Source organism: Lissotriton helveticus, chromosome 1_2 (assembly GCF_964261635.1).
Source record: "Lissotriton helveticus chromosome 1_2, aLisHel1.1, whole genome shotgun sequence".
Classification (NCBI taxonomy): Eukaryota; Metazoa; Chordata; class Amphibia; order Caudata; family Salamandridae; genus Lissotriton; species Lissotriton helveticus.
Window position 1 is genome coordinate 323,427,531 of NC_136058.1, and position 144,179 is coordinate 323,571,709.

Genomic DNA, 144,179 nt, shown 5'->3' on the forward strand with positions numbered 1-144,179 from the left:
ACTCAGCACTTGTGGGGGTGTTCTACTTCTTTGCGGGTGAGTTGACGGCTTTGGGCCCATTGCTGTCAAGCTCTAATAATGGATAAAAGTGTTTTGGACCAAATATGAGGTGGAAATTTCTTGCAGTTTTTGCTGACTTGCTTGCCTTTGAGGTGCTCTTTGGCGGGGTTCCGGGTGTTTGTGGGTGAGTTTTGGGGTCTGGGAGCACTGCTGCGACAGTCTAATCTTGATTGCATTTGCTTTTCAGGAAATCCGTGGTGGAAAACAGGAGTTATGATGATTGATGACCTAGCTGCACAGCGCGTTTGGACCGAAGGCCGAGAGATATTGTAAGTATGAGATTTAGCTTTTTTGCTGTTTGGGGGTGTTGTCGCGTGCTTTTTTGCGGGTGGGTTGGCGGGTCTTGGCTGGGGCATTCCTGGGAAGGTCTAATACCGGATAGAAGTGTTTTGGACAAAATCCTTAAGGAAAAGCCTTTTTTTTGCTATTTCTTCTGACATCTTGCTCAATGTAGCGTTTTGGGGGGCTTCCTGCTGTTCGTGGGTGGGTTGCGGGGTCTCTGTCGAAGCACTGCTGCGACAGTCTCATCTTGATTGCATTTGCTTTTCAGGAAATCCGTGGTGGAAAACAGGAGTTATGAATTATGATGATTGATGACCTAGCTGCACAGCGCGTTTGGACCGAAGGCCGAGAGATATTGTAAGTATGAGATTTAGCTATTTTGCTGTTTGGGGGTGTTGTCGCGTGCTTTTTTGCGGGTGGGTTGGCGGGTCTTGGCTGGGGCATTCCTGGGAAGGTCTAATACCGGATAGAAGTGTTTTGGACAAAATCCTTAAGGAAAAGCCTTTTTTTGCTATTTCTTCTGACATCTTGCTCAATGTAGCGTTTTGGGGGGCTTCCTGCTGTTCGTGGGTGGGTTGCGGGGTCTCTGTCGAAGCACTGCTGCGACAGTATCATCTTGATTGCATTTGCTTTTCAGGAAATCCGTGGTGGAAAACAGGAGTTATGATGATTGATGACCTAGCTGCACAGCGCGTTTGGACCGAAGGCCGAGAGATATTGTAAGTATGAGATTTAGCTTTTTTGCTGTTTGGGGGTGTTGTTGCGTGCTTTTTTGCAGGTGGGTTGGCGGCTCTTGGTGGGAAGGTCAAATTTTGTTCTAAAACACAGTTTACAGTACGCCTACCTTGAGGGGAAAGATCCGCTATAATATTTTGGCCATACTTATTTATCCTTATAAAGGTGACTCAGACAGAGCACGCAATTTCAAAAATATTGTACTGTCTATTAGGGAAATCAAAGTGTGACTTTTTGCACCACACAGCGTACATACCTTATATTTATTTATCAGTGGTATTGTAATAGCACTTCCTGTTTTCCGTTCAATAATTACAGGCCGGGTTTCAGTCAACATCCGCCAGGCAGGCAGTGGACAGGGTGTCTTCTGTCAGTGGTCACCAACATTGATGGACGAAGCGTCAGCTGGAATGGAGGAGTGCCGCTAATAAGAGGAATTGTTTGCTGCATGCAACTTACTTACCAAATTCAACAGGACAACTCCAACAACATACAGAATACAGATACAGTATCCATTGTTTTCTTCTATGAGTGTGACTGCATGTGGTTAGCTTTAGTTTGTACCCAAAGATTTCTTTATCTTCAATTGTTTGTCCAGGCTGTGCTTTTTTTTTTCTTCTCTCAACAAAACCTACCCAAAAAGGAACCCCCATTCCCATCCATTTCCCAAACCCTAACCCTCTTCCCCCGGGCTGTGTTGTTTTGCTTGATGTCTGACTAAAATGACATCAATAATTCCACACACTTGCTGGGGAGGATAAGGTCATAGCAACAGGCTGGTGAAGGAATACGAGGATATCTTCTAGACTTACTCAGCTTCAGTACTATTTCTTCTAGTAGTAGGAGCCAATGTCAAATAAATTCAACGCAAGTACTAGTTATACTTGCAAGCAAATACTTTACCATTTGTTAGGCTACATTGTGGCACTGTTCTAGTGTACTGTCACCTGCTATATTCTCAATCGTACCGTAACCGTTGTAATGCTACAGTAAGGACAAACCAGGTTTCGTTTTCTTTTTTTCCATAGGCATGCAACTGCCACTGTGTCACACCACTAGTACCACCGCAATGAGGAAATTTCACCCGCCCAGGATTGCCAACGTTAATCCCCATTTCACGTGGAGCTAGCCCTAATTTCTAACACAAATTACAGGTAAGATAAGCGTTTGGTGGGAGGTAGTATAATGGAGTATTAGGACTAGACGAGAGATTGACGGTAGTACTACTAAAGTCCTACGACTGTTCAGGAAAACAAACTTACTGTTACACCCCCGTCCCCCACCCACCAGACTGAAAAGCAGTAAAAAACAGGTATGGTCAGATAAAGTTTAAAAATGTATATTTATGTAGCCCTAACAAAATAATCTCCCTCAAGACCCTCCCTAACCCCAACGATTGTCTTTGAAAAGTCCCAAAAAGAACCCAACTCCCAAATCCCACCCCCCAAAAGTCTCTAAAAAAAGGGCAAGGGACACTCCACTGCTGGAGGGTGCTGGTGCATTTTGCGGCATGGGCATCATACTCCTTGCGGAGGGTGGCAAGCTCGAAGCGGAGGCCCTCCACCAAGTTCTTATAGTTATGGACCTCCTGCTCCAGGTAGGACATTCGGACTCCTAGGCGGCGTTGGCGTGCCTTGCAGCTCCTGTGGGGGGCAGCTGGTCTTTCTTCTGCTTGGCGGTGGCGGTTGGCTTTGTTAGCCCGGCTCCGTACCGCTGGAGCACTGCGCATGCTGGCGGCCCGTGGGGTCACGGAGGAGGATGCAGCTGTCCCAGTCGAGGATGTTGTGGTTGCACCGGTCGACTGCGTGTCCTCCTCCTCCTCCAGGGCCACCAGCCGCCGATATTCGGCGACAGTGGCATCCAGCCTCCGTTGCCGGGCCATTCGAGCCTGCTCCCTCCGTGATGTCGATTTGGAAGGAGCAACTATATGAAGAAAGAAAGACATAGTCTGTAACCAATGCTCCTTAGCATTAATAACACAAAGTGATTGAGCCGAAAGTTGGGTCACAGTACAAGTAGCAAATTGAAAGGACAGTATGTATGTAACCTCCCACTTCTGCATCCTTGCTCTAACATTAGTGGTAGTTTAATGAACAAATTCTACGACCACTATGGACTTCCATTACAGTCGACTATGACAGTACACCAGTCTTATTCTTATTCTTCTCTCTTGTTTAGGAAAATTGGTACGTTATCTTATGCAAGCCGGCAGAATGGCAGCACAGTGTACTTGCACCCGAGAAAAACAGTTGCACACCATGATGAGTGAGACAGACTTGCGTTACTGTACCGGTCCAGTACATGCAGGTGGTGAAGCTATTACTTTTCTATTACGGGTGGCACTGAGAATACTCTGTTACAAGGGCTACTGCTTAATTAATTAACCTTTCACCCTACAGTGCAAATGAGTACTAAAAAAGGAAAATGAAGAAGCTAAATAATTTGATTATCTATCACTTCACATGGGACGTATTTGATGACATATGGGATGACTTTAGGTGCTTTGCTTAATATTGAGTGAACAGTGATACACCCACACATGAATGACGTACTACAACTATTTATTAAGAGAGGTACGGAGTGTCCACCGTAATAACCGGATATATGCTGTGCTTGCAGTTGCAATACAAAGTACTGCTACTATTCATGGTAGTATTGGACAAATTTACAATTTCTTTTCCTTGCCTTCCCTACACTGGAACGGACGTGCGGGTGCGGTGGTACATGCTCTTCAAGGTAACACTTAGTTCATCCAGCGACCATCTACTCTCTCTAGATACACATGTGCTATCTAAGAGTCAGAGAATACCATGCTCCAGGCATCCATTCATTCAAAGTATACGCACACATACAGTTTCTGTTTCACCCACCCAGGCTGCTGTCCTTCCACCCATCCTTGCTTCATCATTGACCCAGCCATGCACCATACCATATTCTTTCCTTCCCAGCCACCTCGGGGGCCAAACAAACACATATCGTTCTTCTTTGCCAGCCATCATAAAATTTCGCGTCCCACTTACTTACACCCTTCTTTCGCTTTTCGTTCATCCCATCCATCACTTTCATCTAAGATCTTATTGGGATTCTTCTCACCAAAAACTTCACAGCTAAGTCGAAGTACATTTCGAGGAGGCTACTACCTGGTTGATTTGTAATACACCCGTGCAGAAAGCACACTATGCAGTCTTCAATCTCAATAAGTAAGGAATATATAGCTTACCTGTTCCCGCCACCACCGCGCGAACCCCCACAGGTCCGTCCGCCGGCTCTTGCACCGCATCCTCCCCAGAGTCCTCCTCGGCCAACACCGCCACCTCCGCGCTGGCCCCGCCACCAGATGTTCCACCTACAAAGTACATTTAAGAATGTTAGAATACACCACTCACTACTATATAATATTTGGTCTAGGAGTAATAAAGAAATGTTAAAAAAACAGAATACAATGTAATAATTTGTGACTGTCTACTCTAAAGTAAAAATGTCCCTTTTTCCAGGGAAGGCTGTTGTCTTGCTGCACTTTTATGCACAACTGATGAATGCTTGCTTTTTATTTTTAACACGCACCACTTTTTCTCCTAACAGACAGAAGCTTGACTTCTAAGAACACGACCAGGATCAAGTTCAAACCAGGTGAGAGCTCGGCTCGACCACAAGAAATGTGTCCAATTAATCGTCAGCACTAAGCACTTTTCCGTTTTCAGTTAAATAGTTTTATGACAAAGTTGATTTTAATAAATGTGTTTACTTTTAATAAAGCTTTTAAACTTAAATAGACTCTGTGGTTTTTGGTCCTCCAGACTAGAGTGGATGAGCTAAAGGTTTTGGAATTTTTGCAAGCATGAGTGCCTCTGACACTTCTTGACTGTGACTCCGTACTCTTGTCCTGCGTAGGATAATCTAAAGATCATTGGGGATCAATCATCGGTGACTTCGGGAGCTAAATGACTCTGCCACACTATCTAGTCAGTAAGGAGACAGTGCATAGAGCTATTGCTGAATAGAATGGGAGTCCAATGGAATTGCCAAATGTCCAATCTTAGTTAGCTACACAGACAGACTAATAAGAATAATCTAGTAATACCACAGGGAGTCATATTCGAGGCAGGATAAGAATTTAGATCCAGTCTACAAGAAGATCAAAGACGATTTAGAAAAAATCGAATGAGGAACGCTAGGAAAAAATAGGTACTCTTTATTAAAATTAAAACTTACTGGGGCCAGCAAAGGAGCCCTCGCCTGCCCGATCCTTTCCTGCATCCTCCTGAACAGCGCCCTCCTCCTCCTCCTCCTCCTCCTCCTGTGTCCTCCTCTTGCCCTTGGGGGGAGCTGATGTACAACATGAAAGAAAGAAAGACCAGAAAACATGGATGAGATTTGTCAACCAAATCAAACATTTCAAAAGAACAATAACAAAATATTGTGGAGAAATAGCAAATAGATAGACAACTATTCCACGGGATCTATCTCATGTGGTATACTACGTTATTCGTATTGCCTGATTTGCGGACCGTTGACTTAGAAAGTTCCTATGTAACTCAATAAACAGACTACTAAAGAGGTTTGCCTAGGCCTGGCAGGCAGCAGTCCGCAGCACGCGAAGTGACAGACAAAGTCCATCCTGCTTGCAGATCAGTGAATACTCAAACTATCAATCCACCCACCACCACCACTATTTCTTCTTATAGCCATGTGTCTAAAGGAAGGACTGGACTTCAGTCTGTTGGGGCTGATTTAGAAGTCCCTTGCGGCTCATTTTCCTCCATTGTTGCGTGACTTTTGTGACGCAGCGGCAGAACAAAAGACTCGCCATGGTGTTGGTGCGGCGTATATATTAAAAAAAAAACACATGTGGGCGATGCATCACGTTGTAAAGCCCTGCGCCATCAGGGGGCGTTCCGGCGCAAGGGAGGGCGTACCTGCGCAGGAACGAATCCTAAAAGTGGCTGAGGGAAATCTACAAGATGTCAATCAGTCACTTTTAGGACAATGATGCATGACTCAAACCCTGCACGCTTGAAGCCGATGTACGGCTTGATGCAGCATTGGGGAGATAGGGTACCCCAGAGCATTGCTGGAGCTGCGCCATCGTTGGCACGCAACTCCAGCAATGCGAAGCCTTTACGGCACAGATGAGTAAGGCTTCTGTGACGTTTTGGGCCAATGGGTGGTGGTGGCATGGCACACAATTACTGCCGCATCCCTGCTACTTTGCAGGGATGCGCCGGTAATTGAAAATATGACCCTTAGTGTCTAGCATTACGCAGTTCTTATCTTTACACTACACTCATACATAATTTCTCAGGCCAATGAAATGAACACAAAATACAAAACAAATAAGCATAGTAGCAAGCAAGGCTACTGAGAAGGAGAGCAGTGCACCTGAAATGCATAGAAGATTTTGAAATATAATTTACCTACAATGTAATCGGCAGCATTATTGCTCTTGGTAAAGAACAAAGATTTGCAAATAACAGCCGGATAAAACAGAGTAGTGATGAATAGCTACTACTACTCACCAAGCCCGGGGACCTCTACGCCGAGCGCGTCCAGCAAGTCCCGTTCCCGGTCCATGACATCCGTCCAGCGGTGGGTGGCCTGGTTATATGTGCGCCGGACCCCAGAGAGCTTAAACATGGCCCGGCACACCTTCTCCCACCGCTTCCGGCGCTCCCGGATGCCATAGCCGGTTGCGATCTTGCCGCCTCCCAGGATCGTCTTGGGGAGGCGGCGCTGGACGTGGAAGATGAGTGCGGCCACCTCCTTCGCGCTAAAGATCTCCCGTGGCACCACTTGCTCCCCCCTCAAACGCCCGCACGGGAGCCGGGCGCGGGGTGCGGGACCCTTCCCCTTCTCAGGGTGCTTCCCGGCTCCCTTTACCATGGTCTGGGCAGAAATAAATTTAAATGATAAAGAAGAAATAGAATAGTGAAGAAGAAAAGAAAAGAGTTTAAAAAAGTAGTTTAAAAGTAACTAAAAGTAGCAGAAAACACAAAAATATAGAGCTAGAAAAATAGAGGGATAGATAATAAGTAAAATAGATCAAATAAACTTCAAACAAGCAAAGGATGGCAGAGATTCAGAGAAGATACAGAAAGCATGCCCAGAACCATAGCAATGAATGAGAAACAAGATGGCCGCGCCCGTTCACGACCGCGTGGGTAAGTTCGCGCGAGATTTTCCTCGCGAGCACGCGCGAAATTGTACTAGCGAGCAGCACACTTTGCGAGATTACACATAGCGGCCGGAAACGGAATTACGTCACGCAAACAAGATGGCCGCACCCGTGTACGACCGCTAGGGTAACTTGGCAAACGTATAGCTACAAGCGCCTCGCGAACACGCACAAAATCACGCGAACATACACGTCGCAAAAAAAAATTTGTGTATTCGCAAGCATTCGCGGCTTCCGAAATCGATCTCTCACGGATTCGCGCCCCAAAAAACACGCGAAATTGCAGAAAAAACGATTTTTGCTAAACTGAAAGCAATGAGCAGGTGCAAAAGTTCAAACTTAACATTAGTAACATTCACTCTAGTGCTTCCTGAGGGGCCCCTCCAGAGTTTGCAACTATTCTATGACCCTGCTATGACCCAAACAGCAAGCTCATAGAATAGCTACAAGTAGACCATAAAGGTCCTGTGAAAAAAATTGCACTGCAACAGAAAGCAAATTACAGATAAGGAAGGAAGCAGGTGCCAGCCAGACTGGAACTTTCAAAATAACTGACACATTAATCAACCCCAAATTAATTCATGGCAGTTGAAGTAGGGGAGGTGTGCTTGCTTTTTTCAACCCCCATAAACTACAGTGATAAACAAACCTAATGGGTGGCAGTGAGGATGTACCAGAGGGTGGCATGGGTGTCCCAGAGGGTGGCAGTGGTGAAACAGAGGGTGCTGTGAACCTGTGATGATAAACCAGACGTAGAAACAACATAGTCGCGGCCGTTGCGAGCCGAAAAGTAAGTTCGCAATTGCGAAATTGTCCCAAAATCCGCGCGAACGCTCGCCAACACCAAAAACGGGAATGTCCGCAAATCCGTGAGAGTTCGCGTATTGTAGCGGATTGCGAATCCGTTAATCCGCAAATTCGCGTACGCGAGATCCGCTAGATCCGCCCATGCTTAAAGCCAACCCCCTTTTGTGGGACCTCTCTGTAAGCAAACCGAAGGCAGGGTAGAAGGATGTCCCATCTTCGCCTGAGCTTTTCTGATAATCCTTTGATCATACCCTTTAGGGTCTTGTTGAACCTTTCAACAAGCCCATTGCATTGTGGATGATAAGGAGTGGTGAACTTGTAGTTGACACCACATTCCTTCCACATAGCTGTTAAGTATCCTGACATGAAGTTGGCATCTCTATCAGATACTACCTCCTTAGGAAACCCCACTCTGGAGAAAACTCCCAGTAAGGCCCTGGCCACAACAGGAGCTGTAGTGGTCCTAAGGGGAATTGCCTCTGGGTACCTGGTGGCATGGTCCACCGCCACCAGTATGAATCTGTACCCAGATGCTGTAGGGGGATCCATGGGACCTACAATATCAATCCCCACTCTTTCAAAGGGGACCCCCACCACAGGTAGTGGTATCAGGGGGGCCTTTGTTGTTCCACCTGCTTTGCCACTGGCTTGGCAGGTTACACAGGAGCGACAAAACTCCTTTGTATCTTCAGACATGTGAGGCCAGTGAAAGTGAGGGACAAGCCTGTCCCAAGTCTTGTTCTGGCCTAGGTGTCCTGCTAAGGGAATATCATGGGCCAATGTTAGAAGGAAGCCCCTAAATTGCAGAGGTATAACCAACCTCCTGGTTGTACCAGGCTTGGGGTCTCTACCCTCTGAATAAAGGAGCCCATCATCCCAATACACTTTGTGGGTACCTTGAGCATTCCCAGCAGCAGCCTGCTGTCTGAGGGGTTCAAGAGAAGGACAGGTTAACTGAGCCTGCCCCAAGTCTGCCCTAGAAGGTCCCCCTGTCCCCAGAAACTCAACCTGATCAGGTTCAAGTTCTTCAGGGACAGTTCCTTCAGGGGTCTCAAGATGATCTTCCTGTGAAGGCTGATCCTCACTTGTAGGCAGTTGGAAAGGCACAGCCTTTACCCTCCTGTTCTTCTTCTTGGAAGGTGCTTGGTCCATTGTTCCAGGATCCAAGACCTGAGGTTCAGAGAGGCACTTTTTGGCCTGTGACCTGGTCACAGCAAGGACATGTGATGATATCCCTGTACTCAACTTCTGACCATAGAGAGCTCTCCAGGTCATTGCCCAAAAAACATTCAACTGGGAGATCTGCACTAACCACAACTCTTTTTAGGCCAGTTACCCCTCCCCAGGAGAAATTAACAATTGCCACACTATGTGTAGTAGTGACATTTCTGGCATTGGTCACCAGGTAATTATCACCTGGTATGTATTGTCCAGGGTCCACAAAGCTAGGTGTCACCATAGTGACACTGGCACATGTGTCCCTGTATGCTTGAGCCACTTTTTCATTAATCAAAGGCGTCTGCCTGTACTTGCCCAGATTACTGGGGCTGACAGTCGTGGACAAATCTATGTCCACATCACAAATCAGAACAGCCTGTGTAGGGGTTCTGACTAGGCCAGACTCTCCCTCAGTTCCCAAGGTGATACCTACTACCCCCTTAGTTTGTGGACCAACACTGCTGACTGTACTATTGGGTGCAGGTGCCTTAGGGGCTGCAGCGTTGGGGGCTCCACCCTTTTTACACTAACTGGTCCAGTGAGAGGTGTTTTTACAAGTACTACACCAGGGTTTCCTTGGACCTTCTTTATTCTTCTTCCTGGAAGTTTGGGACCCACCCTCAGTATTAGTTTGGGGCCCTGTTGAAGACTTCTGGTCTTTAGCTTTCTGCTCCCCACCCTTCTGGTCTGCCTTCTTTTGGTCACCACCCTGGTTCTGGTTCTGGTTCTTTTGCTTAACCCTGGTTCTAACCCATTTGTCTGCCCTCTTTCCCAATTCTTGGGGAGAGGTCAGATCTGAGTCAATTAGGTGTTGATGCAACTGCTGGTTCTGACAATTATTTAAAATTTGTTCTCTCATAAGTAAATTGTACAATCCTTCATAGTCTGTAACCTTACTTCCCAGCAACCAGCCCTCCAGAGCCTTAGTGGCACATTCAACAAATTCAGACCAGTCCTGAGTCTGTGTCTTCTGGGTCTCTCTGAACATTAACCTGTACTGTTCAGGGGTTAAGCCTAACCCATCTATCAGAGCACTCTTCAGGACCAGGTAGTTTCTAGAATCCCCATCACTAACTGTGAGGAGTCTGTCTCGGCCTCTACCTTCAAAGGAGAGCCACAAGATTGCTTCCCACTGCTCCTGAGGGATCTTCTGTACTCTGCAGGCTCTCTCAAGTGCAGTTATCCATTTGTCGATGTCATCCCCAGCTTTGTAGGGGGGCACCATGTTACTCAGGTTTCTATTGTCATAGCACCTGTCTTTATCCTTGGGGATAGTGCTGCCACCAGTGGATCCTAATCCACTCTCTCTAGGCTGTCTTGCTCTAGCAAGTTTCTCTTGGGCCAGGACAACTTCTAATTCTTGCTTCTGGATCCTAAGCTCAGCCTCTCTCATTTTATTTTGGTCTCATGTTCCTTCCTCTGAGGGGTTGTCATTCTCCTTCTGGAGTGACCATGAGAACCTCTAGAAGCATGGGAAGTGTCAGATTCACCTGAGTGATTCCTTCTCCTCCTAGACTCCTGGTTAAGTCCACTCGGGGGTCTGAGTGGGATTAACCCAGACTCAGTCCCAAATTGGCTTAAGTCAGCCTGGCAAAGTCTCCTGACTGGCACCTGACTAAGTCTCTCATCATCAGAATCCCTTTCTTCTTCCTCCTCCTCATCCTCAGGCTGAGTATTTCCAGTGTTCTGGATTTCCTCATCTATCTGGATGACAGGGACAGGGGCATCAGTGTTATCATGTTCAGAGGGAGAGCCTCCTTCTCCAGACCCTTTGGGGTCAGGATTGGAGGTCTTTAGAGCTTCAGACTGGTCTAAAAGCTCTCTGAGGTGTGCTGTGGTAGGGGTTGGACCCATCTTGAGACCTCTTAAGGTACACAGCTGCCTCATTTCTCTAAAGTTTAACATAGCAAATTTGGATGGTGCCTTTGGAGGGTCACTCTCAACAAGGACAGCTCCAGTGGACCCCTCTGCTCCAGACATTGCTCTAGTGTGGGTGGATATGTTGCAATCTACCTACACTGGTGTTTACCTACTAAACCTATCTAGTAGTTGTAGTCAGGGTGTGCTACTCCCTATCCTCTACAACAACTAAGTTCAGTAGAACTTAAGTATACTAGCCTTGTTTTATATGTACCTAACAGGTACCTGTATGATCTTTCAAACGATACTCTCAAAGATTGTAATGGTAAAACAACAGCAAGCTCAAATCCCAACCGCTGCTCACCAATGTCAGAAGTTGGCCTGGTATATGATGCTCACTAGTTCTAGTGATCACCTTGTACTATGCCAAGCAACCCTTATGATTGATTGATTGGCTTTATTTCGATATAAAAATACCATAAAAGCTTGTACAACAAATACAAAATACAAGATAACTAGCATCACATTCTAGTTGCGTATAAAAAGCTAAAACAACAAGAAAATGTTAAAAACCGTTAAGACTGAATTAAATTGACAGAGAAAGCCTTCTTGCCCGAATCAACCAAGACCATTAAAAAAATTTAGACATAGCACAAACAATCACAGTAGAAGTGTCTTACATTAAAATACGCATCGCCACTATGTGCTGACGGGTGCCCAGGAATCTGCATAAGGGTTTTAACCACCGGTTCCTGGGTGCACGGTAGTCCGGACATTCAAAAAGAAAGTGGGCTACCGACTCTACTCGAGTGGGACAGGACGCACAAAACGGGGAGGATTGATAGGGCAGTTTCCAACGGGCAACTACTTCACCTACTGGGAGAGTCCCCACTCTAAACTTAAAGTACAAGGTACGGTCAAAAGGGGTGGAAATGATATCTAAATAGGGTTCATAAGCCACCACATCTTTAATCCTCACAAAAGCTACAGTTGAGTTGCAATGTCGAGAATCTAGATGTAGTTTGGAGGTGACCCAGTTCCAATACAGCTTTTTAATCATAGCTTTGGGTGGGGCAGATCTCGATGCCCATGCGTCTGCTAGCCCTATCTCCGCTAATAGCCATTTGACATCTCTCAGCCATTTGATCCTAGACCAACCTGCCATGGCCATAACCTCTGAAAGCGCTTCCGCATAGGAGGCTAGTTCGGGCACCCGCTCAGCCGGGCCCAAAGGAGCAAGGGGCGGAGTTGGCTTGGTCCTTGATAGATCTGCAACCTAGATCCAATAGCACTGGTACAGTTGGTGTGCTCCATGGGAGAGCCATCAGATCTTTCAAAAATTTGCTCTCCGATCTAGCTAGTGCGTCCAGGTTGCAGGTACCCCACAGCTCCGCCCCATATAGGGCGGCACTAACCCCTCTAGCTCTATAGATTTCCACTACAGGGGCTATAGGTTTGCTTGTGGAGGAGCGTTGTTCCTTAAGTAAAGTACCTCCAACCCTTTTGTGGCCCAGAATCATTTTTGGATTATGAGGATTCCAGGTAAGGGAATCATTCAGGCGAATACCCAGGTAATCGAACTCGGAAACCCTCTCCAATGGATCGGAATTCAAGGCCGGGGGTCGTCTGAGTTTCTTCGGGGGATTCATAACCAAGAACTTAGTTTTATCTGTATTAATTACCAACCCCCTCAACAGACAAAACTCCTGAAAACTGTTTAAAAGGCTCTGAAGCCCCATAGGGGACTTTGAGATAAGAAGAGTGTCGTCTGCAAAAAGCAGTGTTGGGATCCGTTTGCCCACCAGGGATGGAGCGTCCGAGGGATTTCTTAGCAAATGCTCAACCACACCGTTTACATAAAGGGAAAAAAGGGTGGGGGCTAAAACGCATCCCTGACGGACGCCCCTCCCACTGGGATCCTGTTAGTTTTTTCACCCTTCGTACCCCAACGAACCTGCGCAAAATATCCAGCATGTAATTTCACCAAAAGAGAAAGAATATACGTGGGCAACCCCGAGATCTAACAGAACCCTCCATAACTTCTCCCTAGGAAACAGGTCGAAGGCAGTCTTAAGGTCTATAAAGGCCAACTATAGACTGCCCCCGCCCAGCACCACCACCTTCCAATGTAGGAGGGCCAATCTGAAGGCCTGTTCAATGGTTCCGGTACCAGAGCGGAATCCGGCTTGGAGGTCCGACAGAATGTGATTGTCGTCCACCCACTGGAGTACCCTTCCCAGAATCACCTTCCCTGCCACTTTTTGGGAAGAGTCAATAAGACTAATTGGCCTGTAGTTGGCAGGGCACCCCTTTTTGAATAGCGGGACAACATCTGCCCCCTTCCAGGATTCGGGTACGGGCGCACCTTTGCTAATGGCATTTAACAGTGATGAAACAATCTTCCCCCACACCTTGGGGTTTGCCCGTAGTAGGTCACCTGGTATCCCATCGGGCCCTGCTGCTTTCAAGGGCACCAAAGTCCTAATTACATCCTCCACCCCTCTAGCAGTGAAGGGATAATACTCAGGACCCCCTGGGCAGGCAGCCAGAGAGAGTGTGATGCGGCCACCGACTTAATAGAGGTATAGAGAGACGAGAAATGGTTGAACCAGCTCTAGGCAGGGATGTTGCACGGCATCAAGGTGCCAACTGGCCTATCCCTAGATCTTATAAGGTTCCAGAAGCTTCTAGCATCCCTCTCCGAGCTTGCTTTCCTGAGATCCGACCAAAACCTGTCCTCCCATTCTCTCTTGGCTGCAGAGGTGATCTGCGAGTACTCTTTCCTTGCCAATGTTATGGCAGCCAAGGATTTGCTATTAACCGCACCAATCAGGGAATTTTTCTTCTCCCTACATTTTTTGGTGTACCAGCCGCGTGAGTTCGGCATATTCTTACACTTGACGGCTCTAGGGACCTTGCTTGGGAGATGGAAAAGCTCACTCAGAGCCTTAGTGGTGGCGCAAAATAGCCAGTCAGTCATCAAAGCATTATTCGAGGATTATACTCATAAAAGCACAAACATACATTTAAAATACATCATTTAAAAGATTAAATTCGAATTATACAAAATTTTAAAACAATTGTGCAGACATAATCAATAAGAAACTTTGATGTATAATTACACAGAACCCACAAAAAGTACCCCGATCAATTTGCATTAGTAAGAATTGCCCTCCGTCTAATGGACCATGCCCACCCCAAGTACTTTGCTGTTGCTAGGACAACAGGCATGTCGGTGGAGGTACAAAGTATTCGTAGTGCCTCAACACCCCTAAGTGTCCCTACATTTCTACAGACAGGGGCTAACCAGACTTTTCTCGGGGTGGTATAAGCTATGCACATAAATAAAAAATGGCCTATGCTTTCGTCTGCTGCACCGCAAACTGGGCAGCAGGAGGTGGTGGAGCTCCTCCACCTACCGGTCAAAGATCTCAGAGGAAGGGCACCTGATCTTAGCTGGAAGAAAAGCTTCCTATCCCCTGGGCTGGTAATACTGTCCCAATATGGATCCAATGCAGGATATTGTTTAACTTCAAGAAAGCGCCCCGTCATGGTGTCAGATCTCGTTTTGTTCCAGTGTCTTCTAGCTACCCAGTCCCAGTATAGGCTTTTAATCGTATTTTACTTGGGAAGGGTTCCACAGATGGATTGTCCCATAGATTTGAGAGGCCAAGATCGCCTAAGGCAGTCCTGAGATTTTTTAGCCAAACTATCTTATGGAAAGTACCAGCTTTAATTATGGCCGAGAACCCATCTGCATAGTGCCGGATCTCCGGGGTAGTCCAGAGGCGTCTCCAATAGAGAATCGGGCGCAACCTCGCTGGTCGCTAACTGGTCTTCTCCCTAAATCGAGACCAAGTGGGATTAGTGGTGTACTCTGCGGGAGTCCTGTGATTCCCCTAAGAAACCTATTCTCGGATAACTGCAAAGGGAAGAGCTTCCCAAATCCCCACAACTCTGCCCCATAGAGGGCAGACCCAAGAGCCTTGGCGTCGTATACAGCCAAGACGGGTTTTATTGGCTTAGTCTTAGACTTTTTATATTCCGCCCGAAGTGCCCCCAAGATCTGTTGGTGCCTCAGAACCGCCTTTTCTATGTGTTGGGACCATCTTGAGTCGTTTGCTATCTGTATCCCAAGATAGGTAAATACACTGACCACCTCAAGCTGACAGTTGTTCAGAAATATTTTCTGCCGGGGTCTGCGTTTTGATGTGAAGGCCATCAGCTTGGTCTTACCCACGTTGACTTCTAGGCCATGCTCCCCACAAAAGAGATCGAAAATATTCAAAGCTCGCTGCAGGCCAGCCGGGGTTTTGGACAGAATTAGCGTATCGTCGGCGAACATCAGGATCGGAACCCTGAGGCCCGCCAACGAAGGCGCGTCTACACTGGCGTCCAGCATCCGAGCCACTATCCCATTAATAAATAGGGAAAAGAGCAGGGGAGCCATTGCGCACCCCTGCCGCACTCCACGCTCAATCGGGAAGTCAGCAGATGATTCGCCATTCATGCCCCATTGGACTTTGGCGAAATTACACTCATGCAACCTCATTATCAGGGTGAGTAGCTCAGCCGGAAGACCTATTTCGCTCAGAACTGCCCAGAGCTTTCTCCTTGGGACCAGGTCGAAGGCAGCCCGCAGGTCAACAAAAGCAACATACAGGCTGCCCTCGCCAAGCACCACCGTCCCCCACTGCAGCAGAGCAAAGCGAAACACCTGGTCAACTGTACTGGTAGCCCGCCGAAAACCAGCCTGATAAGGGGACAGGGCATTGTTCTCGTCAACCCAATCCATTAGTTTGTTTACCACCATCCTCCCTACCACTTTTTGGACAGTGGCGATCAAGCTTATCGGCCTGTAATTAACCGGGAGAGACCGATCCCCTTTTTTATATATGGGTATGATGGTTGCTCCCTTCCATAGTTCAGGGACAGCCGTTCCCTTTGCTATAGCATTACCCAGAAGAAATACATATCTGGCCCACCTCACCTTGTCGTTTGTAAAAACATCAGATGGTACACCATCTAAACCCGGGGCCGTTCCCCCGGGGGCAGTGTATATTGCGACTTCGGTTTCTATAAGGGTAAATAAATTCCCAGTGGGAATACAGCCGAAATTGCTTCCACATCCTTAAACTCTGCAGTGTCAGCATATTGGGGTTTGAAATAATCCACCCAGGCACCCTCGGCGACATTATTATCGGGTTTGTCTGGAGTTCCACCTCTACCCCACTTGACAATATTCCAGAATAACCTGGAGTCCTTAGCCCCCGAAGCATCCTTTAGTTCAACCCAATGCTTTTCGTCCCATTTTTTTTAGCTAGGGATATGCTAACCTTGTAGTGCTTCCTGGCGCCACTAATTGCTACCCTGTCCCTGCTCCTAATTGCTCTGCCCAAACTTAACCTGGCTTCCCTGCCCTGATGGTTAAACCACCTAGCTGGTTTGGGTGGTTATTTCCTGTTTGTCTTGTGAGGCCTCAGGAAGTGCGGTTTTAGGAGGGAGAAGAGCTTGTCATGTATGTCAGTTAGTTCCCTAGACCCAGGGATTCCTTGGTTTGCATCCTCCATAGCGGTGATTGCAATATCTACCTTAGAACTTATAAATGCCATAGATTCTGCATTAGCCAATACACTCGGCCATTTAAGTCTGCGCATGTCGTTGGCCATACTAGGCAGTGGGCCATCAGTCGACGAATTCCCTGATTTGTCCAACCAACAAACTGTGGGTCACACAGAGAGGATTATGATCACTCTCCAATTTGCCCCTGATTTCCATGTCGCATACCAACTGCCACAAGTTTAGGCTACAAAGGACATAATCTATCCGGCTTTGGTGACGACCATTGTCGAATGTACAGGCGCCTTCCCTATCGCTCTTCGTTCTCCCATTTAGGGCTCTTAGTCCTTGTTCCAAGCAAATGGCATTCAGTTGTAGTATATCTTTCGTCCATCGCTTAACCGGGGCCAGATTTAAAATGGGGACGCCCCACTGCATGTCTTCCTCTTGCCCCAAGGGAACATCGGAGCTATCCAATGGTTCGAAAGTCCTATTTAGGTCACCAGCTACTACAACTTTATTTCCCAAGGACTGCATTTCCAAAAAAGTGGACAAAGCCTCTAAAATGGGTGAATTCCCTATGGTACTGCCCCAGCATAGATGTTATAAATGTCTATCACTCCCCAGTGTTCTGATGCTATTCTTACCATTTGGATATCCTTGCAACCCAAATCCACCACTTTGATTGTTGCATGTAGGCTTTGCCGTATCCAAATTGTAAGACCACCCATCGGTCGGCCCCTGCCGCCTCTACTAGCCGGGATTGCAAAATTTAGATAGCCAGGGAGAAATATAGGATCGCAGGCCCATGTCTCTTGGAATAGACATACATCAAAACCATTGATGAAGTCTATTCAGTTTTGGGATTCCAGCTTGCTACTCAACCCCGCAATATTCCATGAAACCATCTTCCCTAAGCAGGGACCTTCTATAAGGGCTGCTCTTACAGACACCCCGGAGTGGCTTGTTGGATTTCCTACAAGCCTCTCCATATCACAATTTTTTTCCTCATTATTATACACAACCTCTAGAGTGCCAGCAGTGCTAGTTGTAATTAAATCTTCATTTACAGATACCCCAGAAATTGGGATAAACTCCCCACATGTTGCCTCCAAATTCACAGTTTCCCCGCTAGTGCTAATTTCATTTGGTTCCACATTTTCGGTTGTCGAAAGAGTTAATACAGACTCCCTACATGTATGCCAAAGATTCACATTTTCCCAGTTGTTCGTGGTATAATCAGATTTAGGTTCCTCATAACCCCAACCCTGGGAATTTTTTCCATTTGGTCAATGAACCCACCCTGGATCTGCCATCACTTCAAAACGATTATACGTTGGTACATTACAATAGTTTCCCCGTTGGAAGGGTGCAGCGAAAGGAACAAATCCTGGAGAGGGGAGATTGTTGTAGCAGCCTGCTTCAGGAACTATGCCAAATTGAATGCCTGGTGGTCTTGGATAGAAGAATGTAAGGTCGACAACACCAATTCCAGCACTGCTTGTGCCCCAATTTTGCCTCGTGATCAATCGTACCACCCTGGAATCCTGGAAATTGACAACTATACAATCCCCCTCCAAGCGCTTAGGAGTGCAACCTATCCAATCTGTCCTTCTTACTCCAATGATCAGCCCGTCCACTTCCTTGGGCAATGGTCTATTGGTCCTTAGCCAGTGCATTGCCTTGTTTTTCAGCATCTGGAAGGATTCTCTTTGCCCAACCTGCAAAGGTGGTACATTGGTGAGGATAGCAACGAAGGAGTAACAATCTGGAGGGAGATTCATAGGTGGTGTCCTGTGAGGGGCCCTCATAGGAAGTGTAACAGGCAGACCAGGGGCAGGAACAACAGGGCGGGATGTTGGAATGCTTGGTGGGGGTTGGAAATTGTTCAATACAGGGTTACCAGTTTTGGAACTGTCTTTGGTACCCGTGGCTACATTATCAGAGCATTTTTTGGGTTGGATAGTATTGCTACTCAGGTTGTCCGGTAAATGTAAATTAGTCTTTGGGATTTGTCCCGTTGATCGAGGCCTATTTGTAATAGTGACTACAGGGGGGAGAGGCTCAACAGTGGAAGCACTGTTTGCCAACCTACTTGATTTTGGAGGATTATTACTATACCCCACCCTGGGATAGGACTTGATTAGGGATTTGGTGGAAAAGAAATTATCAAGGGTAGCCTGCTCGAAGTGGTCTAGTCGATCGGCTAGTCTTTTGACTCGTTCTTCGATAGGAGTCAGGAGAGACCTCATCAGCCTCTCCAACTGGACTAGCAGAGGTGGAGCAGGAGATAGGGTCTCGGCCGATCCCACCGTTGAAGGGTCACTAGGGTTAGATGCAGAGCTAGCCGAGGTGACTCCATCCTTAATAGTCTTGACCCCATCGGAGCCAACCCCATTAGGCTCACAAGGGGTACACAAGCCTATTCCAGTTTTCCTTATTTTTTTGGGATGTTTGGGAAGATAGCACTTCTTCGGGGCAATGCATCTTTTCCTTTTGGTGCACGGTTTGTTAGTAACCACGTGGAGTGGCACACTCGATTGGGCAGTATTTACCTCACTAATAGATAAGTCAGTTAATATACTTTTACAGTTTTTACTGAACCACTCCTGAGGCGAAAAGCCGGGAGCCACTACAGCGATCATTTAAAAAAATTTGTTGTGATAACTTGTATTTTAGAATTCACTTACCCCTCGGCCACCGCCATTTCAACCACCGACACCCCGCCCAGCCGATTACACGCTGCTGCGGGTGAGTGTTGGGTAACTATTCCGCCATACCTGGCCCAGCGGACACGCCCACTTGTGCTGGCCACGCCCCCTCTCCACACTACTTAAACGCGCGCTGACTGCTAGCGCAGTGTTTACTGAACCACTCCTGAGGCGAAAAGCCGGGAGCCACTACAGCGATCATTTTAAAAAATTTGTTGTGATAACTTGTATTTTAGAATTCACTTACCCCTCGGCCACCGCCATTTCAACCACCGACACCCCGCCCAGCCGATTACATGCTGCTGCGGGTGAGTGTTGGGTAACTATTCTGCCATACATGGCCCAGCGGACACGCCCACTCGTGCTGGCCACCCCCCCTCTCCACTTCGCCATTTCCTCCTCCATAAAACATGCTCGCCCACCGGAAGCGCAGCGGACGAGCGCAGCGGGCGCGACGATTGCGCACCGAAGGCGCGCTTAAGGCAAGCTCATCTGCGCTCGTCCGCGCCGAGACCGGGCCAAGGGCCACCCCCCTGACTCTGGTGCGCCACACTCGTCTCGTAAATCAAGCAACCTTATATACACTTCCGAACAACTCCGAAATCTGAACACTTCTGCAGATGTGTTGCATCCGTTACCGCATCTGCTATACAACAATCCTGATATAGGTCCTCACAAATGCCCAACCTGCACTATCCCCACCCCCTCAACTACCTCCACTCCCAAGGTCTTAGCAGCACTCTTCAATGTGCGCTCTGTCCCTAAGCACAAAACTGAAATCTCAGACTTTATTGAGTCACACAATTTAGACCTTCTATTCATTACCGAAACCTGGGTGATGACTCCTCGGGTCCAGATTTCAAAGTGGCCACTCCTGAAAACTACTGTGTATGTAGGCTAGACAGAACTAAAAGAAAGGGTGGGGTAGTAGCCATCCTATATAAAAACCATCTCAAAGTCAAGTTTACTGACTCTAAATATAGTGAGTGTGAGGCTCTCGCCTTTACCATCAGCCTCTCTGGCAACCAATCACTTATAGGCATTCTACTTTACCGCCCCCCAGGGTCCAGATCGAAATTTCTTAACAACCTTAATTACCTAATCGAGGTCTCTGCAGGTGCGCCACATTTTACCATACTGGGTGACTTCAATTTTCATCTTGAGACCATATGTGACCCTGATACTGCGGCGCTAACAAACGATCTAGCAGCGGCCGGCCTACAGCAAATTGTCAATCAGCCTACCCACAAAACCGGACACACCCTAGATGGGTTATTTACCAGCAACGAAGGTGATCCCTCTCACTTGGACTGATCATTCAGCAGTTTGTTTTTCCATAAAGTTGATTTCCCCTCCATCTTTCTCCTCATCCTCTTCTCCTATCACTTTCAGAAACTGGAAAAATATCGATCCTCCCCACCTTTCTGCTTTGCTGCTTGACAGCATTACCACTACCGAACAGGATCCCTCACTAGCTTCCACTAACTACCTTCACAGCCTAAATATGGCCTGTCAAAACCTAGCTCCCCTCAAAACTTCTTATTGTACCAGAAAATTCCCCTCGGCCCCATGGTTTACAGAATCCCTTCGACTGCAGAGACAACACTGCAGAAATTTGGAAAGACGATGGCGCCGCCATTACAACGCTACTGAAAAAATTGTGTACAAAAGCGCCCTCTCCAAATACAAAGATCTTATCACTGCAGAAAAGACATCCTACTACACCTCCCGAATCAACCAGGCAAAAAACTCATCAAAAGAACTGGTCCAGGTGGTCACTCACCTCTCCAACCCCCCTGCCCCTTGCTTCAATGGAACCCAATCCCTCTGCGACTCTCTTGCCAATTTTTTTAAAGACAAAGTCACAGCTATTTTTTCAGCCTTCACCCACGCCCCCCCTACTACCCCAACTAATCTTTTATCCCACAATAACACATCCAGCTTCACGGTCTTCAAAGCTGTCACGGAGGAACAAGTCCATCGACTTGTCTCGGGCACTAAATCAGGGTCACCTTTAGACCCTTGCCCTCCTGCCATTCTTAACCTGATCCCTGAAGCCAATTCCCCTGCTTTGACGTCCATCTGTAACGCCATGTTCACAACGGGCACTTATCCTCCAGTTTGGAAGGAGGCTACTATTAAGCCCCTTCTAAAAAAAACTACTCTCGATCCCCTCCTTCCTGCCAGTTACTGACCCATCGCATGTCTCCCTTTCCCAGCAAAGATTTTCGAAAAAACTATGAACATACAACTATCCAAATTTATAGACAATAACAACCTACTGGACGATACCCAATTTGGGTTTAGACAGGGTCATGGAACAGAGACCGCGCTACTAAAAGCTGCAGATGAAATTAGGATGACCCTGGACAAAGGAGGAGCAGCGGTACTAATACTATTAGATCTCTCTGCAGCCTTTGACACGGTCGATCATGTCATCTTGATCGACCGTGTCTCAGCCATAGGAGTTCAAAATAAAGCGAAACAACTTCTCGCATCCTTCCTGGCTGACCGTCCACAAACAGTAAAAATGGGCCAATTCACTTCCCACACTTTCACCCTCCCTTGTGGCGTCCCACAGGGCTCCTCGCTAAGTCCGACACTATTCAACATTTATGTTTCGGACTTAGCGAGAGTAATAAAATCCTACGGAATTGCCCTAACAACCTACGCTGATGATACACAACTGGTGCTTTCCGTACACAGCAATGGTACATCAGTGGCGGCTAACTTCCAAGACGGAATGCGGGCTATCAGTTCCTGGATGTCATCAAACTGTCTCAAATTAAATTCTGATAAAACAGAGGTGATGACATTCGGGAAGCTGGACCCTATTTGGTCCCCTCAATGGTGGCCATCGGAGATGGGAGCCCCCCCTCAACCAGTCACCAAGGTTCGCAACCTTGGAGTCATATTCGATGACAAAATGACTTTCCATCATCACGTCAACTCAGTGGTCTCCTCATCTTTCTATATCTTGAAAAGAATCAAAAAACTCCTGCCTTACCTTCCTTCTTCAGCCGGTAAAACTCTAATCAGCACTTTAGTCTTCTCCAAAACTGATTATTGCAACACCCTTCTTTTGAACGCCCAGAAAAAAGTCATCAACCGACTGCAATTAGTCCAGAACGCCTCGGCTAGAGTCCTGTTGGACGTTCCCAAGTTCACATCCATTTCTCCATATATCCGACAACTTCACTGGCTCCCTGTCAGGAACCGGACAATATTTAAGGCACTGTGCATTACCTACAAAGCAGTCAATAACGTAGGTCCACAGTTCCTTAGAACGGCTCTCTGTCCGCTCGAGCACTCAAGAACTCTTCGCTCCTCCTCTGCACACCTGCTCAAAGTCCCGCGAACAAAAAGGGCCAACTGGGGTGACAGGTGTTTCACCATCTCTTCAGCCAAACTTTGGAACACACTGCCCCTCCACATCAAAACTGCCCCTACCCTCCTCAGTTTCAGAAAAAAACTAAAAACATGGCTCTTCTCATCTTAATTTATCACCGCTGGTATGGTTCTGTATTCTCAGCGCCGAGACACCCCCGGGTATTTGCGCGCTTTAAAAATTGCACAAACATAAACATAATAGGCGAGGTAGGGACCAGAATGGTCCTATCATCACCCGCAGAAAAGTTGATGGATGGGCCAGGTGACTGGGAAAAAGCATAGGGCGTTTCTAATACCGCTGGCAGGGTTAGGGATGATAAAGAAGGAACCAATGCCGGGAAACCCAGAGATGGCCGTTTCTCCAAGGGAATTTTAAGGAGTTCAATAGATAGCCTACGCTCTGCGCGTCGCTCCGCCAAAGCAATTTCCTTATCAATATCTTGAGTTGCCCGACTAAAATATTTATCTAGGGGACCCAAGATTGTTAGCTCCATCTCGGGATGGGGGGGAGCTTTGGACAGGGGTAGTCAGAGGGGAAGGCATACTTAGCAGGCAGTATACTTAGTAAGGGAAGAACAATATAAGCCAAAAACACAATTTCTCAAGTCACAGTAACAGACTATGGCAATGAATTGAAAGTTAAGCGAGTCAAAATATCAAAATGGCTTACAAATGAAATCAGTGTCCCCAGAGCAGTAACACGATATCAGAGAGTGGGCCCAGCCCAGCCGCCTTCAGCCACTGACGGCCACAGACGGTCCCGCCCTTGTCCCGGGCTTCTCCCAGCGCACTCCCGTGCAGCGGGAGATAATCCTGTTCTTATTGGGTGTGAAGAGCACTGGGGGCGCGGCTAGCAGGGAGAGCGGGCCAGGTGTTCCAAGTTGGCCGAGCAGGGACTCCTGGGAAATGGAGTCCCCGCACTCACGCTCGCAGCCCTGCCCAGCCCCTAGGCTCACCGGTAACAACAGCTGATTCCTGGGACACACCTCCTCACGAAGCGGGACCCGCGAAGCGGGTTCCGCGAGCAGTAGAATGAAGACATAGCGGGCAGCCCCACAGGAACGTCCGGAGATGCAGCAAACTTCAAGAAGCACAAACAAAGTACAGGAGACCCACCGGTCAGCAGCTGGGAGGAGTGTTTTATAAGCAGAGCACAGGTGCGCAGGGGGCGCGGCTAGCAGGGAGAGCGGGCCAGGTGTTCCAAGTTGGCCGAGCAGGGACTCCTGGGAAATGGAGTCCCCGCACTCACGCTCGCAGCCCTGCCCAGCCCCTAGGGTCACCGGTAACAACAGCTGATTCCTGGGACACACCTCCTCACGAAGCGGGACCCGCGAAGCGGGTTCCGCGAGCAGTAGAATGAAGACACAGCGGGCAGCCCCACAGGAACGTCCGGAGATGCAGCAAACTTCAGGAAGCACAAACAAAGTACAGGAGACCCATCGGTCAGCAGCTGGGAGGAGTGTTTTATAAGCAGAGCACAGGGGGCGCGGCTAGCAGGGAGAGCGGGCCAGGTGTTCCAAGTTGGCCGAGCAGGGACTCCTGGGAAATGGAGTCCCCGCACTCACGCTCGCAGCCCTGCCCAGCCCCTAGGCTCACCGGTAACAACAGCTGATTCCTGGGACACACCTCCTCACGAAGCAGGACCCGCGAAGCGGGTTCCGCGAGCAGTAGAATGAAGACACAGCGGGCAGCCCCATAGGAACGTCCGGAGATGCAGCAAACTTCAAGAAGCACAAACAAAGTACAGCAAAATAGCACTGAGACTTCCTCGGGCTGGGGAATCATTAAGTCCAGTTGGGACTGTGCAGTATCTAAGAGTGCCGCAATAGCTGACACTTTCTTTCATCCATAATAAGCTTACTCCATTTTAGGCGTCTGCCACAGTTGGAAGGATATACTTCCTGATGGGCAGACGCCAAATGGGACATAACATCCTCGAGTTCCCCGTCCACATGGACGGAGAGCAAGAGAAAGGGGATTGTGATCACTCTCGACTGAAGGGAGTAACTCCATGTCCTGCAGATAGCCCCAGAGTTTTACGTCAAGGAGAATGTAATCTATCCTGGACGTATGGTCCACCCTGTTGTAAGTATGGGCTCCAGATGGATCCGAGGTCGTCCTTCCATTCACCGCCCTAAGGCCAAATTCTATGTTTAAGGAGTAAATTTGAACCGCCACTTGGGACCACCTTCTAATGGGAGGTAAAGATAGAGCAGGTATTCCTCTCCTAGTGTCTTCATCGGCAGACCCCAAAGTGTCCTCCAGTCCAAGGGGCTCGAACGTACAGTTAAAGTCCCCTGCGACCAGGACACGAGAACTATTTGTACCCTGCCTGAGCATAGATTCCAACTCGGTGACTATGGGCGAACATGAACCACCCTTCATGCTCCTAGCGTAGACGTTATAAATATCTAGGGTCAGCCCTCTCCTGAGTCCCTTGAGTGATATACTCAGAAGATCTAACGAGTTTGACTCTCGCTGAGTAGCTTGGCAACCAAGTGAAATGGCGACCCATATCAGGAGGCCTCCTGAGGGGCGGCCCCTCCCAGAAAGAGGTGGCAGTGCTGGTAGGAAGAAAGATGAATAGCCTACCTTGTGGCAAATCTCCCTGCTCCAGGTTTCTTGGAAGATACAAATAGAATAGCCTTCCACAAAGGTATTCCCTTCCGGTACAGCCAGGTTCCTCGAAATACCCGCAACGTTCCAGCTGAGAATCCTTATAACTGGATCCGTCACAGCAGGCTCGCTATAAGGTACGAGGTTGAGGACCCGCTCCCCCTTGGGGAGAATCCACGGTGCACTTACTCCTTGCTTAATCTCAACACCCTGATTGGCATCCCGTCCTTGTGGACTACATACTGCTGGAGGGGATATCAGACTGGTATTAGTAACCTCCAAGACATAAGGCTCCTTCCAAAGACCCGGACCCATGGACAAGGGAACCACCCCGGGGAAGGTATCGTATCAGTATCCTGGCAGCCTCCCATATGACCCCAACCATGCAGCTGGCTGGTAAGGCATAGGGTAGGAATCATTCCCAGGGAGGGTGAAATTACACCTCCCTCTTCCAACCGAGTTAATGCTATAATAATTGCCTGCTGATCTCGGGTAGAAGTAGGACAAATCTACTACTCCAATGCCCGCACCACCAATCCCTAGGTTCTGATTGCAAATTATCTGGGCAACCCTATCATCCTTAAAATTAACCACCACACAATCTCCCTCAAAACGCTTGTGCCCATGGCCCAACCATCCTACCCTTCTAACACACAAAATCAACCCATCTATTTCCCTGGGCAGGGGTCTATTAATCCTTAACCAGTGCATAGTTTTGTTTTTTCTGGCTGCCCAGCCAACAAGGGTGGTACATTAGTGAGAACAGCAACATAAGGGTGGCAGTCAGGGGGCAAATTCATGGGTGGTATTCTGGGGGCCTCTTTGGGAGGATGTACATCATGCTGGGTAATAAGAGGTGGAATGGAACTAGTTCTACCAGATTGGACTATCTCAGAACCTTTACCAGTTCCAGGTTTTCTTAAGCTAGCAGAGCCCTTTTTGCCAGTAGCCTCGGAACGTGCGGACTTCTTAGGATCAATATTTGTGGCCCTTGGAGGATCTGGGTATTTAGTAGTGTTTTTAGTAACCAGCCCAAGGTTCCGGTTGACCCCATTGGCGGAGGCACCAGGGAGAACTAGCGCCTCTGCCGCTGGCATCCTTTCGACCACTCCATTTATATTCGATAAATCCTGAGGGGTAGCAAAGGTCGCCCTAGCAGTAAGTCCCCCCCCTCCGGATCTTCATCCCTAATCCTAGAATGTAGTTTGATTAGAGATTTGGTGGAGAAGAAGTTATCCAGTGTCGCTTGTTCAAAGCTGTCCAACCTCTCCGCCAACCTTTTCACTCTCTCTACAACCGGAGACAATAGAGATTTCATCATCTTCTCTATCTGAGCAATCAGGGGGATCTCGGGGGGGTGTGAACTCGGCAGTATCCATGGCCAAGGCAGCGTGTGGAATTGTTGGTAACGCGCCGAGGGACCCCCCCCCCCCAAGTCAGCCTGCGGACGATCTGCGCCCGCCCCTATCGTCTTTTGGATCACTCCCACCCTAGTGCCAAGTTTCCTGATCTTCCTATGGGGGTTAGGATGACGACCTTTACGTGGGCTAGCAATTCTTTTCCTTTTGGTGTGGACCGTTCTGGCTACTGTCCGTGGTAATAACACTGGTGTAGAACAGGGTTCCCCGTGACTAGAAATGGTATTAGGGGCAGGCGTGGGGACTGGAACGTTAGTAGACCTCTCAGCCCGGGCTTCAACTTCAATAGGTGGGGCTGAGTTAGTCATACACTCCACCCTATCAGGACTAGGCATCAAAGCAGCAGCCAATGACTTATCCACGAGTGAACAAGCATTCGGTACAGAGTTGATTGCCCGAGTTGGAGAAAGGACCGTTAGCGCGAAACCCAGGGACGGCCGCTTCTCTAAGGGGTGTTTAAGGAGTTCAAGGGATAGCCTGCGCTCAGCGCGTCTCTCCGCTAGGGCAATTTCTCTATCTATCTCACGGGTAGCCTTAATAAAATATTTGTCTAGTGGACCTAGTATTGCAACCCCTACCATAGAAGGTAAGGGGTTTGGTAAGTGCATTGAAATGTTTAACCAAGCTAAGTATGGTGAGGTCGATCGTATTCACAAAATACCATAACATAGGGAAGCACAACAATATGAAATACTTATGGTGCTAACAGTTTGTAACTCAAAAAGGGTAGTAACTCACAGCAGCGGGACGAGACAATGACAAAATATCTGAGCCAGAAGTTAGAGGGTAGGCCCGGCCCAGCCTCCTACAGTCCCTGATGGCCACAGACGGCCCGCCCTTGTCCCGGGCTTCTCCCGGGACGCTCCCGCGCGCTCCCGTGCAGCGGTAGGCTCTGCCTGCTATAAGGAGAGGAAGAGTGGACTGGGGGCGGGGCAGGCAGGGAGAGCGGACCAGGTGGTGCTAATTGGTCATACAGGGACTCCTGGGAGACGGAGTCCCTGTAGTAACGCTCGCAGCCCTGCTGCAGAGTTCACCCTCACCTCTCGTGACCACAGAGCCTCTGAGCTAATCCAAATGCAGGCTTGGCAGTGTCCAGGGAGCGCGAAGCGGAAGCCGAGACGCGGTTCCGGCGAGCAGTGGCACAAATCCTCAGTCAAACAACAGGCGGTGATCAGGTTCAGTTATTCCTCCTTTCCAACCAGGGTCAGTGGCATGAAGTCTCCCACCGTAGCGCTGAAGGCAGCGATTTTTGTTCCTTCGTGGACTGGGGGCGGGGCAGGCAGGGAGAACGGACCAGGTGGTGCTAATTGGTCATACAGGGACTCCTGGGAGACGGAGTCCCTGTAGTAACGCTCGCAACCCTGCTGCCGAGTTCACCCTCGCCTCTCCTGACCACAGAGCCTCTGAGCTAATCCAAATGCAGGCTTGGCAGTGTCCAGGGAGCGCGAAGCGGGAGCCGCGAAGCGGGTCCGGCGAGCAGTGGCACAAATCCTCAGTCAAACAACAGGCGGTGTTCAGGTTCAGTTATTCCTCCTTTCCAACCAGGGTCAGTGGCATGAAGTCTATGATGATTGGTTGTAAGTCAACCTTATAGACCAGCTATCCTAGTAGCGTGGACAAAGCAGTCTTAGGCTAGACTCTGTAAAGGCATGTGAAGCAAGCTGTTTTACCATATACAATCCCCTTGAATACCAAATGAAAGGACACCACACAGATATATATTGAATATATATATATATTTATTTATACAAATATCCCCTATACTCTTTATGAGCACAGAAGCAAATGCGTTCAAACAAAACACAGTTTAAATATACAAAAGTTGCACAATATGGATGAGCGCTAGGGGCCACCTAAACCATATACTAAAATAGTGGTATAAGAACCACCAATCGGAAAGGAAGTAGGCCTAGGGCCTGGGGAATCGCTGGAGCTGTTCGGGACTAACAGTGAAGAAGTCGGGAAAGGCCTGCGGGACTCGGGTGCAGCGCTTAAAGCACACGCATGCACAAATGCAATGTCAATGGTGCGTAAAAGTTATAAAGTTACTGTTTAAGGAACCTTCCGACTGACCTAGAAGCACAAAACTTTAGACCTAGACACTAGAGGTGTGTACCAGTGTAGGAACACTGGCGTTGCTGAGTTACCTCACCCACAGGAAGCGGGTGCACAGGTGTGAAGTAGTGTTGGGTTTCGTCACGCAGGTCGATGGTGCCTGGAGATGAAGATGCTGCAGGCGGGTCGTCGAGGAGAGTTCCGGTGGATCCAAGGGTGGATCTGAAGATGTGAAGACCTGAAAGCAGAGGGGACAATGTTCAAAGTCACTAGCCAGTGACTACTGTGGAACCAGTATGGAACCAGGCGATGTCGGGTGCAAACAGGCGAAGAGGTGTAGCTTGTCTCCGCAGCCACGTGGACACGAAGAGGTCGAGGACGTCCAGGAGTCGGTCACGAGCTGTCCCACCAAGGCTCTAGCTGATGGCGGTGTCGGCAACTTGATTGGAGCAAACAGGCCTTGGCTAATGCAAGCCACGCAGGAAGTGAAGAAAGCTTGTTACCAGCAAGGTCAGAGCGGGTGCTCCTTTTCAGGGAAGCGAGGGCCAGTATGGAGCAACCAGACCAGCGGTGTTTGTAGATTTCGTCGCCAAGATGGCCACCAGCCAACGGGCTAGCGACTGGGATTACGCATCGAGTGGCAAAGTGCAAAAGGGCCCTGTTGGACCTGCGATGGGCAAGCCCAGCACAAAGGGGGTAGCTTGGCTCAAGTGACAAGGCAAGTGAAGGCTGTAGTGTTAAGCCGGCTCTGACCCAACAATAACTCCTTGTACATCCACACCAAAAAGAAGGATACCACACCACTGCTGTAGAAAAATACGATTCCTTTATATAAAAGTTCTTTGTTGTAAATAGGGTTGACTGGGAAAGCACATATACATTTCTTTTGGTCATACAGTTCTGGTAATAAATAGTATTAATAAATAGAATAACTTCAGGAATGAGTATCACAATAAATATCAGAATAAATATCAGAATAAATATTGGTTAATTTAAATAAACAACCACATGTTTCTTCTGGTATCGCTGCCACCAATTAAATTATTTCGAATCATTACATCTGCAATACGTTTCAAATGGGAAAGATAACTTTTACAGTTTATGCTGTTTTCAATGACCAGGTATACGGCTTCTCTGAGCACAAAATAAGGTTTGGGACTCTTTAATAATCACTCAAGGCGTATGCGTGTATATCTAGAAGGCAAGGAAACACAGTAAATACATCATTTGCACTCGGCGGTCACCGGGATAGGATCTCTGCTTTGCTGGTGAAGTCTATGCGCGCCTACGGGCTTTAGCACCATTTGAGCACAGGCGGCAGCAGTTCAAAGTCATTAGACTGACGAACGGGCTGCCGGAGAGGTCACACAACCTTCGCGCACAGTCAAGTAAATGCCGGTTCACAGTTCCTTCACAACGCTGCATTCACTATGAGGAAACGGGCCCACCTCACATCGGCTGCAATCAAGATACGATTCAGGCGGGCACAGCACTCCTCTCGTTAGCGACGGGGCTCCACGGACCTCCCTCCGACTTCCGCATTCAGGGTGGTTACCGCCCACAGCTACAGCTCCCGGGTCACTGGGGAGTGGCTAAGACGCTAGTCCCGCCCAACGAAGGCTGGCCTTTCCCCGCCCCGGCGCACCACCTCACCTTCAATCTGCGCAGGAAGCGCTCTACGCTGGTGGGGCTCGGAGACGTCCGAGCTCCCCTCTAGAGGCACCTGACGCGAAGGGGGCACAGCTGACGATCGCGGTCGCGGCGAACTTGCTCTCGCTTCGCGACTCGATAAATCGATCACAGTTCACCACCGAATCTGGCCACAGTCTTTGGGGGCAATGATGTACTTGCTGGGCAGGCGCTGTAGGCGCTAGATCACTTCTCACGTAGCTGACTGGAACGCCAGTCAGACACAATGCCAGCAACCCTTTGCTGCTCTACTGCCTGCGCTACCAGCCGCCTCAGGGGTCAACAGGGCAGGTGTCAATCTGGTGTCAAGTCTGGAATCTCTTAATCCTTCATTCAATCATCTCAAATGGCCGCCAGGGACTGGGCCTTATATAGCCAGTGCCCTGGGGTACTGGCACGAGCCAGAAGGTTCTAGAACCTTCTCTGGCTGTGACAATGACATGGCACTCTTGAGGGGTATTTAGGACACTCACAGCCACCGTACTGGGGTTCTAGAGCAGCCATTTTGTGTACCTGAGGAAAATAAAGGAATTCCTGTCAGAAATGCGCGCCAAACAAAGGGCGCCAAAACCTCAAAAGGCCAGGGTTCATGAAGGCTCCAATGGGAGTCTCTTCACATGAGGAAAAAGGGTGTCCACCATTTTAAGTTCATTTACACAGGTTGACAACCCCAGCTTGTAATGCCACAGGTTTGGGCCAGGCGCATTGTAAATAGGTGCCACAAACCTTGTGAGCAACTGGGCGTCAAGGAACATCTAACCCCATGAAACAACACATAAAAAGTCCTGGTAGACAAATAAAAAGCGACAAATTTTGGGAGGTACAGGGGAACAAAAGAAATCATAGTGGTGAGGGGACCCTTAGAAGCAGACGGGTCTAACACGCGTCCCCCCCAGCTGAAAGTGGGGAGAGCTACCCAACCCCTTGGGAGTCCTCAACACTAAGGCGGAAATACCTGGAGAGACCGTCTGCATTGGCGTGGTCAACTCCGGGCCGGTGTTCCACCCGAAAGTCCATTCCCTGTAGGGAAATAGACCACCTCAACAGTTTGGGATTTTCCCCCTTCATTTGCATGAGCCAACGAAGGGGTCGGTGGTCTGTCTGAACAAGGAAGTGTGAACCAAACAAATATGGTCGCAGCTTCTTCAGTGCCCAGACCATCGCAAAGGCTTCCCGCTCGATGGTACTCCACCTCTGTTCCCGGGGAAGCAGTCTTCGTGACAGAAAGACCACGGGCTGATCCAGACCCTCTTCATTGAGTTGCGATAGCACCGCCCCAATGCCAATGTCGGATGCATCTGTCTGGACAATGAACTCTTCTGAAAAATCTGGAGCCTTCAGGACTGGAGCTTTACACAATGCTTGTTTCAGAGTGTCGATGGCTCGCTGGCAAGCCTCCGTCCAAATGACTCTCCTGGGTTGCTTTTTGGCCGTGAGTTCTGTAAGGGGTGCCACGATAGTGCCATACCCCTTCACGAATCGTCTGTAGTAACCTGTGAGGCCCAGGAAGGCTCGGACCTCAGTCTGGGTCTTGGGGGGTTTCCAGGCCATGATTGCCTCAATCTTCGCCTGAAGGGGCTGCACCGTTCCCCGGCCCACCAAGTGTCCTAAGTACACTACCGACACTTGCTGATTTCAGAGTGGGAGAGCCCTCTGTGTGCCGTTTTTATTTTCAAGGCTGCATTTCCAAGGCTGCTGTTGTAATCAGACCTCGCGGTGGAATTGGAGAGAACAGGGCTGCGAGCGCCAGGTGAGGGACAGGGACTCCATTGCCCAGGAGTCCCTGCGCTGCTATCATCACCTGCACCTGGACGCTCTCCCTGCTTGCCCCGCCCCTCGAGCACCGACTGAAAGGTGCCTGCTAGCTTCCGGACCAGTGGGAGACACTTGCTGATTTCAGAGTGGGAGAGCCCTCTGTGTGCCGTTTTTATTTTCAAGGCTGCATTTCCAAGGCTGCCGTTTTCATTTTCAAGGCTGCATTTCCAAGGCTGCTGTTGTAATCAGACCTCGCGGTGGAATTGGAGAGAACAGGGCTGCGAGCGCCAGGTGAGGGACAGGGACTCCATTGCCCAGGAGTCCCTGCGCTGCTATCATCACCTGCACCTGGACGCTCTCCCTGCTTGCCCCGCCCCTCAAGCACCTCCTTCCTTTAACAGGAGCAGCTCCTTCCCGCTGGAGCGCGCCCGGGAGAAGCCCGGGACAAGGGCGGGACCGTCTGTGGCCGTCCGGGGCCGGAGGAGGCCGGGCTGGGCCACCCCCTTGATATTGATCCCATACGGATATTATATTCCTTAGTACATTGTTGTGCTTACAAGTAAGTGTTGTTAAGAGCTGATAACCTTAAGGAATGCCGGAAACTTCAAGTAGAACTGCCTTGATGACATCACCGGGCCAGGTCGGGCTAACAGTTAGTGGTCCCTTGGATAAATTCTTTAACCGTCCACTTCAGTTGATTGACAAAGAAATATCACCTGCTGAGAGGCGTGCAGAGCGGAGATTATCTATCGAACTTCTTAAAAATCCTATGGATAGGCGCTCTGCACAAATCTATCCTGCATTAGTAACACCCCTGTCATCATTAAACTTGCCTGACGTATCCGACTTAGTTCATGATGCTACTACTAATAAGGAGAACAAGGGTACTGTGGGCAATTTGATTCCTTCTTGTGTGAGTCATACAGAGTCTACAACTAGTACAGCCGAATTATGTGCTCAGGTTCCATTGATCCACCCCAAATCAGGTTCCAAAAGAAAAAGGAATAATGTATCCAGAAAATGTTTCCTAGCTAAGCCACCACACAAACTTAGAAAAGTTAATAAAAGTATGTATCCCAGTAAGGTTGTCACTAAAGACAGTAGGGATAGGGAAATTACGCAAGAGGGGGTTGTCGAGACACTAGATAGCCCAGATCTTAGTTCTATTATTCCTCCAGTCACTGGGGTGGCAACGGCTGATAAACCGCCATCCCTAAGTAGCCTGTTCCCTGACTTAGATAGGTTGCTACGGTCAATATTGCTCCCATTAGAGGAACGTATTAGTAAGCTTTCTGACCGCTTAGACCATTTCGAGCAGGTAACATTAGATAATTTCTTTTCTACAAAGACATTGATAAAAGCTCAGGCTAGGCTGGATGAAAGTAGTAAGTGTCAGAACACTACTCAAGTTGCACCACAAGTTAAGGGACTAAGGCAACAATCCAACTCTCCATTACCAACAAAGAATGATAGTGTGGCAGTGAAGAGACCTCCTAAGCCCCCCAACTCAGCACCACTGGGACTTGTCCTAAATCCTGCCATTATTGTAGCCCCTGCTCAGACCGCGGCGCAACAACCGCCGCTTAGTTCAAACTCCTCGGTCACTGTAGTAGCAGGGGGTGTTGTGGGTACTAGAAAGGGTACTGGCTTATCAACTGCCCTACCTACTGGAAATCAACTCTTATCAAATAAATCTACACCCTGCCCTGCTTCTATTGTTTCTAGTCCGTCTGTACCACCCCAGATAAAGCCACCACATAAGAAACCCCCCATGAACCTCACCCCAGACTCCTTCCCCTTTGTAGTAGTCCTAATAAATGTCCCACCACTTCTTCCGGGACAGAGAGAAACCTTCCAGATGCTTAAAAACAAAGCTATGCACTGGTTAAGGGTGAATCGGCCTCTACCAGGGGAAGTTGATGGTCTCATATTGGGGGTAAGGCGAATAGATTGGATAGGTTCTACCACCAAAAGTCTGGGGGGGACTGTATTGTGGTTAATTTTCAAGACCCAAGGGTGGTAGGATGGCTAACAAGACAGGGTTGGTGTACAAGTAAAGGAGGAATTGGCATTGTTGACCTTACTTTTTTTTACCCACGTCCCACCAGTGTTTCGACTTGTCTGCTTAACGAGCAAAATTGCCCCCCAAGTCGTTTGTGGCCAGGGATTGTTACATCAGCTCCACCGCCACAGTACTATAACCCTACTACTGGCCCGATTTTTAATCCTTCGGGTGGTTGGCAAGACCTAGGGAGGGGATGGTGACAAACCCTTGATCACCTGAAAACTAGTAGGGGTAGCATTAATAAAGTGGATAGAACATCTAATACTAGAAGCTCCAGATCTGTATCACGAAACGACCTGCTGCCTACTCCAGGGGAGCAGGCCGTCCCTGGTGATATATGGGAAGCAGGGGTGGCGATGGTCCAAATTGAGCCTACCACTGCCTGTCCTCCCCAGGGAGACACAGGCATGGTGGGCCCTGTTGAGCCCGGTAGCATTTCGATTGTGGCGGACCCATCTGTTAGGGTTCTCAGTTGGAATGTGGCCGGTCTGGACAGGAAATTGGCCCTGCCCGACTGGAACGCTCTTGTGGAGGATTACTCCATATGCTTGTTCCAGGAAACCTGGTGTAGGGAGCCCTCTCACAAAGTAGGATATTCATCCCACCATATACCGGCTGTACAACTAGAGACTGGGAGGGGTCGTCCCACGGGAGGCCTCCTTGTTTGGGTAGCTTCCTCACTTAATTGTAGGGTGGAGGAGCATGATACCCAATGCCCGGACCTCCTCAACATCACCCTGAAAAATCCCAAGGGTCAAGTCATTGTAAATATCTTTAATATTTATGCCCGAGGCATGAAGGGGGGCAGAGAATCTCCCACTATAGCCCGCCTGGAGGCCCTTCTTCGATCTTCTCCACATAAGCACCGCACTCTGGTCGCGGGCGACTTCAACTGTACCTTCGAGCCTCTTGGCCCTGAAGTCTCACAGGATCAAGAGATCGATGACAATAGGTGGGGGATACCAGCCTTAGAGCTCAGCCCAATCAAAAAATGGACGGAAGTGGTGCTTCAGGTTAATTCCCTAACAATGGAGTTTGACCTGAGGGCCCTTAATGGTAGGACAAGTTCTGACAAAAAGGGAGCCCATACATACAATAGGCCCGCGAATACGTCAAGAATTGATTACTTTCTCCTTGACATCCATTTATGGAGCATGGTAAAGGATATGGCTATCATACCCTCTGTAGAGAGTGACCACAACCTTCTCTCGCTTACCCTGACCCATAGGTGGCTAGAAGGTATAGGGAGTAGAACTGTTTGTTCTCCCGCCCCGGATATGTCATCATTATCTAATTGCGGTCGACGGCTAAAGTGGGCTAAGCTGTCGCTCTCAGTGGAGAAACTATCCTCTATAACGCAGCTTTTAGCTGCAGCCCTAGAAAACCTTGATTCCTTGGGGGGTGGGCTGGTGGATGTGCCTGCCAGGTTTTGCAACTTAACCCAGGCTCTTAGTGATCTTTTTATTGTTTCAGGTAGCGCCAATGGGAAGAAACCAGGTCCCCGGGCCAGACAAGGCTGGTTTAACCGTAAGTGCAGAGAGGCGAAGTTAAATGCAGATGCAGTTAAATCTAAATCACAAATCAGGATCAGGGAGGCCAGAAGGTTATACTCTCACTGCCAAAAAAACGCTAAGAAAGAATGGGAGGATAACTTTTGGCAGGATATTTTGGCTGCCAGTCGAGGGAGAGATGCCAAAGGGTTTTGGGACTTGTTGGGTAGTAGGAAACGTCCCGACGACACCTTGAGGACTTGTACTATCACTGCCAAGGTGTGGTTTGACCATTTTTTGGCTCTCTATTCTGCTATAGAAGGCACGCTTAATGACCCTTTTATCCTTTGGACAGAGAGATAGATCTTTTCTCTGCACGGGAGGTCACAAACCTGATTAAAACTCTCATACCACTAAAAGCAGCTGGCCCGGATGGGTTACCAGGGGACCTTCTTCTAGCATATCCGGGTGAATGGGGGATGTTGATCTCTGTACTTCCAAATGCCATTATTGAGGGAGGATCTGTGCCAGAGTCCTGGAAAGGGGCAGAGGTAGTCCCAATTTTTAAAAAGGGTAGTCGGGATTTACCAGGAAACTATAGGCCAATAAGCCTTATAGACTCGACCCAGAAGGTAGCGGGAAAAACAATTCTGGGGAGGATTCTTTCATGGGTGGATGATAACCACATATTGTCTGAGATGCAAGCTGGGTTTCGCTCAGGCACAGAAACAATCGAACAAGTCTTTAGACTCCTGTTACTCTACTGGAAAGTGGTAGAGCTGGGCAAAGGCAGTCTTTATCTGGCCTTTATAGACCTGAAGACTGCCTTTGACCTGGTTACTAGGGAGGAACTCTGGAGGGTGTTGTACGGTCTTGGGATGCCCCCTTACATCTTAAACCTCCTCATGAAATTGCATAATGCCAACTATGCCCAGGTTAGATGGGGTTTGAATGGGGAAAAGACTGATAAGATCCGGGTTGAGAGGGGTGTCCGGCAGGGCTGCGTTTTAGCTCCCACCCTATTCTCTCTTTATGTGAATGGGGTGGTAGAGCATTTGCTTGAAGAACCAGCAGACGCCCCCTCTCTGGGTGGCGTTAAGATTCCAACTCTGTTGTTTGCTGACGACACCCTTCTCCTCTCGAAAACCCCCCAAGGCCTCAAGAAGCTCCTGAACCGGTTTCAGGATTTTTGTGTAAACAGAGGACTTGTCATAAATGTGGACAAAACGAAGTACTTAATCATGCACCCCCCCCCGCAAACTTGGCAGCCCCCCCATTCTGAATTCTATCCCTCTTGAAAGAGAATCAGAATTTGATTATTTGGGAATCCGTTTGAGTGATGTTATGAACTGGTCTCCCCACATTAACAAAATGACTATGGGCCACAAAAGGGTGGGGGGAGCTTTGTTAAAGGAGTACAACAACTCATCAAAACACTGTGTAGCTCCGATAATCGATATTTACAAAGCTCGAGCGGTATCCGCATCACTTTACGGAGCTGAGTTATGGGGTCTGGGTAATATGGAGTCTTTGTCTAAGGCAGAGAATACATTTATTACGGACCTCCTGGCAATCCCGATGAGTACCCCGACAGTTCCGGTGCTCATGGACGCGGGCTGTAAAGCAATCAAGGACCTGGCCCGCCTCCGGCCTCTTTTACTGTGGGCTCGCTTGTGGAGGGTCCCGGAACTAAAATCTTATGCAGAGGGGCTGGTAGAGGTAATGCACTCCGATGGCTGGCAGAAGATTAAATGGCTCAGGGACATTAAACACCTGCTTGGGGACCTGGGATTGGGTTCTTGTTGGTCCACCCACTCAGCTCCCCCGAAGGAGACCCTGAAAAAAATATATTGGGAATGGGTTTCCTCAAAGCTCACCAGCAATCAGCGTCACTGCAATTCCACCGCAGCTTACCTGAGACTAAAAGATGTTGTTGCCTTTGAACCCTTTCTGGACATTATTACCATCCCCATGGATCGGGCTCTTTATATTAAATTCAGACTAGGGACTTTACCCCTAGCCGATCTTCTCTCTAGATGGAATTCGCATAAGCAGGTATCACGTAATTGTGCCTTATGTACTGACAGACCCGAAACTGTGGCGTACTTCCTCTTTGAATGCCCGGACTATGTGCGCCCCAGATCCCACTGGCTCACACCACTTTGTAGAGAGATGGGTACTCGTAAGTATTCGGTGGCCCTCCGGATCTTATTAACTGATACAGTCCCTCCAATCGTTTGTGCTGTTTCCAAATTTTTTAAATGGGCTTGGTTGATTCGCTTAAAAAGACTGTCCATATCGATTTAATTCCTTTTTAAACTAATTTATTCTGATTAAATGTTATTTCTACTTGTTGATTTTAATGAACAGTCTATGTCTTTTGATGTGCTGTTTTATATATTTCTGTGTAATGCTTTTATGACATATGCATATCGAAATAAAGCAACCAACCAACCAACTACCGACCCCTGTCTAATCTGACATTTGCTGGCCTTGATCGTCAAGCCAACCCGTTCCAGGGTCTGGAGAACGGCTTGCAAGTGCTGCAAGTGATCCTCCCAGCTGCTACTGAAGACAGCTATGTCATCCAAGGAAGCAGCAGAGAATGACTCCATCCCGGTGAGGATCATGTTCACCAGCCGCTGAAAAGTGGCAGGAGCGTTCTTGAGCCGAAAGGGCATGACGCAAAACTGGTAGTGTCCATCAGGTGTGGAGAAGGCTGACCTTTCCTTGGCTCCATTAGACATGGGAATCTGCCAGTACCCTGCAGTGAGGTCAATGGTACTGAGATATTGGGCAGCTCCCAACCAGTCAATCAATTCATCCACCCGAGGGATCGGATGAGCATCCGTTTTGGTTACCGAATTTAGTCCTCGGTAGTCCACACAGAATCTCAATTCTGGTGTGGTGCCAGGTGGGGCAGCTTTAGGAACTAACACCACCGGGCTAGACCAAGGGCTACTTGAAGGTTCGATGACTCCTAGCTCCAGCATCTTAGCTACTTCGCTTTGGATACTGGCCTTCACCTTGTCAGACAGCCGGTAAGACTTTGACTTCACAGGTGGGCTGTCCCCTGTGTCCACGTCATGGGTACACAAGTGGGTCTTACCCGGGACAAGGGAGAACAGAGGAGCGAATGACCCCAAGACCTGGCGACATTCCTCCTGCTGCTCAGGAGTCAGGGTTGGCGAGAGTTTCACTCCGTCCACTGACCCATCCTTTTCTTGAGACGCAAAAAGGTCGGGGAGAGGCTCCGTGTCCTCTTCCTCCGATCCGTCAGTCACCATAACCAACATGACTTCGGGCCTCTCGTAGTGGGGCTTGAGGCGATTGGCATGTAACACCCGATGCGGATGCCGAGGGGTCTTTACGTCCACCAGATAGGTAGACTTGCCCTTCTTCTCCAATACCTCGTAGGGGCCTGTCCAACGATCCTGGAGGGCACTCAGCTCTCCAGGCTCCATCACCCACACCTTCTGGCCAGGCTCCAACTCCACTGGGTGAGCGTTGTGGTCATACCACGCTTTCATAACTGCCTGACTGGCTTCCAAGTTGTCAGAAGCTTGCTTCCACAACTTAGCCATTTGGCTTCGGAAGGCCAGCATGTAGCTCACCACATCCTGGGGAACTTTCCGGGGAGACTTTTCCCAGGAGTCCCTCGCCAGGCTGAGAGGTCCACGTACAGGGTGCCCGTACAAAAGCTCGAAGGGGCTGAAGCCCACTCCCTTTTGCGGCACTTCCCTGTAGGAAAAGAGCAAACAGGGTAGGGGGACGTCCCATTTCCTCCGCAGGCTTTCAGGTAGACTTCTGATCATACCCTTCAAGGTTTGGTTGAACCTTTCCACAAGACCATTGGTCTGTGGGTGATAAGGAGTGGTGAACCTGTAAGTCACTCCACACTCCTTCCACATGGCCCGCATATATGCTGACAGGAAGTTGATCCCCCTGTCGGACACAACTTCCTTGGGGAATCCCACTCGGGTAAAGATCCCCATCAGGGCCTTGGCCACTACTGGTGCAGTAATGGTTCTCAGAGGAATTGCCTCTGGATACCTTGTGGCGTGATCCACCAGGACCAGGATAAACCTGTGACCGGATGATGTAGGTGGATCTAGGGGCCCAGCAATGTCGATGCCCACCCTTTCAAAGGGGGTGCCAACGACGGGAAGTGGTTCCAGGGGAGCCTTCAGCTTCGTCCCTGTTTTCCCACTGGCTTGGCATGACACTCACGACCGACAGTATGTGTCGGACGCCACCCTCATTCGAGGCCAATAAAAGTGGGGGACAAGCCGGGCAAAGGTCTTGTCCTGACCCAAGTGTCCTGCCAAGGGAATCTCATGAGCCAACTCTAATAGGAAGGCTCGGTAACAATGTGGGACTACGAGGGCCCGTGACAATCCGTGCACTGGCGCCCTGGGTTCACTGTAGAGGAGACCATCCTCCCAGTAAACACGATAGTTCCCAGACTCGTTACCTGCTGCCTGGGCTTCAGCCTGTTGCCTCAGACCCTCGAGGGTGGGACATTCCCTTTGTCCCTTGCTCAGTTCCTCCCTGGATGGTCCTCCTTCCACTCGCCACTCAGCGGGGATAGGCAAGTCCTCCAACGGAAGCATGTCCTCCTTCGCGGACTCCGGGTCCACCTCCACAGGTGGCCTATCCGTCTCACGGGGCATGGACATCGAGGCAGGCTCCTCCTGTCCTCGTAATGTTCCCTCATCAGCAGCTGGGTGGGCCATTGTTCCAGGCTCCAACCCACGCGACTTCTCCTCCCGAGCAGCCGCAGACCTGGTACTCACACAGGCCCAATCAGGTGTACCCAGCATCTCAGTATGAGTCCGGTATTCCACCTCCTTCCAAGCATTGTGCTCCATATCATTGCCCAGCAGACAATCGACTGGCACGGCGGGGCTTACGGCAACTCAAAGTGAACCTGCAACCCCTCCCCACTCAAAGGGGACCTCGGCCACAGGATAGTGGCCCATTCTGCCATCAGCCATCACGGCTGGATGAAGTACGCCTGGAATCACCTGCTCTGAGGACACCAGATGACTCCTTACCATAGTCATACTGGCTCCTGTATCTCTCAGAGCTTCCCCTCTATGGCCATTGATGGTGACCCATTGCCCATACTTGGTAGTATTTGAGGGCACCTGGATCTTTGGAACCATCTCCCGATCACCCAGGGACACTAAGGTGATACCCGCCCACTCCCCCCCCTTAACTAAGGGCATCTCCTCCCCGAGCGCTACACTAGCGACTCCCGGGGCCTTTCCTCCAGTGGGAGGGGGTGGTCTCTTTGGGCATTTCACGTCTCCCTTATAATGTCCAATACCACCACACTCATAGCAATGGATAACCCTTGGCTGCTGACTCTGGCCAGGATTAGGGTTCTTCTGCGGGTTAGCCTTAGAAGTGGAGAAGAAACTTTTCCCCTTAAAGGTATTTTGGGGGCCTTTGGAGAACTCCTGCTTCTTGTGATCTCCCCCCTCTTTCTTCTGGGGAGCGCCCTGTCCGGACTTCTGAGAATCTCCTCCCGTCCCCTTCGTGGACACTCGGGTACTTGCCCAAATGTCCGCCTCCTCAGCAAGCTTACGGGGGCAAGTAAGTTTGCTGTCTACCAGGTGTTGCCTCAGCTCGGGAAGACATTTCTCGAGTAGATGTTGCTTGAGAATCAAGTCGTACAACCCTCGATAGTCCTCCACCACATTACCTTGGACCCACCCATCCAGGGCTTTCTTGGCAAAATCCAGGAAGTCAACCCAATTCTGTGAGCTCAGCTTGTGGCTACCCCTAAACCTTTGCCGGTATTTCTCGGGGGTCAACCCAAACTTCCTGATGAGCGCCACCTTCATGGCGGGGTAATTAACCTGTTCCTCCCGGTCTAGGGCCAATAGGGCATCCCTACCTGTCGGAGGCATGTACCGGTATAATCCACCACCCCAATGCTTCTCATGGATCCCATGGGCTCTTAAGGAGACCTCATAGGCTGCCAGCCACTTGGCTATATCATCTCCAGCGGTATAACTGGCGACTACGTCCTGGGGTAAATGGGGCCTGGGCTCCCTGGCAAATTCCTTTGACTCGACACCCTTCGGAGTGATGTTAGGGGCCTGGAATTCACGTTCTCGTATCTTAAACTCGTGTTCCAACCTCCTCCCCTCCCTCCTTTCTTCCAACTCCATTTGTGCTATTTCCCACCTTAACAGTGGTTCCTCTCTCCTGTCAGCTAACTCGGTTTCTGACAACCCTCTCGATGACACACTGCTGGCCCTCCCGTGAGGTTGCCTTGGGGCTGATTGACATCTCACCCACCCCCGGGGGACATTCCGCAGTCCTATCAATGACAGTACCTCTGTCCGATTGCTCCTCCTCCACCTGATGAGTTCAGGCCTCAGCAAGGCCCAAAGGTACCGAAAGGGTTCGCTCTTCTGTGTACAAAGTCCTTAGACTTACAAATGAAGTTGGCAAGGAAACTGGAAATACAAAAACATAGTTTAATAAACCTTTAAAGGTGGTGATACAACCTCCACAACACTTCTACAGTATTGTACAGAGTAGCACACTGAATACAAGCACATGGCCCCTTTTATACACAGTGGAAGGGGTTCAGCTTACAGCTTAGACAGAGGTTACAACCACGTAAGGACATTTCCAAATATATCAGTGGGTGGAGCTAACAGTATTTCTAGAACATGGGAGGGCTATGCTAATAAGGAACAACTGTTACTTCTGCTGAGCATGCGCTACACTCTCAAGAAGGACTAATAATAACTGTTGCTAGGTAGAATCCACAGTGTAACTGGCAAAGAGGTAGGACAATCAGAACATTGAGCACATGGCAATGTAGGGCATGAAAAATGGCGGACTCAAGATACAAAATGGAATCCCTATACTAGATATTTGGACTGATGCATTATGGCTTCAGCTAATGCTTAATAATACCGTTGTTTTATTTACAACAGACGACCCTTTCAGCGTTAGCTGAAGCCATTCCATTTCATAGGGTAGTCATCAAACTCATCTTGAATGTCAATGCTCATAATGTTAGAAATCTCCTTAGTTAGACTCTTTTGATAAGCAGCTTCGGAAACAGCTTTCTTATTGGGTATACAAGAGGTAATGCAAAGAGAACATATCATAGGACCACATTGAATACACATACAGCAAGTGAAAATAATTACTACTATTATACAAAGGCCAGTGAGGATCTTCCAACCCCATGTAGTAAATAAGGTCCAAAACCAACTAGAGAAGGTCCATGTACCATTATCTACATGTATGTCAGCAGCTATTTTATGCAGTTTATTTATGGCATTATAAACAGAAGGCGAGTTGTCTGGGATGAAGACACAACAGCTACTTCCAATAAGTCTACAAGCTCCTCCTTTTTCTGCTAATATGACATCTAACACCATTCTGTTTTGCAGGGCAACAATTCTAGTAATTTGCAACTCTTCAGTTACGTTTCCTAGTGCTGCAGCAGTTTGGAAAAGTAAATTTTGCCATGTTGTATGTGCCTACGTGTTCCCCATGTTATGTCATATGTGCATGATCGATATGCATGTATTCCCCTCTGATCGATTAAAGACGCAATTACAGTTGTGTCCATCTCTAGTATGCCAGTTTCCAGTTTTCGTGAATACAACGAATATTAGGCCTATGTAAACCTACGTTGCCACATTTTACAGTGTGCACGTTAATTCATTGAATTGTCCCCGTTTCTAGGCCTCAAAAGTGCCCGGACTCAGATTCAGCTCCTGTTTCCTGAACCCTCTCCAAGGAGCGATACAGCCCCCACCTGTATCCCTGACCCTTAGCTTACTTTCATGCCACGCAGTGCCCGGCTCGGCCTGGCTCTGCCTCCTAGTCTGCCAAGAGTATGTTATGTGTCTAGTTATCAGTCCAGCCCTCCTTCTCTGCATTCCTAAGCTACTGAGTCACATCAATAGTTTCCGTCATGGTCTAGCCTTTATGTCTCCATGTAAGAGAAATACTGTATTAATATTCATAAAATATTCCTCACACAAGCGCTACATGTAGAATTATGCATGCACCAGTCTTAGTGTCTGTTAGCCTTTGCCCTGATAACTTTTGGATTCTATCAACATGTTCTCTAAACACGAGATACTAGATAGGCTTTAGGTACATGTCGCTCTGACACTCCAGACTTTAGTCTCCTCTTCTAGCGCAGAAGTCATAGCCCCCAGTTCTCCCTGGTAACACATCATTGCCAGTTTGCGCGCACCACTAGGTTAGAGGTCCCAGCTGCTCAGGTAGCCCCCTCCATGTTTCTGCCCCGTTTATGACATATTCTGTTACGTTTACATCACATGTCTATGTATACGCCCTGTACACACCTCTTGTTACACCCACTTTATGCCTTATCTTTCGCGACTGTTACAAACTCCGCCTACTGCTACGCCTACTGTATTGAATGCAATGTATTTTGTTTAACTATATATACTAATGTACTGTTATTAAAAGTTGTCCTACCCTGTTCCTGCCCCCAGATGCGCATCATTCCATTCCCGTACAGGCTGTCCTGTTCTTGCCCTTTATGCTTAATTAAAGCCTGTCCACTCTAGCTACCTCGTATCTTGACTCTTATTTATTGAGCTAACCGTTTATTGATTATAGTCAAAAATAGATCAGGTAATAATTTATTTATTTACCACATAATGGCGCCCGAATAGGGACTTGCCCTTTCCCCACTCGCCGGAGAAGCCACGCAAGCCCCCTGATCCTCTGCAGCCGTGACGGAACCATACCGGCCACGTGCAGATATTTCTGCTTCAAGTATCCCTCAGGCCCACGGAGGAGACGGAGGTTGCGGTCCAGCGTCCAGACGAGGCGGTGGAGGAACGCGGCGAGTCCCGACCAGAGCCCAAGCCGAGAGTCCAAGGTCCGAGGTATCCGGAGGCCCACCTGTAACTGAAGTCCGAAGTTCGTCCGTCCGTCGTCGTAGCAGTCCAGTCCAGTCCGAGGCCTTCCGTTCTTGCTGCCCGGTGAGTACCGTTGCTGGGGTAGTATCTAGACAGGGTCAATTAATTTGTCTCTGGTCCGTGGGTTTGGGTACACAGATTCAACACGAAGTGTCCACCTAGGTGGATGCGGGTCCTGACGTGTCTCTTTATGAGACCGGTAAGTTTCGTACTGTTTTAGCAGTGCATCTAGTCATTCTAGTAAGTTCTGTTCTCGAGAAATTCATGTGTTTCTGTTTTCAGTATTCCAGGTAGTATTTTGTCCGAACTGTTATTTTAAATGTTATTCCATGTGTTTTCAATGTCGTGGTATGAATGATTCATTTTTCAGTTATTATTGTGTTTTTATCGTGTATTGTATTGCGTCCAGACTCCAGTCTAAGCCATGCCTCTGTTCTCAAAGTTACGTCAGTTAAAAACTAGAAAAGGTCTGCTCGAGGAAGCAGTTCCTGTCCCGCCTAGGGACAGTCCAGGTCATTTTATGTATCATAAGCATGGCATAAGTGCCATATTATATCTAGATTTATGGGTGGAGTACACCAAGGAATTAGAGGAAAAGTATAGATGGCCTGTATCAGGTACATGGGATGCCGAGTGCATCATGCGAGTAGAAGAAGCATTATGGAAAAAGAAATCCAGACAGTCCCAGAAAGATGCCATCGAGTTATGGCGCAAAGAATCTCATAAAAGAACCGAAAAAGAAATCAGAAAGTCAGAATTAAGTAGAGAATCCTCAGAAAGAGCCCAAGAAAGGGAATTGATCGAAATAGGTGAACGAGTTAAAACCGAACAATCAGACAGACAGAGAAATGCCCTCATTAAGGGTATGTATCCTCTTCTTGCCGAGGGCTTGCCAAAAGCAACCCCGGAAGCACCATGTAATTTTCCGCCGCCATTAGGTCCGATTAAGCTACGTCACAAACCGACCGCAGCTGATATTTTTCTCTCGTCCTATTTGGACGACACAGTCCCAGAATATGCAAATCCTGTTCCGCCAGCTCCTGTAAATAATGTAATTCCTGTTCTTCCAGCCACCGGGGCACCTGTTACAGCACCTGTTACGGTACCCCCGGTCCAGCCCATAGTACAAGTACCTGCTACATCGGTCACTCTGCCAGCACGAAGAGTATCAGTCGACGATTCCAGTTTAGGGGCCGCGGGGGGAGGTCCTCCTGGTACCCCGCCGCCACACAAACGTCTAACGTTAGTCGAGTTACATGAACGTGCGTTACAGCGTACGCCCAAATATCAGTCCGTTGCAGATATCAGACGAGCTCTTACCGAATGCCGTTATGATCCAGTCCCAGGCGATGATAATATGGTTATATATTCATTGCGTGTAAGACGGGTGACCGAGTATTTGGACACCCTACCGAATATGAAAGAAGATCTAGACAGAATATATCGTTTCATCCGTACAGGGGATGATCCAGAAAGTATTGGCGAAATCATGTCTTTAAGGAAAGCTGAGACCCAGCTCATACTATTAAAGTTTCTAATCAATTGTTTAATTAGGGAACAAGATTATCCAGATAAAGATCCGATCGAAATGAAAGTTCTGACAAGGTGGAGTGATAATATAGCCGAGGGAAGACACAAGACACTCAGTAGTATAGACAGTATGTACAAGAAAATTCGTAAGGAAATAATAAGGTTACACGAGAAACGCAAAGCAGCACAAGTAAGCGAGAAGGAAAACGACTCTGATACTGAAGAGGTAAACGACGAGAATCCCACCAGAATAGCGTATGTAGGTAAATCTAGATTTCCAGACCGACATTCACGCCTAGAACACAAGAAAGTTTTTCATCTTCCAGCACCAGAACAAGGTTCTCTAGAACAAGTATTTCAAGCTACCGATCACATTCTGAAATCACGAATCGGTTATAGTGAACTTAGTACCATGCATGAACAAGAACTAGCCCGATCAGCAGTCCGATGGATTACTGATTCTACCACTTTTCCAGACGAAATAGTGGCACAAATGTTTCTGAAACTGCCCCCAGCCGAGCAGCGACTGGTGGCTATGTATATGATCCAGCACCTCATTACACTGTATGAGGGACAACATTCTGATCCAGGTCCGTTACATGATGTTCTGAACGAGTTACTCCAGTATAGATGGAAAGGTTTAGGTACCGATTTAATTAGTGTCATTCTAGAACAGCGCCACAAATATCGAACATTTCTGAATCCGCATTTTGTTCACGTCTCACCTCCAGAAAGTAAACCATTTTACATAGATAGACAGCATCCATTACGGGAAGTACACCCAGTTAGGACAGAGGGTGGTGAAATGCAACGAGTATTTGTTTACACCCCTATCACAAAGATGGAACTCTTAGAGATGAAGAAATTAATTCCCTGTCACGACAAAGATCCAGCAGGGTTCCATCGAGAATTAAAAGACATGCTCCGTATGGGAGAATACACATATCCAGATATCATTAAAATGCTAAAGGTCCTGTTGCCCGCCGGGGTATATGAAAAACTCAAGGAAAAAGAATGGGAGGTGGGAGAGAAAAAGATTGATTGGACAGCTCTAGAAGCTGAAGATAAAATGCGAGTACCAGGTACCGGTCTTGGGGACAAATGTAAAGAATTGCCAGAGTTATTGATTCAAGTTTTGCCAAGATTACTAGCCACGAAAAAGGAAGATTGGGATGCAATTTCAGCATGCAAACAGAAACAGGATGAAGATACTAGTGATTTTTATTCTAGATTCGAAAAATGTTTCATTATCAACAGTGGTCTGAAGACGGGTAGCGAGTCATACCCTCATCTTTTTGTTACTAAACTAGTCGAGAATTCAAGCCCACAAGTTAAAAATCGAGTTTTGAAAGTCGAAAGCACCTGGCAAGCTAGTACCCCGTCACAAATGTTACAGATGCTCCAGTATCACCAGAATAGAATCAGGGAAGAGCAAGAACACGAAAGGAGACGTATGAAAGACACGAAAATGAAAGTACTAGTTGCACAATCTGTTCCACAAGACAGTCAGAAGAGGGGTCCGAATCAAGCCAGTCATCCTGCAGCTCCCGTTAAAGGGACATGCAATTATTGTAAACAGCCAGGTCATTTTATAAACGAGTGTGCAGTTCTGAAACACAACATAGCCACTGGTAAGACTAAAGAAAGACCACGTCCGCCTAGACCAGAACAAGTACCACAGACTTCTCAGCCACCACAGAATGCACAACAGACAGTTCCAGCACCGCAGCCTATCGCTGCAACACAGCATGTTACACAGCAGATGTACCAGTATGCCCAGTCCGAGTATCCAGAGTATCAACCGTATTCATGAAACAGCCTAGAGAGGGAGGTAGGCTTGCCTCTCATCGAGATACCTGTAGATCAAGAGGGTCCCTATGTACATAGTCAAGTATTGGGGAAAGACAGAAAGTTTTTGATTGATACAGGGGCAAGTAGGACTACTATCAGTCATGACGAGGTTCCAGGGGCTCCGCTCTCAGGCTCTAGAAATGTTTCCCTTGGATTTTCAGGAAAGCCTATTGTAAACGAGATATCAAAGCCAGTTACTTTAGAAGTTGGTCCATTGTCCCGAACTACTGATTTGTTACTTACGAAGTCGTGTCCAGAAAATTTGTTAGGTATTAAAACATTAAAAGAATTAGGTGCAGTTATTTGCTGCTCCCCAGAAGGAATACGTTTGTTCTTAAGAGACTTTAAAGGTCACTATGTATTACGTGATTTTGATCCAAGATTGTCCAATGTACCACAGCATTTATGGGCGCAAGGTCCAACTGATGTAGGTTTTATGCAAATCACACCCCATCGTGTGACTCTCAAGCAAGGCATAGTCTTGCCACGAATCAGACAGTACAGATTGCCACCTGAGGCTGTAGCAGCCTTATCCAAAATTATTGACGAGCTCATTGCTCAAGGAGTGGTTGTAGAAACTGACTCCAATGTATGTAATTCTCCTATCATTCCAGTCATGAAACGTACTGATCCAAATGCACCTCCAGTATATCGATTAGTGATTGACCTTCGAGAACTTAATAAATGTATCATACCCCAGTATCCAGTAGTCCCAGATATTTCATCCCTATTGACAGCCATTGATTCTGAAGCTACATTTTTTACTGTAATAGACCTCAAGAATGCATTTTTCAGTGTTCCGATTCATCCAGACAGCCAGTACCTTTTCGGTTTTTGTTTAAATGGAAGGAGCTATAAATTCACACGAGCTCCTCAAGGTTTCACAGAAAGTCCTAGTATTTACAGTCAAGCACTTAAAAGACAACTAGACAATATTCACATGCCAACTGACACTGCCCTGCTCCAGTATGTAGATGATCTACTGATCACAGCCCGTTCTGAACGTGACTGCGAGCGAGCGTCACTTACAGTTCTGTATTTTCTAGCCGAGATGGGGCACAAGGTGTCCCCTTCGAAGCTTCAGTTCTGTGTCCAGCAAGTGATCTACTTAGGCCACTTACTGTCCAAGTGGGGTAGGCAGTTGACACCAGACCGTATCCAGTTAATAGCGAGTCTTCCACAGCCCAAGACACAGAAGGAGGTACGTGCTTTTATCGGCCTTACTTCTTATTGCAGACAATGGATTCCTCAGTATGCATTTCTAGCCAAGCCACTGATACAGTTAACGACACAGGAGGCAGCCGTATCGACTGTCCTCCCTTGGACATCTGAATATACACTTGTTTTTAATGAGTTAAAGAAAGCTTTATGCCAAGCACCTGTTCTAGCTACACCGAACTACAGTAAGCCTTTTACACTTTTTGTCACAGAACGTGATGGTACTGCATTATCTGTTCTCACACAAGATCAAGCCGGACAGTACAAGCCGTGTGCTTATTTTTCGAGCACATTAGATCCAGTAGCCCAGGCTCTGCCTGCGTGCCTCAAGTCAGTTGCAGCCACAGCTCTAGCAATCAGACAAAGTGATTCCATAGTATTAGGACACTCCCTGACGGTACAAGTTCCACACTCCGTGGAAGTTCTTTTAAACCGAACACAGACTCAGCACTTGACAATTGCACGTTTAACAGGTTATGAACTGACATTGTTCCAGCCACACATAGAAATCAGACGCTGCAACGTTCTAAATCCTGCTACTCTGTTACCGTCAGTTACTTCAAATCCTGCCACACATGACTGTGTGGAAGTCATTAACACTATGACTAAGCCAAGACAAGACCTGACAGACATTCCATTACCTAATCCCGACCTGACACTTTATGTGGATGGTTCATGTATGAGAACAAGTACAGGAGAACTAGTAGCCGCGTATGCAGTGACTACTGACACGGAAGTTATAGAAACACATCGTATTGACACCCTGTCTGCTCAAGCAGCAGAGCTAGTTGCTCTGACCCAAGCCTGCATACGTGCCAAGAACCTGAAAGTAAATATATATACAGATTCACGTTACGCATTCGGAGTTGTACACGACTTCGGAGTGCTCTGGCAGGAGAGAGGTTTCATGACTTCTCATGGAACCAAGATTCAACATGGTCTCCTCATTCAAGCTCTGTTAGATGCAATACATTTACCGACATCTATCGCTATCATGAAGTGCAAAGCACATACGAAAGTCACTGACATCATTTCCCAAGGTAATGATCTAGCAGATCGAACAGCCAAGCTTACAGCTCAGACACCAGACATTCCAGTTAACACGACACAGACATCCACTCTAGAACCGACTACTTGTATGACAGTTAAGGACCCTACACAAGATGTCATAGACATACAGTTACATGCCACTCCCGAAGAAATCAAGAAATGGTCTGAACAAGGAGGGGTCCAGACAGATCAGGGATGGGTGACGAAGGGAAAAGCCACATGGTTTCTCCCCGACTCTATGGTTCAAGTCATTATCAATACCGCACATAGTCCAGCACATCTAGGAGAAAAAGCTATGTTAGACAGTATCCAGAACCTATGGTTCAACAAGCATTTACGAGCTGCAGCCAAGCAGAAAGTCCGTACCTGTATGATATGTTGTCAATTCAATCCAGGTAAAAGTGTCCCGGTGGAACAAGGTGGATTCCAGCCCCCTGACCACCCTTTTGAAGTCCTCCAGATGGATTATATTCAGATGGAGCGATGTCGAGGTTTCAAGTATGTCCTTGTAGTTGTATGCGCTTTGTCCAGGTGGACAGAAGCATATCCAGTTCCAGATTACACAGCCGTGACCACTGCCAAGCAGTTGGTTCGTGAATTCTTTCCCCGCTATGGACTCCCTAGGGTCGTGTATTCTGATAACGGCCAGCCATTCTCATCTGAGTTAATGAAGCATGTTTCCCTCTTGTTAGGGTACCAGTGGAAGTTCCATTGTGTGCGCCATCCAGAAGCAGCTGGTCTCGTAGAGAGACATAATCAGACCCTGAAAATCCGTATTGCTAAGACATGTAAAGAGAAAGGTGTAGACTGGCTAGTTGCCCTGCCAGTTGCTTTATTCTTCATGAGGATGGTTGCACATTCCAGATCAGGTCTGTCCCCTTATGAGGTCGTATTCGGCCGCCCCCCAAATATGTGGGGTACACCTAGACCCCGCAGTATTACAGATGTTTCCAGTAATATGTTGACAGATTACCTAGCTTCCTTGATGTCTGCCCTACACTCTTGTCGTTCACAGGTTGCCGCTGCATTTCCAGACAATACTGAAGTGAAGCCGCATGAGGTCATTCCAGGAGATCTTGTACTTGTAAGGAACTTTGATCGTTCGAGTCCGCTGGAGCCTCGCTGGAAGGAGCCACGACTTGTCCTTCTGACCACCCGCATGGCCGTGAAGTTGGAAGGCCGCAAGGGTTGGGTCCATCTGTCGCATATCAAGAAATTCCATGAAGTCCGGAAAAAGACATTTTTAAAGGACTTTTCTGAAGACTGTTCCATTTCTAAGGACTGCCTAAAAATTGACTCTGAATTCAAGCCTCCCCTGTTAGAGGCAACTCCGCAGCAGGAGTATAAGTTAAAGCTCCGGTCTAGTAAAATAAGTCAGCCAGTTTAATTGTCTAAGTCCCCCTCGGGTGAAACGGTTAGACAGGTTTCTGACATGTATGAGATAGACCCCCATAGTGAGAGAGTTAGTCAAAACTCTATCAGATGTATCGTTTTTCTAAGTTTTATATTGTTTCTAAGTTTGATGGTTACCTGCACAAGTTATGCATTGCATTTATGTTTTCCAAATTCACATGTAAATATGTTTTCTAATGCTACAGTAGAGCACACATTTAGTGATCTGCCTCCTCACGAGCTATCCTATCGTCTTGCTATGAGAAATAACACATTTATCAGAATGTTACACTATTCACACCAGACCAGCAATGCCACTAATTGTTGGGTGTGTGGTCCACTCCCCCCTTTTCAGATACCGAAGGGCGTTCTGCCACTCTTTCCTTATCCGTTTTCACATAATGGTTTGTGTGGAGCATGGTCCACGTTAACGTCATCTTCCAATGATATGTCCCTTCTGAATAGAACATGTTTTCCAGACAAGCAAGGTCTCTCCCATAGAACAGGGTTAGATCTAGAAAATGAAGTTTATAATTTAGGTAATTATTCTTCGAATTTTATGGTCCTGAATGTTCAGTCTGGTACTACTCCAGACTTACCTGCTATTTCAGTACTACCAGTCAAAGGCGAATTATGTGTCCGAAAGAATGGTTCCGCACATGTAGGACATAGTGATTGTACTACTACTGTCGAGTATAGTGACAGTGGGAAATCTATTTTCAAAGCCTCACCTCATTCTTATTTTGTTTGTGGTCAGACCGCATATGTTCGTCTGCCCCTCGATTGGGATGGAACATGTTACATTGCCTTCCTACTGCCACCAGTTTTTCTAGCCCCATCTGATTATCACAGAAACACACATCTAGTACACGTCAGACATAGAAGGGAGATCGAGTCCCCAATTGTCGATCAAACTGAAACTGCTCTAGAACAGTATACAGATTTCAATAAAGGTTTCTTCTTTTTTATAGGACCTATCCAGAATAGTAAGTTAATACGTAGACTGACCAGAACCCTTGAAGCAGTAGTGAATGAGACTACTTCTGCTCTAGGTAACTTAACTGAAGAGCAATCTGCTATGAGATTTGTCGTGCTCCAAAATCGTCTCGTTCTTGACGTCATACTGGCTGATAGAGGAGGAGCATGTAGAGTCATCGGATCTATTTGCTGCATTTTCATTCCTAATAACGCGCCGTCTGTTTATTCAGCTATAACCAGACTTCACAAAATTGCCCATCAGTTACACCAGAATCCAGGCACCTGGACATGGTCCGGTTGGCTCTGGAGTATCATATCTGCCTGGGGATGGAAAGTATTGTCATTCCTAGGTATTGCAGTAATGATCATATTCAGTTGCTGCCTCTGTATACAATGTGGCCCTGCGATTTGCGGCATTTGTGCTACCTCTTGTATTCCTAGTCCTAAGTCCCGTTCCAAGACAATTCGAGACGAGCAAATGATGCTGTATGAAATGATAGATGGTATCATGAATATTGATGTTTCCTGATGGAAACGTAGGGCACAAGGAGGGAATGTGGAAAAGTAAATTTTGCCATGTTGTATGTGCCTACGTGTTCCCCATGTTATGTCATATGTGCATGATCGATATGCATGTATTCCCCTCTGATCGATTAAAGACGCAATTACAGTTGTGTCCATCTCTAGTATGCCAGTTTCCAGTTTTCGTGAATACAACGAATATTAGGCCTATGTAAACCTACGTTGCCACATTTTACAGTGTGCACGTTAATTCATTGAATTGTCCCCGTTTCTAGGCCTCAAAAGGGCCCGGACTCAGATTCAGCTCCTGTTTCCTGAACCCTCTCCAAGGAGCGATACAGCCCCCACCTGTATCCCTGACCCTTAGCTTACTTTCATGCCACGCAGTGCCCGGCTCGGCCTGGCTCTGCCTCCTAGTCTGCCAAGAGTATGTTATGTGTCTAGTTATCAGTCCAGCCCTCCTTCTCTGCATTCCTAAGCTACTGAGTCACATCAATAGTTTCCGTCATGGTCTAGCCTTTATGTCTCCATGTAAGAGAAATACTGTATTAATATTCATAAAATATTCCTCACACAAGCGCTACATGTAGAATTATGCATGCACCAGTCTTAGTGTCTGTTAGCCTTTGCCCTGATAACTTTTGGATTCTATCAACATGTTCTCTAAACACGAGATACTAGATAGGCTTTAGGTACATGTCGCTCTGACACTCCAGACTTTAGTCTCCTCTTCTAGCGCAGAAGTCATAGCCCCCAGTTCTCCCTGGTAACACGTCATTGCCAGTTTGCGCGCACCACTAGGTTAGAGGTCCCAGCTGCTCAGGTAGCCCCCTCCATGTTTCTGCCCCGTTTATGACATATTCTGTTACGTTTACATCACATGTCTATGTATACGCCCTGTACACACCTCTTGTTACACCCACTTTATGCCTTATCTTTCGCGACTGTTACAAACTCCGCCTACTGCTACGCCTACTGTATTGAATGCAATGTATTTTGTTTAACTATATATACTAATGTACTGTTATTAAAAGTTGTCCTACCCTGTTCCTGCCCCCAGATGCGCATCATTCCATTCCCGTACAGGCTGTCCTGTTCTTGCCCTTTATGCTTAATTAAAGCCTGTCCACTCTAGCTACCTCGTATCTTGACTCTTATTTATTGAGCTAACCGTTTATTGATTATAGTCAAAAATAGATCAGGTAATAATTTATTTATTTACCACAGTTGGTCACTGCCTCTACAACTCTAGTTAATCTTCTTATCTTTCTACTGTTTAGGGCAGCTTCAACAAAAAAGAATAACCCTAGGTTAAAATCTACATATTGCTGCAAACTAGTGTCGGTCTGGTCCACATCATCGATAGATAAAGTACGTTTGTATCTATTCACAGTGGCATTATTCAACAATTTCAAGTTTTTATGATAAGTGGCAGGTGCTAAAAACACTGGTGGTAATAAAAACGATAGATAGCATACTCCTGACCAGCCAGCTGGTAATCGATAATATCCTCTATTACCGCATACAAAATATGTATTATGGGATGCTAAAAGTGTGCTATTATTCAGACCATCTATATTTAAGACTTTAATACAATCACTAACACCTACAGGGATGTACCCAACACTTTGTACACATAAGTCCGCTTGTGCTTGTGCAACTGAGATCACAAATTTTTCACTTTCGACAGTGTCTCTAGTGTTCGTAAAAATGTAGGGAGTAGACTCATTGTCCGGTCGATATTCTTCCCACTCCCATATAGTTCCATTGGCTTGTGGATAGCCTTCTTTATTCTGGTGACATTCTTTATTAAATCTAAAAAGTAATCTTCCAACAGCAGGCTTTCTTGTGGCAAATAGAAGAGTATACCAGGCACGACAAGAACCATTATGAGAGAAAGGGAGAGGTATAAACGGTGTTTCCCCCTTCTTCTGGTGCGCTGGCATCATACCACATATCCAGCAATTTGTTTCATTTGTAGCAGTGTGGGTATGATGTAGCATCTGAATGAAGGTGTTATTTACAAAGGACAAGCGGTGTTTTGATTCCTGATAGGGGAGCGTATAAAAGAAATGCTCCTCTGGCACCGGTGTAGAAACCACATATAGATCACGGGCAGGAATTACATCCTCAACAAACCACGTGATAATGGCAACAACTGCCACACTAGCAATAAATCCAAAGGCGCAGATCACTTTCTTTCTCTCCATGTTGAACAAATGTCTCGCAAATCTTCCTGAAACTAAAAAAAAAGGCTGTCAGAACTCTTCCCCCAAGGCGGCTGTTGTTTTCTTCACCAACGGGCCAAGACGGGTGTCACTACTCTAATGCAAGGCTGATCCCCCCCCCTTGCCTCATCGGCTCTCCGTTGCACCAACCAAGAGGCCGTTCTGACAGCAGTCTAAACAGCAGCAAACTTCTTCCTGGGTCGAAGGTTGTATTTTCTTACTCCAGAAGTCGTCGGGTCCGGGAAGAACTCCTATTGCTCATCAGGTACCACAGCAGGGCCTTTCTCTGTAGTCAGGATTTCTCGATGGTCAATTAACACGGCAGGCTCCACCAATCCGGGTTGCACTCTGCGACAATGAAGGGAATGAATCCAATTCTTCCGGTTGGTCACTCGGACGGCCGTTCTTGTTGCGAGCAGAACCTGCTCGGGACCGCACCATCGGGGCTCCAGGCCACTCGTCCTCTCGAACGCCTTGATGAGTACGAAGTCACCGGGTCGGAGACTATGACCCTCACCTGTGGACCGGTCAGGGAGTGCTTCTCGAACCTGTTGATGAATAGAAACCAAGTTATCAGTTAATTGTGCCAGATAGTCATTCATCAATACACAAGGTACATCATATACGGAACTTGGTTTGGGCACTCCCCAAATATTCATGGGACGACCAAACACCACTTCATACGGTGTAAGGCCGGTTCGGGATTGTGGTACTGATCTTATTGACAACAATGCCAAAGGCAAAGCGTCGGGCCAAGTCAGAGAAGTGGAAGCCTGGATTTTTGCTAGTTTAAGCTTCAGTGTTCCATTGTAGCGTTCCACCAAGCCAGCCAACTGTGGATGGAACACTGCATGAAACTTCTGTTTTATCCCCAGACCTCTCAGAACGTACTTGATAACGTCTGCTATAAAATGAGGCCCGTTATCACTCCATAATAGTCTACAAACACCATACCAAGGGAAGAACTCCTTCAGTAGCACCTTTGCTGTAGTCATTGCAGTATTGTCCTTAGTAGGGTAGGCTTCAATCCATTTACTGAAAGCACACACCACCACCAAGACATACTTAAGATTATTACAGCGTTCAAGTTGGATATAGTCCATTTGCAGGACTTGAAAAGGTGCAGTAGGTATTTCAAATCCTCCTGCTGGAGTCCGTGTTCCTTTCCCTGGGTTGTATTTAAGACAGATCATACAGGTCTGTACCACTCTCTTGGCCGTGCTAGCAATCTCTGGATGCTCCCAAACTTGCGCAAGCAATTTCACAATCGCTGAAGCTCCAACATGTGCTAGCCCATGTGCCATTTGAACCATAGGTTGGACAAAAGCTGTGGGCAACTTCCACCTATCCATTTGTTTGTTGCGCCAACAACCTTCATCATCCAGTTCTCCATTTTCAGAAGCAACTCTCTGTATTTCCCTCACTTCTTTCCTAGCATCATGCCATCGTTCTGCTTGTGACTTCACAACATACATTGAAGTGGTGTCAGGTCTCATTGCAGTTTCTCGTGCTACTTGGTCAGCGAAAGCATTTCCTTGCCCTACTTTGTCAGTAACTTTCTTATGTGCACTGCATTTCACTATAGCTATCTTCTTAGGAAATGTCAGGGCAGTCAAAAGATTGTGCACCAATTCTCCATACATAATTTGTGTTCCGTGTGATGTCAGAAAACCTCTTTCCTTCCAGAGCAGGCCAAAGTCGTGCGCTACTCCGAAAGCATAGCGGCTATCTGTATAAATATTCACACACAACTCTGCACTAAGCTCACATGCTCGTGTCAATGCTATCAGCTCCGCTGCCTGGGCTGATTTCTGTGGTATGCGTGCTGTTTCCACGATGGTATACAAAGTAGTGATGGCATATGCTGCCGAAGTCGTACCATCCGGTAGCTTCAGGCAGGAGCCATCCACCCATAATTCTCCATCTACATCTGAGAAAGGCGTATCCTGGAGATCGATACGACCCTTTGTCTGTTCCTCAGTCACAAAAATACAATCATGTGCTTCTTGTGCCTCAGGCTGAGTCGTCAGGAATGGTAACAATGTTGCTGGATTTAACGTAGCACATCTCCTCAATGTGATATGGGGAGCCAGCAACGTTAGTTCATATCCGGTCAGACGGGCACTTGTTAAATGCTGCGTCTTTGTTTGATTCAAAAGGGCATCAACAGCATGGGGAACCAACACTAACAGCTTGTGAGATAACACTATTCCCTCACTCTGACGTATTGACACAGCTGTCGCTGCGACCGAACGAAAACACCCCGGCAATGCCCGAGCGACAGGATCGAGCAGTGCCGAGAAATATGCACACGGACGCTGCCTGTCCCCATGCATCTGTACTAACACAGATGACGCACATCCATCTCTCTCATGTACATATAATGTGAAAAGTTTCGTGTAATCAGGAGTGCCTAACACTGGTGCTGAACAAAGGGCCTGACGTAACTGTTGGAAAGCGTTTTCACATTCATCTGTCCAAGGAAGGGGAATTGGAGTGTCTTTTGTCAATAACGCTAACAGTGGTTTGACTATATGTGAAAACCCCAGTATCCACTGCCTACAAAAGGACGTAAGACCCAAAAATGCTCGAACATCTTTCTGTGTAGAAGGTGTTGGTGTGTCCAGGATGGCTTGGATACGATCTGATGTAAGTGCACGCCCCTCCTTAGACAAAAGGTGGCCTAGGTAGGTCACCTTAGGTCTACAGAATTGCAATTTCTTCTTAGATACCTTATGATTGTGAGAAGCCAAAAAGGAAAGCAAGGACAACGTACAAGTCTCACATTGCTCAGGGGTGTCAGCAGCCAACAAAATGTCATCGACATATTGAATAAGCACTACCCCCTCAAGCAAGACAAAGGAATCCAACTGTCTTTTCAATGCCTGACTGTAAATACTAGGGCTCTCAGTATAGCCCTGTGGAATTCTACAAAATCTATACGATCGATTATTCAAAGTGAAGCCGAAAAGGTAACGGCTATCAGGGTGAATAGGGATCGAAAGGAAGGCGTTCTTCAGGTCCACAACCGAGAATGTTGTGGGACCAAGGTAAGGAGTGTCGTGATGTCAGAAACAACAGGGTATTGGGGCACCACTATCTTGTTCACCTCCCTCAAATCAATAATAAATCGATATACCCTAGTATCAGTGTCTTTCTTCAAGATTGGTAAAATAGGACTGTTACAAACATTGTATGGGACTTCTTCCACCACCCCCACTCGGATGAGATCCTGCACAATCTGTATGAGCGCCTCCTCACCCTCCTGTGAAATCCTATATTGAGGCAGGCGTGGTAACACAGCTCCCTCCTTCACACTAATGTGAACCGGAGGAATGACCATCTGTCCCACATCAGTGTCTGAAGTAGCCCACAATGTGTGAGGTAAAGAGGCTAATGCAGCACTTTCAGCGACCATACACACTCTCTCTTTTGCAGGGTAATTATCATTTAAAATCACGCGTACTCCTTCAGGGGAGCAGCGGATTGTGGCTCTAAAATGTTTCAGCATGTCCAGACCCACAATGTTGTCAGGCGTGTTTGAGGAAAGCAAGAATGGACATGGTGCTGTAAATTTGTCGACATGAAATGCAAGGGGTTGGGATAATGGGCTAAGAGAAGGTGTTCCATCGAACCCTACAGATGTGATCGTTAAGCCAGACAGGGGAGCCCTCGGAACCAATTGTTTAGACAAAGCGCTACGAGTAGCCCCTGTATCAACCAAAAACTGATCAGTAGAACCCAAAACATGTGCTGTAACATAAGGACCCCTCTGATCTACTGGTACTTCAACTGATTCCTCCCCCCATCCTACGCAATCCTATGCATATTGGGAATCATGACTTTCGGGGTGCACATAGTCAGACATCTGATACTGATTTCGTCTATCAAAGGTATTAGACCCTCCTTGTTGTTGCTCCCTAGATTCGAATCTAGCCCTGTCATTTAGGTTACCTCGTGGTCCAGAAAAACCCCCACGATTTCTCCCAAAACCTCTACCCCGTCCCATAGCCCTGTGTTCTCGCGCTAAAGGACACTCATTGGCCCAGTGGCCTCGTTGCTTACAATATGCACATTGATCTTTAGCCAAGTCTGTGCGGTTATATGTAGAATCATAAAACCCCCGACCACCTCTATTATTTCCTCTCTGGGGTGGTCCATACACTTGTGCTAACATCACTTTTGTTTTCAAATCCTTAGATTTCTTATCTTCATTACTTTTTGCTTCTAATTCCTGACGCTCATAATACTGAGCCATTGTCAGGAGGGATGCCGGAGTCGAAGTCGTCCAGGAGCTTTCACTCGCTTTCAACCGAGCTGCTACTCCCGGTAATAAATTCGAAACATATTTGTCTACAAACAGATGTCGACCCGTGTCATCCGTCAGAGACTGACCACTGAAATCGTGAAAAGTTTCTTCAAATCGCGTAAAGAAGTCAGAAACTGATTCATCTGTCTTTTGCTTGCAAGATGCTAACATAGTCCAGTCAATCTTTTTAGGGGGAATAATCGTCTTTAATTTAATCAAAATAGCAGCAGGGAGGTCTAGAATGAGCTGGGGTGGTTTCTGCGCAGGTTTCCTAGCTCTGTCCTCCTCCTCAATGTCTTCCCATTTAGCTTTAAACGTCACTAAATCATCAATTTTCCGTACTGATCTCCACATGTCAGGGGGTAATATAAGACCAAAGAATAAATCAACGTCAGCTAATGTCATAGTACAAGAATTCAAAGCCCCCTCAACTTCCTCATAAAAGGCAGCAGGATTTTTCCGTGGGTCAGGTAACGCTTTCTTTAAGGCCATAACATCCGCTCTATTCCAAGGAGTATATACCCAATTATAGATAAAATACCCTCGGGCATCAGCTGAATCTTTATCTGAACTAGTATCCGCTCCTTTAGGAGGAACATACAAAGGCACTGCCTCTCGCATAGGTTTAACATGCACAATATCGACCTTATCTGAAGAAAAGATAGATGATTGTTTCCCGTCGCCACTCAAACCCGTCTCTTTGTCGTCCACCGTCTTTTGTCGTTTTTCTTCTCGTAACCGAGACGCCTCATCCCGCAATACGAATAACCGTCGAACTGCATCAGCTGCCTGGGAAGGAGAAAAGAGACCTTTACGCAATTCTTTCTTATCTTGTATTATGTCATCAGGTTCAAGAACAGGAGAATATTTTCGAAAAGCCCCGACTACTTCATCAGAAAAGGTTTCAAGAAAATAAATTTTTTCCCTGTCCGGCCATTTTTCAAGAGACAACAATATTTCAGCAAGAGGAATTGTACCCTTAAGAATACGATAAGAAATTTGTCGGAGCTCCGCCATACGATCAGATGTTAGCTTAGACCGCGTGTCTACCTTATCTTTAAATGATCCAGAATCCTCATCTTCCCCTTTCGGAGCAGACGGGCCAGCATACGGAGGCGGAGAACGATCTAGTAATGAAAAATCATCATCAGAATTATTAAGGACAGGATAAAGAGGCCGACGAATGGGATATTGGCCAGATATCTGCAATCTACGTTCCTTTTCCCGTTTTTCTTCCGCGTCTTTTTGTTCACGTTGTCTCATTTCTTGCGCCTTCTCACGCACATTCTTCCTCTGCTCTTTTTCAATCAGCGCATGTTCACGTTTCTCATGCTCACGTACTTCTTTCACCCACATTCGCACTCTCTCAAACATATCTTGTCTCGCTCGGCGCTTACACAGGCACTGTTCCACATACTCAATTTTGCGCACATCAAACGAACCATACAAAGGCCATCTCAACTCAGGATCCTTCTTGGTATACTTCCTCCACAATGTGCTGTACATTATAGGGGAAAGACCAAACTTAATGTACATGTCCCTATTCGGCGTCCCTTCTGGGGGACCCGGCTGCGATTCTTCAAGACTTAACCGGTTTCCACAGCAGCACCACTTACGTAGTGCGCTAAAAGCAGGCATGCTAGAAATAGTGCGAAATACGCAATATTATACAGAAAAATGGCACTTAATCGTTGCGCCGCTCACAACCATATGTTGGAGAAAAATCTCCACATTGCCTACCTATATGTGTTGCAACGCATATATACCCATATTCATAATCATAATATGATCGATCATCCAAACATCTCCATATCCATATCCATATCCATAAGCCACAGCAAGCGTATCCTAAAACTGCCTTGCTAATCACTGGCTACCATAAACACTCACAGTAATTACCATACATTGGTCCTTACCAAGCACGAGCGTCCAGATTCCACTTGCCAAGTTCCACAATTTGCTCAAACAGCTTATCCACAGCAAACCGACAGAAGAGGTCTCAGTCGAAGACCGGCGCCACCCAGATGGTCAGATCGGAAGGAAGGAAGAAATACCTCAGGATGCCAGGACTAAAGACGCCGCTGGCAGTGATCACTTCCCCGGCAGAGTTCCACTCCTTCGTCACGACCAGTCCTTCGAGCCTCCGAGTCGCCGATGAGCCCCACGTGACGGGCGCCAATTGATGAGTTCAGGCCTCAGCAAGGCCCAAAGGTACCGAAAGGGTTCGCCCTTCTGTGTACAAAGTCCTTAGACTTACAAATGAAGTTGGCAAGGAAACTGGAAATACAAAAACATAGTTTAATAAACCTTTAAAGGTGGTGATACAACCTCCACAACACTTCTACAGTATTGTACAGAGTAGCACACTGAATACAAGTACATGGCCCCTTTTATACACAGTGGAAGGGGTTCAGCTTACAGCTTAGACAGAGGTTACAACCACGTAAGGACATTTCCAAATATATCAGTGGGTGGAGCTAACAGTATTTCTAGAACATGGGAGGGCTATGCTAATAAGGAACAACTGTTACTTCTGCTGAGCATGCGCTACACTCTCAAGAAGGACTAATAATAACTGTTGCTAGGTAGAATCCACAGTGTAACTGGCAGAGAGGTAGGACAATCAGAACATTGAGCACATGGCAATGTAGGGCATGAAAAATGGCGGACTCGAGATACAAAATGGAATCCCTATACTAGATATTTGGACTGATGCATTATGGCTTCAGCTAATGCTTAATAATACCGTTGTTTTATTTACAACACACCGTTCCCTCCGTGTGTGCTTCCACCCATGCTCGCAGACTAGTACGGAGCTCCTCTCTTTTGGCCCCTCGCCTGACAAACACTCCCCTCTCCTGACAGAAATCCTTGAGCTGTGCCACAGTATAGGTCTCCAGCTCTGACATTTCGAATTCCATCTTGTCAGTGAAAAGTGTGGACCACCACCCCGAAGTAGGTGACCAGGATAAGAACTTTGAGGGTCACTTCCACCCACCTCCAGGAAAGAATTTGGAAAAAGCAAAACGTTGAATTTGAGGGCCGCTAGGAGAAAACTCCGGATGTGTACCTGTGGTGCACACTGAATTATTATGGGGTTCAAAACAAGCACGGCTCGCAATCCCACCCGCTGAGCACCAATTTTATGTTGGACCTGCGATGGGCAAGCCCAGCACAAAGGGGGTAGCTTGGCTCAAGTGACAAGGCAAGTGAAGGCTGTAGTGTTAAGCCGGCTCTGACCCAACAATAACTCCTTGTACATCCACACCAAAAAGAAGGACACCACACCACTGCTGTAGAAAAATACGATTCCTTTATATAAAAGTTCTTTGTTGTAAATAGGGTTGACTGGGAAAGCACATATACATTTCTTTTGGTCATACAGTTCTGGTAATAAATAGTATTAATAAATAGAATAACTTCAGGAATGAGTATCACAATAAATATCAGAATAAATATCAGAATAAATATTGGTTCATTTAAATAAACAACCACATGTTTCTTCTGGTATCGCTGCCACCAATTAAATACTTTGGAATCATTACATCTGCAATACGTTTCAAATGGGAAAGATAACTCTTACAGTTTATGCTGTTTTGAATGACCAGGTATACGGCTTCTCTGAGCACAAAATAAGGTTTGGGACTCTTTAATAATCACTCAAGGCGTATGCGCGTATATCTAGAAGGCAAGGAAACACAGTAAATACATAATTTGCACTCGGCGGTCACCGGGATAGGATCTCTGCTTTGCTGGTGAAGTCTATGCGCGCCTACGGGCTTTAGCACCACTTGAGCACAGGCGGCACCAGTTCAAAGTCATTAGACTGACGAACGGGCTGCCGGAGAGGTCACACAACCTTCGCGCACAGTCAAGTAAATGCCGGTTCACAGTTCCTTCACAACGCTGCATTCACTATGAGGAAACGGGCCCACCTCACATCAAGATACGATTCAGTCGGGCACAGCACTCCTCTCATTACCGACGGGGCTCTCAGGGGCTCCACGGACCTCCCTCTGACTTCCGCATTCAGGGTGGTTCCCGCCCACAGCTACAGCTCCCTGGGGAGTGGCTAAGACGCTAGTCCCGCCCAACGAAGGCTGGCCTTTCCCCGCCCCGGCGCACCACCTCACCTTCAATCTGCGCAGGAAGCGCTCTACGCTGGTGGGGCTCGGAGACGTCCGAGCTCCCCTCTAGAGGCACCTGACGCGAAGGGGGCACAGCTGACGATCGCGGTCGCGGCGAACTTGCTCTCGCCTCGCGACTCGATAAATCGATCACAGTTCACCACCGGGGGAAGGAGAGGCACACAAATCTGGCCACAGTCTTTGGGGGCAATGAGGTACTCGCTGGGCAGGCGCTGTAGGCGCTAGATCACTTCTCACGTAGCTGACTGGAACGCCAGTCAGACACAATGCCAGCAACCCTTTGCTGCTCTACTGCCTGCGCTACCAGCCGCCTCAGGGGTCAACAGGGCAGGTGTCAATCTGGTGTCAAGTCTGGAATCTCTTAATCCTTCATTCAATCATCTCAAATGGCCGCCAGGGACTGGGCCTTATATAGCCAGTGCCCTGGGGTACTGGCACGAGCCAGAAGGTTCTAAAACCTTCTCTGGCTGTGACAATGACATGGCACTCTTGAGGGGTATTTAGGACACTCACAGCCACCGTACTGGGGTTCTAGAGCAGCCATTGTGTGTACCTGAGGAAAATAAAGGAATTCCTGTCAGAAATGCGCATCAAACAAAGGGCGCCAAAACCTCAAAAGGCCAGGGTTCATGAAGGCTCCAATGGGAGTCTCTGGACATGAGGAAAAAGGGTGTCCACCATTTTAAGTTCATTTACACAGGTTGACAGCCCCAGCTTGTAATGCCACAGGTGTGGGCCAGGCGCCTTGTAAATAGGTGCCACAAACCTTGTGAGCAACTGGGCGTCAAGGAACATCTAACCCCATAAGACAACACATAAAAAGTCCTGGTAGACAAATAAAAAGCGACAAATTTTGGGAGGTACAGGGGAACAAAAGAAATCATAGTGGTGAGGGGACTCTCAGAAGCAGACGGGTCTAACACGCCCCACGCAGATTGTGGAGATGCTGGGGGGTTGATCTTTGGTGCAGATGCTGCTCGTGGTGGGGCTTCTCAAACCCCAAAGCACAGCGTTGAGGGGACCTCGGGTGCTGGGCAGTCAGCTTCTCGGGGGTCTTTTAAGATGTCCGGTCCCACGTCTCTTGATGCCTCCACGGGTCTCTTCTTTTCAGGGACTGTGGATCGGGCTGTGAGATGTCTGGGAATCCAGGTCTTGTCGGGCTCTGGGCTCGGGCTCCGGCGGGAGGCGGCGGCAAAGCAGACGTTGAGTTGCTGGTTGGTGCCTGCATTCACAGGGTGGTCACTCCTTGGCCACAAGGGAGATTCTCTTCAGTCTTCTGTCGGGCAGAATGTCGAAGTCCAGTTTTCTTCTTAGTTTCAAGTCGAGTTCAGGATGATCTGAAGTCTTGGGACACAGCTCCTACTCTTATTCCAAATCTGGGGGCCGGATCACCTGCTAGGTCCCTCCTCTGGGTGGGACCAGGAAGGGCAGTGGTTACACCCCCTTTCCTTTGTCCATCTCCGCGCCAGAACTGGGGCTGGAAAGCCCCAGCACCGGTTTGGACTGGCTTATGTACAGGGACACCTTGTGTGCCCCAGGCATGTCTCTTTCTATTCAGCCCTGTCCTACCCAATACACAAAATCCTGTCTGGGGTGGTGCTAGCACCTCCCAAGGCAGGAAACCCTTTGTCCAAGCCTCCCTCGCTGGAAGGACTCCCAGCAGCAGGAGGTCAGACTTGTGTCTGTGGTGGCAGCATCCATTTTGTGATGCTGAGGCTCATGTTTAACTTTACCCGGGTTTCAGGTTATGTACATGTCGTGTCCCTCTAGAAGGGTGGAATGCTACCCCCGTCGCCAGAACTGGCGAGGGGGTAGTATTCCAATTCGTATGACACCTTACTCGACATGTTTTGATAAAGCCAACCCAAAGATAGCATTTAACCACTAGGTTCATAATGCATTTAACCACTAGGTTCATAATGCATTTAAGAGTATATGGTATGGCAGTATCATGGAACAGCTAAAGGACGTGGTTCCTAAAGCTGCAGACAGGCTCAGCGCATGCTAGAGCACCATCTCACATATTTCCAAGCACTCTGCCTCCAGGATTGATGAGGCCTTCCATAGGAGTGGCTGATAGGAACATATGTGTCCATTTTAAGTTAGATATAGACATACTATACCTAAGTAAGAGGTGATTACACCAACTTACCCCAGCTGAGTGATCAGCCAGTTGTGTCAAATATGGAGGTCAGGCCAGGGGTGGCATAATACATACTGCAGCCCCTGGTAGGCCTTGGAAACACCTATGCCCTGGGTACCTGGGGTACACTGTTATAGGGGCCAATAAGGTGAACCAGTTCCAATTCGTAATGCACCTAGTGTGCATTGGCATTAATTTAGAGAGAGAACAGCAGGCTGTGGGTCTGATTAGCAGGCCCACAGCCACATTAAGTCATAAACCAGTGAAGCAAAAAGCAAAGATTTGGGGTGACCATAGGATAGCAGACCCTACTCTCCTACACTTGGGACATGCAGACCCACACTCACTCCGTCCCCACTGATACAGGATGTGAGCCCCTAAGCCCCTCCCACTAAACCGGGACCTAGCTGGGCTACTCTGAACCTCTTTCACCACACAGGTCTGAAAATACCAGAGCCCCTCACCTCAGGGTCGCTCCCCAATGCCTCTACAGACCCTCTGGAATCCACCAAAGGGTCTGCCTCCAAGGTGAGCCCCCTGGGGTCAAAGAGCTCACCCTCCAACAGGTGTTGGCATATCTCTGGAAAACAGGGACTTACAATATGCTCTCCCACAATTGAATCACATAGCCCCACACAAGGGTTAACCAATCTATCCTTTACCTTACCATCCAGTGCCTCGCACATGTACTCCACACCACTCTCCTGAGATTGGCAAGACACTATCTGACTGTCTCGGTCATTCAACCCACACTCTTCTCGGCGGTCTTCACACTCACATACCAGGACTTCAAACTTGGGGGAACCCTTCTCCCTGCACTTCCCATCTAGAGTCAGTAGAGTGTCCCTCCCACCATTAGGACCATGAACCTCTCTGTTAGTTTTCCCATCATCCTCAGGGACACTTACCACTACTGGAGCTACCTCATGTCCTTGAACATCCTGATTTATGTTAAGCCCCACCTTCAAGTCAGGTGTCACATCTCTGGGTGTATGTACTGCTCCCTCAGCACTAGATAACTCAATTTTGCTGCCACTAAGCTGAATTTCACCTCCGACTCAGCAAAGCTCACTTCCTGAGCTACAAACATTTCTTTTTTCTGGAATGAGATACTTATGGCTTCAAACCTCTCGAGCTCCAAATCAAGCTCCCTCATTCTCAACTCATGCTTTTTAAAAAAAAAACTTTATTTATGCCATTTTGCAAGAAAACATAGGTACATTTTAACATGTTCCACCATGTGCAGCAACCTGAGCAGAAATATCAGCAGGGACATCAAAAACATAGTTTATCTTACAGCCATCATCCGCATTTCATAAGGTCAGAAGGTGACATCCAGCAAGGGTAAGTTCTATGCAAGGATACATATTCCGTTCTTAATATAGGCAGAATACTGATCAGAGGCGTAAGTGCACTACAACATATAGAATTACATTAGGCGTGTGGAGCCCTCCCCTGTCTGCTAGACCAGCACCATACCCACCATGCTTTTGCTCATAACATTCCCATAAATATCGCAACAGAAGTGTATAATACCAGACTAAAATATTCAGGTCATGTCATCCCCAGCTTTGTCCTCCAAGGCCTCCTCAGACGATGTCGCAGTAGTTAGGAGGTATGTTTGTAGTGGCCTCCTTATGTCCATGGGCCTACACGCCAGAGGTTGCATATCAGCATAAACAGCATTTTGTTCCTGACAATAAAGGACATAATTTAGCCAGTTCTGGGCTCTTCCTCTTCCCCATCGGCATGCCAAACGCCGTTTTGCCAGTAGAGTAACGCCAAGAAACTTCCTGCACTGTTTAGGCAGGTGCATTGTGCATCCCAGTAGCATAATTAGCGGGTCCCTCTCCAGCGTAACCCCCACCATGGCCTGAAGGACTGCGTGTACCCGACTCCAATATTCCCATATACCAGTACATTCGCATGCCAAATGTATAAATCCAGCTCCTTCTGCCCGGCATCTGTCACACCTATCATTATCCGACAAGTGAAATCTGTAGTTTTTTAGCCGGCGTGTAATAGAGCCTCTGCAAGAACCTATAGTGAAAAATCTTGAGCCTGCAGCTAGCTGATATGTTTGCTGTAATACCACAACAATAACTCCATTGTGCGTCAGTGACTTCCTTACCTATATCCTTATTCCAATGTGTGCGAGCCGCACCTTCTACCCCCTGGTGCTATGTCCTGATACTACTGTAAATACTAGAGACCAGATTCCACCCATCCGCTGAACCCAGCATGCCTTGCAAGGGCAGCAGGTTCTCCGGTTCCCTGGGATAGTCCGGTAACACCTCTCGCAGGCCCTGCCTCAATCGTACATAATAAAAAATCTCCAATGGCGTGGGACGTATATCTCCAAAAAAAAGGTCCATGGACCGAAATTGCCCCTTCAGGAATAAATCGCCCCAAGTAGTTATCTTAAGGCGCCTACACAATGTTTTTCCTGTAACAGCACCGATTTAGGATGATAAGTCAGCGGCAGTCGTGCCGAGTATAATAATGGAAATTGTAGTAGTTTCGCAACACGTCTCCAAGCATCGATCGTGCACGACACTGTTGTGGGCGGCATCTCTAGAGCCCCAACAGGACCGTGTATAAGGCCGTTCAAGGGTAGGGGGTGTGCCACCCAATCTTCCACCGCTATCTACAACATGAAGGGCCTCGGTGCCATCCAATGATAGGCAAAATGAGCCTGCGCACTCATGTAATATACTTCAAAATCGGGGATATCAAATCCTCCTTTATCGTAGGGCTGTGTTAGCACTGACCATTTAAGTCGTGGTTGTTTACCCCCCCCCCCCCCATAACAAACGAATCAATTCTGTTCTTAATGTTTTAAAGAAGGAAGCGCCCGGGTAATAAGAAATGTTCAGGAATCCACCATCTTAATGAGTGAGGCTCTACCCGCCATGGACAAGGCTAGGGATATCCAGCGTGTAACATTGGAGGACAATTTAGTAATAGCAGTACCATAATTAAGTCGGAGCGTCTCCTCACTGTCTCTAGATATTTGGATCCCCAAATAGCGGAGATCCGAATGATACCATTCCAGGGGGTAATCCAGAGGGAACTCCGCCACTGCATTTGTGAGTGGGAAGAATTGAGACTTACCCCAGTTAATTTGTACTCCCGACAGTCTGCCAAACACCAGAAATTCCCGCAACAGTGGATTCAGATTTTGTGGAGGATCTGTAACATAGAGCGTCAAATCATCGGCATAAAGCGATATCCCAATTTGACGCTGAAAGCACTTAAATGCGCTATCCCTATGAAGTTGTCGTATCCGACACGCTAGTGGCTCTAGGTATACAACCTTTACCACGCATTTTTTACCACGCACTACCATTACAATGCGGTTTTTACCACGCATACCATTACAACGCATTGCGCTGGGGGGCGCTCTAGGATAGGGAATAGGTTAATTTACTATCCAATAACCTTCCCTAGTGTCCACGGGGACTGGAGTTGGAATAGTAAATTAAACTATTCACTATCCAGCACCCCAAAGCGCTATGCGTTGTAATGGTATGCGTGGTAAAAACCGCGTTGTAATGGTATGCTTGGTAAAAGTATGCGTTGTAACGTCATACATCCGTGGCTCTATTGCAATAGCAAAAAGGAGGGGGGAGAGTGGGCACCCCTGCCTAGTACCCCGTGTGATAGAGAGTGGGGCGGAAAGGCTACCATTCATAAGAACTAGGGCAGTAGGTCGGGTATAGAGCAGCTGTATCCAGGAAATAAATAATGTAGGAAACCCCATTCTCTGCAGAATTGTAAATAAGTAGTTCCATTCGATCGAATCAAATGCTTTTGTAGCATCTAAAAATACCGCAGCTACTGGGAATTCAGGGGCAACAGTCTGAATTAATTAAAACAGCGTGCGCAAATTGTGAGTGGTGGATCTACCAGGAACGAATCCAGCTTGATCCTGAAGTATAATCCTCGTCATCAGGAAAGATAGGCGAGTAGCCAACACTTTAGCTAAAAGTTTTGCGTCACAGTTAATAAGCGACAATGGACGGTAAGAGTCGCATACCGTGGAATCTTTCCCTGGTTTTAAGAGAAAAGTAATTACCACTTCACGCATCGAACACGGGAGCACCCCTACCTCCAACGATTCCTCAAACACCTCCTGCAGCACCGGGGCCATGATGTTTATGGAGCCTTACCATTTTTAAGCGACATTATCGCCTCCCTGATCTCATCGAATTCTACTGGGGCACTAAAAGGAATGACCTGTGCACATCGCTCAACCAACATAAAGCAATTTCCTCTAAAGAATCCCCAAAATTGACCTCTCCCACACTCTGCGTAGTGTACAGTTGCTCATAACGCTTCGTAAACAGTTCCAAATTCTCTCATTGTCCTTATATATCCCACCTTCCGGCCTATTGATTTCCAAAATATTAGTACTAAATCGTGGGTTTCTCGTAATTTCTGCTAATGCCTTCCCCTGCCTTTCCCCCTCGCAATACCTTCGTGCCACCCAGTGACGCCCCCAAAATTTAGTCTCCCTCATTGCTTCCTCCTCATATTCCGACAGCTTAACCCTGAAATCTTTGTGCACTTTCCCATCCCCTCCCCGCACCATATGTGCCTCCAACTCCTTTAGTTCTCGTTCTAGGGTTCGGATCGTTCTCTGTATGTCGTGCAAGACCCCGAAGCTTTTGGAAATGCAGTACCCTCGAACTGTAACTTTAAATGCCTCCCATACTACCTCAATACTGTTCACTGAATCCCTGTTGCGGGGGAAAAAAGCTGCAATCTCCACTCCCAATTCCGTCTTGAACACCTCATCCAAGAAGGCTGCAGGTTGCAGTCGCCATGCCGGCTTTGGTCTAGCGCACCCGGGCATCCACACCTGTAGCAGAACGGGGCAATGATCAGAATATGTTCTGGCCAGATGCACTACCTTTGTAATATCTGTACTAAGCCCTCGGGATATTAGACAATAATCGAGGCAGGCCCATGTGCCAGTGTATGATGTGAAGTGTGTCCCTTCTCTTTTCAGAGGGTGAACAAATCGCCAGCTATCGAGCAACCCTCCTTCTTCCATAATACCCTGCAGGGCTTCTCTAGATTGTCTGTTATATTGTGCGTGACCATCTGCTCTATCCTTCCCAGGCACCATAGCAACATTAAAATCCCCCCCATATAACGTGCATTGATCCAACATTTACTACCCGCCCCCACAATGTCGTGAAAAACTCTGGTGTATCGACATTAGGAGCATAGCAGTTCACAATGGTTATAGTGTCAGATCCCAATCTGCCCCACACAATGACATACCTCCCCGATGTATCTATTACTTCCCCTAACATCGTGAATGGTATGGATTTTTTTATCAATATGGCCGTGCCCCTAGCATATGAGGAGTAAGAGGAAAAAGACCGCACCTTCGCCCATCTGCACGCATAAGTGTTATGCGAGTGTGGATGCAGATGTGTCTCCTGCAATAGTGCTATATGCACCTGATCACCATCTAGGTACGCCAAAATGTTTCTGCCTTTCCTTGCATCGTTCAGCCCCCTTATGTTCCAAGACAATATCGTTAAGGACGAGTCACTCCCATTCCCTCCCATGTTTTGGCAGATTCAGCACAACATATTTCTGCAACATAATCAAAGACATTCGTGCCCTTCAGAAGTAGTGCGTAAACCTGGAACTCGCAATGTACCATTTTTTTTAACCCTCAGCATGAATTGAACTCCCCCACCCTCCCCACCCCCCGCCCACTGAAGCATCCCAAGCATGCCAGCCAATCCCCCCCCCCCTCCAAACATTTCTGAACCATGAATCAAAAGGGGTACTCCCATTGGGGTATTCTCACCAGGTGACACACCCTAACCTTGCTTCCAGTCTGGGGGTTGTCTGCTCTTATTAATCCCCAGAACCAGCAAGGGCGTCCGGTTAAAGTCACTAAACATACTACGTCCTCTCCACACCAACACTCGTGGGTATTATATCAGCAACATGTAATATCGACCCATTGCAGCAGTTATCATTATACATTACAGTATGCTGTGGTTTGGAAACCCCCTCATGCAGCTCTCATCATCTGTCCAATATTCTCTGCCTCCGCAGATCGCGCCTTAGCAGCACAGCATATGTTCATTCGACCTCCGATAGTTGCGCCTCTTCCAGCTCGTCCTGGTCTGCAGAGGCAGTCTTTCGCCGTTTCAACGTCTTCAAGAATTTCTCCACCGACTGTGGCGTTGTGTGCATGGTTTGTTTCCCCTGGTGGGTGATTCGCAGTCGCGCAGGGTAAAGTAAAGCATAGTCCACTTGTTCCTGTCGCAGCTTCTGCTTCACTCCATTAAACTTTCTCCTCTCCTCCTGCACCCGCACTGTGAAGTCGGGGAATATGGTGAAGTACACTCCGTCATAGACAAGTTGTTTCTTTTCTCTCACCACCCTTAGGACCACATCCCTGTCACGATAATTTAGAAGAGGTGCGATGATTGGACGAGGAGGTGTACCAGGAGGTGGTCGTGGGCCATGTGACCTTTGCGCCCTCTCCACTATAAATTGGGCAGAGAGCGCTCCCTCTTCGGTAACCGCAAAAAGCATTTTTTCTACGTACTGCTCCAGCCGCCCCGTGTTGGTACTCTCGGGTATTCCCAAAATGCGAACGTTATTGCGCCGGCTATGAGCTTCAATGTCCTCATTCTTGGCATCAATGATGCGCATGAGCTTGTCTATTTGGGTCAGGCAGCAGTCTTGTAAGGCCTCGCTGATATGGGCCCACGTTGAAATCCAGCGAGTCCTGCCCTTCCCAATATGCCGCCAGGAATCAATCGGCACCCTAGGACAATGCACACTGACCTACTCGACCACGCGCTCTGTACCACTAGACCGGGGGCGCAGCCACCACGGCTCAGATAATATCAACCTTGTAGTCCGCGCAGCGCATATCGTGCCGTGCTTCAAAATCAAGCCTTCTCCCTGGCCGCTGCTATAGGTAGCCTCTTATCAATGCCTTGGCCTCTCAAAGAGCCATCACCGAATTTCCTCTTCCAGTCGTGAATATAGCGCCCATCAGTTCATAGTATTTAGCGCCTACTTCTGCCCCTTCCAGGTCCCATATGAGTCGTAGCCTCCACACAGAGTCACACGGCCTGGCCGCCGCTTGCGTATCGCCGCCTACCTCCTCAATGTCGCCTCTTACTCACTGAACTGACTCTGCGCCAGCGTGTCGCTGCCCGCCGAAGGATCCTCTCACAGTGCAGGAGTTAAGGCGATGTCTCCACGTTCCCGGCTCCAGCTCTCCTCCCACGAACTTGTGTACTCTCCCCTCGTAGCACCGAGTCCTCAGTACAATCACAGGAATCTCCAAAATGGCTGCCGCCGGCACACCGCAATGTCCGTCCGTACCAGTTTGCTCGGTACTCTCCACGGCGCTAGTGATCTTGGGGCAGCGGCACCGCAATACACTGGACGGGAGCCAGGGGATCTTCACTGCTGTGTCGTCTCTGCACCACAGCCGCTGCCCCTCGAGTGAAACGCCGCACACCCCTGCGCGGCCGTCTCACCACGCGGGGACCGCGGCTCTCGCGTAGCTGGTGCTACCAGCTCCGCGCTCCACACAGGCTCCGACGTCGCGTCGCGGTCCCACTGCCTGCCTTCACAGATACCGCCAAAGCCTCAATACATTCAATTCGCTCCTTCCGCATGAACCACCATCATCCAAGCTTTCACTGGCTATGTGTGGTGACGCTGTAGAGGAACGTAGTTTGAGGATAAATGTAGGATTAACAATCATACACCGGGAGCCTCACAGATTCACGGCCATTCTGCTCGTGCACTACCTAGTGCCTCCATTCTCAACTCATGCTTAAACTGCATCCTCTTTTCCTCTAGGGCCAATTTCCTAGTTTGCAACTCCAATTCTAACTGCCCACTCAACTTGAGGTTGGTCAGCTCCATCTAATGCATCCTACTCTTCCCCCTGTCCTCCAGCTCTTCTGGGGATATGCCCTTGGCAGAAACACTGCTACCTGCTGGGGAAGGTGCTCTCCTCCCCCCTGGCTGGACCCAATGGCCCTTCCAGCTGCTCCTCTGCATTTCCAGCCCCTTCCTCATTCTCAGGAGTATTCCTTGCTTCGACCCAGGCCCTCAGCACCTTTTGGAACTCCTCCTTTTTGGAGAGACCAGTCATAGCAACTTTAAATCTCCTGCATAAGTGCATCAGCTGCTTCACATTGTAGCATTCTAGTTTCTCCTCTACCCAATCAAAATCAACCGATGCTATGGATGCTGTCTACCAAAATGTATGCAGTTGCGTTTGGTCTGCACTCCCTAGTAGTGAAAGCCAGATGTGATCACCTTCATCAGGGCAATAAGACATACATTAAAACCAGGGGGTTCATCATCTATGAATAAAAGTATTCAGCAGGAATGTTTATTCTGTTTCTGCAGGGCGCTTTCTCTGTGTTTTGTCACTTCTTAGTCCTCTATCTGACGGTAAGGCCTCTGTATTATCCTTGTCACAAGTCAGATTGGGAATAGAAGCAGGAGGCCGCGCTACTCAGATACCAGGACTGGTGATCCGGAATATGGAGAGGGAGCCCCTCACTGTATCTACATCTACATTACCGTCAGATAGAGGACTAAGAAGTGACAAAACACAGAGAAAGCGCATCACCTCCCCCAGCGGAGAAGAACAGATGCATCCCCTACGCAGCAGTAGGGACCTGAAGCATCATGGATCTTGAGTGCAAGGAACCGACGCATCACCTTCTCTGCAACACTTTTGTTGTATAGCGTGACGCATCCAAAGGTAAATTGAACTCAAAGTGTCGCATTCTACATCTAAAGAGAACTAAGCTATTTCTACCATTTTTAAAGTACAGTACTGTGGGTTTTTGTCGTTTGTGGTCTTGTGTTAAGTCAATATAAAATACTTATTTTTATACTACAACTTGTGTGGTGCCCATCTGTACTGTTGTCACTGGGTTACTGTATGTGTTCACAAATGCTTTACACACTTCCTCTGAGGTCAGCCTGCCTGCTCATTCTGTAAGAAAAGGTACCCCCTGTTTCTTTGAGGTCCAAGAGGAGGGGGATAAATAACCAAAACTAATATAAAAACCTCTGGACAGACCTATATATTTTATCCTATGGGATTGCCTCTACATTACATTTAGCAACACAGATAAAAAAAATTCAAGGAGAGTTAACTTTCATTGAAATTATTATTTTAGCCAACAAGGGTGGTACATTAGTGAGAACAGCAACGTAAGGGTGGCAGTCAGGGGGCAAATTCATGGGTGGTATTCTGGGGGCCTCTTTGGGGGGAGGTACATCATGCTGGGAAATAAGAGGTAGAATGGAACTAGTTCTACCAGATTGGACTATCTCAGAACCTTTACAGTTCCAGATTTTCTTAAGCTAGCAGACCCCTTTTTGCCAGTAGCCTCGGAACGTGCGGACTTCTTAGGATCAATATTTGTGGCCCTTGGAGGATCTGGGTATTTAGTAGTGTTTTTAGTAACCAGCCCAAGGTTCCGCTTGACCCCATTGGCGGAGGCACTAGGGAGAACTAGCGCCTCTGCCGCTGGCATCCTTTCGACCACTCCATTTATATTAGATAAATCCTGAGGGGTAGCAAAGGTCGCCCTAGCAGTAAGTCCCCCCCCCCTCCGGATCTTCGTCCCTCTATCCTAGAATGTAGTTTGATTAGAGATTTGGTGGAGAAGAAGTTATCCAGTGTCGCTTGTTCAAAGCTGTCCAACCTCTCCGACAACCTTTTCACTCTCTCTACAACCGGAGACAATAGAGATTTCATCATCTTCTCTATCTGAGCAATCAGGGGGATCTCGGGGGGGGGGGGGGTGAACTCAGCAGTATCCATGGCCATGGCAGCGTGTGTAATAGTTGGTAACGCGCCGAGGGACACCCCCCCAAGTCACCCTGCGGACGATCTGCGCCCGCCCCTATCGTCTTTTGGATCACTCCCACCCTATTGCCAAGTTTCCTGATCTTCCTGTGGGGGTTTGGATGACGACCTTTACGTGGGCTAGCAATTCTTTTCCTTTTGGTGTGGACCGGTCTGGCTACTGTCCGTGGTAATAACACTGGTGTAGAAGAGTGTTCCCCGTGACTAGAAATGGTATTAGGGGCAGGCGTGGGGACTAGAACGTTAGTAGACCTCTCAGCCCGGGCTTCATCTTCAATAGGTGGGGCTGAGTTAGTCATACACTCCACCCTATCAGGACTAGGCATCAAAGCAGCAGCCAATGACTTATCCACGAGTGAACAAGCATTCGGTACAGAGTTGATTGCCCGAGTTGGAGAAAGGACTGTTAGCGGGAAACCCAGGGACGGCCACTTCTCTAAGGGGTGTTTAAGGAGTTCAAGGGATAGCCTGCACTCAGCGCGTCTCTCCGCTAGGGCAATTTCTCTATCTATCTCACGGGTAGCCTTAATAAAATATTTGTCTAGTGGACCTAGTATTGCAACCCCTACCATAGAAGGTAAGGGGTTTGGTAAGTGCATTGAAATGTTTAACCAAGCTAAGTATGATGAGGTCGATCGTATTCACAAAATACCACAACACAGGGAAGCACAACAATATGAAATACTTATGGTGCTAACAGTTTGTAACTCAAAAAGGGTAGTAACTCACAGCAGCGGGACGAGACAATGACAAAATATCTGAGCGAGAAGTTAGAGGGTAGGCCCGGCCCAGCCTCCTACAGCCCCTGACGGCCACAGACGGCCCGCCCTTGTCCCGGGCTTCTCCCGGGACGCTCCCGCACACTCCCGTGCAGCGGTAGGCTCTGCCTGCTATAAGGAGAGGAAGAGTGGACTGGGGGCGGGGCAGGCAGGGAGAGCGGACCAGGTGGTGCTAATTGGTCATACAGGGACTCTTGGGAGACAGAGTCCCTGTAGTAACGCTCGCAGCCCTGCTGCCGAGTTCACCCTCGCCTCTCCTGACCACAGAGCCTCTGAGCTAATCCAAATGCAGGCTTGGCAGTGTCCAGGGAGCGCGAAGCGGGAGCCGCGAAGCGGGTCCGGCGAGCAGTGGCAAAAATCCTCAGTCAAACAACAGGCGGTGATCAGGTTCAGTTATTCCTCCTTTCCAACCAGGGTCAGTGGCATGAAGTCTCCCACCGTAGCGCTGAAGGCAGCGATTTTTGTTCCTTCGTGGACTGGGGGCGGGGCAGGCAGGGAGAGTGGACCAGGTGGTGCTAATTGGTCATACAGGGACTCCTGGGAGATGGAGTCCCTGTAGTAACGCTCGCAGCCCTGCTGCCGAGTTCACCCTCGCCTCTCCTGACCACAGAGCCTCTGAGCTAATCCAAATGCAGGCTTGGCCGTGTCCAGGGAGCGCAAAGCGGGACCCGCGATGCGGATCCGGCGAGCAGTGGCACAAATCCTCAGTCAAACAACAGGCGGTGATCAGGTTCAGTTATTCCTCCTTTCCAACCAGGGTCAGTGGCATGAAGTCTATGATGATTGGTTGTAAGTCAACCTTATAGACCAGCTATCCTAGTAGCATGGACAAAGCAGTCTTAGGCTAAACTCTGTAAAGGCATGTGAAGCAAGCTGTTTTACCATATACAATCCCCTTGAATACCAATTGAAAGGACACCACACAGATATATATTGAAAATATATATATATTTATTTACTACAAATATCCCCTATACTCTTTATGAGCACAGAAGCAAATGCGTTCAAACAAAACACAGTTTAAATATACAAAAGTGGCACAATATGGATGAGCCCTAGGGGCCACCTAAACCATATACTAAAATAGTGGTATAAGAACCACCAATCGGAAAGGAAGTAGGCCTAGGGCCTGGGGAATCGCTGGAGCTGTTCGGGACTAACAGTGAAGAAGTCGGGAAAGGCCCGCGGGACTCGGGTGCAGCGCTTAAAGCACACGCATGCACAAATGCAATGTCAATGGTGCGTAAAAGTTATAAAGTTACTGTTTAAGGAACCTTCCGACTGACCTAGAAGCACAAAACTTTAGACCTAGACACTAGAGGTGTGTACCAGTGTAGGAACACCGGCGTTGCTGAGTTACCTCACCCACAGGAAGCGGGTGCACAGGTGTGAAGTAGTGTCGGGTTTCGTCACGCAGGTCGATGGTGCCTGGAGATGAAGATGCTGCAGGCGGGTCGTCGAGGAGAGTTCCGGTGGATCCAAGGGTGGATCTGAAGATGTGAAGACCTGAAAGCAGAGGGGACAATGTTCAAAGTCACTAGCCAGTGACTACCGTGGAACCAGGATGGAACCAGGCGATGTCGGGTGCAAACAGGCGAAGAGGTGTAGCTTGTCTCCGCAGCCACGTGGACACGAAGAGGTCGAGGACGTCCAGGAGTCGGTCACGAGCTGTCCCACCAAGGCTCTAGCTGATGGCGGTGTCGGCAACTTGATTGGAGCAAACAGGCTTTGGCTAATGCAAGCCACGCAGGAAGTGAAGAAAGCTTGTTAATCGGACCAGCAAGGTCAGAGCGGGTGCTCCTTTTCAGGGGAGCGAGGGCCAGTCTGGAGCAACCAGACCAGCGGTGTTTGTAGATTTCGTCGCCAAGATGGCCACCAGCCAACAGGCTAGCGACCGGGATTACGCATCGAGTGGCAAAGTGCAAAAGGGCCCCACGCAGATTGTGGAGATGCTGGGGGGATGATCTTTGGTGCAGATGCTGCTCGGTGGTGGGGCTTCTCAAACCCCAAAGCACAGCGTTGAGGGGACCTCGGGTGCTGGGCAGTCAGCTTCTCGGGGGTCTTTTAAGATGTCCGGTCCCACATCTCTCGATGCCTCCACGGATCTCTTCTTTTCAGGGACTGTGGATCGGGCTGTGAGATGTCTGGGAATCCAGGTCTTGTCGGGGTCTGGGCTCGTGCTCCGGCGGGAGGCGGCGGCAAAGCAGACGTTGAGTTGCTGGTTGGTGCCACGGGTTGTACCAGAATTGCGGAGGACAAGCCTTCAGAACGATTGTGTTCTCTGGCGTCCTGTACACCGGACACCAGTGCGAGTGTTTGTAATACATAAACTCGTGATTGTTTTCCCGCACTTAAGGGGACACTCTCCATAGATTACACAGGATTGGTAAGGATTTCTTGGACCTACCTCCCTGTAGGGGTAATAACTTTCCCCCAGATCACGGGGGGACCCCGATAAAAACCGAATGCGACGGTCCTGACGAAGACCGGAGTGACCATAAAGTCGCATCAAGAGCGGTCGAAACATGTTGACTCTGGCAGTGGTAGGAGGGAAGCCTTGAGGTTCCTAATTATCTCCTGAAGGCACTTTCCCATCCTCTGTTCTTTCATCTTTTTAATCCTGGTAGAGGTGCCAAATAACGTTTAATAAAGTTGGTTTTCTAGTTGACACCTTTAATCAGTCTTAAATCACTCCTCATACTGCACAATTTCTTTGTCGCACCTTTCGGTTTGAAACACATGGTGTTTGCACTATTTTCACCACAGTGGATGTGTTAAGTGTTGTGTCTGTTTAGTTTGTTTGACTATATGTTGTGTTAAGTGGAATTTATTATTTTCCCCCCTCCCTTATGCTCCGTCCTGTGTGGGGTACACCAGGGCGTATTGTAAGCAGGCCCAATGATGAAGCATGTCTCATACCTCGGTGTGTGAGTGAGGGCAGTTTTTCCAAATAGAGTGATTTGCCCTATTGGGGCTGGCTCTATCTTTTACCACATTAGTACATATGGTATTATTATTTACTCTTCCCACCCCTTTCGTGTGTATACTGGTGCCTGTATTCACAGGGTGGTCACTCCTTGGCCACAAGGGAGATTCTCTTCAGTCTTCTGTCGGGCAGAATGTCGAAGTCTAGTTTTCTTCTTGGTTTCAAGTCGAGTTCAGGATGATCTGAAGTCTTGGGACACAGCTCCTACTCTTATTCCAAATCTGGGGGCCGGATCACCTGCTAGGTCCCTCCTCTGGGTGGGACCAGGAAGGGGGATGGTTACACCCCCTTTCCTTTGTCCATCTCCACGCCAGGAGAGGGGCTGGAAAGCCCCAGCACCGGTTTGGACTGGCTTATGCACAGGGACACCTTGTGTGCCCCAGGCATGTCTCTTTCTATTCAGCCCTGTCCTACCCAATACACAAAATCCTGTCTGGGGTGGTGCTAGCACCTCCCAAGGCAGGAAACCCTTTGTCCAAGCCTCCCTCGCTGGAAGGACTCCCAGCAGCAGGAGGTCAGACTTGTGTCTGTGGTGGCAGCATCCATTTTGTGATGCTGAGGCTCATGTTTAACTTTACCCGGGTTTCAGGTTATGTACATGTCGTGTCCCTCTAGAAGGGTGGAATGCTACCCCCGTCGCCAGAACTGGCGAGGGGGTAGTATTCCAATTCGTATGACACCTTACTCGACATGTTTTGATAAAGCCAACCAAAAGATAGCATTTAACCACTAGGTTCATAATGCATTTAACCACTAGGTTCATAATGCATTTAAGAGTATATGGTATGGCAGTATCATGGAACAGCTAAAGGACGTGGTTCCTAAAGCTGCAGACAGGCTCAGCTCATGCTAGAGCACCATCTCACATATTTCCAAGCACTCTGCCTCCAGGATTGATGAGGCCTTCCATAGGAGTGGCTGATAGGAACATATGTGTCCATTTTAAGTTAGATATAGACATACTATACCTAAGTAAAAGGTGATTACACCAACTTACCCCAGCTGAGTGATCAGCCAGTTGTGTCAAATATGGACGCCAGGCCAGGGGTGGCATAATACATGCTGCAGCCCCTGGTAGGCCTTGGAAACACCTATGCCCTGGGTACCTGGGGTACACTGTTACAGGGGCCAATAAGGTGAACCAGTTCCAATTCGTAATGCACCTAGTGTGCATTGGCATTAATTTAGAGAGAGAACAGCAGGCTGTGGGTCTGATTAGCAGGCCCACAGCCACATTAAGTCATAAACCAGTGAAGCAAAAAGCAAAAATTTGGGGTGACCATAGGATAGCAGACCCTACTCTCCTACACTTGGGACATGCAGACCCACACTCACTCCGTCCCCACTGATACAGGATGTGAGCCCCTAAGCCCCTCCCACTAAACCGGGACCTAGCTGGGCTACTCTGAACCTCTTTCACCACACAGGTCTAAAAATACCAGAGTCCCTCACCTCAGGGTCGCTCCCCAATGCCTCTATAGACCCTCTGGAATCCACCAAAGGGTCTGCCTCCAAGGTGAGCCACCTGGGGTCAAAGAGCTCACCCTCCAACAGGTGTTGGCATATCTCTGGAAAACAGGGACTTACAATATGCTCTCCCACAATTGAATCACATAGCCCCACACAAGGGTTAACCAATCTATCCTTTACCTTACCATCCAGTGCCTCGCACATGTACTCCACACCACTCTCCTGAGATTGGCAAGACAGTATCTGACTGTCTCTGTCATTCAACCCACACTCTTCTCGGCGGTCTTCACACTCACATACCAGGACTTCAAACTTGGGGGAACCCTACTCCCTGCACTTCCCATCTAGAGTCAGTAGAGTATCCCTCCCACCATTAGGACCATGAACCTCTCTGTTAGTTTTCCCATCATCCTCAGGGACACTTACCACTACTGGAGCTACCTCATGTCCTTGAACAGCCTGGTTTATGTTAAGCCCCACCTTCAAGTCAGGTGTCACATCTCTGGGTGTATGTACTACTCCCTCGGCACTAGATAACTCAATTTTGCTGCCACTAAGCTGAATTTCACCTCCAACTCAGCAAAGCTCACTTCCTGAGCTACAAACATTTCTTTTTTCTGGAATGAGATACTCATGGCTTCAAACCTCTCGAGCTCCAAATCAAGCTCCCTCATCCTCAACTCATGCTTTTTAAAAAAAAAACTTTATTTATGCCATTTTGCAAGAAAACATAGGTACATTTTAACATGTTCCACCATGTGCAGCAACCTGAGCAGAAATATCAGCAGGGACATCAAAAACATAGTTTATCTTACAGCCATCATCCGCATTTCATAAGGTCAGAAGGTGACATCCAGCAAGGGTAAGTTCTATGCAAGGATACATATTGCGTTCTTAATATAGGCAGAATACTGATCAGAGGCGTCAGTACACTACAACATATAGAATTACATCAGGCGTGTGGAGCCCTCCCCTGTCTGCTAGACCAGCACCATACCCACCATGCTTTTGCTCATAACATTCCCATAAATATCGCAACAGAAGTGTATAATACCAGACTAAAATATTCAGGTCATGTCATCCCCAGCTTTGTCCTCCAAGGCCTCCTCAGACGATGTCGCAGTAGTTAGGAGGTATGTTTGTAGTGGCCTCCATATGTCCATGGGCCTACACGCCAGAGGTTGCATATCAGCATAAACAGCATTTTGTTCCTGACAATAAAGGACATAATTTAGCCAGTCCTGGGCTCTTCCTCTTCCCCATCGGCATGCCAAACGCCGTTTTGCCAGTAGAGTAACGTCAAGAAACTTCCTGCACTGTTTAGGCAGGTGCATTGTGCATCCCAGTAGCATAATTAGCGGGTCCCTCTCCAGCGTAACCCCCACCATGGCCTGAAGGGCTGCGTGAACCTGAGTCCAATATTCCCATATACCAGTACATTCCCATGCCAAATGTATAAATCCAGCTCCTTCTGCCCGGCATCTGGCACACCTATCATTATCCGACAAGTGAAATCTGTATTTTTTAGCCGGTGTGTAATAGAGCCTCTGCAAGAACCTATAGTGAAAAATCTTGAGCCTGCAGCTAGCTGATATGTTTGCTGTAATACCACAACAATAACTCCATTGTGCGTCAGTGACTTCCTTACCTATATCCTTATTCCAATGTGTGCGAGCTGCACCTTCTACCCCCTGGTGCTATGTCCTGATACTACTGTAAATACTAGGGACCAGATTCCACCCATCCGCTGAACCCAGCATGCCTTGCAAGGGCAGCAGGTTCTCCGGTTCCCTGGGATAGTCCGGTAACACCTCTCGCAGGCCCTGCCTCAATCGTACATAATAAAAAATCTCCAATGGCGTGGGACGTATATCTCCAAAAAAAAGGTCCATGGACCGAAATTGCCCCTTCAGGAATAAATCGCCCCAAGTAGTTATCTTAAGGCGCCTACACAATGTTTTTCCTGTAACAGCACCGATTTAGGATGATAAGTCAGCGGCAGTCGTGCCGAGTATAATAATGGAAATTGTAGTAGTTTCGCAACACGTCTCCAAGCATCGATCGTGCACGACACTGTTGTGGGCGGCGTCTCTAGAGCCCCAACAGGACCGTGTATAAGGCCGTTCAAGGGTAGGGGGTGTGCCACCCAATCTTCCACCGCTATCTACGACATGAAGGGCCTCGGTGCCATCCAATGATAGGCAAAATGAGCCTGCGCACTCATGTAATATACTTCAAAATCGGGGATATCAAATCCTCTTTTATCGTAGGGCTGTTTTAGCACTGACCATTTAAGTCGAGGTTGTTTACACCCCCTCCCCCCCATAACAAACTAATCAATTCTGTTCTTAATGTTTTAAAGAAGTAAGCGCCCGGGTAATAAGAAATGTTCAAGAATCCACCATCTTAATGAGTGAGGCTCTACCCGCCATGGACAAGGCTAGGGATATCCAGCGTGTAACATTGGAGGACAATTTAGTAATAGCAGTACCATAATTAAGTCTGAGCGTCTCCTCACTGTCTCTAGATATTTGGATCCCCAAATAGCGGAGATCCGAATGATACCATTCCAGGGGGTAATCCAGAGGGAACTCCGCCACTGCATTTGTGAGTGGGAAGAATTGAGACTTACCCCAGTTAATTTGTACTCCTGACAGTCTGCCAAACACCAGAAATTCCCGCAACAGTGGATTCAGATTTTGTGGAGGATCTGTAACATAGAGCGTCAAATCATCCGCATAAAGCGATATCCCAATTTGACGCTGAAAGCACTTAAATGCGCTATCCCTATGAAGTTGTCGTATCCGACACGCTAGTGGCTCTATTGCAATAGCAAAAAGGAGGGGGGAGAGTGGGCACCCCTGCCTAGTACCCCATGTGATAGAGAGTGGGGCGGAAAGGCTACCATTCATAAGAACTAGGGCAGTAGGTCGGGTATAGAGCAGCTGTATCCAGGAAATAAATAATGTAGGAAACCCCATTCTCTGCAGAATTGTAAATAAGTAGTTCCATTCGACCGAATCAAATGGTTTTGTAGCATCTAAAAATACCGCAGCTACTGGGAATTCAGGGGCAACAGTCTGAATTAATTAAAACAGCGTGCGCAAATTGTGAGTGGTGGATCTACCAGGAACGAATCCAGCTTGATCCTGAAGTATAATCCTCGTCATCAGGAAAGATAGGCGAGTAGCCAACACTTTAGCTAAAATTTTTGCGTCACAGTTAATAAGTGACAATGGACGGTAAGAGTTGCATACCCTGGAATCTTTCCCTGGTTTTAAGAGAGAAGTAATTACCACTTCACGCATCGAACATGGTAGCACCCCTACCTCCAACGATTCCTCAAACACCTCCCGCAGCACCGGGGCCATGATGTCTATGGAGCATTTATAGAATTCTGTGGGCAGCCCATCTAATCCTTGCGCCTTACCATTTTTAAGCAACATTATCGCCTCCCTGATCTCATCAAATTCTAGTGGGGCACTAAGGAATGACCTGTGCACATCGCTCAATCAACATAAAGCAATTTCCTCTAAAGAATCCCCAAAATGGACCTCTCCCACACTCTGCGTAGTGTACAGTTGCTCATAACGCTTCGTAAACAGTTCCAAAATTCTCTCAATGTCCTTATATATCCCACCTTCCGGCCTATTGATTTCCAAAATATTAGTACTAAATCGTGGGTTTCTCGTAATTTCTGCTAATGCCTTCCCCGGCCTTTCCCCCTCGCAATACCTTCGTGCCACCCAGTGACGCCCCCAAAATTTAGTCTCCCTCATTGCTTCCTCCTCATATTCCGACAGCTTAACCCTGAAATCTTTGTGCACTTTCCCATCCCCTCCCCGCACCATATGTGCCTCCAACTCCTTTAGTTCTCGTTCTAGGGTTCGGATCGTTCTCTGTATGTCGTGCAAGACCCCGAAGCTTTTGGAAATGCAGTACCCTCGAACTGTAACTTTAAATGCCTCCCATACTACCTCAATACTGTTCACTGAATCCCTATTGCGGGGGAAAAAAGCTGCAATCTCCTCTCCCAATTCCGTCTTGAACACCTCATCCAACAAGGCTGCGGGTTGCAGTCGCCATGCCGGCTTTGGTCTAGCGCACCCGGGCATCCACACCTGTAGCAGAACGGGGCAATGATCAGAATATGTTCTGGCCAGATGCACTACCTTTGTAATATCTGTACTAACCCCTCAGGATATTAGACAATAATCGAGGCAAGCCCATGTGCTAGTGTATGATGTGAAGTGTGTCCCTTCTCTTTTCAGAGGGTGAACAAATCGCCAGCTATCGAGCAACCCTCCTCATTCCATAATACCCTCCAGGGCTTCTCTAGATTGTCTGTTATATTGTGTGTGACCATCTGCTCTATCCTTCCCAGGCACCATAGCAACATTAAAATCCCCCCCATATAACGTGCATTGATCCAACATTTACTACCCGCCCCCACAATGTCGTGAAAAACTCTGGTGTATCGACATTAGGAGCATAGCAGTTCACAATGGTTATAGTGTCAGATCCCAATCTGCTCCACACAATGACATACCTCCCCGATGTATCTATTACTTCCCCTAACATCGTGAATGGTATGGATTTTTTTATCAATATGGCCGTGCCCCTAGCATATGAGGAGTAAGAGGAAAAAGACCGTACCTTCGCCCATCTGCACGCATAAGTGTTATGCGAGTGTGGATGCAGATGTGTCTCCTGCAATAGTGCTATATGCACCTGATCACCATCTAGGTACGCCAAAATGTTTCTGCCTTTCCTTGCATCGTTCAGCCCCCTTATGTTCCAAGACAATATCGTTAAGGACGAGTCACTCCCATTCCCTCCCATGTTTTGGCAGATTCAGCACAACATATTTATCCAGTATTATGGGTATCTTTCATAGATTCACATGCCTGAATCATTCCCCGTCGTCGGGGTGGGAGTCCCCGGTAAAATAAATATAGTAATGTCACATGGACATATACTTAGTACTAGGCCAGAGGCCTCACATTAGTAGCCTATCTAGGTCCTTATGTAAAAAGGACCAAACTTTGGCCAGTAGCCAATCAGCCCTTATCACCCTCCTCACCTTCCTGGAAGGAGCCCTTGTCCCTGAGATTTTCTACCGCACGTCGTGCTGACAGGGAGTCTCCACTGAGCTCTGCTCAGGTTTTTCTTTTCTCTTGGGATTTTTTCCTATTTACTCTTCAAGTTTCAGTTTAGAAGGGAGTTTTGGGTAGTTAATATGTCTACTACTCCTAAAAAAGGGCTTTTTAGACCCTGTGCCTCTTGTAGTAAGATGAGGTTACATATAGAGGACAAGCATGAAGATTGCTTGTATTGCCTCTATCCTCAGCATTCTGCCAAGGAATGTAAGATTTGCCGCACTTTCCCGGTCAAGACGTTGAAGGACAGGGAAGGGCGCCTGCTTCTGTGGCTCCAGAGACTGAAGGACAATGAGCAGGTAGTCTCCTCCTGTGAGAGTGAGTGTTCCTATAGGAGCTTCCACTCCTCTCCTAAAAGGCCTCGACTGACATCTCCAGATCGGTCTGTTGTGCCTCTTCACAAGAAGCCAAAGTCCATGGAAAGTCATCCAAAGGTCAAGCCTCAGAAACCTTCTCTTCAGATGACAGACTTTAAGAAGCCTGCTATAGTGTCGTCTGGCCTGCCTGTGACGATGTCAACAGTCTCCATTTCGACATCCATGGCATCTACTTTCTCCATGGCATCGGCTACAACAACATCATCTATGATGGGTAGGTCAATACCTTCTGTCATTCATGTCACAAAACCGTCGACGTCGCTTCTTGCGGCACTCCCGTCGACGTCTGCTTCATCGTCGGCGAAGACCAAGCTTCCAGCGTCGACGAAAATTCCATCGTCGACGAGGACTTCTTCGTCCACGAAGATCCCATCGTCCACGAAGATACAGCCGTCGACGAAGATACAGCCGTTGATGAAGACTACCTCGTCGGCGAGGACACCGTCGACAAAGTCGTCAACGCCACCGACGACGACACCACCGTCGGCGAACCCGTCGACGACGAGACCGTCGACGACGACACCACCGTCGGCGAACCCGTCGACGACGAGACCGTCGACGACGCCGTCGTCGTCGACTGCTACAGTGTCGACGCCGCTGTCGACGAAGACATCTTCGTCGTCGTCGTCGACGGGGACATCATTGACGACAATACAGTTGAGGAAAACACCTGATACCTCATCAAAAAGGGTAGAAGCACCACCGTCGACGGACACCGCGTCAACGGATCTACAATCTAAGGGTTCTCCCTCATTGAAGTGTATATATACACGTTTTAAAATGTCATCATGTTTGGTTACACCAGAGATGACCTCACCCAGCAAGGTTCAACAGCTGCTGTCAACGCAGTTTTTAGAAACAGAAGATCCTGAAGAACAGGACATGTTTCCCATAGCATCCAGTCCCTCTCATCTCAACATCAAAGTTCATGAGAGTTCAGACTATGAAGATTTTGAAGAAATTACGATTCAAGAGACAGTTCAACAACATACCACTGTTCAGCCTATGGTGTGTCTTCCAGCTTCAATTGTTTCTGACCTCCAATTGCTAATTTTTGACTATAAACAAAGATTTCCATCATCCTCTTCTGCCTCAGGAGTACAGGTACCACAGGAAACACCAACTCCTGAACATAGACAGCGGCCTCCCCCGCGGGAGGTGCATCAGGAGCAAGGGGCATTTTCTCCACAACTCTCTACGGATGAGGATGAATATGAAGAAGAAGTGAGAAATGATGACAACCAGGATGAAGAAGGTGAAATACATGATGATGATGTTGATGATTCTGATGATAATGGTAACACAGATCCAGTATCCCCAGACCAAGTACAGGACGATTCAACCACTGAAGACTTAGGGGGATTCCATAATATCGTAGGGAGAGCAGCTGCAAGGTTCAATATCCAAATGGCATCGGAAACACAGGACTGTTTCCTTCATGATTTTAAAGAACCCTTCAAGAGATCAGCTCGCTCCATTCCAGTGATCGATTATATATGGGAGCAGGGACAAAAAATAATGAAAACTCCTCTCTCTCTCATTCCAGTGCCGGCTAGGCTTGAAAGGAAATACAAAGCCCCAGACACTGCACCCGCATGTTTAACTGGCCAAACTAAACCTGATTCAGTTATATCTCAAGCTGCTCAGCGGAAGTCCAGCAATCCGTCAGCGGCAATGACAGCGCCTCCTGATAAAGAAGGAAGAAAACTTGATGCCACTGGCAAGAGATTTTCCTCCATGTCCGCCCTATCAATCAGGATTGCAAATTCTCTGGCATTATTAGGTCGCTACAATCGACAGATATGGGCAGATATAGCCCCATATCTAGGGGCGATCCCAGAAGACCAGAAAGAAGAGGTTAAGAAGATTTTGCTGCAGGGTGAACGCTCTTCCTCAGAGATTATAGAGATGGCTTTGGATATCGCTTCCACAGGTTTCCGTCAATTGGCGGGAGCAGCAGTTTTAAGGCGCCAGGGCTGGCTTAAAGCCACCGCATTCCGGCCTGAAGTACAAGCCAAAGTTCTCGACATGCCTTTTGATGGGGAGAGACTCTTCGGTGAACATATTGATGACATGCTACAAGGCATTAAGAAGGATACGGAAACGGCGAGAGCCCTAGGCACCCTACAATACAAGCATAATTCCTTTCGAGGGTCTAGAGGTCGAGGACAACAGAATCGTGGCAACTATCAGGGTTACAAGTCCTCTTATAACTCTTCCCAACAGTACAAACCTCAATATCAGCAGAGGCAGCAACAGCAAGGACAATCCTCATACAATAAGTCTTCCTTTCGAGGAAGAGGAGGAAAGAAAGACAGACGTCAATGACTGCTTTCTCCAGCTGGCCTCCACCTCTTCTCCGCAATTCGTAGTTGGAGGAAAAATTACCAACTTCCTTCACAATTGGAAGCAAATTACGACAGATCGTTGGGTGTTGCAGTTAGTCCGCTTCGGACACACTTTGGAATTTGTGGAACATCCTCCTCCGAATCCACCATGTCCTGTGCAGCACAGAAATCTAAACATTCTTCAACAGGAACTCTCACTAATGCTCCAGAAAGGAGCAGTGGAAAGAGTTCCTCGAGAACAGAAAGGGAGAGGATTCTATTCCCGATTCTTCCTGATCAGAAAAAAGGAGAAGAAGCAGTGGAGACCAATACTGGATTTGAGAGACCTAAACAAATACCTCAAGAAGCAGTCTTTCCGTATGGTTACTCTACAGGAGGTATTACACCTACTCAATTCAAAAGACTATATGGTATCCTTGGACCTCCAGGATGCCTATTTTCATATCCTCATTCACAAGAGTCATCGACAATTCTTGAGGTTTGCAGTAGCAGGCAGGCACTACCAGTTCAGAGTATTACCATTCGGCCTGAAGTCAGCTCCACGCATGTTTACAAAGTGTCTGTCTCCAGTAGCGGCATACCTTCGCCAACATCATCACCAAGTCTTTCCCTACCTGGACGACTGGCTCATAAAAGCTCCTACTCGAACGGGTGTGGCCAAGTCCTCTACAGCCTGCCTTCATCTCTTCGAGAACCAAGGCCTAACGATCAACCAGGAAAAGTCAAATCTACGACCGTCACAGCGTCTCAATTTCCTAGGAGCAACGTTGGATACGCAACAGGGGAAAGCCTTCCCTTCCATGGAACGTCAGGTCAAGCTGAAGACCCTGGCAGTCCAAATTCAGACCAAAAAGAGGGTCAAGGTCCGACTCTTCAAGTCTTTGCTAGGAATGATGTCTTCCAAAATATTTCTCATTCCGCACTGTCGCCTCCACATGCGACCTTTACAGGAAGCTTTAACAAATCAGTGGATCCAAAGTACAGGATCCTTCGACGACTGGATCACGATCACTCAGGTCATGAAGAAGGCTCTGAGATGGTGGCTTCTGGGCGACAACTTGAACAAAGGCTTACCTTTTCTACTCCCAGTCTCTCCTTATGTGATAACCACAGACGCGTCACTGGAAGGATGGGGGGCGTTCCTTCAGGAATTGCAAGTACAAGGTCAGTGGTCAGTGGCAGAAAGACAACTCCACATCAATTTGCTAGAGTTACGAGCAGTGCGCTTGGCACTTCGAGCATTTCTACCCCGAATCAGGAACTTCCCAGTGCTTGTGAGGACGGACAACACCACCACAATGCACTACCTAAACAAACAGGGAGGTACTCGATCCAGGACGTTGTCTCGAGAACCTCAGCAAATTTGGATCTGGCTGCTTCAGCACAACATTACTCTGCGGGCAGAGTATGTCCCAGGAACAGACAATACCCTGGCAGACTCGCTGAGCAGACAGCGCTCAATTTGCCACGAGTGGGAGCTCGACCAGAAGACGCTCGACTCAGTGTTCTCCCGTTGGGGCAAGCCTCACATGGATCTCTTTGTGACAGAAACAAATGCGAAATGCCAATGTTACGCAAGCTGGCTTCCCCAGAAAAGGTCCCTAGGGAATGCCTTTTCGATGACATGGTGCAAAATCTTTGCTTACGCTTTTCCACCGTTTCCCCTGATCCCCAGGGTTCTCCGGAAATTGAAGGCAGAGAGTTGTACCATGATCCTGATAGCCCCCGCATGGCCGCGCCAACACTGGTATACAGAACTACACCTTCTATCGCTGGAACCCCCAATTCAATTCAGGACATGCCCACATCTCCTCACAATGAACCAGGGACAAGTCCAACATCCGGATCCAATATCTCTCAAATTATCGGCTTGGCTCCTGAGTTCAGAGAGTTCCAGCATTTAGATCTTCCGCAGGAATGCAGAGTCGTTCTAGCCCGGGCCCAGGCTTCAAGTACTAATAAGACGTATTCCCTTAAGTGGAAAAGGTTCTGTTTGTGGTGTAGGGCTCAGAAATTACATCCGTTCACTTCTACTCCAGCACAAATTCTGCCCTATTTGCTCCACCTAGCCAATTCAGGGCTGGCACACGCTTCAATAAAGGTTCACCTGGCGGCCATATCCAGGTTCAGACGTTCTTCGAGTGGAGCTTCACTATGGACCAACAGACTGGTCAAGCAGTTTCTGAAGGGATTATTCAGAACTTTCCCTCCAATATGAGCGTCACCACCTACATGGCAACTAAATGTGGTACTAGCTCAACTAATGAAACACCCGTTTGAGCCAATTCATAAAACAGATCTTAAATATTTGTCATGGAAAACGGCTCTATTACTGGCACTCACGTCAGCAAGGAGAGTGAGTGAACTACAGGATTTTTCTATCCAGTTCAAAAACGATAGGGTCATTCTACGGACTAATCCTAAATTTATACCAAAGGTTCCATCCTCTTTCCATCTCAATGAACCTATTGTCCTGAGATCTTTCTTCCCGAATCCATCATCCGCGGCTGAATGATCCCTACACTCATTGGACCTCAAGCGATGTCTCAAATTTTACATACACAGGACGGAACAATTTCGGAAGTCCAACCAATTGTTTGTTGCATTTAGCAGGCCCAGGAAAGGCCTAGCATTGACAAAACAGAGCATCTCCAGATGGATTTCAGCGGCCATCGCATTCTGTCACCAACAGGCGGGCCATCCTCTGCCTTCTAAGGTCCTCCTGCACCCGCACTGTGAAGTCGGGGAATATGGTGAAGTACACTCCGTCATAGACAAGTTGTTTCTTTTCTCTCACCACCCTTAGGACCACATCCCTGTCACGATAATTTAGAAGAGGTGCGATGATTGGACGAGGAGGTGTACCAGGAGGTGGTCGTGGGCCATGTGACCTATGCGCCCTCTCCACTATAAATTGGGCAGAGAGCGCTCCCTCTTCGGTAACCGCAAAAAGCATTTTTTCTACGTACTGCTCCAGCCGCCCCGTGTTGGTACTCTCGGGTATTCCCAAAATGCGAACGTTATTGCGCCGGCTATGAGCTTCAATGTCCTCATTCTTGGCATCAATGATGCGCATGAGCTTGTCCATTTGGGTCAGGCAGCAGTCTTGTAAGGCCTCGCTGATATGGGCCCACGTTAAAATCCAGCGAGTCCTGCCCTTCCCAATATGCCGCCAATATGCTGACGGTAAGGCCTCTGTATTATCCTTGTCACAAGTCAGATCGGGAATAGAAGCGAGGCCGCGCTACTCAGATACCAGGACTGGTGATCCGGAATATGGAGAGGGAGCCCCTCACTGTATCTACATCTACATTACCGTCAGATAGAGGACTAAGAAGTGACAAAACACAGAGAAAGCGCCCTGCAGAAACAGAATAAACATTCCTGTTGAATACGTTTATTCATAGATGATGAACCCCCTGGTTTTAATGTATGTCTCATGGCCCTGATGAATGTGATCACATCTGGCTCTCACCGAAACGCGTGTAGGCCAAGTATAAGCATCTGAGAACATCATTTGAAAATCCCAAAAAAGGACAAGTATATCCATAGAAGAAAATGTTGGACTGTTGCTCTCTGAAAAGATGGATATAAGAATTTCTATGTATTAGGCTTTTGTTCTCAGATGCCAGGGTTGAATTACAACCTTATTTGCACAGTATGAGAGTGAGTTGGTATGAGTAGTATGAATGGTGAGATAGGTGGATTGAGAGGATGACTATCACTTGCTATTGAGTTTTTACTTTTTTGTGGGGGTTAGAAACACAACTTTTTGTAAAAACTGTTAATAGATTTCATGTCTATGTTTATCTTTATTAATATCTGTAAATATGTGTGTACCTGCTTGAATAAGAAAAAAATATAAAAAATCAGTAGATGTCTATATCAAAAAGAGAAAAGAAATGCTTCTTATAAAAAATAAAATAATAATTTCAATGAAAGTTAACTCTCCTTGAATTTTTTTTATCTGTGTTGCTAAATGTAATGTAGAGGCAATCCCATAGGATAAAATATATAGGTCTTTCCAGAGGTTTTTATATTAGTTTTGGTTATTTATCTCCCTCCTCTTGGACCTCAAAGAAACAGGGGGTACCCTTTCTTACAGAATGAGCAGGCAGGCTTACCTCAGAGGAAGTGTGTAAAGCATTTGTGAACACATACAGTAACCCAGTGACAACAGTACAGATGGGCACCACACAAGTTGTAGTATAAAAATAAGTATTTTATATTGACTTAACACAAGACCACAAACGACAAAAACCCACAGTACTGTACTTTAAAAATGGTAGAAATAGCTTAGTTCTCTTTAGATGTAGAATGCGACACTTTGAGTTCAATGTACCTTTGGATGCGTCACGCTATACAACAAAAGTGTTGCAGAGAAGGTGATGCGTCGGTTCCTTGCACTCAAGATCCATGATGCTTCAGGTCCCTACTGCTGCGTAGGGGATGCATCTGTTCTTCTCCGCTGGGGGAGGTGATGCGTCGGTATCTTACTGCACTTCCGTGGTAATGCGACCAGCAGTGCCTTAATGCAATGAAGATCCGGTGTAATGAAACAAAATGGCGTCTTCTCCTTGATGCAACACGATGCGTGCAAGCCCGACGGCCGTGCGGTGACTCAACGGTTCTTCTGGGCTGCGACATGCTTCTCCGGTGATGCAATGGCGTCTACTGCGACGGCAACACTCTTCTCCGGTGATGCGAGGTGCTTCGGGTGATGCGATGGCGACAGCGGCGGCACGCCTCTCTGGTGATGCAACGGCGTCTGCTGCGACGGCCACACTCTTCTCCGGTAATGCAACCACAATGGCTGCGTCGGCGACACGCTTCTTCATCCTGAGTCGTGCTTCCAGCTCCCAGCGACACACAGTCTCTCAGAAGGCCCAGCTGAACAGCAGGCACTTCAATTCCCAGCAAGGGAAGGCAGGGGAGCTGGTTGGTGAAGTCTGTTGTCTCTGAGACTTGAGCAGGAGGCAAGCTATATCTCAAGCCCTTGGAGATCCTTTACAAGTTGATTTGAAAGTAGCACAATGTCCTTTCTCCTTTCTTTGGCAGTCAGGCAACCACTGCAGGCCAATCCCCCAAACAAGCACTCCGCTTAGGGATAGTCTCGTCCTCAGTTTCTCTGGTTCCTCTCCTCAGCAAAGATTCTTCTTGTTTCCCAAAAGTGATCTAATTGTCTGGGGTCTGGGTCCCCATATTTATACTAGCAAATCCTTTGTCCTCTGAAGGCAGATGGTCCTGCACCTAGTCCAAACCAGTTATGTGCAGTACTGGAGCACTTTGTTGACAAGACTTCTTCATTCCTTTGACAGTGTGGGCCAGGGACATCAGACGCACCACAGTGGGTGGAGCCAGCATTGTGGAAGGCAGGCACAGCCCTATTCAGATCCTAGGTGTAACTCCTCCCACCCATCTACATGCAGATAGCTCTATTCAGCCCTGTGCCGACTCACTCTGTCTCCTGGAGTCCCCCAGCCCCTGTCACACACACTCCAGACAAGGAATACACTACCTAGAAGTGACAGGCTTGGACAGTTAGGCAAAAAATACCTACTTTCTAAAAGTGGTATTTTCAAACACAGAATGTTGAAACCACCTTCACTAAACAATGTATTTTATCATTCTGTGTTCAAGCATACTAAACGCGAATTTCTACCTGGTTCCCTGAGTCAGTTAGAATGATAATATGTTATATTCAAACTGCCCATTCTGGCCTATGGTGAACAGGTAGCCTTGCAAAAGTAAAAAACGAAAATGACTGTAATTCACTATCAGGACATGCCACCCATATCAGGGCATGTCCTACCTTTTACCTACAATGCACCCTGTCTTTGGGCCTACCATAGGGGTGACATATGCAGAAAAGGGAAGGTTTTGGGACTTGCAAGTGGGTGCACTTGCCCAGTCAACATTACAGTACCAGACTGCACACAGGCTCTGCAATGGCAGACCTGAGACACACTTTACTGGCTGCTTCTGTAGGTGGCACACGCCCAGCAGCAGCATTTGATTTACAAGCCCTGGGCACACATCATGCACTGTACTATGGTCTGACAAGTAAACCAAACCAGCCAATCATGGAGTCACTAATCTATACATCAATTTAGAATAGGGAAAGTGTTGTATTCTGTACATGAAGACACTGGTAGCCAGGTTGTAAGTTTCTTGTAGTCTTCTTTATTAATCCATGTCTATAACATCAAACATGGATCATCCAAGTACAGCTCTTAATCCAGCTCTAGTAACTCCTATGCCAGCCCCACCAGGAGCAGCCTGCCTAGCTGCTCAGACCATCTCCAACTGTCACCCACTCATCCACACAGTCACCCAGGCATTCCATTCATCACAGGCACACCAACATTCCGTCACCATCTCTCACTCTGGCTGAGCAGCTAGGAAGACCTAGGCTGATTCACATAAGAATGTGAATCTTAGGATACAACAGAAAGCATATGCACTTAAGCATTGATCAGCAGTGGTATGGTGCCCAGAGTCGTAAAACAGCCAACATGTCAGAAAAAAATACAGGAGGAAGGCAAAAAGTTCAGGGATGACCCTGCAAAAAGGGCCAAGTCCAACAAGAGCATTAAAGTCTGTGACTGGATCTGAAAGAACATGGAGCAGAATAAGCCATTTAACATCCATTAGTTCTGGGAATGATCAACCTGTACTGTTCACAAAGAGTTCAATTTCAGGAAGCAATGTGATGAACCACTCCAGAACCTTCCCTTTGCTTAGCCATTGCACGCCAGCGTGCATCAAAAGGTCTGTATATTCAGCTTCAGATTCCTGCAGCATTTCTATAAAAAGTCTATGGTTAAGAGGTTTGGCATGGATAAAATTAACAATTTTCACTGCAACTTTTAGGACATTATTCAGTTCTCCACGCTTTAATTTTGCACACAATACTTCTAGGTGAATAATGCAGTGGTAGTCTTTCTCAGTCTGTCCTATGAGCTTCTTTTTAAGCATAAATACGAAGCATCTGTCAAGGCCTACCATGGCAGGAGCCCCACCTGTTGTGATGCTGACGAGCGTTCAGTGGTATGTGATTTGTTTCAAAGTAGTTGCACATGCTGTCCAGTATATCTTTTCCTCTTGTGTGTCCTTGCAGTGGTTGAAGGCACATGAGCTCTTCTTTGGGGTGAAGCGATTGGTCCAAATACCTTGCCCAAATTAATAACTGGGCCATATCGCCTGTATCTGTGGACTCATCCATGACAATGCTGAAGAAAGGCGACTCTCTGACTGCTTTGATGACCTGCTCCTGGACGTTTTGAACCATTGCCTCTATTCTGCATGCACACGTGGAATCTGATAGCTGTAATGCACCGATTTCCTTTAAAATGCTGGCTTTATTAATGTAGTTGTCGAATAAAATTTCGGCTGCTGAAAGGAAACATTTCTTCACCAGCTCTGCATCTGTGAATGGTTTCTTATGTTTGGAAAGCAAGAAGCATATTTTAAAAGATGCTTCTGTAACAGCCTCAGATTCCTTCATCTGGCAAAGGAAGATCTTCTGCTGGGAAATAGGAGCTTGCTTTAATGATGCCACTTTTGAAGAATGCAGTTTTGAGTTCAGTGGGAAGCTCTCAGTGTATCCGGAGTGTCGCATTTTGTTGTGCCGTTCCAGCTTATACCTCTTAAGAACATTTAATTTCTCTGTGCAAAGCAAACAGGTGGCTTTTTCTTTTGGGCATTCAACAAACAAGTACTCTTCTTCCCATGCTGCCTGGAATGTCCTGTGTTCACTCTGTATCGCTCTGGGTCGTTTGCAAGGCTTGGAAACTGGACTGGAGGCCATTGCGGAACTCTCCAGCTCATTTGTTACTGTGCAATAAGCAACAAGAACCAGGAATCTGATTTTCTACCTGACGACCAATAAACCAACACTGCTGCATGACCGATGGACTGACACGCCCCACGACTGATGGACCGACACTGTGCCACGACCGATGGACCGACACTGCATCACAACTGATGGATCAACACAGAATTTCACAACAGATCAGTGAGCAACACCAAAGTAATGTTTTGTTTAAACATCAAAAGTTATGGATAAAACAGCAAACAAAAAACAGGAGGCTTTCCTAAAGCCAGTGGTTTATGCAGGAAATGTGTCACTCAATAAGGATTTGAAATAAATGGCATGCACAAGCTCACGTTCACCCATAGGTATCTTGGCACTGAATAACAGATGTTTATTGTTACCCAACTCTAACTATCGACCTCAGATGGATGAAAGGCGAGACCCACCAGGATTTGAACCTGTGCAATCACACAAGTAGGAACCCATATTGATTTAAATCACTCTGCAAAACGAGCCGGAGAAGCATTGGATGCAAATAATGTCAGAGTGCTCTGTAAAAGCGTGGAACAAACCCAGAAGGCTGTTCAATGCCTTTGAATAACAGGCGAGCTATAAATATTGATTAGAAACGATTAGATAGTTAATACTGGGAAAAGGTAGTTATGTGTGAGGGGGCTCAGCTTGTAGACAAAGATGAATAAAAATGATATGAAAGAGAAAAGAGGGAGTAGTTTGTAAAGTTCAGATAACTATCAACCCATAAAATATATGTAGATATACGGACAGAAGTCACTGTATGAGCAATACACTCCAGAGACATCATGACGTAGCAGAGTACAGCAGAGAGGTAAACAAGATCTGTGTCATCTGGGGTGTGTAAAAGGGAGTACCACAGTTATATCATCAGCTGAGCAGGTTTCCTAAATGTGAGGTCAAAGAGTAACACAGGCAACCAAAATAGCATGGGCTGGTAGGGACAGCAAAAGTAAAAGTGATCATTTTGTCACCTCAAGGTGGTTTTCATTTGCTAACTTTTAAGAAGGGGTTTGAAATCAGGGAAAGTTTAGAATTTCTCATCATTGTTTCTACTTTAGGAGCCTAGTCCCCCCAGGTGAGCCAAGCAACACGCTTGCTCTCCAAAGGAAAAAAAAAAGTTTAGGGACATGAGTGTTTCTCTCTATTTATTGTGGTCACCTCTCGGGGTGCGAAGATCAACCTGTGGGCGGAGTTGGTGCTGCAGGGCGATGGAAATCAAGCTGGTCGTGGAGATGGAGGCAGATGTGGTGATGGAGCTGCTGCTGGCTAAATCCAAGTGTTGAAGAAGGGGCTGTGGGCCATGTTGAAGTGGAAGCTGCATCCCGAGATGAGGCTGCTGCGTCCCAAGATGAGGCTGCTACATTCCAAGATGAGGCTGCTGGGTCCTGAGAGGAGGCTGCGGGCGGAAAGGATGTCGTCGGGCAGAGAAGAGGCTCCGGGGCGAGAAAAGGCTGTGGAGGAGAGGACCTCAGGCAGAGTAGAGGCTCTGGGGTGAGAAGAGGCTGCACCAGAGAGGAGAGGACGTTATCAGGCAGAGAATTGGCTCCATGGTGAGAAGAGGCTGCAGGCAGAGAGGAGAGGACGTCGTCAGCAACACAGACACAGGAAGCTTCCCAAAAGGCCCTTTAAAAGTCAGCAGTGAAAGCCCTTACAGCTGACGTTTAAATGGCCTGTGCTTCCCGCCAGTACCGTGTGTGATGTCACAGAGGCGTGCACATTCAGGGGCAAGCAGTAAACACAGAAGATGGCCACAGAAGCTTACATAGTGAATACATATTTAATACGTAGTCGCTACATTTGCTCCTGCGGCCATCTTCTGTGTTTACTCATGGGAAAGCACAAGGCAAGGTCCAGGGCCTGCCAATGAAGTCCTGCCGGGCCGTTGGCGGCCCGCGGGCTTTACTATGGGTACCCGTGGTCTAAAGTAATCACAGAAGCGGGTGGGTCAACAACGCCCTCCGCTTGGCACACAGGGCACTCTCAGATCACACTTCTATCTCGTCACCAGCAGTGAAACCCACACTTTCTGGTGCAACCAGCTTTTAGCTTTTGGTTTGGAACAGCGCCACAATGACCTCTTAGGGCCAGATGAATTACCAGGGTTGCTCAAGGTTTGAGGAAAAAACAGCCCATGGCCTTGTAAAAGAAACTCTTACATGAGTGCCATCACTTCCTGTCTTACATTTAGTAGAAATATCAGAACTTGTTGAGCCTCTTTCGTCCGAAGGGATACATTTAGTTTGAGTCATTTCTCTTTCCATACGGTTTCAGAGCCAACTGGTATCACTTGTCTTGGGCGATGACTCTGATTATGTCAGCCATTGACACTGGCAAAAGTCAACACTTTTCAATGACCATTCTTACATGCTCCTGTTTTCCACACACTGTGGTCACTGTCTGGAGTTGCAGCGCAATGATGTCACAAAAAGTAGTCAGCCAGATTTTGAGCTCCCAGATTATACACAATGTCAAAAGAGTAGTTCTGCAGCTGCTGAGCCCAGTCTTTGGTCTCGATTGCACAGCTCTTGCTCTGTGCTTGTGAAATCTATTGTTAACATAAATCTTAAAAGGGGCTTACATCCCGCCCTTGCTTTTTACTGGTTGATGCGCATGCCACTTACTTTTCCTTTGTTTTTATTGGTTGCAGCATGCCATTTCCTGTTGTTCTTTATGTGTTCTTCTACTCAGTATCCAAGGGCCCAAGTACTCCCTTTCATAAGGGTCAAACTTCTATCTGAACAAGCTGTCAGCACCCCTGCTATTTCCCTTCTCCCCTGACCTCTTTCCCAGGTACAGCAACGTATTGTTTCACAGGTAATGTTATTTGCCCCAGTATTGGAACTTTCATAGATTCCCATGCTTTTGTATCGTTCCCCGTCGTCGGAATGGGGGTCTCGGTAACAAAAAATAACATAGCAGTAGGCATAAAAGAGAAAGAAAAAGGCCTAGGCCTCATTCCCTTTTGTAGCCTATCACCCTCTTTTTGTAAAAGAGACCAAACTCTAGGCGTCAGCCAATCAGACGTGCCTCACCCCTTAGAACCCTCCAGAAGGAACCTCAGAGCCTCAGATTTTCTACCGCACGTTGTGCTAGGGAGTCTCCATTGAGCTCTGCTCTTTTCAACTCTTTAAAAAGGATTTCTACAGTTTTTTCTCTTCAGAATTTCTTCAGGATCTCTTGAATTTGACTTCAGGATGGAGGACAAGGAGAAGAAGCCACTTTTCAAACCCTGTTTGACCTGTGGCAGGAAAAGGTTGTTTGTTGAAGACAAACACAAGGACTGCATCTACTGTTTGTACCCAGATCATAAGGCAGAAGACTGCAAGATTTGCCGCACGCTTTCTACCAAGACACTACGAGATCGTGCTGGTAGGCTGTTGACCTGGCTGCAGAGGCAAAAGGAAAGGAATCATGGAGTTTCCAGTGACAGTGAGGAGTCGTCTTCAGCTGTTTCCTCAAAAAGGTCAGTGAAAAGGGTAGAGGTTCTCCATCTTCCTCTGTGGAACACCCCTCTAAGGCTTCTAAAAAGACCCCCAGAGAGTCTAAGAGCCTAAGTCCGGAAAACTCTCCTCACCTCGGTGTACAGGAGAAGGCAGGACAAGTTGCAGCTTTTAAGGGTGAGAAGACAGACCCAGCCTTCAAAAAACACTCTTCACAATCTTCAGAGAGGAGTTCTAAATCCTCTACGACGAAGACGTCGTCGACGGGTGTCCTGTCGACGAAGAAAATGAAGCCGGGATTGAAATTGGTCCCGTCGACGGGCTCGTCGACGGGAAAGTCGTCGACGAAGACATCGTCGTCGAAGACGAAAGCGTCGACGGAACACTCTTCAACGTCGACGGGAGGTATGCCGACGACATCGTCGACGAAGGCTTCGTCGACGGTTACTATAACATCGTCGACGACTTTGACATCACCGTCGACGATGGTGATGAAGACGACGTCGTCGACGATTTTGCCGACGGTAGTCTCGTCGACGAGCGCGTCGACGACGACTTTGACGACGTCGACGGCAGGTTGGACTACGGTTTCATCGTCGACGACGTCAACTACGCCAATCTCGTCGACGAGAGTAATACCATCGTCGACGGAGCCGTCGACGGTGATTGCTACGGAGAGAAGAGTGACAGTCTCACTTACTAGGATAACGCCAGAGATTACGTCTCCAGGGAGAGTGACTTCTTTACCTCCAACTTTACTGTTTGAACAGGGGGAGTCAGATGAGGATGGCAGGACTTTTTTGAATATGCGAATAGTCCATCTCAACTTATGGTCAAGTGTCTGGACACCGATTCAGAGGAGGCATATGACCAAGGCGAAGAAGAACATCGTCAAGGGGCCCACTCACAGGGGTTTACAGAGCAGGAGATGGTTTCAGTACCAACTTCATTCCTGCAGGACCTCCATAAGATGTTGCAGGACTACAAATCCAAGGCAGCTGGGCCAGTTCAACGTCCAGCGACACCTACGGTTCCTGCTTCTACGGCTATTCCGGTGATACCGGATCCGGCATCTCCTCAACCGCAGCCTTCAGTTCCACAAGCTCCTGCAAGGCCGGCAGATAACCAGGATGTGGACGAATCCTCGGATGAGGATCAAGAATCAGACCATTACACTGATGAATATAATGACTACGTCATCCCGGACCCGGCATCTTCAGTTGCGGACCCGGTGGACTCCCCTCCTGCAGACATAGGGGGTTTTCACCAGTTGATGGAGAGGGCAGCAGGAAGATTCAAGTTGGCAATTCCTGCGCAGACAACATATTGTTTTCTTTATGATTTGAAAGAAACGCACCGAAAAACGACAAGGTCTATACCAATTGTGGACCATTTATGGGAGGAAGGCGTTAAGGTGATGAAGAATCCAGAGACGGTGGTCCCTGTGCTACCTCGTCTGGATAAAAAGTACAAGGCACCGGATGACGGACCAGCTGCCTTAACGGGTCACCCTAAGCCAGATTCGGTCATTTCGCAGGCGGCGCAGAGGAAATCACGAAATCCTTCTGCTCCATTGACGGCTCCTCCAGGTAAGGAAGGACGGAGGCTGGATAACGCTGGCAAACGGTTCTCGTCAATGGCTAGCCTTTTAGTGCGAGCTGCCAATGCTCTGGCAATATTGGGGAGATACGACCGCCAGCTCTGGTGTGATCTAGCCCCGTTCCTGGAACAGCTTCCTCCGGAATCCACAGTGGAGGCAAAGAAAATTTTGCAGGAAGGGGAGGCAACTTCCATGGAGATAATAGACTGCGCCATGGACATCGCGACAACGGCTTTTCGTACTTTGGCTGGAGCGGCAGTCCTCCGTCGCCAGGGGTGGTTGAAAGCTACCTGGTTTCGACCAGAAATACAGAACAAGGTCCTGGATCTTCCCTTCGATGGAGAGGCGTTATTTGGCAAATTAATAGATGACACTCTCCAAGAGATTAAGAAGGACACGGAGACAGCCAAGCCCTTGGGCACTCTCCAGTACCGCAAGTTCCCCTTTAGGGGCTCAAGAGGCAGAGGAAATAGTTACAGGGGTTCTTACCAGCAGCAACGCTATTCCTCTAATGGATCTGGTTATCAGCAGAAAGGCCAGTCTTCAAATTACTCTAGGCCCTACAACAGGGGCAAACAGGCTCAACGAGGACGGGATACGTCCAAACGCCAATAGCGGCCTCCTGGCTCTGCCTACTGTTCCCTCCTCCAGGAAATCATCAGTTGGAGGCAGGGTAACCAAATACCTTCAAAATTGGTCCAAAATTACATCGGACCGTTGGGTGATCAACATCATAAAGCGAGGACATACTTTGGAGTTTACGGAAGTCCCACCACCCAGGCCCCTAGCAGCCATTCCATCAAAAAACCTGCGTCTCCTGAGGCTCGAAGTTCAACAGATGCTACAGAAGGGAGCAATAGAGCCGGTCCCCACCAATCAAAGGGGACAAGGATTTTATTCCAGGTTTTTCCTGGTGAAGAAGACGCAGGAAACATGGCGACCCATTTTAGACCTCAGGGAGCTAAACACCTATCTCATCTCCCTGTCCTTCCGGATGGTAACCCTCCAGGACCCTCCAGGACATATTACGGATGATCAGCCGGGGGATTTTATGGCCACGCTCGATCTGGAGGACGCGTATTTTCATGTCCCGATCCACCCAGCACACAGAAGGTTTCTACGATTCACAGTATCCAAGAGCCATTTTCAATTCAGAGTTCTACCCTTTGGTCTTCGCTCTGCGCCAAGAATTTTCACAAAGGTGCTGGCACCGGTGGCAGCATTTCTGCGAAGACACCATTACCAAGTTTTCCCCTACCAGGACGCTGTTCGGGCTTGCACCAATTTGTTTCTGAATCTGGGGCTCACTCTGAACGGAGAAAAGTCCTCCCTGGTCTCTGGCATACCAGCTGGGATCAAAGGGACAAAGAGGCGCATAAGATCTTATTGAGGGGCTATAAGGTGGAGGTAATAAGGGTGAAACAGGAATATTTCACGGCTCTCACTATTTCACTCTCCTCACCGAAAGAGCTCTTCAAGATTGTTGACTCTCTCACATCCCTGCAGATCCCGGACCCTGTTATTACCTCTCAGCAACTTTGTAACAACATAGCTCTTTTCTTTCAGACTAAGATCGCTGATATTTATTCAGCTTTAGAGCTGCAGAGGACTTTTATTACTGTGCCCTCTGTCCCCTCTGTTCCTGTACCAGTTCCTGCTGAGAACTTGTCCTTGGGGCGCCTTGCCTTCTTTCCTCCTCTCTCTCTTCAGGAATTAGAGAATCTCCTGAATAAAACTAGGTCTGGCTCCCCATTAGATGCCTGTCCGCTTAAGATCCTCAAGCAGTGCAGGGAATCTCTCCTGCCCCCTCTTGTTGAGATTATGAACAGGGCTATGAGGGACGGCATCTTCCCTCAGCCATGGAAGAGGGCAGTGGTAAAGCCTTTGCTTAAGAAACCATCTCTCGACCCTGGGGTATTAAAGAACTTCCGCCCGATCTCACTGCTCCCTGCTCCTGCGAAGATGCTGGAAACCCATCTGAATAAGCATCTCGCGGGCTTCATGGAAAGTTCAGGTCAGCTGGATTACTCTCAGCATGGTTTCAGGAGGGAACATAGCACGAGTCGGCCCTTACCATAGTGCTGGATAACATCCGCACACGTGCTGATAGGGGCCTGACCACCCTCCTGATCCTGCTAGACCTCACGGCTGCCTTCGACACCCTCTCTCCCTCGGTTTTAACATCTCGCCTGAGGGAGATTGGGGTTGAGGGGTCTGCCCTGCGTTTGCTGACCTCTTTCCTCGAACAGAGAGAGCAGAGGGTGAAGTTGGGGGATTTCCTATCTCCATCCCTGTCTGTGCATTGTGGGGTCCCTCAGGGGTCGGCATTAAGTCCAACCCTTTTCAACATCTATGTGACCCCACTTGCCAGACTTATTAGATCTTTCGGGATGGAGGTAGTTTCCTATGCCGAAGACACCCAGATCCTCGTCCGTCTCTCTCCCAGCCGGCCAGCACGACTGCCTCCAATTTTAGATCTTCTCAGGCGAGAAAACAAGTTGTGGTCGCACTTATTGGCTCCCGTCTGGACTATTGCAATACGCTGTATGCGGGACTAAACAACCCGCCAGAAAATCGCTACACTGGCTCCCCATTAAAGATCGGATTCTTTTTAAAAACTCTGTGCATGACCTACGGGTCTTGGCTAGAGGCAGTTCTACTGGGATTGGATCCATCCTGTCCCTCTATAGCCCCTCTAGGAACTTGCGCTCCACCAACAAACTTTTGTTATCAGTTCCACGCACCCGTAGAGCTAAATGGGGTGGCAAGGCTTTTTCCACTTTAGCATCTAAGTCGTGGAACACTCTTCCGGTGGAACTTAAGTCCCTTCTCACCATGCAGTCATTTAGAAAGGCTCTGAAAACCGGGCTTTTTGCGAAGGCATATTTGTAGTTGTGTTCTGCCTTTCTGTTTTTGATTTGTTTTGTTAGGCGCCTTGATGCCTTCGGGTTTTAGTTGCGCAGTATACATTTTATTTCATTCATTCATTCATTCCCTCCAAAAGGGCTCAGTTCCTAGGGGCTGTTTTGGATTCAAAGCTCTCAAAAGCTTTTCCGACCCGGGAAAGGAGGGAGAAACTGGAAAGACTAGCTCGAAACTTTCAAGGAAAAAGGTGTCTTTCAGTACGCCACTACAAATCTCTGCTGGGGGTAATGTCATCTTGTATTCCCCTAATTCCTCACTGCAGGCTCCGGATGCGTCCTCTGCAGGAGCAGCTAGACCTCCAATGGAAGCAAGTTCACGGATCCTTCGAGGACAAAGTGACCGTCACTCCAAGGATGAGAGAAGCAGCATCATGGTGGACACATCAAAGCAACTTGTCCCAAGGTCTATCCTTCGCAGACGTTCCATCCCCTCAAATGGTAACGACGGATGCATCATTGGAGGGTTGGAGAGCAGTGATGCAAGATCTGCATGTCAGCGGCCAGTGGTCTCCTCGCGAGCAGAAGCTCCATATCAACCTTTTGGAGTTAAGAGCAATCAGGCTAGCTCTACAAGCCTTCCTTCCGCGACTTCAAGGTTCACGAGTGCTGGTCAGGACGGACAACACCACGGCCATGCATTATGTGAACAAGGAGGGAGGAACCAGATCTCTTCTATTATCGCAGGAAGCGCAGCAGATCTGGGAATGGGCAATTCATCACGAAATCTCACTAAAAGCAGAGCACTTACCAGGAGTGCTGAAGGAACACGCAGACAAACTGAGCAGGTCATCTTCAGTAAGCCACGAGTGGGAGTTAAACCAGCAGGTTTTTGAACAGCTCTTCCGCAAATGGGGCAGACCGGAAGTGGATCTCTTTGCCACACCGACCAACAAGAAATGCCGGTCTTACGCCAGCAGATGTCACCACCAAGGGTCGTTAGGGAATGCCCTTTCGATAGACTGGTCGAGGACATTTGTTTACGCTTTTCCTCCCATTCCTCTGATCCCGCACCTCATGAGGAAGATGAAGATCGAGCCATGCAGAATGATCTTGGTAGCCCCGGCTTGGCTGAGACAATTCTGGTACACAGAAGTTCATCTAATGTCGCTAGTTCCTCCTTTGCCGCTGGAGGATATTCCGGATCTTCTCACAATGTCCGAAGGACAAGTTTGGCATCCAGATCCACAGTCGTTACACCTGACAGCATGGCTCCTGAGCAGCGAGAGTTCATGAATCTTCCCCTTTCCAGTGAGATCAAAGATGTTCTCTCCCAAGCAAGAGCCCCTTCTACAAACAAAACTTACAGATTAAAATGGAAAAGGTTTTGTGTTTGGTGTAGGAAGGAAAAGATAGACCCTTTTACTTCAAAGCCTCATCAACTTCTGCCTTATCTGTTGTCACTGGCTAAATCAAATCTGGCTCATTCATCAATTAAAGTTCATTTAGCGGCCATTTCGAGGTACAGGAGGTCTGGATCTGGACCTTCATTATGGTCGTCCAGGATAGTCAAACAATTTCTTAAAGGCTTGTTCAGAATCTACCCACCAGTGAGGCCTCCGCCACCAACTTGGCATTTAAATTTAGTCCTTTCTCAGCTCATGAAAGCTCCATTTGAGCCGATTCATCGTTCTGACTTGAAATTCCTATCTTGGAAGTTGGCTCTCCTCTTGGCCCTTACATCAGCTAGGAGAGTTGGAGAGTTACAGGCCCTCACCGGATCACTGAAAGAATATCGACGGACAGAATATCGACCATCAAAAATATCGTTGAGAAAATATCGACAGTCAAAATATCGAGTTTCTATCTACAAACAGGTAAGTACAAAAATTTCGAGTTAAAAATATCGTTTACAAAAATATAGTTGTAAAAAATATCGTATTTACTAAAAACAGTGTTAAATTAAATTAATATTAATAATTAATTACTAAAATATACTTAAAATTACTTACATTAACTTATAATAATTAAATAATTAATGAAAGTTAAATAAATATTTTTTTATTTCATATTTATTAAACATATATATATAGTAATAAAATATAATAAAATAATACCCAAAAACTGAAAACTGACCCTGAACCCTAAAAATACCCCTTTACCCAAAAACTGAAAACTGACCCTGAACCCTAAAAATACCCCTTTACCCAAAAACTGAAAACTGACCCTGAACCCTAAAAACACCCCTTTACCCAAAAACTGAAAACTGACCCTGAACCCTAAAAATACCCCTTTGCCCAAAAACTGAAAACTGACCCTGAACCCTAAAAATACCCCTTTGCCCAAAAACTGAAAACTGACCCTGAACCCTATAAATACCCCTTTACCCAAAAACCCAAAACTGACCCTGAACCCTAAAAATACCCCTTTACCCAAAAACCCAAAACTGACCCTGAACCCTAAAAATAAAAACGATATTACTTCACTTACCTTAAAAACGATATTACTTCACTTACCTTAAAAACGATATTTTGGCTGTCGAGATTCTGTCCTGTCGATATTTTCTCCAAACGATATTTTGGAGTCGATATTATGTCCAAACGATATTTTGTAGTCGATATTATGTCTGTGCACCGCCCTCACCATCCAGGAGCCATTCTTACAATTTAAGAGAAACACCGTAATCTTGAGAATGAACCCAAAATTCATTTCCAAAGTACCATCGGACTTTCACTTAAACGAGCCGGTGATTCTGAAAAGTTTTTTCCTAACCCAGCTACTCCGGCGGAGAAAACACTTCACACTCTGGATGTGCAACGGTGCTTAAAATTTTACTTGGATCGCTCCAAGGGGTTTAGGAGATGTTCACAGTTGTTGGTTGCCTTTGGTGGTCCAGGCAAGGGTCTTCCACTGTCTAAACAGGGAATTGCAAGATGGATTACAGGTGTCATTCTTCATTGCCACGCTGCAGCAGGGAAACCTCTGGCTGGCAGGATTCGTGCTCATTCGACGAGATCAGTGGCATCTTCAACGGCCCTCTTTGCGGGGGTGCAAATTAAAGACATTTGCAAGGCTGCTACCTGGAGCAGCGTGCACACCTTTACTAAGCATTACTGCTTGGAGTCTTTACAGCAAGACGATGCGGCTGTGGGCCAGGCTGTCCTAAGGAACCTCTTCCAGTGATTGGTGAGCTTTCCCTTCTTCCCACCTTCCGTTGATTGCACAGTTGTATTTCTTGTATCGTATTGACTGTTGCAATGTATTATTATTATTATACAAAATGTATTTGTGGGTCTAACTGCTTGCTATTCTGATACAAAAGCATGGGAATCTATGAAAGTTCCAATACTGGGGCAAGAAAACAAGTTACTTACCTGTAACTTTGGTTCCCCAGTATTGGTAACTTTCATAGATTCCCATTCGCCCACCCACCTCCCCAAGGAAAGCTCAGATATGGTGTCGGATATACAACGGCTACGAAAATCTGAGGCTCTGAGGTTCCTTCTGGAGGGTTCTAAGGGGTGAGGCATGTCTGATTGGCTGACGCCTAGAGTTTGGTCTCTTTTACAAAAAGAGGGTGATAGGCTACAAAAGGGAATGAGGCCTAGGCCTTTTTCTTTCTCTTTTATGCCTACTGCTATGTTATTTTTTGTTACCGAGACTCCCATTCCGACGACGGGGAATGATACAAAAGCATGGGAATCTATGAAAGTTACCAATACTGGGGAACCAAAGTTACAGGTAAGTAACTTGTTTTCTTGTGTTGCGCGATCCCTATTGGAGACCTATACATGAGTACCACAGGCAAACAGCAACATGTTTGAGCATTTCACGAATCATCTTATAAAACAGATATGGCGGTGCCCCTTATGCTTCTTTAGTTATGCTGCTCTTTCATCCACCGTCATCTGTTTTACAGGCTTTTTTAAAACTAGTTTTGTTCGTTATCTTGCACTAGCTAGCAGGTTCGAATTAAAATTGCAAATACTCCAAATAACCAATAGAGAGCAGTGTTGCTTTCTAAATGATATAATCCTAGCTTTACAAAGCAGCCAAAAATTACTATTTTGTCACATTTGTGGTTTAATGATGCAAACTGGGATATTGTTTATGTAATGTTTACTAAAGTGACTGTAAATAACATGTTGAATTGCAAAACATGTCTTATCAGCCAACAGTTTGCATAAAGCAACATACAATGTAATAAATACAGAATGCAACAGCAATGCATGATTAAAATGCTATCTCCCGCTGTGTGAGGTAAAGGTGCACAGTTAGTTTGAACCGTTCAAGTCATTCATACTGCACAAAACTAAAGAATGACATTATCATTTGGTCACAGTGAAAGAGTTACTACAGTTTAATAGCACTTACTACAGTTTAACAGCACTGCCAAGTAGGTGTAGCGCATTGAGCTTTGATGCTCCCTGCCCTTTTCACAAATGGGAATTCTTACATAAAAAGAGATATATTGAGACACTTTTTTTTCCTCCTCTTTTAGGTTTTGCCTGAACAGAGCTTGCGCTGTGCTTGTGAAATTTATTATATTTGTTATCAATCTTAAAAGGAGCTTCAGTCACTTATATTGCACAACTGCTCACCAAGCTCCAGCTTACAACAAAAAAACAGCTTATTATTAATCAAATAGGTGAAACCAATACGTGTTCAATGTGTGGAGGAGGTTTTCATGCGGTCCCTTTAAACAGTGGAGTCAGCGGTTTATGGTCCACGTGCAGTGTTAAATGATGCCCGTAAACGTAGAGCTGAAAAGGCTGACACCTCTAATGCACTGCAAGTAGCATTGTTCGGTCGGGGTCAGAACTCTACTGGCGTAAGTTACACGAGCCCAGCAGTGGCGTAATGCAGCTTGAGCAGGACCCCCTGCAAAGTTCAACCCCCCCCAGACCTACTAAGGAGCACTCAGGCCAGAGTACTTATTTGAGGTGGTCCCCCTGGAGCGGGGGCCGCAGAGGCCTTCGTTACGCCACTGGAGCCCAGTGTCTACATTCTAGTCTTTGGGATAAAACAGTAGCAAGCTCCATGAGGCTGACATTTACAGATCCCTCGGTTTTCCTGGCAATGTTAAAGTTTGACTGAGTGATCTCCGATGTAAGCGCCTCCTTAGTCGGTCCTCCTGCATTGTGCCCCATGCCCACAAGGTTGATGACTTTGTCAGATGTCTGTGGCTTAGAGAACGATGTGAGGTTGTGAATAAACCAGCCGCAATAATTGTCACCTTTGTGACTGAGGAGCGAGCGGTGACAACTTTAATGTTCTTGACTTTATCTCTCCTTCTGCTGTCAAACAGTACACAAAGAAGCTGATAGAGTCTTAAAGAAACTCACACTTGGCCCTGTGAAGGCTAAGAGCACTGTCTTGCATTCTCATCTGCAACACACCTCTCAGCTGCCTGTGTGTGCTCTTCCAGGGTGGAGGCATATATCAGTAAATCATCACTTATGTTTAGAGCTCTGTACAGCTCAGAGAGTTCTCTGCAGATCACTTAATGAAACACTTTGGCAGTATTGGAAATCCTGAAGTTCAACAGTTTATGGCACCGTAATCCTACTTGAGCTGAAAATGTAATGATGTATCTCGACTCTGGGGCTAGAATAATCCGAAGATAATCGGGTCTATCTTCGAGAACCAGAAGGTTCTACTGAGCTACCCCCCTGTGAGAAGTTGGCCTGATGTGCAGTGTTCACTATTCTAGTGATCACTATATATCAGTCCAAACAACCCTTATTGATGATTGGTTGTAAGTCAACCTTATAGACCAGCTATCCTAGTAGCATGGATACGAGCAGTCTAAGGCTAAGACTCTAGAGGGCGTGTTAAGCCAGCTGTTTTACCATCACATTACCCCTTGAACACCCAGTGAAAGGACACCACACAAGTGTTATGAAAATAAACAGTGTATTTATTAGAATCACAACAACCCTGTACTCTTTATGAGGACAGGGTGCTAGGCACACAACAAAACTCTTATGAAAATACTTTTAAGTTAGCACGTTACACAAATGCCCGAGGGGCACGAAAAACCATATACACTAAAAGTGGAATGCGAATTACTAGCAGGTAAGTAACAGTTCTAATAGGCTTTGGAATCGCTAGGACTGGACTAGGGAATCGTTAGATTATTACTAGGAGGCCCAGGGGACTCGGGTGCAGAGTGTGCACTCTCACGCGGGATGCGGGACAAAGTCTATGGAAGCTAGAATTCACAAAGTTAGTGTTCACGGGCGAACCCGACCTGGTAGGGAGAAAACGACAGTGGATCCTGACCCTTGGATAGTGAGGCTATGCTGGGACACCGGAGTGCCGAAGTTACCTAGCCCAGGGGCTGCAGCTGCATAGGTCTGAAAAGACGTCGGGGATCTCGTTGCCGGACCAGGAGCCTGGAAGGAAGAAGTTGCTGGCAGGCGACCAGTGAAGGAAAGTTCGATGGATCCAAGCCTGGATCAAGGAAGAAGAAAACCTGAAAGCAGAGGGGACCAAGTTCTTGAATCACTAGCCAGTGATTAAGTGGGCACCAGGATGGCACCGGGCGAAGTCACCGCAGTCAGGTGAGTGGGCGCTGCTGGGCTCTGCAGTCTCTCGGACCAGGAGGCGTTGTCGGCGACCAGGATGGAGGTGCGAGCTGTCCCACGGAGGATGAAGTCGTTGGCGTCGAAGTTACCCAGGATTGGGCAACAAGCCTTGGCTAATTCAAGCCCACGCGGTGGACTCAAAATGGCGTCTTGAGTGGACCAGGAGGGTCCGGGGTGCTCCTCTTCTGGAAGGGAGCAAGGGCCAGTCTGGAGCAACCAGACCAGCAGCAGAAATGTCGTCGGGCGTCGTCAGGAAGGCCACAAGCCAACGGGCTAGTAGCCAAACAACGCGGTGAGCAGCGGAAAGCAGAAGGGCCCCACGCAGATCGTGGAGATGCTGGGGGGCTGCACTTCGGAGCTGGAGCTGCTCAGAGTCGGGGCTTCTCGGACCCCAAAGCACTCACCAGTAGATTACTCGGCGGGCTTGCTGGAAAGAAGTCGTGCAGTCTTGCAGATGGCCGGTCCCTTGAGGTCTCGTCGCACCCACGGTTCTCAGCTGGGCTGTAGAGGTGGGTAGAGGTCAGAGGTGCCAGGGAAGCCGGTTCTCGTCGAGCTGGGCAGTCGGATTCCGGAGGAAGGACTTACAGCAGACCGCAGTGTTCTTGGATGGTGCCTGCGGATGCAGGGTGACTACTCCTTAGTCACAAGGGAGAAATCTTAGGAAGAAGTCTTGAGTTCCTTTCGCAGAAAGTAGTTTCAGGATTCAAAGATGATCTGATTTGGAAGGGGGCCAGTCTCCACCTTTATCCTGTAAAAAGGGGCTGGCACGCGACTAAGTCCTGCCCTATGGGTGGGACTAGGAGGGGGGTGGTTACACCCACTTCCTTGGCGGGCTTTTCCCCAGCACAGGGTCTGGAGTGACCCTGGAACTGGTTCAAGCCGGCCTATGCACAGTGAGCACCGGGGTGCCACTTGCAGTCACCTTCCTCTAAAGCCCTGCCTACCTACAATACACAAAACCCTGTCTGGGACGGTGCTGGCACCGCCCCTGGCAGGAAACCCTTTGTCCTTATCTCCTGCTCTGGGAGGACTCCCAGCAGCAGGAGGGCAGACTTGTGTCTCGGTGGCAGCATCCATTTTGTGGATGCTAAGGCTCTGTCTGACTTTTAACCGGGTTATAGGTTACAGGCATGTCGTGTCCCTCTAGAAGGGTGGAATGCTAACCCCGTCGCCAGAATTGGCGAGGGGTTAGTATTCCAATTCGTATGACACCTTACTCGACATGTTTTGATCAAGCGATACCAGAGTTGGCACATAACCGCGAGGATTATAATGCACTTAAGAGTATATGGTATGCGATATCATGGAAACGGCTAAGGGATGGATCCCGAAAGCCGCAGACAGGCTCAGCTCATGCCAGAGCACTATCTCACACGATTCCAAGCACTCTGCCTTCAGGATTGTTAAGGCCTGCCATAGGAGTGACTGATAGGAGACCTGTGTGTCCATTTTAGGGTTAGATATAGGTATACTATATCTAAAGCAAAGGGTGAGTACACCACCTTGCCCCAGCTGTCGTGCAGCCAGTTGTGTCAGTTTTAGTTAGTCAATCCAGGGGTGGCACAATACATGCTTCAGCCCCTGGGAGACTTCTGGGTGCACCTCAGCCCTGGGTACAGGGACTTGGAGAGGGCCCAGGGCCAATTCAGTACCTGAGTACAATTTGGATAGAGAGAACAGCTAGGCTGTGGGTCTGATTAGCAGGCCCACAGCCAGGGAAAGTCGTAAACCAGTGCAGCAAAAAGCAAAAAATCTGGGTGATCATAGGATTGCAGACCCTACTCTCCTACATGACCCCCCCCCAAACTTTGGGACAATAAGCTAACCTTGACCAGGTGAGTCTTCTTGCTCTAAGTGGAAATACCTGGAGAGCCCATCAGCATTGCTGTGATCAGTCCCAGGTCTATGCTCCACTGTAAAATCCATCCCCTGTAGGGAAATGGACCACCTAAGCAGTTTGGGGTTTTCACCCTTCATCTGATTTAGCCACAAGAGGGGCTTATGGTCTGTCTGAATGGTGAAGTGAGTGCCAAACAAGTAGGCCCTCAGCTTCTTCAGGGCCCAGACCACAGCAAAGGCCTCCCTCTCAATAGCTGACCAATTTTTCTCTCTGGGTGTCAACCTCCTACTAATGAAAGCAATAGGCTGATCGTTACCATCAAAATTCAGTTGAGACAGAACAGCTCCCACACCCAACTCAGAAGCATCTGTTTGGACAATGAATGGCTTGGAGTAATCTGGACTCTTGAGGATAGGTGCTGTGCACATGGCCTGCTTTAGGTCATTGAATGCTTTCTGACAGCTTGCTGTCCACTGAACTTTCTTTGGCATCTTTTTGCTTGTCAGGTCATTAAGGGGGGTCACTATGGACCCATAATTTCTGACAAACTTCCTATAGTACCCAGTCAGGCCCAAGAAAGCTCGAACCTGAGTCTGGGTGATTGGAGGAGTCCAGTCCTTGATGGCCTGTATCTTACTCTCCAGTGGCTGAACCTGGCCTCCACCTACAAGGTGGCCCAGGTATACAACCTGTGACTGCCCTATCTGGCACTTTGTGGCCTTGATAGTGAGGCCTGCCTTTTGCAGGGCCTCTAACACTTTCCTCAGGTGGACCAGGTGATCCTCCCAGGTGGAGCTAAAGACAGCAATATCGTCAAGATAAGCTGCACAGAAGTCATCCAGCCCAGTGAGGACTTGATTCACCAACCTTTGGAAGGTGGCAGGTGCATTTTTCAGTCCAAAGGGCATTACCACAAATTGATAATGCCCTCCAGGGGTAGAAAATGCTGTCTTAGGTTTGGCTTCCTCAGCTAACCTGATTTGCCAATACCCAGCTGTCAAATCAAATGTGCTTAAGAAGTTGGCAGAGGCCAATCTATCTATAAGCTCATCTGCTCTTGGTATTGGGTGGGCATCAGTCTTAGTGACTGCATTGAGGCCTCTGTAGTCTACGCAAAACCTCATCTCTCTCTTACCACCCTGGGTGTGAGGCTTTGGCACTAGAACTACTGGGCTAGCCCAAGGGCTATCTGAGGGCTCAATGACTCCCAGTTCCAACATTTTCTGCACTTCAGTTTTGATGCAGTCTCTAACATGATCAGGCTGCCTGTAGATTTTACTCTTGACAGGCAGACTGTCTCCAGTGTCAACATCATGGGTACACCAGTCAGTTTGGCTGGGTGTCAGAGAGAACATATGTCGAAAGGATTTCAGAACTTGCCTGCAATCCTGTTGCTGATGTTCAGTGAGGCTGCCACAAAAGACAACACCATCAACTGACCCATCATCAGGATTCTGAGTGAGCAGGTCTGGGAGAGGGTCACTCTCTTCCTCCTGTCCCTCATCTGTGGCCATGAGCAAGCTCATGTCCTTCCTGTCAACATATGCCTTGAGCCTGTTAACATGGAGCACTCTGAGAGGGCTCCTGGGAGTTCCAAGGTCCACCAAGTAGGTAACCTCTCCCTTTTGCTCAATGATGGTGTGGGGCCCAGACCATTTGTCTTTCAGAGCTGCTGGGGCCACTGGCTCCAGCACCCACACCTTCTGTCCTGGCTGGTACACAGTCAGTACAGCCTTTTGGTCATGCCAAGCTTTTTGAAGTTCCTGGCTGGCCTCAAGGTTTTTAGATGCCTTTTCCATATACTCAGCCATCCTGGAGCGGAGACCAAGTACATAGTCCACTATGTTGGTTGCAGGCTTTTTGAGAGGTCTCTCCCATCCTTCCTTCACCAAACACAGGGGTCCCCTTACAGGATGCCCATACAGAAGCTCAAAAGGGCTGTAGCCAACCCCCTTCTGTGGGACCTCTCTGTAAGCAAACAAGAGGCAGGGGATCAGGACATCCCATCTTCTCCTAAGAGGTTCAGGTAGTCCATGAATCATCCCTTTCAGGGTCCTGTTGAATCTCTCAACAAGCCCATTGCATTGTGGATGATAGGGTGTGGTGAACTTGTAGTTCACACCACACTCTTTCCACATGGCAGTCAGATATCCTGACATGAAGTTTGTACCTCTGTCAGAAACGACCTCCTTAGGGAAACCACCTCTGGAGAACACTCCAACTAGGGCTCTTGCCACTACAGGGGCTGTAGTGGTCCTAAGGGGAATAGCCTCAGGATACCTGGTGGCATGGTCCACCACCACCAGTATAAACTTGTGTCCTGATGCTGTCTGGGGTTCCATTGGACCAACAATGTCAATCCCCACTCTTTCAAAGGGAACCCCCACCACAGGTAGTGGTATGAGGGGGGCCTTTGTTGTGCCACCTGACTTACCACTGGCTTGGCAAGTGACACATGAGCGACAAAACTCCTTGGTATTCTCATTCATATGGGGCCAGTGGAAGTGTGAGACAAGCCTGTCCCAAGTCTTTGTCTGACCTAAATGACCTGCAAGGGGAATCTCATGGGCCAAGGTGAGAAGGAAACCTCTCAGAGACAAGGGGATGACCAGCCTCCTGGTTGCACCAGGCTTGGGGTCTCTTGACTCAGAGTATAGGAGTCCATCTTCCCAGTATACCCTGTGGGCACCTGTGGCATTCCCTGCAGCCTCAGCAGCAGCCTGCTGTCTGAGGGGTTCAAGGGAAGGGCAGCTCAACTGTTCCTTCCCCAGGTCTGCTCTGGAGGGTCCCCCTGAGCCCAGAAACTCAACTTGATCAAGTTCAAGCTCTTTAGGCTCAGTTTCCCTCAGCTCTTCTAGATCAGCCTCCTCAGAGACTTGATCCTCAACCTGGGGCAAGGGGGAAGGCAAAGCCTTACCCTTACTGCTCTTCTTCTTGGGAGGTGTCTGGTCCATAATTTCAGGATCCAGCACCTGTTCAGTGGGGCATCTTCTGGCCTGTGACCTAGTCACAGCAAGCACATGTGCTGGCAAGCCTAACATCTCCATGTGAGTCCTCTGCTCCACTTCTGACCATTGTGATGACTCCAAATCATTGCCCAACAAACAATCAACTGGGAGGTCTGAACTGACTACAACTTTCTTTTGTCCCTTCACTCCACCCCAGGAGAAAGCTACAATTGCCACACTATGACTAGTAGTGACATTGCTGGCATTGGTCACCAGGAAATCAGTACCTGGCATGATCTGTCCAGGGTCCACAAAGTTAGGTGTCACCATGGTGACACTGGCACAAGTGTCCCTATAGGCCTGAGCCATCTTGCCATTAATCAAAGGTGTCTGCCTGTATTTGCCCAAAGTATTGGGACTTATTTCAGGGGACATATCCATATCCCCTGTACAGACAAGGACAGCCTGAGTGAGTGTGCCAACTAAGTTGTCAGACCCCTCAGTACCCAAGGTTAACCCAACTAATGCCTTGGGAGTGACACTACCACTACTGACTGTACTAGGGGGTGCAGTTGCTTTAGGAGCTGTAGTGGCAGGAGTTTGTCCTCCTCCTCTTTTGGTGCACTCACTAAACCAGTGAGATTTACTTTTGCAGTACTGGCACCACCTTTTTGACTGGCCTTCTTGAGTCTTCTTCTTCTGGGAAGCCTGACCCCCACCCTCTTTGGTTTGTTGGGGACCTGGTGAAGACTTCTGGTCATTTTGCTCATTCTTAACATTACCCTTCTGGTCTGCTTTCTTCTGACCACCCTGGTTCTGGTTCTGGTTCTGCTTGATCCTTGTCCTGACCCATTTGTCTGCCTTCTTTCCCAATTCTTGGGGAGAGGTCAGATCTGAATCAACAAGGTGCTGGTGCAGCAACTGGTTCTGACAATTGTTCAAAATTTGTTCTCTCATCATTAGATTATACAATCCTGTGTAATCTGTAACCTTGCTACCCAGCAACCAGCCCTCCAAAGCCTTAGTGGCACAATCCACAAAATCAGACCAGTCCTGAGACTGAGTTTTCTGGGTGTCTCTGAACAGCAACCTGTACTGCTCAGTGGTTAAACCAAACCCATCAACCAGTGTATTCTTCAGGACCTGGTAATTGTTAGCATCCTCCACTCTTGTAGTGAGGAGCTTATCTCTACCTTTACCATCAAAGGAGAGCCACAGTATAGCTGCCCACTGACTCTGGGGAATGTTCTGCACAGTGCAGGCCCTCTCCAGAGCAGCCATCCATTTCTGGATGTCATCCCCTTGCTTAAAGGGGGGCACTATTTTAGTCAGGTGTTTAGTATCTAAACCCTTCTCTCTATCTCTTGGGAGATTGCTGCCACCAGTGGGAGCTAGCCCACTCATCTGCTGCTCTCTAGCAAAGGCAAGCTTTTCTTTGGCCAGGGCAAGTTCTTCCCTTTCAATCCTCAGTTCAGCTTGTCTCATTCTAGCTTCATGCTCTTTTCTCTGAGGGGAAGTAAATCTCCTCTGTGGAGGATTCCTTCTCCCCTGAGAAGAGGCATTAGAGTGCAGAGATCTATTGGAGTCTCTAGAAAGAGATCTATCTCTCCTAACTCCAAGGTTAGGCCCACTTCGGGTTAGTACTGGGGGGCCCCCAGATCCTAGCCCAAGTAAGTCTAAGTTGGTCCTAGTTAGCCTTCTGACTACCTCAAGACCCTTGTCTACCTCATCCCCAGAGAGTACCTCCTGATCCTCCTCCTCAACTGCTGAATCAGTGTTGGGGAGGTCTGGATCCCCAGAGGTTCCCTCTAAGGCTGGCATGCTCTCATGTAACTGAGAGAGCTTTCTGGCATCATATGTCTCTAAGAGACCTATCAGAAAGGGAATGGTGGGGTTAGACCCCTGCTTCAGTTTCCTGGAGACACAGATTTGTCTCATCTCCTGAAAACTGAGAGCTGCATATCTTGAAGTGACCTGTGGAGGGTCAACACTGACCAGGGGAGTCTCAGTAGAGTCCCCCTGAGTCGACATGCTTTTCTAGTGAGGTGTAAGTGGTGCACTTACCTACACTATATGTTTGCCTACTGATCCCTTGCTAGAGTTGTAGTTTAGGGTGTGCTAGGCCCTAGGAGCTACAACAGCTGGTTCAGTAGAACTCAGAGTATTTTAAGCTAAGTTATATGTACCTTTAGTACTTATGTGATCTTTCACAAGATATTCTTAGGGCATGTGTGGTAAAACAACAGCAAGCTCAAATCCCAACCGCTGCTCACCAATGTGAGAAGTTGGCCTGATGTGCAGTGTTCACTATTCTAGTGATCACTATATATCAGTCCAAACAACCCTTATTGATGATTGGTTGTAAGTCAACCTTATAGACCAGCTATCCTAGTAGCATGGATACAAGCAGTCTAAGGCTAAGACTCTAGAGGGCGTGTTAAGCCAGCTGTTTTACCATCACATTACCCCTTGAACACCCAGTGAAAGGACACCACACAAGTGTTATGAAAATAAACAGTGTATTTATTAGAATCACAACAACCCTGTACTCTTTATGAGGACAGGGTGCTAGGCACACAACAAAACTCTTATGAAAATACTTTTAAGTTAGCACGTTACACAAATGCCCGAGGGGCACGAAAATCCATATACACTAAAAGTGGAATGCGAATTACTAGCAGGTAAGTAACAGTTCTAATAGGCTTTGGAATCGCTAGGACTGGACTAGGGAATCGTTAGATTATTACTAGGAGGCCCAGGGGACTCGGGTGCAGAGTGTGCACTCTCACGCGGGATGCGGGACAAAGTCTATGGAAGCTAGAATTCACAAAGTTAGTGTTCACGGGCGAACCCGACCTGGTAGGGAGAAAACGACAGTGGATCCTGACCCTTGGATAGTGAGGCTATGCTGGGACACCGGAGTGCCGAAGTTACCTAGCCCAGGGGCTGCAGCTGCATAGGTCTGAAAAGACGTCGGGGATCTCGTTGCCGGACCAGGAGCCTGGAAGGAAGAAGTTGCTGGCAGGCGACCAGTGAAGGAAAGTTCGATGGATCCAAGCCTGGATCAAGGAAGAAGAAAACCTGAAAGCAGAGGGGACCAAGTTCTTGAATCACTAGCCAGTGATTAAGTGGGCACCAGGATGGCACCGGGCGAAGTCACCGCAGTCAGGTGAGTGGGCGCTGCTGGGCTCTGCAGTCTCTCGGACCAGGAGGCGTTGTCGGCGACCAGGATGGAGGTGCGAGCTGTCCCACGGAGGATGAAGTCGTTGGCGTCGAAGTTACCCAGGATTGGGCAACAAGCCTTGGCTAATTCAAGCCCACGCGGTGGACTCAAAATGGCGTCTTGAGTGGACCAGGAGGGTCCGGGGTGCTCCTCTTCTGGAAGGGAGCAAGGGCCAGTCTGGAGCAACCAGACCAGCAGCAGAAATGTCGTCGGGCGTCGTCAGGAAGGCCACAAGCCAACGGGCTAGTAGCCAAACAACGCGGTGAGCAGCGGAAAGCAGAAGGGCCCCACGCAGATCGTGGAGATGCTGGGGGGCTGCACTTCGGAGCTGGAGCTGCTCAGAGTCGGGGCTTCTCGGACCCCAAAGCACTCACCAGTAGATTACTCGGCGGGCTTGCTGGAAAGAAGTCGTGCAGTCTTGCAGATGGCCGGTCCCTTGAGGTCTCGTCGCACCCACGGTTCTCAGCTGGGCTGTAGAGGTGGGTAGAGGTCAGAGGTGCCAGGGAAGCCGGTTCTCGTCGAGCTGGGCAGTCGGATTCCGGAGGAAGGACTTACAGCAGACCGCAGTGTTCTTGGATGGTGCCTGCGGATGCAGGGTGACTACTCCTTAGTCACAAGGGAGAAATCTTAGGAAGAAGTCTTGAGTTCCTTTCGCAGAAAGTAGTTTCAGGATTCAAAGATGATCTGATTTGGAAGGGGGCCAGTCTCCACCTTTATCCTGTAAAAAGGGGCTGGCACGCGACTAAGTCCTGCCCTATGGGTGGGACTAGGAGGGGGGTGGTTACACCCACTTCCTTGGCGGGCTTTTCCCCAGCACAGGGTCTGGAGTGACCCTGGAACTGGTTCAAGCCGGCCTATGCACAGTGAGCACCGGGGTGCCACTTGCAGTCACCTTCCTCTAAAGCCCTGCCTACCTACAATACACAAAACCCTGTCTGGGACGGTGCTGGCACCGCCCCTGGCAGGAAACCCTTTGTCCTTATCTCCTGCTCTGGGAGGACTCCCAGCAGCAGGAGGGCAGACTTGTGTCTCGGTGGCAGCATCCATTTTGTGGATGCTAAGGCTCTGTCTGACTTTTAACCGGGTTATAGGTTACAGGCATGTCGTGTCCCTCTAGAAGGGTGGAATGCTAACCCCGTCGCCAGAATTGGCGAGGGGTTAGTATTCCAATTCGTATGACACCTTACTCGACATGTTTTGATCAAGCGATACCAGAGTTGGCACATAACCGCGAGGATTATAATGCACTTAAGAGTATATGGTATGCGATATCATGGAAACGGCTAAGGGATGGATCCCGAAAGCCGCAGACAGGCTCAGCTCATGCCAGAGCACTATCTCACACGATTCCAAGCACTCTGCCTTCAGGATTGTTAAGGCCTGCCATAGGAGTGACTGATAGGAGACCTGTGTGTCCATTTTAGGGTTAGATATAGGTATACTATATCTAAAGCAAAGGGTGAGTACACCACCTTGCCCCAGCTGTCGTGCAGCCAGTTGTGTCAGTTTTAGTTAGTCAATCCAGGGGTGGCACAATACATGCTTCAGCCCCTGGGAGACTTCTGGGTGCACCTCAGCCCTGGGTACAGGGACTTGGAGAGGGCCCAGGGCCAATTCAGTACCTGAGTACAATTTGGATAGAGAGAACAGCTAGGCTGTGGGTCTGATTAGCAGGCCCACAGCCAGGGAAAGTCGTAAACCAGTGCAGCAAAAAGCAAAAAATCTGGGTGATCATAGGATTGCAGACCCTACTCTCCTACACCCCCAATTTCATGAACTGTGCAGATGTAAAAGTAAATGTGTGGGACTTGTAAAGCGCACAGCTGCCGTAAGCGTCCCGGCGCTGAAGACCGCTGGGGAACCCGTCCTGGCTTTCCCTGTGAGATGGTCCCCTCTGGGTATCTCCAAGGTGAAACCAGGCATCCCCGGCGTCTGTGGGGGGCCGTTGTAGAGATGAGGCAAGCTTAATGCCCAGAGTTGCCGAGTGTGATCCCTGGTTAGAGTAGGCACAGAAGCGAGAATTATCCGCTGACCCTGGTCCACGACCCTGCCGCGACGGGAATTGAACCCTCGTCCCGGGCCGTTCTCTGCTTCCGGGTCTGCCGCCTCTAACCAGTGAGCCACACCACTCCAGATGATGTGCAGTTCTCTTTTGATAGCCAGGTTTGGGAGTATCATATCGACACACAGTCAGACCTTGCCCAGCTGCATGAATGAATGAATGAATGAATGAATTTATTAATTAATTAATGTTGCGTATTTGTAGAGCACACCGCTGCTCAGCAAGGGTGGCCCAGCGCTAATAGGGGAGAGGAGTTGGCCTAACGGCTAGGCCAGTCGACCTTGAATTTGGGGAACTGGGTTCGAGTCTCTGCAATGACGCTTAATATCCTGTGATTCTGGGCAAATCATTTACTCTCCCTGTACCTACCAAAAATAAATGTTTCCTCATGTAACATAACTGGTGCTTGTGTAAAGTGCTCTGATACCCGATACCTTCTGGTCAAGGTTGCGCTATATAAAACTCCGTTAAAAAAAAGAATAGTCTCTCACTAACAGACCTGACAGCTACCTCAAGTCCTGAAAAAGCCAAGTTTTAGGGAATTTCTTAAAAGCCGCCAGGTCAGCCGTAGATCTGGGAGGGGCCGGGAGATGGTTCCAAGCTTGAGCTCCCAAAGCCTGAAAGATCTTCCCCCTGACCAGGATAGGTGTATTCTGGGGATGCAGGCCAGGCCCATGGAGGATGACCTCAGAGTTCTGACTGGCAAGTAGTGGCTAACTCTTGTCCTGAGGTGACCGGCTCCCCTTTCATGAAGGGCTTTGAAGAACAGTACCAGGGCCTTACACTTGAACTTTTTACTCATGGGGAGCTAGTGTAATGCCTTAAGGTGAGGGGGCATGTGAGTCCTGAGCTTAAGCCTAAGGACCAGTCTGGCTGCAGCATTATGAGCCACTTGGAGGCGCTGGAGAAGATAGCCAGGAAGGCCCAAGGACAGCATGGTGGCATAGTCCAGTCTTGAGGTAACCAAAGCCTGGACTACAGTTTTCCTGGTGTCAAGTGAAAGAAGAGGAAGACATTTCTTCAACATACGTTGCATACCAAAGGAGATGCCCACTACAGACTGGACTGGTGGGGATACAGCTCAGTGGTAGAGCATTAGAATGCAGATTAGGAGGTCCCTGGTTCAAATCTGGGTGTCCCCTCAGCCTATTTTGATTCTGGTGTTTGTAGTTGGGACTTTTCTTGAAGCACATTTGGATCATCTTTGACATAGTCAGTGTTCCCTTGGATCTTACATTTTAATAACATTACAGTGTCACTGCTCAAAACCTGAGGGTAAATGCATTTTTGCATAAGGCTAGGTATATTATTCATCTATTTTGGAATCCGGCTCTTCTTTTCACCGCACCATACAAAGGGAATTTTAAGTACAGGCATTGGTCCTATGGACCACTGCCTATTCAAATAAAATAACTATGAAACCTATAAATCTTTTTTTAAACAATCCTGTTTTCCTTTAATAAATAATATTAAGAACAACTTCTCCTGTTCCACAGTTTCAAGGTTGTACTTTCCGGCACAACTTAGCATGATCCTCTCACTCTTTCATGATGTACTGATATTTTGTCATTCTGATGTTCAACAACAGCTGGGGATGTAGCTCAGTGGTAGAGCATTTGACTGCAGATCAAGAGGTCCCTTGTTCAAATCCAGCAGTCCCCTCAGCCTATTTTGATTCTGTTGTTTATAGTTGGGACTTTTCATCAATTCCATTTGGATCATCTTTGACAGAGTCAATGTTCCCTTGGATGTTACACTTTAATAGCATTACAGTGTCGCTGCTCAAAACCTGTGAGTAAATGCAGTTTTTAACACTCAGCTTGGTATTCTCTTTGGGAAATTTCTGAAACATCATTGATCTATTTTGGAATTTAGCTCTTCCTTTCACAGCACCAAACAAAGGGAATGGACTATGAAACCAATTGACAAATGTGTTATACTGTTTGGTGCTTTCTTGAATCGCACTAAAGAAATGACTTAGAATACTGGGCAGCGATGCAGTCAATCTATTTCTCATTTCACCTATGTCCTCAGTCTTACATATATTCCACCTCTTCTCTGTGCATACAAAGTATGTGTTTGTTTGAAGCACTTCATTTTTGTGCAACGTAGGAACTATTTAATTTCTCCTTAAAAGCTCTGCCTACGTGCAAGACGTACGAACCTTCGTTGCAGTTGCAAGAAGGCTGGTCTGAAGAATCAGGCCATTTGCAAACGCAAAATGGCTTTTTCTGATGTATTAAATCGAAGATACTTGAAGGGGGTGTTTGGGTGTACCTTCAAAATACCGAATTGTCATGGTATGTAGAAATGTTTTCCCACCATAATTTGGCCCAAAACAATCATACTTCACCACCATCTCAGTGATTGTGGTTACCAATCCTCAAATGATAAGGTGTCCCATAAAAACCTCTTCCCCTTTGAGAATGTTTCAAAACAAATATTTTAAGTACAGGCATTGGTCCTATGAACCCCTGCCTATTCAAATAAAATAACAATGAAACAAATAAATCTGTTTTTTAAATGATCCAGTTTTCCTTTAATAAATAATATTAAGAACTACTTCTCCTGTTCCACAGTTTCAAGGTTGTACCTTCCGGCGCAACTTAGCATGATCCTCTCACTCTTTCGTGATGTACTGATATATTGTCATTCTGATCTTAATGAACAGCTGGGGATGTCCCTCACCAAAATGGAAGATCTTCCCTTAGTGTGATTCCAGTGGTTACAGCGGTATTCATTTACTATTTATTTACTTTTAAAATATAGTATTTATTTAGAATGCATGAAGACTATATAGTATGAACTTCCCTACCTCGAGTGAAATCACACTCGACCACTGTGCACTGTTGCGAAAAACTTTTTTCGTTTTATTTTTCAACTGTGAACATATATTTTCTTTTTTAAACAAATAAATAAATTTAGCTTAAACGATTTCATTTTTAACAAATCGATACATTGTGTTAATCATTTTCGATTATTCAATGTTTACATTCATTAACTTATTTGACAGCAGAACAGTTTTTTCGAAGAAATTAACAGAAGGAAAGCATAACTGATTTTACAAGCGTTGTGTTGTAATACTTTATTCGATAAATATGCATCATAAAACTACAGACAAACATACAAAAATACATAAAAAGCAGTCTGCCCTAAAGTACTACATTCCAAGCAAAATAACACGGACAATTAAAAATAAAAAAAAATAAACTATATAATCATTTCAAAATGGGTTTGGTGCGTTACCTAGCAATCTGGATCGAATTATCCAGGCACCCGCAAGATATTTTGTCACCCCACAAACAATGTACAATGAGGCAGTATCAGTTATCATAATACGCAGGGCTGATCTATAATCTTTCACGCCCAAGGTCTTACACACAGGTTTCAGCCATTTATTCCTAACATGTTTGTAGGCTGAACATGCGAATATGAAATGGCCCAGAGATTCCTCCGGGCAACTGCAACCTGGGCAATTTAAATCTTGCCCCTCCATGCTTTTCCAACCTGCCATATTTTCTCTAACAGGCAAGGTGCCATATCTTAATTTAAAAAACAAAGTCCCATCTCTAGGCAGCTGAATAAAGTCCAAAAAGGGCTCAAGCTTACACGATACTTTGTGTTCCAAAAAGTTGATCGTCAGGGGACCTAAATTCGGATTAACATGAACCTTGGAATCAACCCACTTCCAATATAGCTTTTTAACAAGTTGTTTAGTAGGTGGGCATTGCGAAATCCAAGACTCACCCAGACCTATCGAGATTACCAACAGCTTGAGGTTGTTAAGCCACTTTATCTTATTATTCACATTGAGGGTGATTAACTCATCCAGCACTCGAGCATATTCATTTAGTTCTTGAGTCCTTCTAAGGCGCACCCAGAATAATAGGGGCCTAAGATGGACTTTATCAACAATAAATTTCTTACCCATGTCAAAGAATAATGGTAACAAGGGAGTTGACATAGGGAGTGATACCAAATCTCCAATAAACTTATTCTCTGCAACCGTCAGAGCTCTAATATTTTCGGCGCCCCAAATTTCGGAGCCGTAGACTGCCGAAGCTACCGCCTTCCCCTCATAAACTGAAAGGACTGGAGCAACAGGTCTACTGGTGCACTGGCGCTGATTTTTTAATATAGCTCCAGAAGCCCTTTTGAGATTAAGTACCATTTTAGATATATGCGGGCCCCAGGACATGTTATTAGATACAAGCATAAACATTATATCACAATTTTTCAAGAATGCCCGATGCATTTCGAGCCTAGGGTGGCTCTTCTTCCGGGGCCTGAAATCTGAACTGATAAGACACTTTGTTAAATGAAAAATGTCCGGTAAGCAAGGGGCCATTTGATGTGCTGTTAGTTGTCTTATCATTCTTGTGCTCTCACTGAAAAGATTATGTGTTTAAAAGAAGGTGATGTGCAACCTCCACCAAATACCTCGTGATCCCTAACACTGAAACTGCAAATGAAGCTTACCTGCCTCGTGGTGGCGTGCCACTTAGTCTTGCTCTAAAACAACAGATGTGAACAATTCTCTGCGTTAAAAAAACCCTTATTAAGAGGCGAGACTACCACAAGGCTCGTTGCAATTTGAAAACACACTCAAGTCACTCTCGGTGAGATCGTTGGTCTGTCCGTATTTCTACTGAAACCGATGAATTAGCTAAAAAAGCAGAAACAAACTCAATGAACCAAATCTGGAACTTTGTGGCTCTACAAAACACTAAACCCCACTGGTGCTGTCGCGTACCTTAGATGCTCCTTCTGCGTTTTTCTCTGCTGTCTCTCGTAAATCACACTGCGCTCAAAACAAGCTGTTGATTCCCTGAACGTCACCTCCATCTTTACGCTACTGACTTCGAAAAATCAATCAATCAGACGCCGACATTTCTTACTCGCGTACAACATAAGCTAGAGCGCTGACCTAACGGCTCACGGTACCTTGCATCCTCATTTCTCTGTGCCCACGTGATCGGCAGTCCGGTACTAATGCAAACATGCGAACTATACTGTGGAACAACTTTAAACTCAACGGCTTCTCTGTTCCGGCGACGCAAAACAATAAACAATGATAAAAAACGTGCAATGTATTGGGGTGAAAACAAAATAAAATAAAATAAGGGTGCTTTTTGCATGATTACGTTATGTTGTACGCGAGTCAGAAATGTCGGAGTCTGATTGGTTGATTTTTTGACGTCAGTAGCGTAAAGATGGAAGTGACGTTCAGGGAATTAACAGCTTGTTTTGAACGCAGTGTGATTTACGAGAGACGGCAGAGAAAAACGCAGAAGGAGCATCTAAGGTACGCGACAGCACCAGTGGGGTTTAGTGTTTTGTAGAGCCACAAAGGTCCAGATTAGGTTCATTGAGTTTGTTTTCTGCTTTTTTAGCTAATTCATCGGTTTCAGTAGAAATACGGACAGACCAACGATCTCACCGAGGGTGAGTTGAGTGTGTTTTCAAGTTGCAACGAGCCTTGTGGTAGTCTCGCCTCTTGTTTAAGGATTTTTTAACGCAGAGAATTTTTCACATCCATAGTTTTTCGCAACAGTGCACAGTGGTCGAGTGTGATTTCACTCGAGGTAGGAAGGTTCAGTACTAGGCACGTGAGGACAAGCGGGCTACCACTGTTGCACGCATTTGATTAGTTCATCAAAAATTTTGCTAAAAAGATACCACATATTGAGTTTATAGAAAGGAGTGCTTCTCCCTCTTCACATTCTCGATTTAAACATGCACTTCGAAGACACCGCTGACCATGCTGCCCAAGAATTAATTGCCGGCCTATCTGCACTACAGCTGACTCAACTTGTCCTCTATCCCACACATATGAAAGGACATCTACTGGACCCGGTATTTAGTAATTGCCCGGGTCTAGTGATAGAGCTCTCTATTACCCTCCCGTGGACAGATCACCAACTTATCCCGCTAACTTGGTGTATCCCCAAACTGCCTGCTCCTTTAACAGGATCACGGGAGGCTCGAGACTGGTCTAAATTATCAACTGATGAGTGGGTTCGTGAACTTCAAGCCACAATCCCTCTGATCAACACAGATCCCACAGTAGCTAATGATATTTTCAATAGTTGGATAACTCAGTCACTTGATACTATTCTCCCAGTAAAAAAATCGCGGACTAAAAGATCCAGAACATCAGCCCCCTGGTATACTATGGAGCTTAGGGAGATCAAACGCAAGTGCAAGAGGCTGGAGAGAAAATGGCGGTTGGACTACGTAGATCTTGACAAAGCCAGCTTTAAAAAATCCATTAGGGATTATAAACTAGCGATTAAGAAAGCTCAATCCCAGCACTATACACAACAGATTAAGGACGCTAGGTCCAACTCAAAGGAAATATATAGGATAATAAAAAGTCTCACTGTCCTTCCCCAGCCTCCCGTAAACAGCGACGACTTACAAGTCCGCTGTAATGAGATGGCAGATTATTTTTTTAATAAAATAGACTGCATTTACTCTTCCTTTCCAGTCACTCAATCAAAGAATTTAATAGCCGCTCCTGGCTACCCCAAATATGATGTGATAGATAATATATCACCAGTACTGGAGAATTTTCCTTTGTTACAGTCGGACCTATTGTCCACTCTAATGACCCAGGTAAAATCGGGCTCCCCCGGCGACCCGGCCCCACCACGCTTTTTAAGAACTGTTAGTGAGACCATCCTTCCGGTTATGCTGAAGGTACTCAATGCCTCAATTTCCACCAATACAGTCCCCTTTAAGTGGAAAGAAGCTAGGGTGAAAGCACTTGTTAAGAAGCCTAATATGAGCATCAACAATTTCAGTAACTATCATCCAATCTCTTTGCTCCCCTGGGCCAGTAAGTTACTGGAAAAATATATCAATAGCCTTCTGACTACTTTCTTGGAGGATAATAATCTCCTTGATCCCTCGCAGACTGGCTTTCGCCCCAAGCATGGGACGGAGTCGGCTCTGTTGGCGGTCTTGGAGGAAACAAGGGGCATCTTGGATCGGGGAGGATCGGTGGCCGTCATCCTCCTCGATCTAAGTGCCGCCTTTGATACTGTAAATCATACAATCTTGTTGCAGCGCCTCCGGGAGAATGGGATACAAGAAGGAGCGCTGGAGTGGATTCGTTCATTTCTATCCAGCAGAAAATTCCAGGTCTTTGAGGGAGCAACTATTTCTACAAGTAGGCCCTTGGACTGTGGAGTCCCACAGGGATCTTCATAAGCCCGACGTTATTTAACGTATACATGAGACCGCTGGCTGGGGTCGTCCGTCCGTATGGCATTAAGATCGTGACCTACGCGGACGACACCCAGCTGGTGGTTTCTCTTACGCGGGCCGGAGACCCTGTGGGCACAGTAGATCTGATGGGATGCCTGAGGGAGGTTAGTAGGTGGATGACCCTGTCTTGTCTCAAACTTAATGGGGACAAGACAGAGGTCATGATATTGGGACATCTAGCTCCACCTACAATTGACCAGATCTGGCCAGCCTGCCTAGGCACCCCCCCCAGCCCCCAGGGATGCCATCAAGAGCCTGGGTGTCTGGTTAGATAAGTCCCTGACATTCGACCACCAGGCTGTCGTGCTATCTGCCACATGTTTTGGCCTCATTAGAACGTTGAATAAGATCCTTCCGTTGCTACCTTTTGAGGCAAGACAAATTGTGGTCCAAGGACTAATCCTCTCGAGGTTGGACTTTGGAAATGCGCTCTATCTTGGAGCTCCAGATTCCACATTAAAAAAGCTACAAGTAATTCAAAACTGCGCGGCTCGGACATTGCTTCAAATCCCTCGGAGGACCTCTGTAAAAGCCGGACTGACAAGACTACACTGGCTTCCGGTGAAGGACAGGATCAGTTTCAAATCTCTCTGTCTTGCCCACCAATCTTTCTGGGACACCGGCCCATTAATCAGTCGCCCTTTAATTACTCCCTACTTACCCAGCAGACAGCTAAGGTCCACTAACGCTCTACTTGCCGCTGTGCCAAAGATCAAACGGTCCAGATCAGGTGGTCGGTCCTTTTTTCTAAATGCAGCCAAGTTGTGGAACAGTTTGCCTTTTTACCTAAGGTCCAATTCCGACCTTACCTCTTTCAGGAAGCAACTGAAAACTTTTTTGTTCAATAAATAGTGGCTTCTTTTTCTTTCTGAACTTAAGTCCCACTGAGATTACCCGTTAGCAATCAGCGCTAGGAAGCCCCCGGGCAACTATCTGCGCTTTAGAAAACCCATTTTCATTTCATTTCATTCGACTATGTAGTATGCCCACAAGCCGAAATAGGCAAATGAGGCAATACTAGATCTACTCAGCTACCCTTCAAATACATAATGAACACTTCAATTGGTTGCTAAAAGAACACTAGTTGTATTCAAGAAGAATAGTATTTGAAGCTTAGTAGTATTTTGTTAGGGTTTATTTGCAGCTCTTGTTCTATTTCAAGAGCAAAATGAAGGCTAGTCTCATTGATTGTGACCACTGTTTGAAGACTAGTGGTATTCTTTGAGAGCAATATCTGAATACTAACGACAATGATTGTGAAGGGGGAGTTTGAGGTGGGGGTATTTTCAGGGGGATCAGGTGCGGGGAGGATTTTCAGGGAGGAGTCGCGCGTGGGGGCATTTTTAGGGAGATTTTTAGGGGGATTTCAGGGAAGGGGGTCATGCGTGGGGGGATTTCAGGGGAGGGGTTGCGGAGGGATTTCAGGGGAGGGGTTGCGGAGGGATTTCAGGGGAGGGGTCGTGGGGGGGATTTCAGGTGAGGGGTCGCGGGGGGATTCAGGGGAGGCATGCAGGGGGAGGGGCAGGTGGAAATTCAGGGAGGAGATTCAGGGGCGGGGTCAAGATTCAGGGGCGGGGTCATGGGGGGTCAAGATTCAGGGGCGCTGTCGCAGGAGGGGAGTGAATCAGGCTGGGGTTTACGCAGGGGGGATACAGGGGGACCAGGGGGACGTGGGGGGGATTTTCAGGAGTGGGATCACGCGCTGGGTGGATTTTCAGGCACGGGGTTGCGCTCGGGGGGGATTTTCAGGGGCGGGGTCACGCGCTGGGTGGATTTTCAGGGGTGGGGTCGCGCGCGGGGTGGATTTTCAGGGGTGGGGTCGCGCGCGGGGTGGATTTTCAGGGGCGGCGGTCATGCGCGGGGTGGATTTTCCAGGGTGGGGTCACGCGCGGGGTAGATTTTCAGGGGCGCGGTCACACGTGGGGGTATTTTCAGGGGCAGGGTCACGCTCGGGGTGATTTTCCGGGGAGGGGTCGTGCGCAGGGGTCGGTGATCTCTTCGGGGAAACCCACTCTTTGGTCTAATGATCACTATACTTAGAAACTCGAAATACATTGGATAATGTCTGTTTTGGTAGATTTGTTTTTCTCAGTTATGTATTTCACTTTTTTGCCCGAGCTTTCCTATTCCGCAGTGCCTAATTTGTACTGGTGGTTGCTGGTGGTGGGCACTGGCACTTATTTTTGGAGACTGGGACACATTTTTCATCATTAGCCTTTGCTTCAGTGCAAATGAGAGAAAAGCAGAAGAAGAGGGGATAGACAGGAAGGAAAAGAAAGATACAACAAGCATTTGCAATGCTATCGGTCTCGCCTTTTGGACCTTATATGTATTTCGCTATGCAGACCATTATCCTGGGTGCTGAAACACTTACTATTCTTTAACATGGAGGGATTGTACCAGGAGAACCCTCTTCCTGCAAGTAGAGAGTATCTCACTAAGAATCAAGAGGGTATGGGAAAAGAGGACCTAAAGAGGACTTTGAAGGAAATTGCACCTGTGAGTGTACTAACTCCAACGGTGAATGCCAAAGAGAAACCTACTTCATTGGAGAACAGAGCATGGCTAAAATAAAAGCATACGGTGTACCAATATCTAGGATAGCTCTAATTGTTCCTCTCGCTTGGTATTTCTTTCCCCAAGAACAACATTCGTGTCATAAACTACAAAGAGTTATACCATCAAAGGAGCTCATCCACCAATACCAAACACTCAATCAATCAAGATGCCCCACGGGGCCTCGCTGGGCCCCTTACGGGGTCACAGGTGGAGGGGGCACCCTAAAATGGTCAACCCTAAACTATTGATAGAATTTGTGCCGATCACAAGGAGAGATCCGAGCCTGTGCACTGTGCAATCAGTCCAAGACCAGTTGATAAGTTTTGCCCATTCCAAATGTAATGCTCCGCAGCGTGCACTCCGGTCTGCGGACCTTTCCCTTGCCTGTACTATCAAGATCCAGAGGTGCAGAGCTGGTCGCCGATCTTTCAAGTTCTTGGCCCCAAAACTCTGGAACTCTATCCCTCTAGGTGTGCGTTCCATTACAAACCACCTACATTTTCGAAAACAAGTAAAAACCTGGCTGTTTTCTTCTATTTAGGGTTCTGAGGTGAACAGATATTCTGCCGCATCCCTCCGGCTGTTATGTAATTGGACCTGTCTGTAAGCGCTGGGACGCCTCGTTGTTGGGGTAGCCATGCGCTATATAAGCGCTCTATAACATAACATAACATGCTCTGACTCCAATATTAGAAGTGACATCTTTGCATAATCTGGATTAGTGCAATGTAAATAGGACAGAATTCAATAAAATATTTCCTTGTTTGCAGCCGTAAATCCTACTGCTGGATAAGTTTAGTATTATAATATTTCAATCATCTGATTCACAAAGGCTCCTACATAAGTTGCTTTCCTGTAAAGGTTAGCATGATCGTAAATTATTCATAGTTATTTTAATGTTTCATACACCAGTGGTCAGGGACGTTTTTGCTCTAATCCAGATGTTAGGAAGGAAATCTTCTTTGTAAACCTCAAGATAACTGGTTCAAATACTGACATGGTGAACTCAGCCTTTAATTCCCTGAGGCAGATACACTGAGATCGAATTGTAACTGGGAAATAATATAAAAAGCAGGTTTCTTTTGCTGCCCTTCATAAGGCCTAAAAGAATACAGAGAAAATGTATATTTGATTGAAATGCCATAAGGTTGCCGTGTCTAAAGATGCCACCATGTATTGTAGCAAGACACTACTAACACGCGAACTGAGACACGCAGTGAGAAAGACAGGTAGATAAGTGTAAGTCCAAACACACACATGCATACACATACTCTGACAGGTATCCCTTCTTTTTTGTGTGCATGCACTGTGCTGTATTCTGAACTCACAAATTTTACAGTGCTTAACTGCACGATAATTGAGAAAAAAAACACACACAACACATGGACATTAGCAGATCACAATTTCCTTGCGCACACGGAACTGTTACCATATGAACACCACGATTTCAAGAGCCAAATGTGACCTGCATCAGCTGAGCAAACGTTCCCCCCACACACACAGACTGTATATGCGCACCCTCAAGCAGAGACATAACTTCCATCATATATATCCATGATGTAAACAAGCGACATAATAGACTATAGATGCTAGATCAAAATTTAAGATTCTGGTGAAAAGCAAGGACTCAGATATGCTAAAGAATAAACTAGCGTTAACTGTCACCCCACTGAAACTACAGAGCTGCCTGTTCTATGACGAGATTCATACAACGAGCGAGACCTCCGCATCATACGTGCATACTTTCTGCAATACATTTCTATACTCATACATTTCCTGCACTAAGTTTCAGGGTTTGCAATACTTTTCGAACTAGTAATCCGAATGCTCCGAGTTTTTATGGGTTTTATTAACATTTGAAGAATCCTTGTACAAACCAGAGCTTTCCCGCTACTTTGGATATGCCTCTAACATCCTTAGGAAAAACATTCTTTGCCGCATGCTGCGTTTCTGGGTAAAATGCCAATTTCTAAAATACGTACAGATATACAAGTGCACTTCTTCACACAGTCCCACTGACACAGCTGCCACAAATAGCACAAGTTACATAAGCACACATGGTACCCATTGACACACACACAATCAATTCCACCATTGCAAACACAAGTGCTTTTGCCTCCCCACATAACACCACTACCTCAGACAGCACCCCCGTCACATATAGCACGTCACACACACAAACACATGCACACACTGCCAAACTCGCCCCACTACTTCCACGTAAATCACAACATCCAAGCTCAATACTGCTGCCACCTTGCAGCACACGGCCACACACACAGAGCCCCCACTGCCTCACACATCACCACTGCCACCCATAAATACTCTGTCCACCCCCACAGCAGCCGTATGGCATTTGTCCTCGAGCCTCAAGGTGCAGAAATGTCTGCACAGGTCACGTTATCTTTACACTAAAAAAAAAATGATCCCAATACTAAAAAATGCTCCTGTTTGAGCTGTGACGCTGCCTGTGACGATTGTGGTGTGGTACTGGCCCCTTGAATAAGTGGCACACCACACTGTGTTGCGCCATCCTGGACCAAGGCATTCAGATGTCAGCAGCTGCTCAACTTAGGGTTGCAGAACACATATATGTCACTTTCCTAATGTGAGTTACTTGCCAGGCCCTCATTTTAAGTTCATAGCGCTTTGACCAGAAAGTATTCAAAGAAAGGGGAGCTGTGGAACACACGCTAGAGCTTCCGTGGGCGCTGAGGACTCATGAACAGGCGCCCAGAGTTCATGTTTCTCACATCCATCTGCCACACCTTGCAGCTCCAATAAGCCCCCAAGGGCAGGGCTTTAAGTGGGATGAGAAAACTGGCTGGGGGGGTGGCCTATGAAGTTAAAGGCATGGCTTAAAGGCAAGTAAGCTAAAAATCTGTGCTTAGTATAGTTTACCAACCGACTTATATTTGGCTGTTTCTGTCATTGCATGCAGGTTTATGATACAACAAGTAACATTATACCTACAACAATTCAGGAGTATCAGCTTTGTCAATGGTTGCTAGTTGCATAAGATAAATAAGCAGTAACAATGGTTTTTATATAATATTGAGAAAGCATCCACTTAAAGTCCTTCTGACACCACGAGAATGTTGCTGCTCTCAAGTTTCAAAAAGAGAAGGGAAATCCAGAGAGAAAATGACTCTCTTTAAAGGATATCCCTTCCCCTACAACGCTGTCACTGCAGTCCGGAAAAAAACAGACCGTCCGTGCCAGGGCACAAAACAGAGCCTGATAGAGACCAGTTTCGAGGCCCCCTTTAAAAAACTTCCGTGCTCAGCACGGTGAGACCCGGCCCACTTAAAGCCCTGCCCCAGGGCACATTGGGTCACTTACTCTGTGAGTTACGGTTGTAGCTGCTGACATCTGCGGTGACCTGCAGGTCACAAGTTCGAAAATAGGTAAAGCAACTCATTCTGTCGAGGTCGAAAAACAATCATTATCAATAGGTTTAATAATAGTGTCGTTTGTTGTAAGCAGTGCTTAGAATCGAGCGACATATAGCGCTCGCTCAACTATCCTTATGCACACTAAAAACAAAACAAAGGTACAGACTTCATGTCTAGTCCCATCTCTCCGGAGTGCTCCTCGTCACAGGACTGCACAGCATTGCGAAGCCACATACACACTTTGTCTATTTGTCATCTTTCTCCTATTTCCTGATCCTCGCGTATCTTTCGCCATCTCTCCTTTTACCATGCCTGCTTCTATCCACATCTCTCATCCGTGGCCCTTTCCCACTTATCATTTCTCTTCCTTCTGTACCTCTTGTTCTCTCCTTCTCTGTATTTATACCAGCAGGTTTTCGCACTCCACCTAACGCCCCGTCAATCTTTCTCCTCAATCTACTTGCTCCCTGCCGCTAGTCTTCCACGTCACTCTCTCTTCCCACTCAAGCCCACCTCCCAACGCTTCTGTTGCTCAATCTCTCCCTCCTGTCGCCTCTCTCTCCTCTGGCTCTGTCCTCTCTCGCGCTCACTTTGTCACCCTATACTACCCTCTCTCTCCTCCTGAGGCAGTCTCTGTGTCTGTGGGGGAGCACTGCAGGCCCCGGTGAATGTGCAGAGAGCAGTGCATTATACTTTGCGCTTATTGAATTAGTTGAGAGATTTGTGCCGATTCAGACTGAATTGAAATTCTGAAGCACACAATCGAAAGCAGAGAGACGACCCGAGGATTGAACACCCCTCCACGGACACGGCCATTGAGCCGGCATACTGCCAGGAGCTCACCGGTCTTAAACTGTATGGATGTGAGAAAACTCCCAAGTTTCCTAGGTCCACGGGGGACTATAGTCCAGTCCGTTGTTTTCTTAAAATTCTGGAACTTGTAGTCCAGGTTTATTTTATACCGCTTTCAAAAAGACTATAAGTCCCAGAAGTCTTAATAAAATTAAATCAGACATGGATCTGGGACACGACATAGCTTTGAGGCTGGCCAGCTTGGGGGGGGGGTATTTCTTTATTTATTTCTATTTATTTGCTGAGTTTTATATAGCGCTGGCTAGACCCGGCGGTATCAGATCGCTTTACATGAGGATCAGAGAGTCACAGGTTAAAAAATACTTGTGGTGTATAAAAATCTACCCCAACTAATAAAACACTTTTTTACATGATTCAATAATAGTAATAATAATAATATTAGTGCCAGCACTCTAAGGAAATGTGAGGAGATGAGAGCTCGGTTTGCATTATTTTTTTTATTTTTTTTTATTTTATTGAAAAAAACAGACATACAATAACAACAAAATTCCACAAGGCAAGAAATATATATAGTACATCGTCGTAGGTCCATGAGGGCGGAGCTCAAAACGAACCAACATATGACAATCGAGGAGAATAGGGGCAGGGGCAGGCGAGGGGACAAATAGCAAATGTATCAGGGATACCAAGTGAACGTCAGGCTAGGGGGACACAGATACATCGGTAGACAGATCGTGAGGGGGAGTACAGATATTACCCCGATATGCATTCCATTGGGACCAGATACGACCCCATTGCCTGGGACGTCCCCGGGATAGGTATACAGTCTTCTCTCGAAACATGCACCAATCCATGTTCTCCTTCCAGGCTGACAGGGTAGGTGGTCTATGTGAGCCCCAAAGCTGAGCAATGTCCCTTTTAGCGACCATGTTACCAATGGCCGCCCACCTAGTTTGTGCGGAATTGTAATCATTAGGCTCCCAAACATTGAGCAGACAACGCCTGGCTTCGGGCAGCAGGGACACACCCGTAACATTCCTCATGACATCATGCACTCTGGCCCAGAATGGTACCATCTCCGGGCATTCCCACAATATGTGGAGAAAGGTGCCAGTCATACCACAGCCACGCTTGCATAACCCATCCACGGAAAATCCCATACGTACCAAACAATGCCCCATGACATACACTCTGTGCAGTATCTTCAATTGGACAAATCGCAGTCGGGCAGGGATAGCGACCTCTTTAGGCGAAGACAAAGCTGACTGCCAGTCCTCGTCATCTAGCTCCAAGCCGTCAGAGCACCATGCGTCTCTAAGGCGAATCAGTAGGTCTGCTCTGTTATTAATAAGCTTTTTATAAATTAAGGAGATCGTACTGTTGGGTACATGTCCATCTAGGATACGGTCCTCCAACGGGGAGGATTCAGGAATATCGGTGCCCACTGAGAACACCGACAACAAAGCGTGACGGACCTGAGCGTACCGGAAGAACTCAGCGCCGCCCATGTCATACTCCAGACGCAGCGCGTCGAAGGGCTTGACCGTCCCTTTCGACCACAAGTCACCAACCTTGCTTATGCCAATCATGTCCCATTTTTGAAACCCTTTCGTCCGCCACAGGGAACCCCAACATTCCGAATCGTACAGGGGGGTGGCTCGGGTAAATCTACCACTCCAGCCCAAGGCCGCAGTCGCATCCCGCCACACTCTCACAGCAATCTTAGTGGGACCGGTCAGTGCTCCACGGCGAACACCAGAGTACAGTGCTCTACTGAAGGACCCTCCCGGAAGTATAAGCCTATCCATGGAGAAAGCCGGGGCAGGACCCGGCGCGTAGGTCACATGGTTGATTGCGCTGAGCTGGGATGCCCAGTAATAACGTCTGATGTCTGGGAGGGCTATGCCACCATCAAACCATGGAATCGTGAGCTTGGAGAGAGCGATACGAGCACGTCCATTCCAGACAAGTTGCCTCTGCAAACTTTCCACTTCACGGAAGTAGCTGGAGGGAATAGGGTCGAAAGAGTTCTGTAGCGCGTACAAGAAACGGGGCAAAGACATCATTTTAAAGAGCACCGCTCTGCCAAGGGGCGACAGTGGCAACCTACGCCAGCGAGCTACATCAAGTTTAAGTCGCTGGAGAGGGGGGCAACAGATTAAGATTATAGCGCATAACGGGATCCAAGGAAATATAAATCCCCAAGTACTTAAAACCGGTCCTCGCCACCTGGATTGGAAATCTACGCGGCAGCGGAGGAAGATCTCCTGCCAAAACGTAGACGCCGGATTTAGCCCAATTGATAACGAGACCGGCGTTCTTGCCGAAGGAAGCAAGCACGTCGAAAAGCACGTTGAGGGATTTCCGCGGCGATGTAAGATATAGGAGGATATCGTCTGCGTACAAGGAGACGCGATCCTCGAAGTCAGGGGACCATCGAATGCCCCGCATGGACGGTTCCCAACGGAGCCATTCCGCCAACGGTTCAAGAGCGAGAGCAAAGAGCAGTGGAGACAACGGACAGCCCTGCCGGGTACCCCGCCAAGCTCAAAGACGCTAGAGACTCGTCTGTTAACCACTACCTGGGTTAGGGGAGTCTCATAAAGGAGCTTCACCCAGGCAATGAAGCCCGGCCCAAACCCTAATTTCGAGAGGGCCGCCCACAGGTAGGGCCATTCGATCGTGCCGAAGGCCATGGTAGCGTCGAGAGAAACCAAAATGGCTGGTTCCGTAAGCGCCCCAACTCTCGCGAGAACTCCATTGAGTCTACGCAGGTTTAATGCAGTGTTACGGTGCGGGATAAAGCCGGGATGATCCGGATGACCAGGTCTCCGATCACAGTGACCAATCTGTTAGCCAGTGTCTTCGCCAATATCTTGGGTTCGGCGTTGAGCAAAGAGATAGGCCTGTAAGAGGCACAGCGGTCCCGAGGTTTACCCTCTTTAGGAATAACAACAATGGTGGCAAGCCGTTGGTCCAGCGGAAGGGAGCCCGATTCCCGGGCCTCTAGAAACATGTCCCTCAAATGAGGCGCCATTTTGTCGGGCCGTAGCTTGTATAGCTCAATAGGCAAACCATTGGGGCCTAGCGCCTTACCCGAACGAAGTGAACGGATCGCCACTGCGATCTCATCCACAGTGAACGGGGAATCCAAGAGGTCCCTGTCTAAATCAGAAAGGCGAGGCAAAGCGATATTCCGCAACAACAAATGAGAGTCTTCCTCGTCCCGATCACAGACCGAGGTATACACTGTCTCAAAGTGATCCGCGAAGCACTGAACGATCTCAACAGGGTCCGTGACACACTCACCATCAAGCCTCTCCAACACTGGTACAACACGATTCACTCTCTCCGTCTTATCCAACCAAGCCAACAACTTGCCCGCTTTATCACCAACGTCATACAATCGCCCCTGCTGCTCCCTGTACATCACTTTCGCTGCATCCGTAACAAGAGCCTTGTATTCCGCCTGTTTCAAAGCAAGGGTGTGCAACTTTAAGCTAGATACACCAAGACTGAGATCATCCTCCAAGGCAGCAATCTGGAGTTCTGGACTTTTTGGTTCTGTCCAGAGGTTTCAGGAATAACACCCGAAGACCCCGGAGTTCTACCTGTCTCGGTGCACAAACAAACAGAAACACGGGCTTCTCGATGGTGGCGTCAAAGACCAAAGGTTTATTACTGCAGGGACACAGAAGTCACAGAAACTGCACAGGGGCAGTGTCTAGGAGCCTGTACAATTTGTACAAAGAGGGTTACTCCTTAACCACTTGGCTGCTAAGGCACATGATGCACTTCCATTGACTTTCCATTGAAATCAATGGAAACTCCATGACGAGTTACCCTTGTCATTAGCACTGAAGGGGTTAAATACTAAATATTCTGCTCGGGGCAAATTCTTTACATGTTACCACAGTTCTAAACATTCGTGTCTTGAACAATAAATATTTGGCGTTGCACAGGAATCGTCAACAGTATCTGATGTCAAAACATTACGAATGAGGGGTTCCCACTATTCCATCATAATCCCCTGTCAATTTCTCATTCAAGACCCGGACCGCCTCATCGTAAATTTCGTTACCTCCCCCTAATAAAGGCCCAGAAGGAAAGGAGCAGAGCCAGGTGCAGAAGATAGAAAGACAGGATAAGAGATGTTTGTGGGTCGTAAATGGGCACGGTTACCAGCTTCGGCCGCCTAATCATGATCAGGCCAACGAACACAAGAACCAGTATAGCAGGACTGGCCTCAGGCTGGGGAGGCAGCTCTTGCCGAGTCATGCTGCCACAGCGTTGCTGGCCTAAGGTGCACGTGTCCCTCGCAAGGTGAACCGCCGGCTAAAGCCTACGTGTCCTTAAATGAAAAGAGGTCATTGCGCGTCCATTGACTATGTGAGGGCAAGGAATACAAAATGGCTTCCGTGTTCTAAGATGGATGCCATGGGTAGAACAGAAATGTGTTTGTAACTGGAGTGCTCTTGCTCGTAGCATAGCGAAAACACCAGGATATACTAAATGGATCATTTGCGGTTCACTGATACCAAAATTATGTATTTACGACAATGTTACAAACACGAGTAAAATCGTCACGGAACCTCAGACCCTCCTTTTGCCCTTACATAGGCAATTACTCAGTCTATGTCAGAGTCAGAGTCTAATTCTATGCTCATTAGGTCAGTGACATGTTGTTGCACCATCATCTTGTCTCGTACCTTTTCTCCAAATGCAGGTGGTTTTCTGAAACAGGTTGCAGCACAGAGACTACACAAAGCGGGACCACATTGGATAATAAGGCAGCACGAGAACAGAAATACTAGGATGGCACCAATGACCATCAGAACCTTCCATCCCCACGCTGATACCAGAGTCCAAAACCACTCCATGAAGGACCAGTTTCCCTTATCTATGTGTATAGAGTCGGAAATCTTGTGTAGCTTAGAGATCGCTTCATAGACTGTTGGAGCATTATTTGGAATAAAGACACAGCAGCTCGATTGGATCATTCTGCATACCCCACCTCGATCTGCAAGTATTACGTCTAGAACCATTCGGTTCTGCAACGTCATGAGACGATCCGCCTGAAGCTCAGCTGTTAAGTTACTAAGGGCACCAACAGTTTCTGTAATAGTAGATTCAACTACCCGTGTTAGTAGATTTCTACTATTGGCCATAGGCCCCCAAAACGGAAGGAAACCTTTGAAGAAGTCTCCAGCTTCCTGACCAGCGGTATCTTCCTTGCTGAAGACACCTCTTGCTACTCTGGTCTTGTGATAATCTGAAGAAGCAGTGTATGTCGGAGGTAACAATCGAGCAATATAACATGAACCTGAGAAGTCAGCAGGCAGCCATGTATACGCTCTGTCTTGACAGATGAAGTAAGTACCCCTAGCAGTAAGGAAGGCAGGGGAGGAGTTAGACGGAAATACGTAAGTCTCAACGCACTCACTCCTCCCTAGCTGAGCTCTCAGATTTCTCCCATTTCCTTGCAAACAGACCTGACCTCGGTGAGGCACGACCCAAACTGAAGTGGAGCTTTTACGCTTGCTTTCTCCCAAACTAAGGCGATACTCTGTAGAGTTCCAACTCAAATACACCCGTAATTCATCTCTAGGGTAAGATGGAGTATTGTTGACGTCTTTAATCATGTCAATAATTCCCTGGACTAAAGCTTTGTTGGCTGAGTTGTATTTAGTGGACCGTGGTGGACGCGGAGGATAGGTCTCAAGGGCATATGAAAAAATGGTCTGAAAGGTCTGAAATGATCCATTGTAGCTAAAAGGCAAGACTAGATAGGGAATGCCTTTATCCATAGTGTGAGGTATCAAGCCGCACACCCAGCAGTCTGTAGTATTAACTACCAGTTGGTGTTGATGCAAGAGCTGTACAAATGTATTGTTAATAAATTCTGAGCGTCGAGCTTGTTCGTGTTCAGGAAATGAGTGAAAAGAATGCATAGAAGAAACCGTAGAAGTAGTAGGATCAAGGGGAGGTACTGTAGTTACCGGCATGAAAATCAAATGCACACCAAAGATGATTCCACCCACCAACGTTATCAAAACGATTAAAAACGTAACTGCACATTGCATTAGAAAGCATTTGCTGTGAAGTATTCGGTACAGTCTATTTCTGCGAACATAAATTACATTCTTTCTTTGCAGCTCAGGAAGCTCCATCCTCTACGACCGTTCGCGACCACTGATGATGTGTACGTAGATGAAAATGCCTCTATCAGCCCTGGGAGTTCCCAGAACTAACAGAAAGATCGACCTTGTGTCTGACCCCCGCAGATTCAACTAGGCACACAGCCACGACCCTACGGCTACCCAGACGGCAAGGCAAAATTTTGAAACAACAAAAATAATAGTAAACTTCCTGGCTGGAGGCAATGTATCAGAAAATTCAAATGTGAAAATTGGCAGTTGCCTGCTTTATTTGTCCATATTGCGAGGTCGCAAGTTGTATCTCAGTTTTGCAGGAACTGTCTGATCTGGAAACAATGTATTTTCAGCTGACGTTACAATGTTCACGTTCGCAGATGGCAAATGTTCAGGGTTCAAAAGAGCAGTTTCAGGAGGAGAGTCAGAGTTTGATGTATCTGTGATCAGTTCTGCATCACTGAAAGGTATGAACCTGGGGACTTGTTCTGTTTCAGAGGCACCGATTCCTTTCTTTACCCAGTTGTCGTAAGGAAGTGGCAGAGGCACACGTTTGACATGTGTCGTATGGATCCAGTTCTTCCTTCCGGCCACACGAATAGCAGTTCTCGTTGCTAGTAAGACTTGAAAAGGGCCAATGAATCTGGGCTGAAGATTTTTCGTTCTTGCAAAATTTCTAATGACCACCTGGTCACCCGGTTTCAGCTGATGGCCTGGACTCTCCGGTGGCTTTGGCAATGCATCGAAAACCTGTTGGTGAATAAGACTCAATTTAGCAGTCAAGTCGAAAAGGTAATCAATTAACATTGGGTATTCCAGCTGCTTGAATTCTTTTGGTCTAGGTACCCCCCAAACATTTGCAGGACGACCAAAAACTATTTCATATGGACTAAGCCCTACTCTAGAATGTACAGTTGCTCTTGTTGATAGCAAAGCCAAAGGCAATGCGTCTGGCCAGGACAAACCCGTGGATGCTTGTATCTTAGCAAGTTTCAGTTTAAGGGTGCCATTGTAACCTTCGACTAAACACGCGGACTGGGGATGATTCACACTATGAAACTTCTGTCTAATCCCTAGGCCGGCACACACACTCTGCATAACTTTCCCTACGAACTCACTTCCGTTATCTGACCATACAATCCATGGCATTCCGTATCTGGGGAAGTATTCTTTAAGAAGAATTTTGGCAGTGGATAAGGCAGTATTGTCTTTTAGCGGATATGCTTCGATCCATCTGGAGAAAGCACAAACTACCACTAGGACGTATTTCAGATTATTACAACGATCCATGTGAATGAAGTCTAGCTGGATCACTTCGAAGGGGCAGGAGGGAGGAGCGAAATGACCTGCAGGTGTGGGGATTCCCTTGCCAGGATTATGCATCAAGCATACCATACAATTCCTCACCACTCTCTCTGCGCACTTACTAATCCCATCATTCTTCCAAACTGGAGCCAACATCTTACAAATCCCTTTAGAACTGATGTGCGCTGCTCCATGTGCCATCGTCACTACTGCAAGCACATACGCATCAGGCAACATCCAACGCTGTTGTTCCGACAAGTCAATCCAACACCCACTCGAGTCCAATTTACCCGTGTTCTCTTTCCATGCAAGCTTTTCCTCCTCAGTCGCCTCTTTCTGAATTTCTTTCACGCTTTCCACTGTGTCTTCACACATTCCAGACTCAGAAATCCATCTTGCAGACGTTGCAACATACATTCTACTCATCATATTTCTAGCTGTCTGTTTTGCAGTCTCGTCGGCAAAAGCATTCCCACGACCAACATCATCCGTGATTGCTTTATGAGCACTGCATTTCACAATCGCAACTTCAGTCGGCAAGGTTAGAGATTCCAACAAGTCATTAACTAGCTGGCCATGTTGAATCTTAGTCCCATGGGACGTAATGAAACCTCTCTCTTTCCACAAGCGGCCAAAACTATGGGCCACGCCGAACGCGTATTGACTATCTGTGAACACATTTACTCTCTTTCCCTTAGCTAAAACGCACGCTCTTGTTAGCGCGATCAATTCTGCAGCCTGGGCAGAATTCTGACTCACTCTTGCAGTCTCCACAATCGTACTCAAAGTCGTTACTGCATAAGCAGCAGTCACATCACCATTCTCTAATTTGAAGCAAGACCCATCAACATACAACGTTCCATCTGGATCTGATAACGGAGTGTCTTTTAGATCAATTCGTCCTTTTGTTTCTTCCTCAGTTTTGAAACAACAGTCGTGTGGTTCGGAATCACTTGACTCTTGGCTAGTCGGCAACAATGTTGCTGGATTCAATACATTGCATCTTTTGATCTGAATATGGCTCGCTAACAGTGTCAGTTCATAACCTGATAAT